The sequence below is a fragment of the Nansenia antarctica genome (assembly GCF_963989245.1).
Source record: "Nansenia antarctica genome assembly, chromosome: 5".
In the NCBI taxonomy this organism is placed as follows: Eukaryota; Metazoa; Chordata; class Actinopteri; order Argentiniformes; family Microstomatidae; genus Nansenia; species Nansenia antarctica.
In genome coordinates this window covers 37,551,057-37,695,235 of record NC_137690.1, presented here as the reverse complement: position 1 = coordinate 37,695,235, position 144,179 = coordinate 37,551,057, and the positions used below count along the sequence as shown (strand labels likewise).

General features: G+C 42.8%; 2 protein-coding genes across 3 annotated transcripts in view; both read right to left on the bottom strand.

The window, feature by feature from the left end:
• Nucleotides 1–42,090, bottom strand: part of mtmr12 (myotubularin related protein 12) — a 78,852-nt gene extending 36,762 nt beyond the window's left edge. Inside the window, exons 1-13 of the mRNA XM_080532371.1 lie at nt 42,009–42,090; nt 22,658–22,715; nt 21,251–21,390; nt 19,430–19,502; nt 16,115–16,248; nt 15,930–16,020; nt 11,609–11,732; nt 10,791–10,866; nt 10,436–10,533; nt 9,194–9,318; nt 8,084–8,162; nt 7,903–7,973; nt 5,497–5,666 (exon numbers count right to left, since the gene is read on the bottom strand). Coding sequence (XP_080388497.1) covers nt 5,497–5,666; nt 7,903–7,973; nt 8,084–8,162; nt 9,194–9,318; nt 10,436–10,533; nt 10,791–10,866; nt 11,609–11,732; nt 15,930–16,020; nt 16,115–16,248; nt 19,430–19,502; nt 21,251–21,390; nt 22,658–22,715; nt 42,009–42,077 — 1,308 coding nt within the window. The 5' untranslated portion in view covers nt 42,078–42,090. The remainder of the gene's footprint in view (nt 1–5,496; nt 5,667–7,902; nt 7,974–8,083; nt 8,163–9,193; nt 9,319–10,435; nt 10,534–10,790; nt 10,867–11,608; nt 11,733–15,929; nt 16,021–16,114; nt 16,249–19,429; nt 19,503–21,250; nt 21,391–22,657; nt 22,716–42,008) is intronic.
• Nucleotides 42,091–52,795: 10,705 nt separating this feature from the next.
• On the bottom strand, nt 52,796–141,009 carry zfr (zinc finger RNA binding protein; the record flags this gene model as incomplete). 2 transcript variants are annotated; one of them, XM_080532252.1, is made up of 20 exons in its annotated part: nt 52,796–54,108; nt 56,785–56,882; nt 64,782–64,893; nt 69,034–69,129; nt 69,945–70,042; nt 73,786–73,927; nt 74,487–74,637; nt 83,589–83,791; nt 86,232–86,394; nt 87,124–87,269; nt 87,563–87,682; nt 87,775–87,965; nt 91,519–91,837; nt 96,457–96,669; nt 98,672–98,919; nt 100,898–101,113; nt 101,452–101,626; nt 111,147–111,423; nt 140,671–140,752; nt 140,940–141,009. In XM_080532252.1, the coding sequence occupies 20 exons, from the start codon at nt 141,007–141,009 to the stop codon at nt 53,926–53,928; spliced, it is 3,303 nt and encodes a 1,100-aa protein (XP_080388378.1). In that variant the 3' UTR covers nt 52,796–53,925. The 2 variants fall into 2 exon arrangements, with proteins under 2 accessions (XP_080388378.1, XP_080388379.1); XM_080532253.1 differs by having other exon boundaries at nt 100,898–101,101.
• Between the last annotated feature and the right edge of the window lie 3,170 nt (nt 141,010–144,179).

The window sequence follows — 144,179 nt, the reverse complement described above, 5'->3', positions numbered from 1 at the left end:
AACAAAAAGTTACAGCCTAAGCATTTATTTATGCTACAAACTTAATCATCATCATCACTGCTCTCTTGACTTCTGTTATCACTGTCCTCATGTCCATCACTGTCCAAGGATGTTGTAGGCTATCACTTTAAATAGCTCATTATTTTGATTGTGCAACAAAGTATTTTTTCTTCTTTTTCTAATAGAATTCCCAACCATATTCCCTGGGTCAGGGGTCGAGGTGCGATAATGAAGCTGTAAAACAAACGTCTGAACATTTGAAAGCTTCAGAGAAAAGAAACGTGTCCCTTGGTGTTGTTTTTCCTTTTAGCGACAAGTCGTTCGGGACTGAATTTTCACGTGGCGGCGTGATAACCGTGCGATACGCGGAATGAAAGTACGAGTTACGATACTTTCCGAATGTTTTCATGAGGGGAGTCGCCGTGGTCGTCGTCGGTCGACTGTTGTGATGGATTACTCGTCGGGCCTTCGGCTGAGGGGACGGCAAATAGTTACTTAGTGGGGCTTGCAGTGATGCAGCAGTCAGCAGTCAGCAGTTGGATTTTGATGAAGTAAATTCCTCTCCCAGCGGTTCCAGCTGTTGGTGCGCAAGAGCGCCTTCATAAGGCTGATCTGCCGCGCAGCATGCATTTTGGCGACGCATGCGCACTGGCGCACCAGTTATGTGCACCCCTGTATATGACCTAACTATAGAAGGGTCCAGCTTCAGCATGTCTCCTAATCAGTGCTCAGCATAGTCAATAGGCTTTCAACACTGCCTACACTGCATTATAACTAGTGTTGTTCCGATACCGATACTAGTATCGGCATGGCCACCGATACGCACAAAAATGCTGGTATCGGTATCGGCGAGTACTAACAAATAATAACACCCGATACCAAACTCTTGTTCAAACGCAGCACGTTGCGCAGCACGAAGCCTGACATAGCCTTCCTAACACAGACATGCCCAGACATGCCCCTCTGCTGGAACGCTATTGGCCCAGAGCAGCTGCTCTCAACCAATGGCGTGGCAGCTTTTCACTATCGCGGAAAAACAAACACGCATGGAGATATTTCAAGGTGGATAGTCCGGTGTGTACAACGGCTAAATGCACAATTTGCGGTCTCAATGTGTCGAGGGGTGGCACTAAAGCTGCCAGTTTCAATACTAGCAACTTAATTAAGCATTAAAGGCAAAACATATTAAAGAGCACGAAGAGTTTCTGTCATCTTCTGCAGCTGCGACAGCAAGCAAGAGAACGGATGGACCAAAACAACAAACGCTGAGTAGCTCATTCCATAAAAAGGACCAGTGGGATGCGACGAGTGAAATGGCAAGAAAGATGACTGAGAAAATGTCTGAAATGATTGTGCTCTGTGACCTGCCCCTCTCCTTTGCTGACAATGTGGGATTCCGCCTTTTTATGGCTCACGCTGTACCTAAATACAAAATACCAGGTCGCAAATACATCACGGAGACGGCCGTCCCTGCCCTCAATAAGAAGGTGACTGAGCATGTTTCAGATAAGCTAGGAAAGGTGCAGGCCATCAGCTTCACTACGGATATTTGGACCAGCGACGTCTCCCCACTGTCCCTGCTTAGTTTAACTGCTCACTGGGAGGACTCCGAATCATACAACCGGGAAAGCGTTGTGCTGCATGCAAACGAGTTCAAGGGGTCCCACACTGGTGAAGCAATTGCAGAAGCAATTGAGAGTATGCTGCTTAACTGGAACATCTTCAGGTTTTGAGCAGTGCCAGACTAAGTGTTAGCAATAATTTTACATCGAGGTGAGTATGCGGCTCAAAAAACATGTTTTTTTGTTTTGTTTTTTCAAACGCCGTGGTATCGGATCGGTACTCGGTATCGACAAGTATTGCACGGTCAGGTATCGGTATCGGGATCAAAAAATGGTATCGGAACAACACTAATTATAACAGCCAATACACTTTCAACACCGCCTACTAGGGCTGGGCAAACGATAAAAATTTCTTTTTCGATAATCACAAGAATTAACGATCAATTATCGATTAATTGATAAGCTTTTTTTTCATTAAAACAACGCCTAGGGCAGAAATAACAAGCATGTTTTCCTTGGGGAAAAAACGTTATTCCCCAAGGATTGCCTGGTTATGGAACGTCGCGATGGAATAGGATATGCTGGCTCGACTATTTGCATGAGCGCACAAAATCCTCTACCCTCTACAAAACTGAGTGGCAGAATATCTGTTTCGATTAATTTGCAGATGGCCATCGTTACTTTCTCTTCTCGTTGTGCATCACACCTCCCGCGTATTAGATGAGACGTGATGGAGGGCTGAGAAGGTAGCGAAGGAGCAATCAGGGTCGTATGTACTGTTTGCAGGTGGTATTTCATCGGGGTCGTCATTAGGGCTGCAACGATTAGTCGTCATAATCGACGACGTCGATTATAAAAACTCGTCGACATGGAATTTTTGTGTCGACTAATCGTATAAAATAAAAAAATAAAACGTTTTTATTTTTTTATTTTTACGGGAGCCATGCAAGAATCAGCTGGGTAAGTTTTAGCTAACGTTGTTAGCCAACTGGCTAACGTTATATTGTTAGGGTCGTAATGTTTATGTTAGCTTTACTGTTACATGTTGGAAAACAACGTCTCATGGACAGGGCTGTACATGCTATGAGCGTTTGTGCTATTAATTTATTTGCCCTGTGGCACGCGTGTGACAGACAGAGGCGCTTGTATGTAACGTTACGTAGCAGGGGTTTTCCATGTTGAAGCCAGGAGAACGCGAGATGAAATGAAGTGAGGGGTGGTCGCTATTAAAATACCAGGTAGTCATGGTGGATGATCATGAATGATGCTTGATAAGTGAATGCTATTTCAATTATGTTGAGTCCACCAGCGAGCTGTCTGTAAGATAAACAGCGCCAAGCGTAGCCTACTAACGTGAGCTGTCTGTAGTCTAGCCTGCAATGCTAGCTAGCCAATCAACTAGCTCTGTGAGCAGCTGTAGCTTGGCGTAACGTTAGGTTAGATAGCTAGTTAAGCCGGATTTATGCTTCTGCGTCGCCATTTACGCGCAGCGAAAAGCCACACGACAAATCGAAAAAATAATCGACAGATTAGTCGACTACCAAAATAATCGTTAGTTGCAGCCCTAGTCGTCATAGTGTTGTATTTATATGTCACTGCGCAGTGTTTGCAATGAGCGGCGTAACTTGTTGCATCATGCCGTACTGCGTTGCGAAATTCAATGCGAAGGCAAATGCAAAGTTCATTTCTCACACATAACGTGGACAAACTAATTTCCACTCAATTTATTAATGATTATCGAGCAAAATATTTTGTGATCGACCAAGATCCTTATCAATCAATTATCGATCGTCGATCATTGATGCCCACCCCTACCGCCTACACTGCATTAGGACAACCAATAAGATTTCAACACAGCCTATACTGCATTAGGACAACCAATAAGATTTCAACACAGCCTATACTGCATTAGGACAACCAATAAGATTTCAACACCGCCTACACTGCATTAGGACAGCCAATAAGATTTCAACACCGCCTATACAGCTCCGGTAGTTGACGTCACGCAACCCGGAAATCTGAGCAATGGTCCTTAACGCCACCATTTTGGCATGGTAGAAACGGCAGTAGAAAGCAGGAGAGCGTCCAGTCTTCCATTATTATTAACTAATTGTGAAGCTAATTTTCGCCGAGTCAGAGTCAAACCCAGGGCAAGGACACAAGTATGCCATGCTCTGAATGCAGACAGCCTAATACTGTGTGGGGTGACAACTGTTAAAGCAATGTTAATGTAAGACAAACTAGAAAGACAACGTGTTATAAATTGTTGATTTATTCAACTATAGACAATGGGGATTGATGGGTGAACTGATACCTGAGAGAGGACAGGGGAAGCAGACAGAAGGCTACACATTTCTGCGGCTTGATCATAATAAATATGTAGGTGATAGGCATACTGTTTGCTTTACTTACTTACTTATACTGTTTGCTAGGTGAAGCGATTCGAAGTAATATAACTCGGTGAGATTAGGCCACATGTAACGGGACATAACGTTACCTAACGTTAACTTAGCCTAGCAGACAGCTAGCAATGTGACAGTATACATTTCCATCTTGCTTATGTCGCGATCAAAGTCGCGTGAAATGACATGACACGGAAAATATTATTGGTTTGAAAATGTTGCAATTGTGCCAACAATCTTTCTCTTGTTCCCTCTCTCTCTCTCTCTCTCTCTCGCTCACACACACACACACACACACACACACACCCCTGTTCTCTTTGCTTCTCTCTGTGTCTCCCTGTCTGTGTGCGCGCGACTGCGTTCCGTTTCACTTTTCTAATCGCTCATACCAGTTCTTCTTATCCACCGTGACACCGGTGACCCGAGATTTGGGTCTATGTTTAATATAACAGATATAAAGAGCTTACCTTTATCAATAATGTTCATCGATGTCGCAAACGATTCATTAGAGTCCATTCTAAACGATTCATTAGATTCCATTCTAAACGATTCATTAGATTCCATTCTAAACGTCAAAACCGGGTGATTATTAGACCGGTAAAAAGTGAGCGAGTGAGACGCTGTTGTTTACAGCCACGTCACATAGCAACACCAAGCATGCTTGGCTTCAACCCCCTACATGAGAAAGTCTGATACACTGATGGTGGCAAAATGTCTCCAAATGGCACAATTTGGTTGTCCGCCTAAATATACCTGTACTAAAACAGGTACAAAGTTGCACTGGTTCACATTACTAGCATCTAATTTGGCACAAGTACTCCGCAGACCCTGGAGTACTGATTCCTAGATGATTTGGGCTTATTCAGTCAGGTTTCCAAGCTGATATTCACTCTAAAAGCTGGGGGGGTTTTAGGCGGAGAGTGAATTTGAGATGTTACACAATGTTCTAGCTCTATTTACTCTGACACAGTAACATATATTTTGATTCTGACTTCTACAGACACCCCACAGGTGTTAGCTTTCATTTGATACCAAGATCATTATGAAGGCCCTTGTGATTGTGGAGATATTCTATATTCACTGTGTGCATGTCATTTCTGGGCAGAAAAACCTGAGAAATACGACCGATAAGAACGGATGGATGACAGCAGAGACTGAACCCAGAACAATTCATAATGAAGTGAAATGAAACATTATATTATTGATGGCCATCATCAAAGGCAAACTCACTGTACAAAGATAGGACTGACTGTAGCAGCTCCGCAGTAGAGCTGTAACAAACACGCTTCCAGTAGGGAAGACGCTATAAAAACACTTCACTGACTCCCCCCAAAAAACATTGTTTTTGTGTAAAATGGAAGAGTTGTGGCTTTCTATTGCGCGTTCATTTTCAACAATGGACCTCTATATATTTTTGCTAGGGCAGCTCTCCGCACATTAGCCTTGGACCTCTTTGGCTCCAAAGACATAGACAGGTTGAAAGAACACATGGGGCACAATGTGCTAATGTGCAGAGAGCTAACTCGTCCTACCTCCTTGTCCTTGAGGTGGAGGTGGTTACAGCGGTCCTGGAAGCTGTGGCTGCCTGCCACCCACTCCTTCTGGACCAGGCTCTGGAAGCCTGTCAGGGTCCGGTAGTAGGGGTCCAACATCAGCTGTACCAGGCTGGAGATCACACAGCACAGGTCCGCCCCCCCCTCCTCTGGAGAGACCAGACAGGAACATCAATATCCATTTGGTGAGGCTGCATTCTCATTTTATGCACCCAGATTGTGGAATGCACCCAGATTGTGGAATGCACGCACTACATTAGGGATGCAACCTCAGCACATTATGTTCAAGTCAAGACTAAAAACCCATCTTTTTAATATTGCCTTTAAATGACTAAATAATTAAATTATGATTATATAATGATTGGAGCACTTTGAGCTGCAGGAAAAGCGCTATACAAATAAAGGTTATTATTATTAATATTATTATTATCTACACGTTTGATTTTCCTCATTTCCTGAACTGACCCCAACCATCTCTTCTACATCACATGTCACAGCTGATTTCTTTACACATTGCACATACCTCTTTGATATAGCCTCTTTCATACATCTGTACATGACATACTGTACATAAGCTACCATAACTGTACATAGCTCATAACTGTACCTCTAAACTACCATACTGTACCCATCACTATCATTGTCATGTGTTTACATCATGTGTTTACATCATGTGTTTACATCATGTGTAGTGTTTACATCATGTGTAGTGTTTATATCATGTGTTTACATCATGTGTTTACATCAGGGCCCTATTCCACGAAGCTCGATAAAGTTCTAAGCCTCGATAAAGTTCTAAGCCTCGAAAATGTTAGCTTGCGTTCGGTGCCATCAATGTGGCTCAAATAATTCGCTGCTTGGTTGAGCTCCTTCTGAGTCAGATATAATTAGCCTGCTCGCGACCAGGCTAAAACACAGGCTATAGTAAGACGCGCGTCAAAAAAGGCTCACAGGCGGAAACTAAACCCCGAACGACAGTTCCTCATGTGTCTTTTAGGAAATATTAGTTCCCACTTCACACGAGATAGATAGATTAGATAGTTTGACTGTGTGATAGATAGATAATTTGATATTTTGAAAGTGTGATCGATCGATAGATAGTTTGATTGTGTGATAGATAGATCGATAGATCAATAAAGAAAAGAGTGTAAAAAAAAAAAGTAATTCTGTCAACTTGCATTGCTGTCATCACAGCGGTCTGGCTGGCGTAGTGGTTAAGGCAGCCGACTGGAGTTCCAAAGGTTGCGTGTTCGAGACTTGACTAAGTCATTCTTTCTTTTTATTTTATTTTTTACATTTAACCGAAAATTTCATGCAAAGGCTTCAAACACCATTGTAATTGTGTCAGTTCTTGTAAATTAGCCTGCACCATCATTTTATAGCCTACATACTTTTTTAGATGAGATTTTAGATTAGAATGAGACAACGAAATGCAGTAAAAAGTGCGTCTGAAGAGGGATTTGAACCACCGATATAAAATGACGAATAAATCCTGTGGCAGCGGTCGATACCACTAGGCCATTGTGGCGATATGACGGTTTGTAGCCTGCTGCTGATATCACCACAGTAGTAATATTCATTTATTAAAATATGAACATATAACAATAACTGGGGCTAGTATGACCTACGCATTTAATCGGTCAGCAATTTCTTGCCAAACCATTTCCCTCGCCTTGTTAATTGCGGCAGTATTGCACTATTTTACATCTTATTTTTCCGTCTTCATAAAAATCAATAATTCGGAATGCTGCGCAAATGTAGTACCCCTGCAGAGTGGAGTATCTTCATTTCGACAGATCGACTCTTCAGGGCTTTTTATGTCTGCGTGCACGCGCCCATATCGAAGATTTGTAAGCCTGTCTTCTGTGAACACTGATGACACAAGGCTGATCCTCCTTCGAGGAATCACCTGAGGCTTGAATTCCAATCTTGAGTTGCCTGAGCGCCGCATTTATTTATGTTATCAAATTATCTATCTATTATAACTAATATTTCCTAGGGAGGAACTGTCGTTCTGGGTTTAGTTTCCACCTGTGAGGCTTTTTTGATGCGCGTCTTACCATAGCCTGTGTTTTAGCCTGCTCGCGACCAGGCTAATTATATCTGACTCAGAAGGAGCTCAACCAAGCAGCGAATTATTTGAGCCACATTGATGGAACCGAACGCAAGCTAACATTATCGCCGATTAGAACTTTATCGAGGCTTAGAAGATAATCCACCTTAGTGGAATGGGCCCCTGGTTAGATGCTAAACTGCATTTCGTTGTCTGGTACTTGTTTATCCAGCTGATTGTTCCTCTATTAATAATTCAACGAGCACAACTGTGGGGAAAAAAACAACTCCGACCATAGCAACGATAGACTTTTAGAGGTTCTTCTAGCCTACCCATTATAAGAACATTCGTGTTCTCCTTCTCCAGGCACTCCACCACCTCAACAGCCTTTTGGAGACATTGCCTGCAACACACACACACGTCCACAATAACAGAATCCGTCATAAAACTCAACATGCACCGACATGATCACCCCACACACAGAACCCATGAAGAGCATTAGTTCAAGCTGACCTGATGATGTCCAACCATCCACAGTTGTCAAGCGAGGAGAACCATTTCATATCGGACATCCAAAACTCTGTTGTGTTGTCTATGAAGAAAAACAAACAAACATGAGAATATATATTACACTATGGATACTGGGTTAGAATATATATGACACTATGGATACTGGGTTACTCTGCAGGCACATATTGAAGAAAGGTCAAACACACACAGAGACAGACCCCAGGTCAGACACACACACACACACACACACACACACACACACACACACGACCCCAGGTCAGACACACACACACACACACAGACCCCAGGTCAAACACACACACAGACAGACCCCAGGTCAGACATACACACACACACACACACACACACACACACACAGACCCCAGGTCAGACACACACACAGACAGACCCCAGGTCACACACACACACACACACACACAGACCCCAGGTCAGACACACACACACACGACCCCAGGTCAGACACACAGACAGACCCCAGGTCAGACAAACACACACACACACACACACACACACACACACACAGACCCCAGGTCAGACACATACATACACACACACACAGACCCCAGGTCAGACACACACACACACACACACACACACAGACACAGACACAGACACAGACACAGACACAGACCCCAGGTCAGACACACAGACAGACCCTGTGAGGTTGTGACCAGGTTTATTGGACAGAGACAGCGTAGATAGAGACAGTGTAGGAAGGTGAGGAGTTGTGTTAGCAGGCCATGGGTCGGATAGAAACGGATAGGAGGATTAGTAATGTTAACATTGTCCTTTTTAAATTGTTTAAATAAAAAGAACATTAACATACAATATAAAAGGTATTTCATTTGCAGCAATGTTTGGAATGTAGCCAAACTGTTCACATCCTAAAGCAGACATGATTGATTGATTGATTGATTCTTCTCATTCATATGTGTCTATGCTTGTGCAGATACCATAACAGGGGTTCATCACAGGTCTAGAGATTTTGTTCAGCCAATTATTTTGTGTGGAAAGGAAAAGTAAATCGGTGACACCATCTTATGTTGATACATCCACTGAAAACAGCAGAAACCTTCCCTCAACTAAACTCACCGATGAGGAAGAACTGTTTGAACTTGTTGTAAGACTGCTGGATGTCCAGGACCGTCGGCAGTGTGTCAGAGAGGTCTTCTGTTTTCACTGAGAAAAGGTAGTTATGAGCCACAGCCGTCAACATCCTGGAACAGAAACACTGTGTTAGGATATGAAGACTAGGACAACATCACTGTGTTAGGATATTGTTACGGCTGTGGTGTTTGCGTTGTTGTTGTTTCTTGTGTTGTTTCTCCCAGGTGATTGTCCTTCCTCCTGCCTGCGGCCATGGTGACGGCCTGATTGAGCACAGGTATGCTAAATCCTCAATCAAGGGTGGAGGGAGGATAAAAGCCTGGGAGAGACACTGTGACGGTGCCAGTGGGCCAGACAACAACTTTATAGTTGTTTTGTGTTGGTTTTGTTATCATGCAGCTGTAGTTTTGTATCCTAGTTTTGTACTTTGTGTTTATTAGTCTTAAGGTTCATAGTCGTTTGTCTTATTTGTATCTTGATTAGTTAGATTAGATTGCCACTAGGCCTGTTAATTTACTTTATTACTATTAATACTGTAGATTAATTCGCTCTTCTTTTTACAGAGTAGATTTTAGTTCAAGAGTTTCACGGAAACCTGTTTTTGTTGTTTCTACAATAAATCTTGTTTATTTTACATTGCCCTTCTCCTCTGATTCTTGTCCCCCCGGTTTATTTAATTGTTACCCCCCCTATTCCCTAGACCATCTAGGGGGTCGTAACAATATGAAGACTAGAGGACAACATCACTGTGTTAGGATATGAAGACTAGAGGACAACGTCACTGTGTTAGGATATGAAGACTAGAGGACAACATCACTATGTTAGGATATGAAGACTAGAGGACAACATCACTGTGTTAGGATATGAAGACTAGAGGACAACATCACTGTGTTAGGATATGAAGACTAGCAGTGGACAACATCACTGATTGATTGATTGATTGAAAACTTTATTAGAAGATTTGCAGAAGTAGGTACATGAAAGTACATATTACATACAAGGTCAACTAACAGGATAAAAACCCAAGAAAGCCACTGGCTTATTTCAATTGGGGTCCTTGATTATTTCAATTGGGGTCCTAACTGTGTTAGGATATGAAGACTAGCAGAGGACAACATCAACTGTATGCCTATATTCTCAAACGGTCAAACACATTCAAATATAGTGGCCAAACTTCAGATGGTGTGATTTTACAAAGACCAACATCTAAGTGATCTGGTGGCTTACTTCTCCATGTAGGCCTGGGGGAGGTTGTCCTCCTGCAACAAGGGCAGGGAGGCTGTTTTGAACAGCGCACACCCGCTGTGGTGAGACCAACACCAGATCTGAAAGGACGAGACAGGCCCACAAACGCACATGATACTTTGATGATCATCAATATAACAATGTACTGTTCAGTACAATGCAATGATGGTACCGACAATAATAATACAACAAATTACCTTTTTTTATGAGGCATGCATGTGATATCATTGTAATACATAGTTCTTTAGTACCCTTGGCCAGGGGTATATTATATATTTGTACACACGCATACAGGAAACAGAGCTGATTGGCTGACACAAGAGTAAAAAGCACCTACTGGTAATCCCTTCCCCTGGAACGTAGTTAAATCCTCATCAGAGATATGTTTTGGGACAATGAAAAACTGGGGCAACCTGCAGGGAACAGGCATGCAGACATGGTGTTATCTAGCACACTGGAAATATTCACTATTTATTTTTGGGGTATTTACGACTGCCGACTGCTTTTAAATATTAGGGTTAGGGAAACAAAAACCTAACAAAAACCTAAAAACATAATGGGCCGGTTTCAGAGACAAGGCTTAAGCCTAGTCCTGGACTAAATCACACTTTCAATGTAAAATCTCCATTGAAGATGTTTTTTAGTCTAGGATTAGGCTTAAGCCTTGTCTGTGAAACCGGCCCAATAAGTTAAAAACAAAAAACAACCTAAAAACATAATAAGTTAAAAACACAAAATAAATCACAATAATGAACACAGGTTCAACAGTCAAAGGCCTTTTTTAATAAAAAGGTTTTTGAATAAAGAGGTCTTAAGAGCTGGCATTTTAGTTTTGTTTCCAGTCTCATCCACACATCCGACCCGTCATAGGATTATATAGGTTCACATTTTTTAACAAAACATAACACAAATAACACATTACACTTATCAGCACACTCTGTCTGAAAAGGAGTCTCTCGCAAAACAAAACAAATACAAATAAAATAGCAATAACATTAGGGCAGTACATGATTAACGCAGTATAGCATGATTCATATATCAAAGCATCAATTATGTTTATTTATCATATGTTACTCTTTTTCCTCTACTCTACATACTTTGTGAATTATATTGCTTTCATATTTCATATCAACTGATGTCCTAAAATAGACCTACTTTTGAGAGAGCTCAAAGTTGGCGTTCTCTGTGACACATCTGCAGGTTCCTTTGGTTCTCTTCATGTCTTGCGCCCAGTCCTCCTTGGAGTCAAACATGACGGTCCTCTGTTTCCTCTGCAGCTCTGCAAAACACACACAGGCTTTTTCTTTACAGGATCCTGTCCCTGCCAACGGGAAGTAGTCATTTATAATAAGGTCTCTTAAAGGTGCAATATGTAGCTTTTCCCCCTTGAAATTGTTACTATATAACCATGCTAAATCATCATTTTCCTTAGTAAACATCCTTTTTCACATGACAGCCTTGTCTGAGTTTTGCTTAGATTTGTTTGAAACTTCAGGTTAAGCGAATACGAGTGTACTCTGCTTGCTGGCTCATTTCCGCAAACATCCCCAAACGAAATAACGACTGCATTTCAAACAGGTTCTTTGCGAGTTCCAAGGTCTTGTAAACTAAGATAGTCGCTAGATAAAAACATGAAAATTATTTCACAGATTCATTGTTTCAGTTAGAAGTTGAGTAAGGGTAGGGAGAGGAGACACTATTCAGAATTGTCATTGCAATTCCTATTGCAGTCAAAAGAGGGCGTCTGTAATCCTATAGTCTAGTGCCTTTAATGCCATCAAAATGCATTCTGTGTATCTTCACAGTTGGCAGTCTAAAATAACAAATGCACACTGACTGTTTAAGTAACCCCCCCAAAAAAGTCTGTATTTTTGTATTCATCTTTTTTATATGTCAATAGATATTAAGATGAATAAATATGCTGGAAGCCAGTTCTTCCCACTTGAAACAAAACCACCTCATACAATCTCTCATTGGCTAGTGCCATCTCTTTACAGTACATTTCTGTCCCTTTCACAATCTCAAGTTACCGTAGCAAACAGGGGGATAACCTTCTGGAAGGTAGCGCCAGACAGCACTGAAAGAGAGGCACAGTTGGGGCCCTTCACGCCACTGAGCTCCCTGTGAAAGCCCTCCAGCCAACTGTTTGGAATAAATTGAGGCTGGCCCACCATGAAGCTAAAACACATTTTGAAGGCGCTTCTTTGGGGCTTCCTTCCAGCCTGTAATTCACCTAGACACTAACTAATGTTATAGTGTTACAACTTTAAGGGTGGTATTCGCTATTTTATTTTATTTTTTTTAAATCCTAGACAACTTTTTCATGGGTTTCCCATAGTTGAACAGAGTCTGCATTAACAAATGACATCTTTGGAAGTGTGCAGCTATCAGATGGCCATAACATAAGACATGACCATACCTAACATAAGATATGACCATACCTAACATAAGACATGACCATACCTAACATAAGATATGACCATACCTAACATAAGACATGACCATACCTAACATAAGACATGACCATACCTAACATAAGACATGACCATACCTAACATAAGACATGACCATACCTAACATAAGACATGACCATACCTAACATAAGATATGACCATACCTAACATAAGACATGACCATACCTAACATAAGATATGACCATACCTAACATAAGACATGACCATACCTAACATAAGATATGACCATACCTAACATAAGATATGACCATACCTAACATAAGATATGACCATACCTAACATAAGATATGACCATACCTAACATAAGACATGACCATACCTAACATAAGACATGACCATACCTAACATAAGATATGACCATACCTAACATAAGATATGACCATACCTAACATAAGACATGACCATACCTAACATAAGACATGACCATACCTAACATAAGACATGACCATACCTAACATAAGATATGACCATACCTAACATAAGACATGACCATACCTAACATAAGACATGACCATACCTAACATAAGATATGACCATACCTAACATAAGATATGACCATACCTAACATAAGACATGACCATACCTAACATAAGACATGAACATACCTAACATAAGACATGAGTCATGACTAGGGATGCACAATATTATCGGCACCGATATTTATCAGCCCGATAATGGGAAATTAATGTTTATCGGTTTTATAACATTTTAGCCGATATAGAGACGATAATATGAAGCCGGAAATATTTCTGCTTCCGGTTTCCGCGCTCATGCTGCTGCGCCTGCGTACAGACGAGAGCGAAACATGAGAGCTTCCCCGGTGTGTCTGACATTCTGCAGAGTTTCTGAGGCAGATAGTGCGTTTGCAATTTGCAACACATGTTCGACAAAAGTTCGGAGAGGAGGGCAAAGGTCGACAAAAGTTCGGAGAGGAGGGCAAAGGTCTACGAGTTACAACACAACGACATCTTGTAGCGGGTAGATAGTAATATCCCTCCCCTGGCCCCTCTGTTTTCCCTTGATAGCTGACAAGCTAACGGGTGAAGTAGCGAGGCCTGCTAGCAGCTAGCCTACAACCCCTAGCCAGCAATGGCTAACGTTGAGGCTAGCGGACCTAGCACAGCCGAGACTAGCCGGAAGACCTGCTCGTGCAGCAAGTCAATGGCTAGCTGGGACACTCACTCTAAGTGCGCAGCGTGTCTGGGATTAACCCGCGCCCAGGCTGCTGTTATCTCTACCGATGAGTGTATCCACTGTGCAGTGTTCCCCAAGAAACTTCTCCGCTGACGGCTAAGTCGCATGGCTAGCCTGTCGGGAGAAGATCCGCTTCTGTGTAAGGCAGCCGAAACGCTCCCATCACAGTCTAACGCGGACATGTCTCCAGGTTTACCGACACCATGCTGGGCGGACTTAGTGCCACATAGCCCTGACATCGGTTTCCCGGTACTGGGTGACAAGGGAATTGACAGCTTTACCGCTGCTCGCTATGAGAGAGACTCGGACAATGATGAGGGAGGGTCGCACAACGCATCTAATTACTCTTAGGTGAGCCTTTTTTGTTTTCATAAAAGGAGGCCAGATCTTGGCTAAAAAAAGCATTGTGCACTGTCTATAACAGATTCTGTTTGTTAGAGGAAATAATAAATGAACATTTGAAGAGTCAGAAGTGTTCTCTTTGTTGTGTTAACAATAGTGATGTAAGTTAGATTTAGTGAGATCACTATGGAATATTAAATCATCAATCTTTGCTCACTACATAGCCTTTCTTACCTTCAGGTGTGCATGAACTACAGGTTATCAACTGTGAAATTATATCTGTTCTCATATCGGTTATCATATCGGTTATCGGCCACGAGAAGCGGGTAAACATCGGTATCGGTAGGAAAAAATGCATATCGTGCATCCCTAGTCATGACCATACCTAACATAAGACATGACCATACCTAACATAAGACATGAGTCATGACCATACCTAACATAAGACATGTCTGAGAGTGGAGTTACAGCCTGTTGCTCTGTGCGGAGTGACATGACAATGCATACTTAGACAGAAAGTTCTACCACAACGCAATCGATTGAATGTTCATGTGACTTCAAAGTAACGGTATTAAAAGTGGGATGAGCTTAGATGGACTGCCAGTATGGTGTGGAGTTTATTTGGGTGCTTTTAGCACAGCTGATCTTGGAGCCCAGTCTACAGGCAGCAGCGTTGTGGCTCATGAGGAACATGGTGAATCAGGTGGAGGTGCTCCATATGAATGACAGCACAGACAGGTTCCACAATAGTACCCATTTAGGTGAATCAATCTATGAAAAAAAAGCACTTAACCCAAAAAAAATTGATACAAAAGGTTTTTCGATGGATTCCGATAGTATTGGGCGTGCTAAATAACATACTAAAAGTCGACCAAAATCGACCCCCCCGAAAGCCGCCATTTCCAAGATGGCGTCCCAGATGGCGGTGGAGATATTAAAATGGCTATATCTCAAATTGAGAATATGGTGCAAAGGATTTCTCAACTGATTCTGGTACCTCTGGGCATGTTCACTAACATACTAAAAATCTAGGAAAATACACCTTCCAGAAAGGCTTTTGGTCAACTTTTAGTATGTTATTTAGCACGCCCAATACTACCAGAATCCATTGAAAAACCTTTTGTATCAATTTTTTTGGGGTTAAACCATTGACTCACTGCTGGTAAGTAGAATACATAAATATGGTTCAAAAAGCCCAAACCAACCCTTGAATGAACACATATTGCTTCATTGCTTGGGGTAACATAACCTGAAGCAAGACTATTGACCACCAGATTCCTTGTTTTGACAGATCGGGTTGGCTTATTGATATTGCCATGTCAACCATCTGGCCTCACATCACAGATTTGTCAGAATCAGTTTCTAGAGTGTCCTACAATAATATATTTCACTTATCATAAAATAACATTCAATTAGGAATGTATCCTTCATCACAGAGTTGACTTCAATCTCACTCAATTGCACACCTGGAGATGCTGTCTCTTCACAGTAGGAAAAGGCAAAGACACACTTCAGAGACTTGGGCTCTAAACAGTGGTGGACAATTCCTTGGACGATCTGTCAGGAGACCATGAAAGTACAAATAAATCAATTACTGAATCATAAAAAAAAGGACAAAAAGAGGAAATGCAAGAAGTGCAGCTACTTTTACCTTTTTAGCATCTTCCTCTTTCGAGAAAGTTAGAGAGAACTGAAAGACCCGTAGATCTTTGCAGTGAATGATGATTTTCGGGTACTTGTTCTTTACAAGGCCACCTGTTATTAGCTTCTTTTTTTCCTCATAACCTACAGAAGACATCACAAATGATCATGAATTAGAACTCAACTTCCAAAGGCACCAACTGTTATAATGCAACATAATGCAAGACTATGCAAGACTATGCAACATAATGCAAGACTTGTGCTATAGAGGCTAAATGAAATGATGAAAGCGGCAAGTAACAAGTGTGCGCATCAAAGTTCTAGGCATTAAGGTCTTTGCACACTGACACGTTTTTTACGTCCGTTAAAAAAAATGTTTTAACTAATGTTGTCTCAATTACGCTTGCACACATAATCCGAAATATTCGTTCGTCCTAATTTTTTCCAGAACAGGTTTGATTTTCTGAACTGCAGGACAGCTGGATTAACGCTTATGGAAGTACATGTCAAGTATTACCTTGGTGGTTAGTCGAGTTAAAGAAAAACAACATACAGGTGATAATTCACACAATATAATACTACGAAAGCGTACAGCACTAAACAATAACATTCATTTGGGCAGCATCGCACTCAAATTCAGGCAGAAGGGCTGGGTCCGGGCAGGTGCACACACTGTCACAGACTGCCAATGCATCATATAGTTATATAATTCAGCATGGTTATAGCTGTTTCTTTTTCTGTTCTCAAGAAGTGACACAGGCACAAAATCATCATGAAATACATTTCATAAAAAATAATCAGAAAACCGTATTTTCCGGACAATAAGTCACACTTTTTTTCATAGTTTCGTTGGTCCTGCGACTTAGTCAGGTGCGACTTATATATAAAAATATATATAATTTCATACTGACTGACATGAACCAAGGAGTAAACATTACCGTCTACAGCCGCGAGAGGGTGCTCTGGGCTTGCGACAACTATATGCTGCTACTGTACCACTGAAGAAATGAACTGAAACATTAACGGGAGCTTGGTGAACTTGCTTACCGGTAACTTGCTTGTTGGACTCGCTGGCTTGTTATGTTAATTTAGTCTATTCAGCCTCCCAGGTATGTTCTTTATGCTATTGTGTAGCTGAATAACTGTTAAAATGTTACGTTAACATACCGGACACCTATTCAGCCTGTTGTTCTGTGTGCTATTGTGTAGTTCAATAACTTGCCTTTCCAGATTAAATGTCTGTTCTTGGTCTTGGATTTTGTGAAATACATTTCTAAATAGCGACTTATAGTCCAGTGCAACTTGTATATGTTTTTTTCCTCTTCATTACGCATTTTTTGACTAATGCGATTTATACTGCAGAGCGACTTATAGTCCGGAAAATACGGTAGTTATTTTTATAATTATAGTCGGCTATGGTTAATTTCCAAAACGTTAAAGCTATTTTCTTCACAACCGGGGACAGTTGAAAGGGGTTCTTCCCCCTGAAGTAGTCTACCATTTGGTTTTAGTAATATTGCTCTCATTTGTTTGTACCTTTTGCTAAATCAAGCATTTAGAATGTAGATTGCATATCGCGAAATTTCACAACGTCAATATAATACAAAAACGCATCAGATTCTATTAAAACGCATCGGAGGTCAGTGTGCAAGATCTCGTGTGGGTAACTTTTTTCCCCGGATGACGGATTTAAAAATGCGCATACGAAAAAAACACATCAGTATGCAAAGACCTTTAGGCAGGTAACATCCATATGCTGTATAAATAATTGAAGTATGTGCGCATTGCGTGCGACCCTACCATTCAGCACAAGTCTTGTGCTATGAATAAATGCACAAATAATGTATTGCATCATATAGAAATTGCATTCCAGCGACCACTTATATTTGTGAAACTAGGAAGTATCCTAATTGTGTTGCGACTGTGCTTCCGGTGTTTCGACATGAATGTATTGTAGTAGTATAGTATAGGGGTCCATTATTTGAAATTGGCGACTCAACGATGTCATTTTGAATCCCGGTTAACCGAGAAACCGCGGTTATTTTCATTAACGGTTTCTCGGTTTAAAAAAGTGGAAACCGTCCATCCCTAGTGGCCAGGGATCGAAATTACGTTTCAAATGTGTTGAGGTATCAAAACTGTGATGTCATCAGTTCAATTCAATAAGATGAGAGAGAGAGAGAGAGAGAGAATTAAGGAACAGCTCCTTAATTCTCTCTCTCTCTCTCGCTCTCTACATAGTGATAATTACATTGGAGTCAGATTATCAATATTAAATAGGACTCCCGGTTCGATTCCAGCCGCAGACATATCCTGCATGTCATCCCTTTTCTCTCTCTCACCCATCCTTCCTGTCATAATCTCTACTATATCTGTCATTAAAAAGAAAAGTAACTTTAAAAAAAAAAGAAGAAATATAGCCGAAGGTCCAAATATAATTGCGGAAATAGATTTTAGTTTAAATCTGTCCACAACAGAATGGTTCCATAGCTAGCTGTATTTCTAGTTAGTCTATTTGTAAAAGACAGTGATCAATTCCGAGACATAAGAAACTCCAAGCTAGGTAGCTAATTTTTCACTAGGAATAGTGATAAACTATCTTCCATATGGCGGCTTTAATAAATGAAAATCAGTGTAGGACTATAGTCAACGTGAAGTATTTAATTTACAAGTGATAACATTTTTACAATTCAGCTTTAGAAATTAGTTTTATGTTCAACTACAACTGGTTGCTAAGCGATTGAATGGCCACCATGGCTGCGTTCGTAAATTCACACTGAAGGCGACGGAGCGCACCCGGGGTTCTACATCCTAAAGTGGCCAAGTCATTTGATTGGACAAAAGGCATTCCATGAGTACTGACCAGATTTCCAGAGCGAATTTACGAACGCAGCCCATGAACTCCCTGTAAGTTCCTAAATTCCAATCTCAGTTAAGTTTCCTTTTTAACTCCAATGGGACTGAGTTAAACAATTGTTTAACTTTTTGGAGATGAAAAAAAAAGCGTATTAGGCATCCTTTAAGCTAGAATGTGCACATTTAAGTGATAATATTTTATAAATTATATTGAGTCTGAAACAAACCTCTCTGCACATTATGAAGTTGAGATGGTATGTTTTGCATAAAAGCTGTAGGAGAAGCAGCAGTGAGAAGAACATTGAATAATAAAATTGAATAAAGAAAGTTAAGTATGAAGATATAACAGTATGTTACTTCGCAAGCAGATGAATAATCTAAAACATACCAATGACAATCTCATCACTAAACTTTTGAAACATGCATTGAAGAGTAAAGAGAAGTCAAAGCTGGTTTCAGTCAGCTGTACCTCCATAGATGTTATCCACACAGGAAAGAGGGATGTCATTTTCACCGTAGAGCTTATTCTTGAATAGCTGGGCCTACGTAGAGTATGGGAGGAAATCACACTGACTCAGCCACAGAGGACACCTTCAAACAAACATGGAACGGGAACAATATAGCCTGAACTGAACAAGCCACACAGCTGTACATTTACACCATTTCAGAGCCTTATTCACAGTATGTAGGATGTAGGACTGAGAAAATAGAGTAAATATCACACACTGGTAGTCTTTTCATATGGGAGCAAAACAAAAAAAGAGTACGTATGGTCTCTCTGTTACAGTACACTGAATTTAGTAACACTGGGAGTTCCTGTATGGCACTTATAAGGTCATTATAGCCAGCCACATTAAAGGCAGAGCTCAAAACAAACCAGCTCTACCCATGAGTCAGACTCTTAGTTCCTCAAACGGCCTCTGTAATGATGATGATGACCCAGAGTGAAAGCTTGTTCCTTATACAAGGTCATGGAGCATGGAGCTGGAGTGGCTGGTTAAGTCCCAGCGCTGATGGGGAGGTAATGGAAAAGATAGGGTGCCCCAGAAAATAACGTACTCAAATAAAGTAGACTCCTGGGATACACTTCACTTCTAGAAAACCATCAGGAGGGCAGGCATTAAGGGGCCTGGCCATACAGTACCAGTCACAGGTAAACTAATTGAATGGGGGAAGTGTGTCCAAACTTTTGACTGGTACTGTATATGTGACTGCGACTGGTGAACTTGCAAACCACACGCTCACTCGAAGGGGTCAAAAAGTGAAAGTAAAAATTATGGTGTCAACAATATCTAGTTTTCGTTTTTTTTATTTTTTATAAAACGAACTTGAAGTACCCACTCGATATAATAAACAACAGTTTAACGATCACTAAATACTTATAATTTGTGGACTGGATTCACTGTTCTCGTTTGCCATACTTTCATTTTAGGACCTGTTCAAAAGCAAGGACTGTATGTTCCCTCAGCATGTTGTGACGTTATTAAAATACAGTTTAGACCTTCGTAGCAATGTGCTTTGTTAGCCGCTAGCTGTTAGCAGCGTTTGTAGCTGTGGTTGCATTTAGAGTCACTTTTTAGAGTAGATTTTTCTCCAATTTCAATGTATGACATAATTTGAAAGCTTACAATCTGTACATGTAAAAAAACAGAAAAATTACTTCCGCTACTGGTTGCACTTTTCACCAACAGCTGTCACATATTTTGGCACAATGATACGCATTCCAGACCAGGGGTTCAACATTTCCTGTCATGGATGTGACGGTTTATGTCAATGTTTGAAAAGTCAAATGCCAAAATAAAGGGTGCATCTCCCTTGCAATACTCTAAATGACTTCCTCTCCTTCTCTCACCAGCCCTGACCCAACAGAACTGGCCGCGTTGTAGCAGTCCCCTGACAGGCCTCACAGGGCCATACCATGAGGTGTAGATTCAGCTGGATGTCTGAACCCCCAAATCAATGGAAAAACACGTGAAATTTAGGAACAGACAGGATCTATACAAGAATTGTCATGACGTAGACTCATGTGGTCACATCACACCTGTCATTCAGTGACGACACATCAAGGAAGGAAGAAAGGAAAGCACGATGAGGCTGTACACTGCAGGTGACTGGGGGTGTCTCTCAAGCTACCGCTAACTAAACGCAGGGCAGGCTGTTGTATGGTGTCTCTCAAGCTACCGCTAACTAAACGCAGGGCAAACTGTTGTATGGTGTCTCTCAAGCTACCGCTAACTACACGCAGGGCAGGCTGTTGTATGGTGACCGTGTCCTTTTCCCTTATCCTCACCGTCTCTTCTGACGGAGCCTCGTCACTGACGAAGGACACGCGGAAGTTGGTGCAGAGGAGCGTGCCAAACACGCCTCGCTGGGACAGGTCGTCACGGGTGACCTTGAGCACGGTGCTGGCGCTGCAGAACACCACCTCCCCTGGAAAACACACACACACACACATATATAAACTCCTCAAAAAAAGTTTGGAAACGTTATTTCAGTCGATTCTTCCTCCCCTTTAATAATACCAATTGGTATTGTATGTTATATCGTTGGAAAGCCTGATTAGTCACCTTTACAACAAGGTACAACTTGTAAGGATCATAGATTCATGGAATGAGTAACACAGCTAAACGTGTGGGTAGCGGCCCAATTTTTTTTGCCAAAATCCCCTGCAATATTCTTCTGTTGGTATTCACTCTCGTTTTGAGCTTCAAGTGCTGGCAGGTGTATGTCAGTCACAGGTGTGTGACTGGCACCTGAATGGCACCTAATTGACAGGAATGATATTCTGGGGCCAGTGGCGATCCCATATCTCCAGAATCTGGGAACTAACTCCATCCTCCAGGATGACAACACTCGCCCCCACAGAGCCAGGATCATCACAGAGCACCTCCAGTATTTGGGAGTGGAGAGGGTGGAATGGCCTGCCGTGAGTCCAGACCTCAACCCAATTGAACACTTGTGGGATCAGCTTGGGTGTGCTGTACGTGCCAGAGTGACCAACGCAACCATGTTGGCTGACTTGCGGCAAATCCTAGTTGAGGAATGGGATGCTGTCCCACAGCAGTGTGTGACCAGGCTGGTGACCAGCATGAGGAGGAGGTGCCAAGCTGTTGTGACTGCGTATGGATCTTCCACACACTACTGAGGTCCCTGACAATGTAAAATTAATTTAAGTGTAAAAATGGCCAATATGTGTTGTTTTTTCCTTATTACTGTGGGAGAGTGCAATCATCCAATCCACCAAGCAACTCAAAACGAGAGTGAATACCAACAGAAGAATATCGAGGATTTTGGCAAATATTTTTGGGCCGCTACCCACACGTTTAGCTGTGTTGCTCATTCCACGAATGCATGATCCTTACAAGTTGTACCTTGTTGTAAAGGTGACGAATCAGGCTTTTCAACAATATAAAAATACAATACCAATTGGTATTATTAAAGGGGAGGAATTATCAACAAAAAAAGCGTTTCAGAACTTTTTTTGAGGGGTTTATATATTAACCTTACTATGACACACAAACTAAAAACACACTTATGGAAGCATTCAACATCCAACACCACCTTGGTGCCTACATTATTATTATTATTATTATTATTATTATGTCTACATTATTTATTTTCCCGAAACAACATACATTTCTTCAAATATAATTCAAATAATAAAACATAGAACTAAGGATTAGTCATGTGCAAATACCTGGTAATAAGTCAGGATGTTTCTCTTCTCTTAAGGATTCCTTTTCTGACTTGATTTCCTGTTTATAAAACAAGGGCAAGATTAGCCTGCACCCGGAGGTTGGTACTCAAAGATGAGAATGAGAAAAAGTTAATTAAACTAGAGTTTTTCACCAAGGAGTGTGTCGATAATGTAAGGGTCAATGACGGATAAGGTTTTCAGAAGTGCAATTAAAAATAAAAATAAAACATAATTAGTTTTAAAAGTACTTTCATGTTCATATTATTGTTACCTATACAATTATGTCGTTTGATGCAATAAAATAATTACTATACTGTATTTTAAAACAAGATTGGCAAATTTAGGCTCCAAAAAAGTCATTCGGTGCAAGCATAAACATTTAAGAAATAATGTACCTTCTGTGCATTATTATTATTAATAAAACTAGGGATGCACCGAAATGAAAATTCTTGGTCGAAGCTGATCTTAAGGAAACACTTGGCCGAATACCGAATGCGTACCAGCAGTTTTTCGTTTATTTTGCCAATTTTTATACTATTTTATAAATTAAAGAAAGCTTTTTATTCATGTTTGTATGCGTATTCGTGTAAAATTATAATTATCAAAATTATGTGTTTGAAATTGTACATACTTTATGTTACGGAATATTTCCTCATTTCATGAAAGATATACAAATTGTGACAGCGGCTGGTGAAAGGAGGAACAAGTCACCAATCAAAATAATCAGACTTTCATCCTTAAATAAATAAAACTGGTTAAATATGTATATTTAGTTTGTCTTTAATGTATACCACTGCACATATATTAAACGTCATCATAGTGCTAAACGTCATCAGTGTCATCATAGTGTCCAAACGTCATCATAGTCTCATCATAGAGTCTAAACATCATCATAGTGTCATTAGAGTGTCTAAACGTCATCATAGTGTCATCATAGTGTCTAAAGATCATCATAGTGTCTAAACGTCATCATAGTGTCATCATAGTGTCCAAACGTCATCATAGTCTCATCATAGAGTCTAAACATCATCATATTGTCATTAGAGTGTCTAAACGTCATCATAGTGTCTAAACATCATCATAGTCACTAGTGTGTAACTAGTCACTAGTGTCTAAACATAATCAGTGTAATCATAGTGTCTAAACGTCATCATAGTGTCATCATAGAGTCTAAACATCATCATAGTGTCATCAGTGTCTAAACGTCATCATAGTGTCATCATAGTCTAAACGTCATCAAAGTGTCTAAACGTCATCATAGTGTCTAAACGTCATCATAGTGTCATCATAGTGTCTAAACATCATCATAGTGTCTAAACATAATCAGTGTCATCATAGTGTCTAAACGTCATCATAGTGTCATCATAGTGTCTAAAGAGCATCATAGTGTCTAAACGTCATCATAGTGTCATCATAGTGTCCAAACGTCATCATAGTCTCATCATAGTGTCTAAACATCATCATAGTGTCATTAGAGTGTCTAAACGTCATCAGTGTCTAAACGTCATCATAGTGTCATCATAGTGTCTACACGTCATCATAGTGTCTAAACATCATCATAGTGTCCAAACGTCATCATAGTCTCATCATAGAGTCTAAACATCATCATAGTGTCTACTCTAAACGCCATCAAAGTGTCTAAACGTCAACATAGTGTCATCATAGTGTCTAAACATCATCATAGTGTCTAAACATAATCAGTGTCATCATAGTGTCTAAACGCCATCATAGTGTCATCATAGTGTCTACACGTCATCATAGTGTCTAAACATCATCATAGTGTCCAAACGTCATCATAGTCTCATCATAGAGTCTAAACATCATCATAGTGTCATTAGAGTGTCTAAACGTCATCATAGTGTCATCATAGTGTCTAAACGTCATCATAGTGTCATCATAGTGTCTAAACGTCATCATAGTGTCATCATAGTGTCTAAACATCATCATAGTGTCTAAAGATCATCATAGTGTCTAAACATCATCATAGTCTCATCATAGAGTCTAAACATCATCATAGTGTCATTAGTGTCTAAACGTCATCATAGTGTCTAAACATCATCATAGTGTCATCATAGTGTCTACCAGGGTTTCCGTTAGAAAAAATTGGTGCCGGTCAAAGTGTCCGGAAAGATTTAAATGTGTCGGACAAACAGGAGAAATTCCGGTCATCATATTCAAATATAATATAGGTGTTTGTCGCGGTGATTAGCTGTTGTGTAGCCTATATATGCCATTTAATGTCTATTTCTCATCCGATACGATTAGATGCAAACTATATAATAATATAGGCTTTCATGATTCGCATGCGCTACTGTCCAGGGCTGCACGCGCGCCACACTGGGCCTAGTCACCTTTGCTACTTTGAATTACGACTGTAGGCTAAGATGTTTATTTCAATTGCATTAATGGGATTTGAGGATGTAATTGGTCATTTTAAGTATGCCTAGTTTAGCTTTTGATGGCATAATAAGTGGAAGAGGTTTAAATATGTCGGACTTCAACAGATTTTATCGGACAAAGACCGGTAATTACCGGTTAACGGAAACCCAGGTGTCTACACGTCATCATAGTGTCATCATATAGTGTCTAAACGTCATCATAGTGTCATCATAGTGTCTAAACATCATCATAGTGTCTAAACGTCATCATAGTGTCCAAACGTCATCATAGTCTCATCATAGAGTCTAAACATCATCATAGTGTCATTAGAGTGTCTAAACGTCATCATAGTGTCATCATAGTGTCTAAACGTCATCTTAGAGTCTAAACGTCATCATAGTGTCTAAACTTCATCATAGTGTCTAAACGTCATCATAGTGTCATCATAGAGTCTAAACATCATCATAGTGTCATCAGTGTCTAAACGTCATCATAGTGTCATCATAGAGTCTAAACGTCATCAAAGTGTCTAAACGTCATCATAGTGTCTAAACGTCATCATAGTGTCTAAACGTCATCATAGCGTCTAAACATAATCAGTGTCATCATAGTGTCTAAACGTCATCATAGTGTCTACACGTTATCATAGTGTCATCATAGTGTCTAAACGTCATCATAGTGTCATCATAGTGTCTAAAGATCATCATAGTGTCTAAACGTCATCATAGTGTCATCATAGTGTCTAAACATCATCATAGTGCAGGGTTCGACATTAACGGTTGCCCGATTGCCCGGGGCAAGTAAAAAACAAATGTGGGCAAGTAAACCCGTCTTTGACTTGCCCGGTCGGGCAAGTACCAATTCAGCGCGACATCTACATCTCATCTCATCTCATCCAAGTCACATGATGCCCGAGCTAACATCTTCCTGTCGGCTAAACATTGCTGCCGTTGAAATAAAACGTCTTAAAAAGGTCTTAAGATGGAAGTAGAAACATAAGAAGTAATAAAATAAAATAACATAGAAGTTATTTCTATGTTGCGATAACTTCTCAACAGGATTTTACAGGGTTCGTTGAAACTATCGTAATTCTTGAACTATGTGCAATCGAAAGCATTCCAACAGTTTCTGAAAGCAGAGAAGTTGCACTCTTTAACCAAAAAAACAAATGCATTGACCTCAACGCGCTGGAGAGTGATTTGAAGAGACGCGATATTTAATACTTTAGTGAGTTTCTGTACATACAGTATATCTCAAAAGTGAGTACACCCTTTAGATTTTTGCAAATATTCTGTCATATCCTTTCAGGGGATAACACTATCTTAATGAAACTTTGATATAACTTAAAGTAGTCAGTGTGCTGCTTGAATAACAGTATAGATTTATTGTCCATTGAAAATGACTCAGTACACAGCTGTTAATGTCTAAACAGCTGGCAACAAAAGTGAGTACACCCCATAGTGAACATGTCTAAATTGTGCCCAAAGTGTCAATATTTTGTGTGACCACCATTGTTATCTAGCACTGCTTTAACCCTCCTGGGCATGGAATTCACCAGAGCTGCACAGGTTGCTTCTGGAATCTTCTTCCACTCCTCAATGACGACATCACGGAGCCCACGGATGTTGGACACCTTGCACTCCTCCAACTTCCTCTTGAGGATGCCCCGCATGTGCTCAATTGGGTTTAGAACTGGAGACATACTTGGCCAGTCCATCACCTTAACCTTCAGCTTCTTCAGCAAGGCCGTTGTCATCTTGGAGGTGTGTTTAGGGTCATTATCATGTTGGAAAACTGCCCTACGGCCCAGTTTCCGAAGAGAGGGGATCATGCTCTGCTGCAGGATGTCACAGTATATATTGTGTCCCTCAATGAAATGCAGCTCCCCAATGCAGTGCTCCCCAGACCATGATGCTGCCACCACCATGCTTGACTGTAGGCAAAACACATTTGTCTTGGTACTCCTCACCAGGGTGCCGCCACACACGCCGGATACCATCTGACCCAAACAGGTTTATTTTGGTCTCATCAGACCACAGGACATGGTTCCAGTAACTCATGTTCTTGGATTCATTGTCTTCAGCAAACTGTTTGCGGGCTTTCTTATGCATCGGTTTCAGAAGAGGCTTCTGTCTGGGGCGATGGCCATACAAACCGATTTGATGCAGTGTGCGGCGTATGGTCTGGGCACTGACAGGCTGACATCCCACTTCTGCAACCTCTGCAACAATGCTGGAAGCACTCGCACGTCTATTTTTGGAAACCAACCTCTGGATATGACGCTGAGCACGTGGGCTCAACTTCTTTGGTCGACCCTGGCGAGGCCTGTTCCGAGTGGAACCTGTCCTGGAAAACCGCTGTATGATCTTAGCCACTGTGCTGCAACTCATTTTCAGGGTGTTGGCAATCTTCTTATAGCCAAGGCCATCTTTGTGAAGCGCTCAGAGAGTTCCTTGCCATGAGGTGCCATGTTGTCCAGCATTCAGAGAGAATTGTGCCCAAAACACAACATTTAACAGCCCTGCTTATCATTTACACCTGAATCCTTGTAACACTAACGAGTCACATGACACCAGGGCGGGAAAACAACATCATTGGGCACAATTAGGACATGTTCACTATGGGGTGTACTCACTTTTGTTGCCAGCTGATTAGACATTAACAGCTGTGTACTGAGTAATTTTCAAAGGACAATAAATCTATACTGTTATTCAAGCAGCACACTGACTACTTTAAGTTATATCAAAGTTTCAGTAGGATAATGTTATCCCCTGAAAGGATATAACAGAATATTTGCAAAAATCTAAAGGGTGTACTCACTTTTGAGATATACTGTATATGTTTGTGACCATCTAAGGGTAACCAATCCACCTAAACGTTTCATCGAGGACGACGATGTAAGTGACGAAGGACTGATTTCTTCTTCTGAACCAGACACGAACACGTCCCGAAACAAAAGTATTTACAAAAGTCTCCCTTACCAGTAGCCTATGGCAAACGAGAACAGTGAATCCAACCCACAAATGATAAGTATTTAGTGATCGTTAAACTGTTGTTTATTATATCGAGTGGGTACTTTACAACTTCAAGTTTCGTGTTATGAAAAAAACGAGTCAGCGAGTGGTTTGCTCTAGGCTGCGTTCGTAAATTCGCTCTGGAAATCTGATCAGCAGTCATGGAATGCCTCTTTTCCAATCAAATTACTTGGTCCCTTTATGATGTTGAGCCCAGTGTGCCCTCCGGCGCTCTCAGAGTGAATTTACGAACGCAGCCCTAGACTGGCTGCTGTACCCCTTTACCTCGCGTCTACCCTGCAGCTACGCTGCTTCTATAACATCAGGATCAGACACAGGGCGAGACTTTAAAAATAAACGTTTTTAATGGCTTCTGTGTGCTTTAGACTTGCGTAGAATAGATTTTATTTTTATTTAAAAAGTCTGACCGGAAAATGTATTATTGTTGCTAGACGCTTGTGGTTGAGAGACAACATATAAAACAAAACTTGCACACTTATTGCTCGTTGTTTAAGCTGCGCCCAAAACCTAGATATTTTGCCACGTGAAACGATAAGACGAGGCCACGATACGATAATCGCCGTAGGAGGCGATCCGACTGTAGGCATGTGTTAGAATTAGAATAGAAGTTAGAATTTCTTCAAACTTGCAGTGGTAGCAACGGTGTGTGTGTTTTAGTAAATATAGCGTGTGTGTGTACCTGTACGTGTGTGTGTGGCCCACTTGTGAGGTGTGTGTGTACCTGTGAGAGGTGTGTGTGTGTGTGTGTGTGTGCCATATCTCAGTATGTAGGCTATGCAGTGTAAGTGAGTGTAAGTAAGTGTGTGAGTTGATTCTGTTATTTATGCTATTATATAGGGATGTCCCGATCCCATTTTTTCACTACCGATACCGATACCTGGGCTTCAGGTATCTGCGATACCGATATCAATCCGATATTTGTATTTATTGTTTTACTCCTGAATAATAACAAATACTTCCCCAGTATATAGTTCACAACAACAGTTGGCTATTAAAGACTGCCAGCCTTTACAAAAACAGTACTCTGCAGTACTCAGTGACCAACTGGTTTAAAGTTAAAACTATTTAAACTGCAGCATTCAGCATTGCAAAAAAAAAAGAGTTACTGTCTGATTTCTAGTTTTAGTGCCTTCATGTTCTTATTCTATTTATCTTCTCTTACAAATGGCAAATCAATTATAGCACCCTTTTTAAAAGTGTAGCCTAGTGACGCTGCTGGTGAGACCAGAAACCAGTCCCAGAATCAAAGGGGTGTATGTAAAACAATATCTGCTTTTCGTTTTTTTCATAACAGGCAACTTGGAAGTTTTAAAGTAGCACTCGATATAATATACAACAGTTTAACGATCACTAAATACTTATAATTTGTGGGTTGGATTCACTGTTGCCAGAGGCTACCGGTAAGTGATACCTGGCTTGTAAACATAGTGTAGCAACCCTGTTCATTAATGTTCATTAATGCTTGAGTTCATGTTCATGTTCGCACTGTTACTGTGTTGTGTGCCAATGCACCCCTGTGATTGGTGGAGGTCACGGGGGGGGGCGGGTGCTGTGTGTGTTGTTGAGACCGTTGGGAGAGAGAGCTCCGGTGAACTAAGAAAGTTGTGTATGAGAGTTTACAATTAAACGCACAGATTACATGAGAGAAGCTATCTGTCATTATTTCAACCACTGTCCAAGTGGGGACATTACAATACTTTTGTTTTAGCACGAAACGTTAGCAGCGTTTTTAGCAGTCACCATTCTTGAGCAAAACATTGATACAAACAAACATTCAAATACTCGTGTCGTCTTGAATTTTTTTTCCGATTTCAATGTATGACACATCATTTGAAAGCTTACCATCTGTAGTTTCAGACTATGTAAACAAACGAAAAATTACGTAAGCAAATGGTTTATGATTTCACCAGCTAGCATCATGACATTGTCAGACTCATTACACACAGGTAGCTACTAGCCAACTCTCATGCCCGTGACCACAGACTACTACTGTTGTCATCACGTGAGTGACACGCCGGATCGCGAGCCCCAGATCGGTGCCTATTTTTTTTCTGGTGCGATCTGCGATCCAGCATTCAGCGGCGATATCCGATATCAATATCGGATCGGGACATCCCTACTATTATATCTAGTATTGTGTTGAGATGCAATGGAAATGAATCAAGAAATTGATAGAGTAGGCTAACTTACATTATCATTGTTCTATATGCAACAGAACAGATCACCCAGCATTGCTAATGAAAAGAATCAAGTTCAACCAATGTGAGTCTAATACCAATAGGTCTTAAAATCTATTAAAAGCGGTCTTATAAAGGTCTTAAATGTAACTTGTTGAAACCTGCAGAAACCCGCATAATTACTTTGAGAACAGGTTGCTTACATTAGTTAGTGAGTTACCCACCCCTAATGTGAACTGTGACCCGGCATTAAACATGTGGCTCACCTGTACAGAGAGTTGTTGAACTCTACTACAGAGAGTTGTTGGAGGGTGTAATTGGCCCTGTCTGAATACTCTGAAATAGCACTTATCATTTCACTGATCTGAAATGACTACTGATTGACAGGTTACATTTCTGCCATATTGCTTTTACCCGTCCATGCTACAAATAAGTTAATAGTTGGATCTACTATTAAATATAATGATATAATACAGCTAATGAACACAGTTTTTTAACAAACGTGTGTTCTGTAGAGATTTACACACAATCAACGTTACTTAGTTAGAAGTATGTTGTGAGAGAAATCTATGCGGTAGGCAGGGCAAGTAAAAATGTAGATGGGGCAAGTATATTTGAGAAGCACTTGCCCTGCAGGGCAAGTAGGAAAAAACCTTAACGTCGAACCCTGTAGTGTCTAAACATAATCAGTGTCATCATAGTGTCTAAACATAATCAGTGTCATCATAGAGTCTAAACGTCATCATCAGTGTCATCATAGAGTCTAAACGTCATCATAGTGTCATCATAGTGTCTAAACGTCATCATAGTGTCATCATAGAGTCTAAACGTCATCATAGTGTCATTATAGTGCCTAAACATCATCATAGTGTCATCAGTGTCTAAACATCATCATAGAGTCATCAGTGTCTAAACATCATCATAGTGTCATCAGAGTCTAAACGTCATCATAGTGTCTAAACGTCATAGGGCCCTATTATGCACTTCATCAATAAGACGAGGCGGTAGATCTAAACTTAAGACGTGGAGGCGTGGTCAAGGCCACTTTGCTATTATGCGTGCTGTAGTGGGCACCTAAAACCCGGCGCTAAGCAAAGAAATTAGTCATGGGTGTGTTTTGGGCGTCTTCTCAATCAACCCAATCAGCGTGCCAGGTGCCATTCCCTTTAAGAACCGGCTGCGTTGAGTCATTAGCGCTATGCTATTATGGAAGTCCTAAGAAGGAGGTCAGCGCGCTTCTCTGCCTCTCCCTTCTGAAATAAAGCATTTATACTGTGACCGTAATTGACGTCTTGCCGTGGAGCCACGTGCGTGTTCATGTGTGCCCACATGTATGCGCAAACCGCGGAGGCGCGCTCGTGTTTCAAAACGTGCATGAAGTCTAAACTTAAGAACTTTTCAAACCACTTCTTAGCGATAGGAGCAAAGTCAGATCGCATAATAGCAGGGGCGCCTAGTGCACTTCATTAACATATGAACACTCCCACAATGAGCAATATATGCACGGGAGTTTTACGTCTTATGTGTGGGCGCCTATCGACACCTGCATAATAGCAGTAGCGCGTATGAAGCGCATAATAAGGGTGGCGGTAGGTCTTAACCTGGCGGTGCGTCTTAATTAACACTTAAGACGGCAAGTTAAGAAGTGCATAATAGGGCCCATAGTCAGTGGCGTAGCGCAAAATCCCGGGGCCCCCCCGCAAGGTGGCGGCGGGGGCCCTTTCGCAACAGAGTAAAAAAAAAAAAAAAAAAAGTGCGTTTTTTAGAGGCCGATGCGTTATTGACGTTGCGAAATTTCGCAATATGCACTCTACATTCTAAATGCTTGACTTAGCAAAAGGTACAAACAAGTGAGAGCAATAGCCTATAACTAAAACCAAATGGTAGACTACACTATATCAGTAGAATGTATTATAAGTAGAATAGTACAAGCTTTATTTATTTTAACAAAGTGTGGTGTGCACAGCAGTGTGATATCTGTAAACATATCTGTAGACTCTCCGCTAAGGGTTGCCAGATGGGATTGAGAATTTCCAACCTAATCAATCTAAAAACTTCTAAATCCACCAAAAACCAGCCAATCTGGCAACCCTGTCTCCGCTGCATCAGAGTCTACTTGTTGCGTAAAATTGGCCAGGGTTAGTCAAATCCTTTGTTGGACATCTCGTTTCTTAAGTCCTGGTATATTGTGGCATTTCTTTACTGTTTGCCATCTGGTCTAGGAATACCCAGGGAGACGCAGACAGCAGAAGTAGAATAGAATAGTAGAATAGAAAAAGAAACAGCTATATATAGCCTAACCATGCTGAATTATGTACCTGTATGATGCACTGACAGCCTGTGACTGTGAACCTGGCCGGACCCTGCCTTTCTGCCTGAGTTTGAGTATGATGCTGCCCAAATAAATGTTATTGTTTAGTGCTGTACGCTTTCGTGGTATTATATTGTGTGAATTATCATCTGTATGTTGTTTTTCTTTCACTCGACTAACCGCCGAGATAATACTTGAGACATGTACTTCCGTAAACATACATTTTTTATTGGATTTTTTTACAATATCGGACCGACAGTCCCACATATAGCGGCTATAATGTCCGAATAGAGAATCTATCACCACCTAAAGAATGCTTATTGTACTTTGTATTGTATTTTCGCTTGCTCATTTTCCTTGTGTCTCGCTGCCTACGTGTGACGTCAAAGTCATGTTGCTATTGGATACGGCTAACCATGTATATATTTTTAAATATAGGCCTATATATTAAAATTAAGGTTGACACAATGAAGGGCCACTTATTTTCTTTGTTTTATATATTTCTAAATTATTAAAAAAAAAAAAAAAAAAATGATCCAATGTTAGGGGGCCCCCTAGTGGCTGGGGCCCCCCCGCGGTGCGTCGCTTGCGGGCCCGTCCGCTACGCCACTGCCAATAGTGTCTAAACATCATCATAGTGTCAGTGTCTAAACATCATCATAGTGTCATCATATGGGGCTTTTCCACTAGAGGGCTGACCCGGGTCAGCCCAGGCTGGCCTGCTTCTTTGGCGCTTTTCCATTTGTCGGCCTGGATCAGCACAGCGCGGTACGGCACGCTTCTTTAGCTACCCTTCGAGGGCAGGAACCTTTTTGAGACCCGGAACCTTTTTGCCAGGCTGCGTGTGACGTGTGACGCTGCACACCGTTGATTGGTCAATGGAAATCGTCATCCCATGTTCATAGATTTCATCACTAACCGCCATTTTTAACTTCACCATCGGTATACGGTCATTTTGAGCCCTTAACCACCACGCTGACACCCCGAGAAGATATGCTTTTAACCGTAAACTCAATGAACCGGGAGTTCACCCGCTGCTCTAAGCAGCAGCACGTCATGGAGGATATCAGCGGGGGGACAGACAAATTCTACCCGGGAATTCGCTCCGCGCTGTGTCGACCGTGATAGGTGTCGTATCGACACCATTCAAATGGTTTTGGATTCCCTGTCCTCTCCCCTATCCGGACATGTTTGAATTGTTATCCTAACCCACGGTAAATCACAGTTATTAACCCGCAAAGGGTGCCTCCGGGCACCGTGTTTGTCCATGAATAACACCGGCTAGGAAAGTGGTAAAAAGACAAGACTATGCTGGCTAACTCCACCATCGGTATACGGTCATTTTGAGCCCTGAACCACCGTGGTGCCACCCCGAGAAGTGAACCGGGAGTAAACTCAATGAACCAGGAGTTCAACATGCGTCAAGTGCTTATATTCACTACGAGCAGTGTCGACATCGATCAGGCAGTAGCCATCTCATATGCTCAACATAAAAATGATACTACAGTTCATAAAGCAGACAAGTGAAGGCAGTGGTTTTAAGGGTTCAAAAAACATGACTTTATTATGTGTACATAGCTTCCTCTCTCTCTCCCTCTCTCTCTTTCTCTTTCTCTCCTAAAAACCACGGTTAATAATATACCACATGCCAAGGAAAAAGTATACGATAGCTTCAAGTTCCTCCATGTTGCTATTGTTGTGGCTGTGTTGTGTCTCGTGAAAATATACGTCACCACCATGGCGCGCTTTTATGACGCGTAACTCCGCCTACTATCGCCTACTCCTCCTACTCGTTCCTGGTCTGTTGTGTATAGTGGAAAACCAGAACTGTTCAAAAGCGTGCCGAAGCGAGCCGACCCGAGCCGGGCCGATAGTGGAAAAGCGCCAATAGTGTCTAAACGTCATCATAGTCTAAACGTCATCATAGAGTCTAAACGTCATCATAGTGTCTAAACATCATCATAGAGTCTAAACATCATCATAGTGTCATCATCGTGTCTGAACGTCATCATAGAGTCATCATAGTGTCTAAACGTCATCATAGTGTCATCAGTGTCTAAAAATCATCATAGTGTCATCAGTGTCTAAACGTCATCATAGTGTCTAAACGTCATCATAGTGTCTGAACGTCATCATAGTGTCATCATAGTGTCTGAACGTCATCATAGAGTCATCATAGTGTCTAAACATCATCATAGTGTCATCAGTGTCTAAACATCATCAGTGTCTAAACATCATCAGTGTCTAAACGTCATCATAGTGTCTAAACGTCATCATAGTGTCTAAACGTCATCATAGTGTCATCAGTGTCTAAACATCATCATAGTGTCATCAGTGTCTAAACGTCATCATAGTGTTTAAACGTCATCATAGTGTCTAAACGTCATCATAGTGTCATCAGTGTCTAAACATCATCATAGTGTCATCAGTGTCTAAACATCAGTGTCATCAGTGTCTAAACGTCATCATAGTGTCATCATAGTGTCTAAACGTCATCATAGTGTCATCATAGTGTCTAAACGTCATCATAGTGTCATCAGTGTCTAAACATCATCATAGTGTGCAACGCCACAAGAGGAATCGGTGTCACCTTGAAACTCTTATTCAAAGTCTATGGCCAGATGCATCATTCACCCAAGTTGCCAAAGTGGTGTCAGAATCAAAGTGTGTGACAAACGAACGGACATTGAAGCCAGGTCCAGTGAATGACCTGAAATGTACAGTTTCCTACAGCGCAGGCACTTGGAAACGGGAGGTTTCTGGAGGAACTCTGACAGGAAAAGGTCCAGCAGACCCAAAGCTACAACAGAAGTTTCTGAGAGTCAACAGCTTGTGTTGTGTCGGTTGGCAAAAAGAAGCCAAGAAAAAGAGGCTTGCCTAGGCCATGAAGCACCGGCAGTGGACTACTGAAGGGTGGAAGACAGTCTTATGGACAGATTCATCAAAAATGTAAATCTTTGATTCATCAGGGTTTTTGTATGTTATTAATTTATTTTTAAATCTCCAATTGTTTATTTGTTCCATGCTTTAATTTCAGACATTAAACTGCATAACTTTCAATAACATTTTGACAAATGGATGCGTTCTAAAACTGGTAGTGCATAACATAGCCTAGCATGATGAATATAGTCAGAAGGTAAACTACAGTATGAATAATCTGCCAAACAATGGGGTTCATCAGTGTTTGGGTCAAGTGTTTAAGGGTCAATGACGAATAAGGCTTCTACAAAGTTTTTTCTTTAAACTTTGATCAAAATACATAAAATTAATATTTTTGAGTATGTGACAATGTGCTTAAACATGCCACATTTGTTAATTTGTTTAAATATTATTATTTTTTACTGTTTTTCTAACTTAATTGCTCAAAAAATGTCAGGTGGCGCAACCAATTATTTGTAAAAGTATTTATATTTTCCTATTATTTATTAAGTGAAATCTTTGTCATGTATCTATTATCTACTGTGTTTCCTCTATATGCATTGATTCGTGGCGGCCCGCCACGAATGAATTTTCTCCGCCACTAATTGATTCAGTTATTGTAGGTGCCAGGTATGGGTATTGTTGTCTGTTGTTGTTGTTGTTGTTGTTTGCTGTTGGATTGTTGGTCACATGCAGGGATTCGAATCACGTGGTGTTGGTGGTACGTCAGTATTACGTCAGTAGTAGTAGTGAAATCAGCTGTTCACCTGTTGGATTTGTGTGAATGGATGGAGAGGGGGTGAGTGGGGAAGTCCTACTTTTGCTGACCGCTTTGACACCGCTGTAATAAGTCACTGTTTAATTCTCATGGGATGCTGTTTTAATGTTTTGTGATACCGTTTCACCGTTTGTATTTATCTGCAATAAATATACAAAACGTACTTTCGGAACAGTGATTCATTGACAGCCAGCGCGTCGGGCAGGTATTTTTCCCCTACTTAGCCTCTCGGCGACAAAGTTTGTTTTTGATAGTCGCCTTACAGTTGTTATGACCGGAGAACAGAAAAAAAGCAGATTGAAGCTAGATTTAGGCCCAATCCCGATTCCCTTTTCTACCCCTATGGCTCGTTTTCGAGTGTGACTCGATTTTGAGCCACGGCCTTCGAACAGAGCCACAAGCCGTCGGGGTTGAAATCTACCTAAAATCTATGAAATAGGACAACCCTTCAAGACTGATACGTCATCAGTAGTATCGGAGAAAAGCATTGACGCTCGCGACTCATTCACAACTTCACTTTTACGCTATCAATCGATCAAACAAGTCATCAAATAAAAAAGAACAATGCTTCATTATCAGACCATGACAGAATAACGGCGCTCTAACCTGTATGAAACCTGTGCTCCTACCCTGCCAGTCTGCACTGATTTAGGACAACTTCGCGGCTGAACTTTAGTTAAATTTACGGCGTCATATACCATCAATGGGAAACATGGAAAAATGCATGACTTACAGATTTAATTTTATGACGTTCCGAAATCCGAAGTGACAGGAACGCTGGAGAAACAGCCGCTGTCCACTGCATTAATTAACTACATGTCCTTGATGAGTCTCCCGCTCACTGCCCTCCATCAAAAATGGCACATCCATCGATAATATTACATAATAACAACTGCTCGGATTAGATTGCGAGTTGTTTTGGTATAATAAGTGCCGCAATACAGATAGCGTCATATACTACCAAGGGGGGGGGGGGATTTGCGCCTATCATGCACATATCAGCCTGTGGATAGATAACTTTAGATAGATAACTTTGCATTAAATATGTCTACCATCATCCGCTGTCAAACACCACAATTTATTTCTAAATAAACATGATTGTACATCTCTGAAATGTTAATCGCGCACCGATGTATTTCTATGGGGAAGGCTGTGCTTGACGATTCCATTGGACTGACGCCAGGGCAGAGGAACAGGGACTGTCACCCCTGTGACAAACGCGCAGATATGAGTGCTCCGGTGTCCTGCTTTGGTAGTCTAATGGAAGTGATCAGGTAGGCTACCAGTCCTCTACTGCTAAACCCGAGCGCGCTGGACTGTGGAACTTTCTATGTTAAGCATAGGCACCTCGGCATAACAGCGATTTTTTGGTTATGCTTGTTGTAAAGAAAAGGTCTATAATGCATTGAAATGACATTAATACATCAGACATTAGATATCAGACATGGAAATATGTAATATGCGCGACTGTCCACAAATCAGCCTGTAACGTTAGACACAGCACCTCGACATAAAAACGATTTTATTGTTATAAAGAAAAGGTCTATAATGCATTGTAATGACATTAAACTAAGATAATAAGATGGTTATCATAATTTTTCAAATCTTTATTAATAAGTATTTACAGAGAAAGTAAAATGACATTTCCGCATTGAATAGAGCGACATAACATTTCTGTAGATGATTCGCAATGCATGTTGGAATCAAGGGCTATGGCTTCAAAGCTAGTCTGGTCCTGAAATCGCTCGAAACGAAGTCATGGCTAGCCCTCGAAATGAAGCCATGGCTAGATAAAATATGAATTGGGACACCCCTACCCTAAACGTGAACGCGCAAAACGAAGCCATAGGGGTGAAAACGAAGCCGTAGGGGTGAATTGGGATTGGCCCTTAGGCCGCTTCCAGACCTACATTTCGTTACGATTTAGGGTGTAGTAAGTTACAATATGTTACAATGTTGCAATTAACCTCGTCGTTTGTGCAGTCGAGACTGAATCGCTCTCAACAGGCGCGCGGCGCGAGGCAACGCGCTTGCAAAACAGTTTTGAGATTGGTCCGAATTTCGCGGGACATTTGGATTTCAGAAAATCACTCTCCTCTCTCTCTCTCTCTTCACCGGGCGCCAGGGCTGGACTGGGACAAAAATTAGGCCCTGCCATGTGGCTCAGACCGGCCCAACACAATCGGTCCGACACCGCCGATCAACATGCTGGCAGTCTGTTGAATATACCATTTGTAAAAAATAACTATAGACCGGAGTAAGTGACATGGACAGCAAGTATACCAATGCAAGTGTGAACCAGTGTACTCGCTCACTGTTGACGTACTCCACGGTGATGAGACATGGCTGCTGTATCTGTAGTAGGCCTAGCCCCCACAGTCGATCCAGAGAACATATCTGTCAGTTTCTGACATTTTGAGGCATCCTCTGCTAGCTTCTTACTTTTTTTCTCCCTAATTTTCTGGGCACCCCCTTTCACTATCTTATCTACGAACATGACACTGCACTTGGGTTGTCGGCCGAGGGATCAGAGTGGGGGAGGGGGCCGATGGACAGCAGGGCCTAAGCATGTGATTCGGCCAGCCCATGTGTTAGTATAAACGGGGGCCGCCGCTTGATTCAGCGCTAGTTGATGCCGCGATATTTTGGGCCGCGCTAGTTTGGGGTCGGCCGCACTAGTTTTTATTATTATTATATTTTTTTGGGGGGGGAGTCGGGGGGGGCGGCCCGACTAGCCCAAAACTAGCGCGGCCCACCTGCCAGCGGGCAGGTAGATTGTATGGCCAGTCCAGCGGTGCCGGGCGCCGGTTCCTTTAATCCTGTATCCTAATCGAAAATGCAACATCAGCAGCGACGACTGTGGCTTATTGCATTTACTGCTGTTCTCTGGTTCATGTTCTTATACCAGTGCTCAGTATAGAGTATTTTAAATGAACATTCGTAATGTATGTCTCTGATGTTCATGGTCATCTAAATCAGCCTATTTTGTGAAATTAATAATGTTCCCGCTAATGGGTTAACCGAGCAGCCTCGCACCTAACGCTAGCTTCCAACTACCGTATTTTCCGGACTATAAGTCGCACCCGAGTATAAGTCGCAGCAGGCCAAAAATGGGTCATGAAGAGGAAAAACCACATATAAGTCGCACTGGACTATAAGTCGCATGGTTCAAGGGAACGGGCTTGGCGGAATCAGCGGGGAAAGAAGACCCTGTTGAGCTTGACTCTAGTCTGGCACTGTGAAGAGACATGAGAGGATTTGTAAGCCCAGGAAGGACATAATTCACGTTAAAACTTCTTCTGAAAGGTTAGAAATACTTAAATTATCGAGTGTAAAGCCAGGGCTAGCTAGCGCGTTGCTAACGAAGGTTAGCAAAATGGCGTCGCGGGAGCAAGCAAACAGGATGGAACAGCCTCTGAAAGGTAATACATGACTTTAATATCGTGTATAACGTTCATAATAGCGTGTATAACGTTCATAATATAGTGCTTAATGTCCACATTGTCGAGTGTAACGACTATTTATCGTGTATAAGGCCATGACAAAGATAGCTTGGTGAAAAACGGAAGTAGTTAGGATGAAGGGCGGCCTACAAACAATGCAACATTGAACAGCCTCTGAAAGGTAATAAATGACTTTAATATCGTGTATAACGTTCATAATATCGTGTATAAGGTCCATAATATCATGTTTAATGTCCACATTGTCGTGTTTAATGTCCACATTGTCGAGTATAATGGCTATTCTATCGCGTATGTGGCGCTAGCGGAAGTAGCAAAATAGCCTCGCGGGGGTAATTTAGCAACATAGAACAGTCTCTGGAAGGAATAAATGACTTTAATATCGTTTATAACGTCCATAACATTGTGTATAAGGTCCATAACATCATGTTTAATGTCCACATTGTCGTGTTTAATGTCCACATTGTCAAGTATAATGGCTATTCTATCGTGTATGAGGCGCTAGCGGAAGTTACTCCTTGGTTCATGTCAGTCAGAGATTACCGTATGTCAGTTCATGTCAGTCAGAGATTATGAATTATTGATATATAAGTCGCACCTGACTATAAGTCGCAGGACCAGCCAAAGTATGAAAAAAACCGCGACTTATAGTCCGGAAAATACGGTATTCATAGCAATATGAGCGGGGCAAAAATAATCTATTTCATTGTGTGTATGTATGTATGTGACTGTCAGTCACAAGTTTATATTCTACGGATGTTGTTCAGTGCTGTATGCGCGTTCATGGTTCCATGTGTACTCTACTCGTGTGTACTTCATATTCGATGAGCTGTTTATCTCTCGTGTACTTCATATTCGATGAGCTGATGATCTTTCTGTGTGTGTGTGTGTGTCATGTGCGTTCCGCATGATCCGCTGCAGCTGTAGGATATGTTGGTATTTGATCACCTTCTATATAAAATCACCTGCTCGGCTTTAATGACTTAACCGCTATTTTAAAAAAAAAATGTTGCCACCCTCTATTTTTTTGTGAATTACGTCTTTCTTTTGAGCGCCAGTGCGCGTTTCATGCTCGTGCACGCGAAAAAATTGCTGGAGGAAACACTGTGAAACTATCGATTTTTAGCAATATTTGAGAGCGCTCTACAAATCTTTTCACTCAGCCACAGATGTCAGACAGGGTCCTCTGGATGATGCAACATGTTGCTGATACAATAGACTCTTGATTTCAAAATGAAAGTCCCATGTTTACGGTTGTGCCACCCTGACATTTGAGGGGGAAAAAATACGGGACAAAAGTTCCTCAATTATCTCAATAGCTTTAAAACTATTGTTATTTGTAAACATGTCTTTATTTGAAAGGTTTCAAACATAAAATCATGCCACAGTATATTGAATATATTATTATTAAAATACCACTTTTAACAGTGTTCTTAATCTGTTCCTTTGTTGAGACGGTTGGGCCACCTGACATTTTGGGGGTTTGAGATGCTAAAACACAAAGTAATCCATATTATTAGAATGTACTGAAAATAAATTAAAACTAAACATGTTGTATAGAATTAAATCATATGACTTGAATTGATAAATCTATCTTTAAATGGACGTCACGTCATTGACCCTTAAGTCAGACAATTTAGGCTTCAAAACCACATGCAGTTAAGGACGGCCAGTTAAGTATTGTCAGCACGTTTATTCTTCATTTGATCATCAACCCTACTAGTAGAGATAAGCGGTGTTTCCTGCTCTTCTCAGAGACTGTTCCCACACTACATTATGTCTCAATCCTCATAGGACACTGGGGATTCCCATACCGGATGGACATAATATATCACATTACATGGGGTACATTTCAAACACAAACTATTTGGTTTGCAAACTTAGTTTTTGTTATACACACATTTTGTTTTACTTGATATATTGCTCTTTCACAAAAACGCAACAATGTTGCAATGAGTTTTGCAGCCAGTCTGAAAGACTCGTTATTACATCAGAAACTAAACAATTGAATGGAATACACTGACAAGTGTCTCATTCAGTTCGGTGTTCGCAAGCCATAACCAAAGAAAGGTTCCAGTCAAAACAGTGACAACAAGTGAATATCCGGAAAAAATAGATCCGTGAAATGAACCGCCGCCCTGTCAAACACGTTACACACTGTTAGCAAACACTTAGCATTCATGCTAGTCAGTATCTATGTGAAGTGCTGGGACATTTTTTTTTAAATCTTAGTCTATAAACAAGGGTCTGATATCTTACAACCCATAACCTATTCATTTCATGGAACGTACCTCTGGCGTGACATAGGAAACAAACGACGGTTTGGCAGATTTCCCACCGCCGCTTCCCAAACTCAACATTTCGCCAGCTTCCACTGTGTCGCTCCAGTCAAGTGGAAGCAAGGAGAGACGAACCTGCACTGACACATGACCCGCCCATGTGGTATTTCCATTGGCTGCCTTTAAAGCAGTTGTCATGTTTTCAATGAATTTCACGCTTCCATTGGCTGCCGGTTATGTTACCCCCTCCCCACCCCCCTATGGGACAGCAGGGGCTGACGCTGACGTTATGAAAGCACAATCAACCACTTATTGAATTACTGCGGACTGTGGAGGACAGGGCGGTGTTTATATGAGATATCTCTATAGAACTAATTTAGTTCGGTCTCCACCCAAAGTCCACAAGTGCACTCACAGAAACACCCCCTCCCCCCGCCGACAAGACAACAGAGCAGTGCGTTCTCAAGAAATGTATAATAATAATAATAGGGCGCTTAGGTGGCGTACCGCAGGGTTCCCGGTTCGTTTCCAGCCGCGGACATATCCTGCATGTGATCCCTTCTCTCTCTCACCCATCCTTCCAGTCATAATCTCTACTGTATCTGTCAATAAAAAAGAAAAATATGAGTGGGACTGCCCCACTCTGAAAAACGTACTTTAAAAATAATTAAAATATAAAAGAAAATAATAAATAATGATGATGATGATGATGCATTTATTTTGTACAGCTTCTCAGTACTGAAATACACTCTATTCCATTGAGAGCATAAGAAATGAAAAGTTAAACAAAAGCACAGTAAATAAAACAATAAAATAAAATAAAAGGATGGGGTTTGAGGGGTCTTTAATGTGGTTTGGTAGAGTGCTGCAGTGGAGGAAGCCCAATTTAGATGTTTGGGAAATTGTTAAATAAAGTAAAATGTTCTGTGTGATAAACTCCGGAGCTTGCGACTAAAGCCCAATTTATACTTCTGCGTCGAATTTACACGCGAACTAAGCACTGGGGCCGGTTGCATAAATATATACCCAGTCTTAGGCTGGGTTGCACCAACCTGGTTTAAAGTTAATCCAGGCTTAGTAAATCCAGGTTTAAACTAGGTTTAAAGTTAATCAGAGACGCGTTGCACATCATCTTTTTAATCCTGGATTAAACCTGGTTTAAACCAGAATTAAACCAGGATTAATTTATTTTCAGTGTCCGCCATCTTGGATTCAGACGAAATGTAAAAAATATATGATGTTGGCGAAATTATAGATCTCGCACTTAAATAGCATTACGGTTGATGCTCACTAGTCAGCTATAGCTTTTATCTTGGCATGACCATTTTATATTAAAACAGCTGCTAGCATGCTAATTTCGCTACGCAAATGTTACGAGGTGACTAGTTAACTAGCCAAACAAAGCCACGTCACATCATCACATCAGCCAAAGTGGTGATAAATTCCATAACTGGATACTCATGTGTTTCCAGTCATAGCTGGCTAGCTAGCTAGCCTACTTACTTACTTATCAAAGGTATCATAAGACCTCTGCAGCTCATCCAGGATGCTACCGGCCGTCTGGTGTTCAACATCCCCAAAGTCCCCCTCTCCTCCGCGCCCATCACCGGCTCCCCATAGCAGCTCGCATTACACTCCATGCATGACATTAAGCCATGGTCACAGAATCAGTCAAGTTTATTGTTACATCCTACATACAAGTAGGCCTATCCTTTTGGAGTTCACAAGTCCACAGTGTGCAGAATAGTCAGCAGAGTATCAAAAGTATAATAACATCTACCGCATCGCGCAAGCCTACCACCCGGCAATAACTCGCAAAAAGCTCCGCTAGCACCATCGGTGGTTGGTGAAAAGCCGACGTGACCGTGCAGCACGACCACTGCAGCCCCGCAGAGGCGGTGGTGCCAGTCGGCCAGCAGAGGTGGAGGAGAGGAGTGAACGGGCAGGCGTGTGGAGGTGGAGGAGCGGAGTGAACAGGCAGGTATATGGAGGCTGATCATTGCTTGCATGTAGCAAGGGACAGTTCCTTTGCTGCCGGGTAGGCGAGCACACAGGGCTGCAGTGGTCGTGCTGCACGGTCACGTCGGCTTTTCATCGACCACCGATGGTGCTAGCAGAGTTTTTTTTGCCAGTGATTGCGATTGCAAGGCTTGCGCGATGCGGTAGATGGCATGGTATATTATTATATACCTTTGAGACTCTGCTGACAATTCTGCACACTGTGGATTAGTCTAGTGAACTCCAAAAAGATACTTGCATAATGGGATGTCGCTTTTTAATCATCACTTTGTCAACTTGGCCCATGTATTCTCAGCTACTCCCCCCATTGCTGCTTCATCACATTCTCCTCCTCCTTCCAGCTGTGACGCTTTCTCCTTTAAACCTGTCTTGACCTCAGAGGTTTTAGAGGAGCTAACCAAGCTAGACTCAAACAAGTCTGCTGGCCTTGATGGGCTCGAACCCATGTTTTTGAAAGCTGCTGCACCTGTCATTTCCGCTCCCATCACACGGCTATTCAACATGTCTTTTGAGCTGTCTGTCTTTCCTCCTGACTGGAAATCCGCACTGGTCTTTCCCCTCTTTAAAGGTGGCTCTAGCTCCGACCCCAACTGCTACAGGCCCATCTCCATCTTGCCGTGCCTGGCCAAGGTCACGGAGAAGCTGGCTCTCAAACAGCTCAACCACTTCATGGCCTCAAACAACATCCTGTCTAACATGCAGTCTGGGTTCCGGCCTGGCCACGGGTGCATCACAGCTACCTTGAAAGTTATGGATGACATTCTCACTTCCTTGGACTCCAAGCAGGTCTGCATCGCTGCCTTTATTGACCTAGCTAAGGCCTTTGATTCTGTCATCCATTCCATCCTCCTACAGAGGCTCTCCAACATTGGTCTCTCGACAAACTCTTGCAACTGGTTTGCCAGCTATCTAACTGACCGAGTTCAGCAAGTGAAGACTGAAAATATCTTGTCAGACCATCTCACCATCTCTAAAGGGGTGCCTCAAGGCTCCATCTTGGGACCAACGTTGTTCTCAATCTACATCAATGATGTAGCAAAAGATGCTGGCAAATCGCAGATCCATCTTTATGCTGACGACACAATATTGTATTGTGCAGGCCCTTCACTCCACTCTGCGGCTTCCACTCTACAACTCAGCCTCACCTCCATTGAGCAGTCTTTTCATCGCCTCCATCTTCTCCTCAACACCAAAAAAACAAAGTGCATTCTTTTCGACCGGAGACCTCGTGTCAGCAGCCCCCCTAAGATCTTCTGTGTTGACGGTTCCGAGCTGGAGTTTGTCTCTTGCTACAAATACCTTGGCCTTTGGCTGGACTCATCCCTTTCCTTCACCACCCACATAAAGCACCTGCAGACAAAAGTCAAAGCTTTTTATACCGGAACAAGGCCTCCTTCACCCGTGCAGCCAAACATACCCTTGTCAAGATGACCATCCTGCCCATATTTGACTATGGCGATACCATCTATAGGATGGCATCTCAGTCTGCCCTCAGGAAACTCGACACACTCCATCACTCCGCCATTCGTTTTGCCACTAGTGCGCCTTTCACAACTCACCACTGTGTTCTGTACACCCTTGTAGACTGGACATCTCTTCACAGCAGACGGCTCTGTCACTGGCTTCATATTATCTACAAATCCATACTTTGCAAAACACCTTTCTACCTCTCATCCCTTCTGCACCTCTCTCACCGCCCCGTCATCGTTTTAAGATCCAGTGATCTTGTCCGACTCACCATCCCCAAAGCCCGTACCGTAGTTGGGCGCAGCGCTTTCCGGTTCGCTGCAGCACACGACTGGAACACCTTACAAAACACCCTCAAACTCACCGCCCTCACCTCACTCACTGCTTTCAAACAAATCCTGCAGCGAACCATAGTCGATCAATGCACCTGTTGATCACCGTCTCTCACCCATCCCATAACCCATCACTGCCTCATTTTAAGTACCCCTGCTCCACTACCCCTGCTATCCCTCACCTCCGCTCTTCCTCACCCCTACCTCCTCCGTCTCTCTCCCCTCTCTCTGACTGTTAGTATTTTTATACATCTGTATTTGCCAGTGTTTTATTGTTTTATTGTATTACTTAACCTTGTTTTATTTCTAGCTTCCCCCCCCCCCAAACAATAAGAATTTGTTCTTACATGTTTGCCTGGTTAAATAAAGGTAAAAAAAAAAATGTAACAATAAACTTGATTGATTCTGTCACCATGGCTCAATGTCATGCATTGAGTCTAAAATAAAACAGGGAGCAGTGTTGTTACCACTCTACCCTGTACCATTAGCGCTATTCCACACAGACAATTTTCCATTTACAAGGGTACACAAAATATAACTGTACCCTTGTCTATGTTTTTCTCTTTCCTCTTCCAAGAGGTGTAATATTAATTTGTAAATCTCAGGTTCAATGCAGTGTTACTTTTGAGGGAAACAAAATACTGAGTATGTGTAAAAAGGACAGGACATTGCATATGAAATAGATATCAGACCCTATAATATGAACAGCTAAATCAAATCACATTATTTGGTTGGTGTATTCATATTCATTATTCATATTGGTTTGAAGATGGTTCTAAATACTGTACAATCCATGTAGGTAGTAGACATGCAGCCTCCCAGAACTGGGAGGGTGTTTGAGAGTTCCTCTCACTTCCATGCTTGATAGCTGGTGCAACCTTCCCATTGAGGTAAACAGTATTTTGTAAAGCTATACCATTGGGAAAACTGAATTATTCACTTTATATCACTATAAAATGATATCACGATAAAATGATGATTAAAATTAAAATGAATTTTATTATTCAATTGGGTTTAATCTGTCTTGAATTTTCCTGCGAGAAACTCTTTCCTTTATTCTCATCCAGCGAAGATATGCAGCCATGTTGTCATAAAACTGAAATAAACCTAACATAAACCTCCTCCAGGGGTGATTTAAATGTAATTGCTAATCCAGGTTTAAACTAGGTTTAAAATTACTGGTGCAACAGACTTGATTTAAACCAGGTTTAAACCTGGATTAGCAGAGGCTTAGATTTAAACCAGGATTAAATTAAACTAGGTTTAAGATAGGATTAAAGTTTGGTGCAACAGGATTAGTAGATAAGCCTTGATTTAAACCGGTTTAAAATTTAAACCAGGTTGGTGCAACCCAGCCTTCGACTCAGATCTTACTTTAAGTCATTCTTGCTATAGACTCCATGCATATTTCCTGTTGCATAAAGCTCACCTATGAATGACTGATTGATTGATTGAAAACTTTATTAGAAGATTTGCAGAAGTAGGTACATGAAAGTACATATTACATACAAGGTCATCTAAAAGGATAAAAACCCAAGAAAGCCACTGGCTTATTTCAATTGGGGTCCTTGATTTTCAATTCATCGTTACATGTAAGACAGACAGAAAAAAAAAACTAGTACTATCTACAAGACAATACAGACAAATAACTATTACTATCTACAAGATAAAAATACATCCATCATGGGAAGAACAATACTAGATATACAATACAACAAAACATCAGGTATGTACAGCGGGTAGGACAGGTGGGGACATACACCACAGGTGGGGGCGGGGGACAAAACACAAAGTATGTACAGTGGGTAGTTCGGGTCTTTTAATCTGATTTTTGATTTAGAGGGTCCAGTTACGGATTGCAGCCTCCTGTAAATGTTTTTTGAGAGTGGTTTTGAAGGTGGGCAGTGTTTTGCACTCCTTTAAGATTATAGGAAGGGCGTTCCACATTTTTACTGCATAGTTTGCAAACGAGTTTAACCCCTTGTTCGTGGTGCAACGCGGTTGAACGTGGTTCGTGGAGCTTCCTCTGGTGTTGTATGTGTGGACGTTGTTCACTTTTTGGAAGTATGTTGACAGGTACTTGGGTGTCTTTGTGGTGTAGCGTATCTTGAAGACCAGGCCCAGTGCAAGCTGCTGCACTCTGTCAACTACTCGTAGCCAATCAAGGCTCAAAAAATGAGCAGCGGTTAGATGTGTCCTAGGGTTGAGGCCTAGCAGAAGCCTAACCAGTTTATTTTGGGCTGTCTGGAGTCTTGTTTTATGGGCCTTTGTGGTTCTATAGTACCATGATGTTACGGCATAGTCGAAGTGACATTGAATGAGAGCTCCTGATAGGGTCCTCAGTGTGTTTTTACTGACAAGTGAGGATATCCTGTACAAGAATCTAGTTCTATGGTTCACTTTTTTGATTACTTTTGCTGCCATTTTATCTCCGGAAAGATTTGCCTCTAAGATGGAGCCCAGGTATGTAATATCCTCTTTTCTTGTGATATTAATGTTACCCACTTTTATTTTAAAATTTTAAAGTAAGACTAACTTAGGTTGTGTACTACTCATACTAGATATGAGGTAGATTTGAGTATGCGAGAGCGTATGGCCAATTAGCATACGGGGTAGGTCCACGGGATATGGGAAAAGTATATATGTAATGTAACTGAAGAAATCAGGACTCTTCTCTGAGAGCCTGGCTCAGATGAGGGTCCGCTGCTGCAGCACTGCTTTGTATTCTACTTGTGATCTTCAATAAACCTCCACGTGTGCAATAGAGAAAATCTCCTCCCTATATTTCTTGGAGCTGCTCAACAAAAGAACCAGGGGCTAGACCAGGCTTTTTCAACTAATCGCTGATATAGTTATCAACGTACGTGGAATACCCTCTTGGTTTACCTATGGACTGCCAAGTTTGCCACCGATGCTTCGGGTAATGAGGGGTATATAACGTTTATTTGTATGGATAGTAAGAATGGAAGTCTGTATATTTTGCTGGGCCGGAGAAGATCTCTGATTAGTTGGGGGCCTTAGGGATATTTTTGTGCAAATTTGTGCAAAAGCACAAAATTTGGCCGAGATGTATAGCTCAGAGTATGCTCTAATGATTTAGCCAGGGCGCCCGAGCCAACGACCACAAATCAATATGGCCGCCCTCAGAAAAGTTATTTTTTTTGTACTTCTGACATTGACATTCTTAGTTGCAGGTTGGCATCTTCTGTATTAGCTGCACATGGTTTGAGGAACTTTGGACCATGGAGGACGATATCATTGAACACTCGTAAGGGTTCAGCAACAGATGTTGTGAGTCAGTTGGACGGGAAGGAGCCGTCAAATGTTTGGGCTCGTTGTAAGCAGTACTTGTGTAAAACCAAGGTGGCCCTCATCAACAGAATTGCCTCATCCTGAGCCAATTGTTCCTCTTAGCCACTTGTTCCTTGTTTGCGATGTAGGTTTCCCTCCCCTTCTGGTGTTCACTCTATTCAGGCAGATAGCTGAGGAGATGTTGCTTGAATGTTGTTGTGTGTGGGGTTCATAATCAGACACAAACACCTGCGTTCTTTCATAAGGTTCCTGTAGAGTTGTCGTAATAGGAGATTGTGAAGGAGGATCTGAATCCTCAACCAGAGCAATAATTTGTGCAATAGTTAGATGGTCAAAGGTTGTCCCCCACTCACTGGTAGATGCTTCCCCTTCTGACACCCTGGCCTGGCAGTGTCATGAGATGCTTGCCGTTTTGCTGCATATCGCAACATGAGATAACATTTGGCATGTAGTACACACCTGCTGAGTGCACATCGGAAGCTTGTGTAACTAATCTACCAAGAAGCTAAAATACAGGATTCTGCCCAGCTTTTCAGATTGGAATCAACATTATCTGTTACTGCCTTGTGAAGGTCATCCATATCTCTCCCTCACATATGACACAATGAATGCCACAGGCTTTGGGTTGACATGATCAAAGCTTTTTAGGACTCACTACTAAGGAGGAGCCAACGTCATACTTTGGAGCCCCTTTGACACGACAACTACTACAGTAGCTTCTACAGCGTTTGTGATACAAAGCATTATGTGTTTTAAGCGTTGCTGCAATACCTGAACCGTCATTCAACTGATCAATTGTAACATTAACAGAAGAAGGAAGAACATTAGCAATAGCTAAGAAATCCTTTTTTTCCCTTTCTAGTGATACAAGTCCTTAATTTTTGGGTCTTTGCAATGGTCCATCAGCATCTCATTGGCAGAGACAGCATAGGTCCCAATTAATGGTGCCGCTACTAGAGGTAGAGGTAGAGGCCATATTGTGATGACATAATACATGACTTACGTGAGATTGAGGAAATTGTAGCCTACATGTTGTCGTTGCAGGAAATAGTAGTTGTAGACAGAAGTAAAACAAGACAATACCTTATTTTCAGCATGTCTCCTATCAATTGAAATGATAAGAATGCATATATGACAACGGGCTGTGTTCGTGTAAACAGAAGAAGGCATCATTATCTTGATAGCTAGCTACTGTAGAATATTACAGGCTGGCTCCACTACCAGCGTTGCGTCACCTCGCCATCAGCGTTGCATTAACTTGACGTTGTACCTGCTCCACCGTCATTTGTCACATATAAAAATATAGATTTGTCCACCTCAAGTATCAGCCGTTCGTCATCCATTTCTGCAACAAGCATCAAGGACCTGTGGTGATTCACAATTCGCAATAGAAATTCTGCGACCAGGCACGCTATAGAGTAGTTGGCTACGAGAATGTTCAATCTGGTATCTTCTCTAGTAGTGGATTAACCGCTGTGGTGATTTAACTGATGATAAAAAGACATCAAGTAGACTACAAACAGAGCAAAACAAAAAAACACCAGAAAACAACTAATATACAATTATAACCAACAACCAATATACAATTGTAAATATACGTTCACGTTCGCCATCAGAAATCAAACTTTGCCGAATTTTTACTTTGGACGCAGCCATCAGCCGCAAAGCAGCGCGGACGCAACGTAGGCAGTGGAGCACCTTTCATTGATTACAAAAGCAACGTTCCCTGGCTGACAGCAATTCCGGAAGCAATGCAACGCAGACGCAACGCTCGATGGCCATAGTGGAGCCTGGGCGTTAGCTAGCCAGCTAACTAGCTAGCTAATGTTGTGAGGTGCAGAGAGCGGGATCCTGGAATTATTGTAAGATTATGAAAATGACTGATGATGAATGATGAATTATAACTTACGTGAGGAAGAAAATAGTAGTTGTACACATTACTGTCCATCTTTATGACTTGCACACAAGCATGAAGTCACTCACACTACTGTAAACAGCTTTTTAAAATTCAAATTCAAATGGTAACTGTCTTTAAGTTCACGAGGTCTGGCCCTCCCACATGCTCCCCAACATTCAAAATGGGTCAATATTGGATTCTTCTTTTTTTTAAGTTACGGTAAAACTCATTTTCGGGGAGCCGCCATCTTGGAAATATGCAAAGTAGGGGTCCAGACACACCCAATTATAAATATAAGCATTCCAATGTGTTTCTAATGGCCAAGAAACATAAATAAGTTTTTATTTGAAGCTAATTTGGTTCAAAAGTTACAGCCAAAACCTTTTTCGGAGGGCAGCCATATTGATTTGGCCGCCATGGCGACCGCAGTGGTCGCTGGCTCGGGCGCCCTGGCTAAATCATTAGAGCATACTCTGAGCTACATCTGGGCCAAATTTGGTGCTTTTGCACAAATACGAACATAGCCTCATATAGCCCTAAGGCCCCCAACTAGATAACAAACATGACTTTGAAAGGTTTGCGTCTACCATTAAACAATGGAAAGTGTGTACTAGATCAGGCCCTTCTTCCTAAGTGAACAGCCAGAGAATAAGGAAACATCACTGGCGTGGCTGCCGTGATGCCAATAGTGACTTTGAAACAACCTCAACAGATTTGGAATGAGAGAAAACTATCCACGGGTGAACCAGTCACTTCTCTAAAGTGGCCTTTTCAAAGCTTTAAGTCAGAGGCAATACTGTGCATCATCACCCAGTCAGTATCATTCCTAGCTTCAAGTATGATGACCGCAGCATCATGGTATTGTGGATGCTTGTTATCGGCAGGGACTGAGTAGTAATAGTAGTAGTAGTAGTAGGATCATCAAAAGGAAAATGCAACAAATAAATTGACCCTTCAGTCTCTGTCTCTCACCTTTGTAGCCTACAATATTTTTTTTTAAAATTACTGTGTTATGAGTGTTGCTATTGTTTTTCTTCCCACCACGACCCCCAGCCTCCACCTGCTTTGGTTCTGTTCTTTTGGTTCCAAGTCTGTCCATCAGAGTTGATAGATGTGGTTGTTTATAACTGACGGGAAGCTTTTAAAAAATAAAAATAATAATAATAATTAAAAAAGGAGGAGAATGTTGTCTGAATGGGGGGTGGAGGAGTAAACAATCCAGATTGAATGCATTAAGGCTGCAACTCTAAAAAAATCTGAAAATAGTTTACGGGTTCACATACTTTTTCTAAACGTTGATCAGCAAATCATTTGATTAATTGGATCAATGCACAGAACCTTGAAGATGTTCAACATGTCCCTGCTCCCTGAAACAGGACATGGGTGAGGTCGATTATTATTATGAGCATTATCCAGGGGAGCACAAGATGGTACCACACAACGGCAAAACCTATTCAGTTGTGTAGGAAATTATTCAAATGATATGCAACCCTAAATTATTGCTCTAATGTGAGGCATTAGTGTTCAAAATGGATATTTGCAATTGCCATACAATATCTTGGACAACAAATATAATCCCCCACCCCTGCCCCATGATATCCTGCACTTAAAAATGATAGAGAAACAAGTCACACACAAACTTGTTTGCCTCCTGTAGAGAACAAAAGTATTGTAGACAATATATACATACTCCATTTCCTAATGGGAGACTGCAGTGGAACAATAGCAGTGTCCACAAAAGAAAAAAGCTCATCACAGCAGTCCTTCATTCAAGAAATTTCTTTATTCTGCCCATTCTAAAGCAGAGGTACTGTGACAGAGGCTGACAGGCATCAAACAATGAATCTACATTAAACCGCAATTACAACATCAAAGTTACACTCCCTCCCCAGTTACCTTTCTTTTTTTTCCTTTTTTATAATTTCATAGATTATTCAAATGAACTATGCAGCATTAAACCAAGATAAAGGGCAAGCCATTAGCCATCATTAAAACCAAAATGTTAAAAGCCATAATACAATAACAAAAACAAATCTGAAACACGGCCATGCCTTTCTTCAATAAATCAAACACTTTTTGATCTATTGCAAGATTATAGGTATATTTTCATATATATTAGAGCTACGTTTAGGAATAACTGCACTACGAACACAAACATGTCAGGAATCAGTGTCTTCTTCAGAAACACAGTACAACAACGCCACAGGAACCTGGGGATCATTGTCACCTTTGGACAAGACCATAGCGTTACACCTATCAATATGGTCTCTGTCGAAGTGCATAACGCACTCAAAAAGAAACCATATTAAAAATGTACAGCAAAGGAAAAATAAAACAATTGACGACCGAATCATGTGCTTCACAACGGGTACAAACTAACAGCCAAACCTCTGAATGCAAATAGAAATGCATGCATGTCGGCATTGACATTTAACCCAGGTTTTTCCTCCTGATCCATTTATACAACTGTAACAAACAAATAGATCTTTCACTTTTTTATTTTTATTTTAATAACAAGAGGAATGTCTTTCCCCAAAATAAAATAAAAAAAACTATAAAACAAATCCTGAAAGTAGTGGCAAAAAGCCTTTGTCATGTATACTTCTAATTGAGAAGCATAGAGGGTAAAAATGGTTTTAGCTAGGATAGGTTTAGGTCTGAACCACAGGTCAGATCAATCTAGAGCTAAAACATTACACCTTGGACTAATTTGGTTTCTGCAGCACCCGGTGCAGCTGCAGTCATACAGGTATACTCATTGCTTTACAACACAAGGCTGAATATGACACTGGACGTGAGCCACTACACCCGAGGCAGAACAATCCAGCTGTTAATAGCAGTGACAGAGGTACATATAGACTACTTTAAATTAAAAAGAGGGAGGGGGGGTTATTTGTGGGTCCTAGTAGCTGTCATAATCCTTCTTGTCTTTCTTTCCCTCTCCCTCGAAGCCGTCTGTCCCGTCACTGTTGTCCCGGCGACGCTTGCGGTTGTTGCGCACGTTGAAGCGGGGGTTCATCTGGGGCAGCGGGTCCATGCCCAGAACCTTGTGAATCTGCCGGAACGCCAGGAGCCTCAGAGCAAACTGGAGAAAGACAAGAGGTTTCAGACTGGAGGAAGACAAGAGGTTTCAGACTGACGCCAACACTCGTACTGAACGGCCTGGTAACGATGTTCCTACTGAGCGGCCTGGATGACATGCACATTGCACAAGGTTTTGTTGTCTGCATCGTCTGCTTCTCTTTTATCTGACTCATCTGCTTCTCACTTCTAAGTGTCACCCGAGCATCATCCCACTGGCATCTGTCTCTTCTGACTGCATCTCACTGTGTATTTATTTAACTTCAGGGGTGCAACACTGGTGATGGCCCAAGAAAATGATCAATAACCTTAGCAGAGAACAATTTTGTCGAAAGGGGGTGGGGGGGGTCCTAGCTGCCTCTAGCTAAAAGTTATTTCAACAGCAGCGGAGTTTAGCAGACAGGAATATGTTAGCTCATCTGACTTGGATGACATCTCGTGGCGGAATAATATGCCTGATGAGACATTTTATTTATTTAGACATTCATTACTTTTGAGACTGAATTCACAAGAGCCACTAGACGCAGAATTAACACTGACGACCCCAGTCTAGTAGACAATGAAAACCAGTTTCTTTACTTTACCTTCTTTACTAGCTTGACATTGGATAGACAACAGACACATTTAAATGATCACAAACACCTGATTGCTCTCTTTTCTCTTGACCTACACATAGACCAGGCCGAGCAATCTAATGGTGCTTTTCCACTACAGGGCTAGCCCGGGTCATTATCCTTTTTCCACTGCCAAAAGTACCCGTGCCATTTCTGGTACCCGTGCCGAACAAGAACTAAAATACTTCTTGTTCGGGATGGGTAGCGAAAGTTGGGGAAAGGTACTTTTTTGCCAGGCTGCGTGTGACGTGTGACGCTGCACACCGTTGATTGGTCAATGGAAATCGTCATCCCATGTTCATAGATTTCTTCGCTAACCGCCATCTTTAAATACCACAACAGATTTCGCTCTAGGAAAATGTCACTTACTGTTTCTGTAATAACTTATTAATAAAGAAGAAAATTATGATAACCATCGTATTATCTTAGTTTAATGTCATTTAAATGCATCATAGAACTTTTATTTACAAGCATAATAAAAAAATCGCTATTATGGCGATGTGCTGTGCCTATGCTGTCCCTCAGTACAGCGCGCTTCATCACCCCCCTTCTAAAACTGCCATCTCCCCTTTTCATCCCTTATGTCATTTTATCAATGCACATGGTATTACTGTTATTTCAACATTTAAACCTCTTTCATCGTAGAGTTCATCTCGCATTTCCCCCGTTGATGTAACTGAAAGCGACAAGTAATAGGCACTTAACGTTACATGTTTTAAGGCTGATCTGTGCATGATAGTGCTGCATTTTGACATAATTCTTATCGCATTTCCCCTGTTGAGCTGTATAGCGGCACTTATTACAGTGAAGTGCTCTTATGACACGTAACTCCACCTACAGTCCCGGGTCGCTCAGTATAATAGAGAAGCGTTTCTGAAAGTACGGCACGGCATGGCACGGATGCAAATGCGGCCCGGTTCGGGTTGGTAGTGGAAAAGCGCCATAAAACGTTGTGTTCCTCAGGCCAAACAATCTAAAGCCAGACCAGACCAGACCAGTTCCTGGCCTTTGTGTCTTCCTTTTTCACCTTGGTGTCTCTAAGAGAAAGTGGGGGTTAATCCTCCGATAACCTCTTCATAATTTGCATCACAGCTAGCGTCATGTGACCCCCTCCTCATTACAGATGTAGACAGGAAATCCCTGATCGTGATTGGCTTGTATTTTACCTGAGGGCGTGACTGTTACCTGTACATAAAAAGCTAGGCTCTGTGAACTGATAGACTGTCTGTCATGCTTGTAAACTGTTCTCCTTTTGCAAAAGATAATTAAATACCTTTTCTATACAATCTGAAGGAAGCAGGCTGCCTTGTTCTATTTAGATACTTAAATAATTCTACTACAATCTACCAGGTTCACGTGGATGACCCATTTTGACTAATGACGAATTTCGCTGAAAGTGACACGTTTGCACCTCTAACCTTTATTTAAGCAGGGAGTCACATTGAGACCAAGGTCCTCAACAAATGACCTTCAACTAAAAGCGTATTTATCCAATTCAGTGGAAACCTGAGGAACCTTGAGTAAACCAACCCTGAGAATTAATTTGGTAACTGATGTTCTTAAGTATAGGTAATCAGGAGCAGTGTTTCCCATTAATTCACAAACCGAAAATATTTTTTACTGTAGGTCCATACAATTTTGTGCTATCGATAATCACCATACGATTTAGCTCTAACGATAGTGCAACCCCCCCCCCCCCCACAGTTGATGAAACAGTTTAGAGGGTCCGTGGTCCGCCCACCACAGTCTCACAACATCCTGTGGGTAACACTGTCAGGAGGTTATGCAGTAGGGGTTTGTACACAAACATGATGCGATCTACAGAACTTTAACAAGGTCCAGCCGACCTTTTGATAAAGAATGCAATGATGTGTTAAAACTCTCTCCTGTGATAAAGTGAAGGCTGCTATTGTAGATGGTATCCAAAGTTTACGAGTAGTGGCTGCTGCATTCTAGTAGATCACATCGCCATAATCAAGTACGGTCATGTATGTATGCCAGTCTGCATCTCATCTGAATGTCTCCTGCCAGCTCACCACCCTCAACCGCCCTGGTGTTGTCAGTACCTGGGCACTTGAGGTTATGTCCTCTCTCTGCTGTTCTTCCATGGCTGTCAGGGTGTCTGTTGGATTCTTCTCACATGGATCCACCAAGCCTGGGCCTCCTGAAGAAGCACAAACAAAATACCAATGAGCATGTAATACACACAAGGCTGAAAGACAACTGTGACACGGTCTGGAGAAAAGGATGAATGAATTAATGAATGGTCTTTATTGTCATTAATACAGTACAGGTACCATACAACGAAATTTAGGAGGGGGGCTCCCCTGGTGCTTGGAAAAAAAAGAATGACTAAAAACAAGAGGGGAAAAGAGCTGGTTTACATAAATAAAGGCTATATACACTATCCACTATACTATACTACTATACAAATAAAACACTGTGCTGTACTCTATGCTATGCTATAAATATCCTAACATTTCCTATCTCTGAACCTTATGTACACAAGGGTTGTCATATTGCACATGGTATTATTGCACATTCATTTAAAGTGTCGCAGTTTGCAGGTTTGAAATGTTCACAGTTGTATTTCAATATTGCACTTATGATTACAATCTAGTAGCTGCCATCAAATTGTCGAGATTGTCCAGGGCCTAGAACCTAGGTCTTTGCTGTGTTCGGGGCCTGAATGGCCCTAGGGTAGAAGCTGAGCTTCAGTCCATTTGTCCTTGCGGACATGGTCCTGAACCGTCTGCCTGAGGGCAGCCGAACAAAGTGTTCGTTCCCAGGGTGGGATAGGTCCCTGGAGATCTTGGAGGCCTTCCTGAGGCAGCGTGTGTTGTACAGCTCTTCCAGAGAGGGGAGGGGGGCGCCGATGATCTTCTGGGCCGATCTCACGACTCTCTGTAGCGCTTTCCTCTCTGCGGCTGTGCAGCTGGAGAACCACACGCAGATGCAGTAGGTGAGGATGCTCTCCACTGTGCAGCGGTAGAAGGTCACAAGCAGCTCCTGTCTGAGGTGGTATTTCCTGAGGACTCTCAGGAAGTAGAGCCGCTGTTGTGCCTTCTTGATGATGGCTGCTGTGTTGGTCCTCCAGGACAGGTCATCCTGTATGTGCACCCCCAGGAATCGGAGAGTTGACTCTCTCCACGCTCCCTCCATCGACGAGCAGGGGCTGGACCTCAGATTTTTTCCTCCTGAAGTCCACGATGATTTCCTGGGTCTTTGACTGGTTCAGCAGCAGGTTGTTAACCTTGCACAGCTTGCCCAGCTGCTCCACCTCATCCCTGTACGCCGCCTTGTGCCCCCCCGAGATGCAGCCCACCACGGTGGTGTCGTCTGCAAACTTTATGATGGAGTTGCTGGGGTGGACGGGGGTGAAGTCGTAGGTGTAGAGGTTGTAGAGGATGGGGCTTAGCACGCAGCCCTGGGGGGACCCAGTGCTGAGTCTGAGGGCTGTGGAGGTGTGGGAGCCCACCCGCACCCTCTGGGGGCGGTCAGACAGGAAGTCCTTGATCCATGCACAGATAGAGTGTGATAGTCCCAGGTCTAGTAGTTTGGTCACTAGCCTGTCTGGAAGGATAGTGTTGAAAGCAGAGCTGAAGTCCACAAAGAGCAGTCTCGCGTAGCTGTTCCCCCTCTCCAGGTGGGATAGAGTGGAGTGGAGTGGAGTGGAGAGTCGTCGCGATGGCGTCCTCTGTGGACCTGTGGGCTCTGTAGGCGAACTGGTATGGATCCAGGTTGGGCAGGAGGCGTGTGACTATGTGGGCCCGGACCAGTTTCTCGAAGCACTTCATGATGATTGGTGTGAGTGCCACCGGGCGGTAGTCGTTTAGGCAGCTCACCATGCTTTTCTTCGGGACTGGGATGATTGTTGAGGTTTTCAGGCAGGGTGGGATGGTGGCCTGGGACAGGGACTGGTTGAAGATGTTGGTGAAAACCCCGGCCAGCTGGTCGGCGCAGTCCCTCTGCACCCGTCCCAGGACGCCATCCGGCCCTGAGGCTTTTCTGGGGTCAACCACCTTCAGCACGCGTCTCACTTCATGCTCTGCTGGAGAGAGTGGTGTTTGTGTTGTGGTTACCTCCGTTCACCCTTCGTCGAACCGGGCGTAGAAGGAGTTCAGCTTTTCCGCCAGCAGGGGGTCACCCTCAGCGGCTGTGAGCCTGTTGGCTCTGAAGTTTGTCATGTGCTGAACCCCCTGCCACACCCGCCTGGAGTCGTTGCTCAGGAAGCATTCCTCAATCTTCTCTCTGTGGTCTGCCTTGGCCTCCCGGATGCCACGGTTTAGGTTAGCCCTGGTGGTGTTATACAGCAGTTTGTCCTTCACTGAGAAGGCGTTGTTCCTCTCCTTGAGCAGTTGTCGGACCTTCTCAGTCATCCATGGCTTCGTGTTGGGGTAGACCCGGACACGTTTGTCCACGGTGGATGAGTTGGTGCAGTTCACTATGTGGTTCAGAACCGACGACGTGAACTGTTCCAGGTCCTCATGCTCATATTCCTGCCATGAGGTGTCATTCAGGCAGATCTGCAGTGGAGCGGACCCTGCTGGCCAGGTTCTGACAGTCTTAGTGGTGATGGGAGCACTTTTCCTCATGGGAGTGTAGGCTGGGATCAGGAGGATGGACACGTGGTCAGACATGCCTAGATGAGCTAGCGGTCTGGCTTGGTAGGCAAGCTTGATATTGGTGTATACCTTGTCCAGTGTGTTATCTCCTCTTGTTGCACATTTAACATGCTGATAAAACTTGGGTAGTACTACCTTCAGGTCAGCATGATTGAAGTCCCCCGCGATTATATGCACTGCTTGAGGATCTGTACTCTGTCCCCCACTGATGACGTCATGTAGCCGGGCTAATGCTAAGCTAGCATCCGCGCTTGGTGCGATGTAAACAGCTGTTATGTACACTGCGTTGAATTCCCTCGGGAGGTATGTGGGTCGGCATTTAACAGTCAAATATTCCAGGTCTGGGGAGCAGTGGCTACTCACAGTTTTTGTGTTTAAGCACCAGCTGTCCTTCGTAGATATAACGAGGCCGCCTCCGCGCTTCTTCTCACTGAGTTCTGTCCTGTCTGCTCAGTGTAAAGAGCGGTCTTGCAACGCCACGGCAGAGTCAATAATGGAAGCGCTGAGCCAGGTTTCTGTGAGAATAATCACACAGCTATCCCCCACGGTGTTGTTGGTAGCTACCTGCAGTCTCAGTTCGTCCATCTTGTTAGCTAGGGATCTTACGTTAGAGGAATATACTCGGCAAAGCTGGCTTATCCGGGCACCGTCTCAGCCTAGCTAGCAGGCCTCCCCTGCATCCCTGTCGTTGCTTGCGGTCCCTACGCCGACGTTTGCGCCTCAGGGTCGGGATTGTGTACCATTGTTCTCCCGGTGATCGGGCGATATCGTGAGGAATCCTTTGTTGTTTCAGGAACTCCGCTGTTACTGTCCTCTCGTTTTGCGCACCAACTTCTAGTAAGTCTTGCCTGCTGTAGGTACTATTTACACAACAGTTCCCTATAAGTACTGAAATAAAAATGTACGTACTTAAAAACCCTAAAAAACACCAACGTAAGGAGCTCTCCCAGCCTCCCGTGTGAACGCGCCACCATCTTGGATAAGGACTGCAGTGTCTGGAGAAAAGGTCCCCTCACTAATTCAATGCAGGCTTCTGCCCACCATTGTCCTGTCGTCACGTCCATCATCGCATGTACCGGACCAGTCGCCTGTTCATCCGCCTATTTAAGAGCCCTCCTGGCCAATTTGTTTGTGTTGTGTTTGATCTTACACTGAAAGTCCTGTGGCAGAGCAATGACTTTAATATTGTTATGCTTTGACATATGCTGACATTTAAGGAGGGAAGGAGGTTCTCACCCAATATTTCACGGTACAAGGCCCCATTCATCCTCCCCTTGATGCGGTGAAGTCGTCCTGTCCCCTTAGCAGAGAAACAGCCCCAAAGCATAATGTTTCCACCGCCATGCTTGACAGTGGGGATGGTGTTCTTGGGGTCATAGTCAGCATTTCTCTCCCTCCAAACACGGCGAGTCAAGTTGATGCTAAAGAGCGGGATTTTGGTCACACCTGACTACAGCACTATCTCCCAAGCCTTTTCTGAATCATTCAGGTGTTCATTGGTAAACTTCAGACGGGCCTGCCTTCTTGAGCAGGGGGACCTTGCAGGATCTCAAATCCATTACGGCGTAGTGTGTTACCAATGGTTTTCTTGATGACTGATCCCAGCTGCCTCCATCAAGCTCTCCCGTGTAGTTCTAGGCTGATCCCTCACCTTTCTCATGACCATCGATACCCCACCAGGCGAGATCTTGCGTTGGGCCCCAGACCGAGGGCGATTGATGGTTATTTTGTCTCTTCCATTTTCGAATAATCTCACCAACAGTTGTCTCCTTCTCACCAAGCTGCTTGCTGATGGTCTTGTAGCCCATTCCAGCCTTGTGCAGGTCTACATACAATCATGTCCCTGACATCCTTAGACAGCTCTTTGATCTTGCCCATGATGGAGAGGTTGGAATCTGTGGACAGGTGTCTTTCATACATGTAACGAGTTGAGATTAGGAGTACTTTCTTAAAGTGAGAGAACTAATCTGTATGCCTCATGGGCACATACTGGAATTCTTGCTGGTTGGTAGGGGATCAAATACTTTTTTATTAATACTTTCTTTGGAACTTCAGTAAAATGTAAATTCATGCTTTGTCACAATGCATGCTTGGGTCGGACCTAATGTTTCTGAAAAGACACTTGAACTGTCTTTCAAGATTTTGTTTCCGTCTGTTAGACATTTTTGACACGCATCTAACTTAATCCTGACAGTTAACCTGGCAGCTCTCAGAAGGCCTGGCAAGGATCGACCAAAGCCAACTCCCGGGGAAGTACACGGTGTGGTGCTACCAGCTCATTCTCTACAGGAGGGTGATGTGGCTGTTAAACATCTTGCAGCTGCCTCTGCAATCCATCAGTGTGGGCTACAAAAGACCAGGCTGCTGAACTGTCCAGAAGTGGAATGCCCAAACTGAGGTCGAGCAGTTAGCAGGCTGCAGCACCAAGAACTCGTCGGCAGGGTCCAGGCAGGAAGGGCAGGACTAGGGTGGGGAGAAGTAGAGATGCTCCGATCAGGGTTTTTGGTGCCGATCACCGATCACTGGAATCAGTGATCTGCCGATCCGATATCACCGATCACCGATCACAGCGTCGAAAATGGCAATTGAAGCATTCTATTTATTGTGTAGCATTATTTATGTTTTTAATTATTCTTAACACCATTGACATTGTATATTAAGTATTCAAATGAAATTAGGAGATGAGAAAGTATCATGAATTGACAACCATCTGTTTTATTGAATTCACAACCACCTGTAGCTTACTTCAGGAAAAACAAATAAAATGTGAAAATAAAAATCATAATAAATCAAATGTACACTGTCACATCAAATGTGCAACATTCCACTCGAATGAGAGGAACTAGGGGCTCTTAGAGAACTTGGAGCTTATACTGTAGCTTTCCTGAGGAACAATAAACATACCCAAACTAAACTGCAACATAAACAGGCTATAGCCAAATATAAAATACTGTTTCAAGTCAGTCAGTTTCAAGTCATATTTAGGAGGAGATAAGACAGCAAGTCAGCAATAATCAATAAAACAAAAAAACAAAACATTGCACCTAAGGAGATTTCAGACTCAAACCTTACTTCTGATTAAGCAGCATCACTGTCAGATTAGCCTTGAGAAATACAAGCATCTCAGCGTTTTTGGCACTCAGCCTGTTCCTCTTATCATCTCAAATATGTCCTGCTATGCTGAAAAGTCGCTCGCTATCTACACTTGTGCAAGGTGCACAGAGAAAGACCTAAAACTCTCGCGCTAATAGTTGTTGTTGCTATGGACCTTAGTCTAGTTTAGTGACTTCCTGCTCGCGGGGTCACATGACGTCGCTGAACACTACCTACACTACGCTCGTGAAGTCGCGCTGGAACTCTGACCAGCACTCGTGGAACACCTCTCGTCCAATCAAAGCACTCGGTCCCTTTATGACGTCGAGCCCAGTGTGCGCTTCGGCGCTCTCGGAGCGAATCGACGAACGCAGCAAATGCCGTATGATATTCGTGGTATTGAAAGTCCTTGCGTGCGTTCCTCCGCGAGGAATTTCTTTTGCGCAGACATTACAAACTGCATATTTGTTGTCTCTTTCCGACACTGTGTAATATTTCCAGACTGGCGACGCCATTTTGTTAACGTTGAACGACGCCGTTTTGAGAACTCCGATCAAAACCGATCAAGGCCATATCGGCCGATACCGATCGGCGCCGATCAGATCGGAGCATCGCGCCACGCTTTTGGTCTAAGGCCAACCGGAAAGAGAGAAAGGAGATGGCGGTATCAGGTGACGAGGATGGAGGAGGAGCACTACAAGATCAAGGCTGTGTGGCAGGGCTGTCAAGGAATCTGATCCAACCTGAGATGAGGTTGTTGACCGGAAGATCAGTTAGTCAGACTTGTGGAAGATCCCACAGGCAAGGGTCAGCTTCCTCATCAGGTCAACCTATGACACACTTCCCTGTCCTCAAAACCTCCACCAGTGGTTCGGGAAGGAGGAATGCTGCTCGTGCTGCAATGATCCCAACGCAAGCCTTCAACACCATCTTGTCAGGCTGCAAGACAGCACTTTCACAGAGGTGCTACAGATGGCGCCATGACTAGGTCCTGAGAAAGCTGGTGGAGGTGCTGGAGGGGTGTAGACAGGAAAGCACCACCAGTGGAACACCACCAGCAGAACACCACATCCACTTTGTCAGAGAGGGCAGAGGAAGAAGCAGCACCTCTTTTTGTAATCATTGTTTTCTATTGTAAAGCTTTGAGATGCATTCATGTACGCAAGGCACTATAGAAATAAAGTTTCACTTCACTTCACCAGGCCAAGAGAAACACCAAGGCTCTTTTCCTCCAGCCAAGAGTGGAATATGAGAGTTGATCACGGCAGGCAGCTCCAGTTTCCTGGCGAGATCACCTCATTGTGGCGTTCTTTTTGTTAATTAATAAATTATTTCACTTTAGTTCCGGCTTTGCAGCGTTTTTTTTTGGTAATGCTCCTACACCCCGCAGCATCGCAAAGGGTTGTAACAATGTGTTTTTAGCATGCATTCTAATCAGCATGTTTTGATGTGCTAAACATGCAGTTAAATGTTAGTGGGCAGCGGTAGGCTAGAGGTAGAGAGGCCGGTTAGCAATTGGAAGGTCACTGGATTGATTCGCGCCTCAGGAGGGAGCTGCATGTGCCCTTGAGCAAGGCACTTAACCCCTAATTGTTCCAGTGGCGCCGACTATGGCTGACCTTGTACCTAGAGCAAAAAATACCAAATTCTAACAATTGACTGACCAGATGACTGCATGGCAATAAAACAATTATTACCGTATTGACCCGAATATAAGACGACCTTGATTATAAGACGACCAAATTTCAATGTATGACACATTATTTGAAAGCTTACAATTCGCACTTCATAATCTGTAAATAACTGAAAAATGATTGTGCCCTACTTGGGGACTTTTTCACCAGGCCCTGTCACATATATAATTAAACATACACGTAAAAAACAGTCCACCTCAAGAGAAGTCTCAGGATAAAATCTAATTTCAAAATGTATTCAGAATGTATTGCACTCCAGTTTGAACTCATTAACCACCCCCTCCCCCCACCAAACATACTACTATGTTTATTATTTATTTGCCTCTTCTCAGCCAATAACATTTCAGCCAGCTTGTGAACAAGTCAGCCAAGTCTCTGTAGCTCTAACTGGTTGAACAAATAACACATGTTCACTCCCACATATCCATGTTAAAAAGAAAAATTACAAACTACTCTTTATAGGGGGGGTGGGATACATGGATCTTCTGAGCGGAGAGCTACAACAACATTTAAAAAGGGAATAATGAATAAGACAAATCATCACAAATGTTTTTTTGTAAATGTTTGCTCATCTTAAGCAACCGATAACTGTTATAACCAATAACAATGCTTTCAATTAATTTCCCCCAAGATGCATTAACAGTGTCTTACCAGGAAGAAGAATCCCAGAGGAAATACATTCAAACACTCGTCTCAGTGCGTCGCCTGGGCTGAGGGGTCCAGAGGCGCTGCTGATGGCCTTCTCAACCAGCAGCTCCATGGCCTGGAGGGGGCAGGAGAACAGTCACATGGCTGACACCACTGGCCTTGGTCCCCAGTGAAGGGGAAGGGATTCCAGTCACTTTACAGCCATTAGAGATCCAAGTGTGGAGAGTTTGTGTCTATATGATACTGGCATCAAATTACGTGCACAGCCACCAACGTCTGGGAAAACGAACTCATTTACACGTTAACCACAACGGTGCTTTGACGCTCAACATGGCTGCACTATGCACAGTTTGCAGTGTGTAGATAGTATCTGAAAGTATTCAGACCCCTTCACTTTTCCACATGTTGTTGTGTTAGTCAAATTAAAATTGATTAAATAAAGAATATTTTACACCACTCCACACACAATACTCCAGAATAACAAAGTGAAACCACTGTTCTTTTTTTTTGTACATTTATTAACATTTAAATACAGAAATACCTCATGCATATAAGTATTCAGACCCTTTGCAATGACACGCCAGCAAACCAAAATTTGCTAAAATGCAAAAAATGTCACCAACAAATCACTCAATAAGTTAAATTGAGTCCATCTTAATGCAAGGATAATAGTTCATGTCATTTTTTAATCAATATGTTTGTTTTTCTAGGGTCTCTGATTTGCATAGGAATCAATTACACTCTGTATGGATCAGGTTGTAATTACAAATTGAGCAAATGGAGAGGAACAAAACTGCTTAGGAATGCGACCCTGAGACATACAAAAACCTGCAAAGTTGAATGGTGGAGAGGAAAAAGCAGTCGATGGGACATCATTTCAGACTACAAAATTGGTCTATAACCATGTGGCCATGAAGAATACCTTAATAGATGCTATTTTTAGATGCTAAAAATAATCTCTCATATCCATAATTGTGTTTGCAACAATGAATTCAAGTGATACAGCAAAGAAAGTGGCTACAAATGTGTTTATTTGGTTTTACTACAAAGCATTGTTTAGTGCAAATCTAGCACATGCAATGCAGTTTCTGCACCATCTCTCGTGTGAAGATTAGTGGTAGCTGCATCAAGTTGTGTATATTTGTCACTGGCAGGGACTGAGGTTTTTTTCAGGATCAAGAGTAAATTATGCAATTTGCTGAGTTGGTAGTGACATCTTAATCTCCACATTGTGTAATTGATTCCTATGCAAATCAGAGACCCTATAAAAACAAAAATATTAATTCCAAAATTACATGAACTCTGAATACTTACGTACATGGGCTATTTCTTGTAATTACATTTTACTGACATTTAAAAAAAACATGTTTTCGCTTTCTCATTTTGGGGTATTGTGTGTGGATTGATGGCAAATTCTCTTAATTTAATCCATTTTAAATGGAGTATATAACACAACAAAATGTGGAAAAGGTGAAGGGTTCTGAATACTTTCCGAAGGCACTGTATATGGCATGGTTAAGACTAAGAGTTTTATAGCACATTGGCTTGGTATTAAGAAATACCGCACTGGACATTTTACTCAGATGCTTATTGAAGAGAGTGAAGAGGCAGTGACAACGCAAACAGCTCAATATTCACTAACAACATCCTTTTAGAAACTCTATAACTCCTAAAATGTATATATATATATGTCTCTGGATGTTTCAAATATAAATTGAGGTCTTCTGTAGTGTGGGGCAATTCCTGTGGAAATTGTGAAGTGTGCTTGCCACTCACAGCCAGTAGGGGGCAGGTCAGTGGCCAAAACCTATTGTTGACTGTCTGATCAATAGAACTTTTCAGCGATTGAAAACCCTGATAGACTTCAAAACTGATCATTTTGCAAATAATACTTTAAGTAGCACTGACTAACGCTAGTATAGGCTCAACTTGTCATTCTGGAGAATGAAACATTTTCACACAAACATAGTTTGGACCTAGAAGACTATTCTTACAGTAGTTGACAAAGCGACAAGTGCGCAAGGCATGTTGAGCAAAAAATACCAACATGTTGCTGGCTGGTCGGCTGGTTCCCTGTTTTGTCTACGTGCACAGGTATTTCGCTAGCAAACACGAAAGCTAAACTTAGCACCCCCGCCACCACGTCGTTGCAATGCCGCAATTGCAGTTAGAAATGACAAATCCACCGAGTGCAACGCTTGTAGAAAATACGACCGTCAGAGTTTTGTCGAGAGCTGGAGGCGGCAAGAAATATGACGGAGACGGCCGCCTCATAATTCTCTGCAGGAAAACCCGTGCTACTATTCACCTGTAAAACCCTGCTACTATTCGGCGGTGAACATTCGGTCTTCACACACATTCGGACGAATACCGAATGTGCGTTTTTTGCTATTATTCGGGAACCTTCGGTGCCTCCCTAGATATTATAGTATCATAATTGTGAACATTATTGACATTATTTGAGTTTAACTGGGACCAAGACTCTCTTCTCACTTTACTTGAAGCCACAACGAATTTCAATGGAAGTAGGGAAAACACAATGCGTTTACCATTTAAAAAGGGTCAAGCATGTACATTTTAAAATAGTGCTAAATAACCACGATAAATCAGTTGAGCTCACATGCCGAAGAATATTCAGTGAAGTGCTGTATAAGTCCAAAGGTAGTGTTTTCTAAAATCTAGTGTCATGTAGGACATGCCTTTACCTGCCTTTTTCACATTTGGTTTGTTTACAACAGCCTTTCTCAAAGTGTGGGCCGCCAGTGCCCCCTAGTGGTCCACGACGGCCGCGAGTAAATTGTGATCATTTTACAGTAGCCTAATCTATTAACGAGCCTACAGGCAAGGTCATGGAGCGGTGGTTTATAGGCTACACGGCAGCGGATTTGACTGAAGCGGCGGAGCTGAGACGGTGATGAGACGATGGGAGGGTGTTTCCGTATCGTTTTCGGAGTCGTGTGCGGAGTCGGCGATTGGGTGCGTTTTTTTCGATAACGATGACATGGACACCCACACATGTATTGTGGTTTACTTAATACTGTTCAGCACTTGAGGTTACAGTTCAATGGATGACTTTTGTCTGAGGCTAAATCAATTCGTGAAAGCGGCAAGTAACAAGTGTGTGCATCAAATGTGTAGGCATTCGGCACGTAACATTCATAAATAAAGTTTGATTGATTGATGTATGTGCGCATTGCGTGCCACCCTAGCAGTCAGCGCAAGTCTTGCGCTATAAATAGCCTACATTTGATAAACCAGTGCTGTGATATCATTTATTGTCTTAGAAACATCTTAGCAAGAGGCACTTCAACAATTATCATAAAGGTTTTATATTTTTATGATATACTGTTGAGATAGGAGGCCTGTTGTTCCAGGGCTATTTCCAGGCTATTTCCAGAGTCAAATTTAAGACCTTTTTAGATATTTTTAAGACCTCTTTGGCGATAATTTGAGACCTATTCGCAACACCATGTGATAGCTTTTTGTCATCCTCGAGGTGATGAAATTAGGGATTTCACTGCCATACAGACAAAAAAGGAAGCGAATTGGCATTTTTTGGTTCCAGCTTGATTAATTACCACGTAAATAGATCAGACTGATTTCGGACTGATTTCCTTGCAGGATCTCATTTTTAAGACCTAGCACCTCATTTTTTGACCGAATAGCTGAAATTTGGGGCCTTCTTAGGCCTTATAAATTGGAATGCTGGATTTTAGACTTTAAGGCTTTTTAAGACCAGCACGGGAACCCTGTATTTAGTTAGGTGGTCCGCAAGTAATTTTTTATTGGGTAAGTGGTCCTTGGTCTGAAAAGGTTTAAGAAACACTGGTTTACAACGATGTGCACATGTTTGGCACTATAGCATTGGCACATTTTTTTTTAAATGTCAATGTGGGCAGCAGGGGCAGCAACATGCAAAACCGCATACTGGACCTAAAAAATTCTCCAGTAATGTGTGTAGGCACAGTGTCAGATGACATAACTGCTTCGGTATGTCTTTTTTGGGGTCTCTAGAGCAGTTGTCCACGTTGTCACTTCTGCTCCACTCTCCGCAATTCTAAGCTTCTGTGGGCCGTCTCCGGTGCAGTGAGCATTGGCTTCTTGTCCCAAGCTAATGCACTAAACAAACCTGTTTGGAAGCATCAGCATGCCTGAGAAGTCAAAACATTCCAAAAGTTATTTTTAACTGTCCTATGAAACATTGCATTGCAGGTGCATGTCTCTCTGCCTCCACAATTAGCTGATAGGTACTCACCCAGCTGGGGAAAGCAGACCAGGTGGGAACTCGCTGACAGAGGTCGCGTAGGATACGAATAATAATCACGCAGGATTGAAGTCCATTGGCTCTAGCCTTTGATGCAATAAAGTCAAGTTTAGTGAGTGACGACAACAAAAACAAGCAACAGCATACAACACAATGGGTCTGTCAAAGAGGTCCAAACACTACTGTACATAATGGAAGCTTGTGATAGGTTTGAAAAGTGTCATGGCCATGGTCAATGTTTGGAATCAGCTGCCATTCCCAGCAGTATTTTACCTCATCGTTAGTAAGGGAGTTCAAAGTTTGCAAGATGCACAAGAAAAGAGCATTTCCTTGTCATCTTATAAACCCTGACCTCAGGTTGTTCAAGTATTTCACAAACAGGTACTTTAAGTACAAGAGTTCCATTTGAAAGGATAGCTTAGGGACTGAAAGTCCAGGAAATCTGCTTTACTTTGCCTGTGCTTTTGCTTGACCAGCAGTGTCACAGTAAACTAATCAGATGTTCCTTTTCTCTCAATCCCTATTCTACAAAAAGTAAAACACAAAATACAAAACGATCAACATGAAAGCTCTTATTGATGACACTCTTATGCAAAGATACTCTGCAGCCTTATGGAATCATGTTTTTAAAATACATTCTTGTATTGTAAAAAGGGGAATACAAGGATGCCAATTTAAGACCAGAAAATATATGTTGTTGAAACTGTTATCAAGTAAATATAGATTTAAAGTGTTTTTCTGGTCAAACATATCATTACAGGTGGCATCCTTGAATATTTTTCTCTTTCAAATAATAATTGTAATTATATAGGTAATTCTTTAGAATTCAAATGAAATTCAAAACAAAGAAAAAGACTGCATCTCATAAGGCTACAATAAGAAAGTAAAATGATGTTCCGAACCTGGAACCACTTAGCGTGGCGCAGAGCAGCCAGAGCGTCAAGGCATTTTTGCCTGTCCAAGACGTCCGCTGGGTCTTTCACCATACCCGAGGTTACATCTAAAAATGGATTCGAATTGTCAAAATGGTAGTGAGGAACGGGTGTTTGACCAGGTCAGCAAGACTGGCGAGAACAAACACATTGCCACACATACCAAGTGTTTCCCCAGGTTAACCGTTGTCTTGGTCCTCTGCCAAATGAATCAAAGCCTAACATCTGACTAAAGCCTCTAGTGGTCTGGATGTAGTGTTGACTAAAGCCTCTAGTGGTCTGGGTGTAGTGTTGACTAAAGTCTCTAGTGGTCTGGGTGTAGTGTTGACTAAAGCCTCTAGTGGTCTGTATGTAGTATTGTGCTGTTTAACATGTGAGGTTATTTTCATTTGGGTAAAAAAGGCAGAATGTGAATGGGACCGGTGGTGTAGTGCTGACCAAACCTTAGAGGAGAGAAGCAGATGAATGATAAAACCAGTGTCACCTAGGTGTCTTAACTCCTCCAGTATCATTGAATTGAAAAAAAGTAAATATGAATGAGTACTAGAAATCTCACAAAATTAAATAAAGGTAAATCTCATGAAATCTCTCATGAACTCTCTTGGTTTGTTTGGTTATATCAATAATATGCCAATTTAGTAGTCATTTTCAGTATCTGTTTGGGAGCTAGTCTCGTTTACTAAGAGAGTCTTGGTGGGACAGAATAAGGTTCCAATGGGTCATGGTTATTAGTATGAACATGGCACTGGGAACAGAAGAACAAAAGGAAAGAGAAGTCATGAGATATCCAGGGGTGTAACTAATGACTGATTTGGTGTGACCTGCTCACAGTGGCATGGCAATGGTAGGTGTGGCAAAGTGTTTGGGGTGGTGGGAAACCTTGGTCAAAAATCCTTCCGGAGCTGGGTGGGCAGTAGAGAAACTCTGACGGAGACAGGTTACTGGAAGATGGAGTTTTTTCTTTCCTTTTTTTTTTTTTTTTTTTTAAAGACAGGGCTTTGGGTTGGACTTGTAAGAATAGCTACGGATACATGGAGGCAGCAATGCGTGCTGGAAAGGAAAAAACATGGAAGCTCCCAGCAAAAGAAGGGGGTTAGGACATCACTGCATGCATACCTGGCGTCAGTAGGTTTGAATAAAAACCCAATTGCATACCGATGGCTGTAACCAGGTCCAACCAAAGATTCCTCTGCCAGCCTTCCTCCCTGAAGCTTACTAATACTCCCCTAAGGATACCGCGTAAGATTGAGGTCACACACACACACACGCACACGCACCTCGATAATTATTGGAAAGAGGCATTAAGTCTTCTTTGGGCTCCACACTTCCAACAGTTTGGATTTGAAAGTACAATACAATACAATACACAATACACAATTTTCTTTCTTTTTTTTCAACATACCTAATTCAGAGATCCAAACGTATTGGAAAAAAACACCCATTTCAAGTCTTCATGTTTAGTTGTTGACAAACCTTTGCATGCAATAACTGCCTTAGTCTATGACCCCTTGACCCCCCAGATGCTGGTTATCTTCTCTGCTGATGCTCTGCCAGGCCCGTACTACAGCCTTCTTCACTTGTTGCTTGTTTTTTGCCTAACTTGTCCAGTCAATAACTTTCCACCTTTTGGCCCTGAGTTTGGGGTGAATGAAGCTCCATCTAATGAATTTGAAGGTATTGTCTTGTACTGGAGCAGACACAGTGTTTCTGTACACTTCAGAATACATTCTGCTGCGGTCAGCAGTAACATCGTCAATTAAGACAAGTAAGCCAGTTCTAGTGGCAGCTGTACATGCCCAAACCATAACACCATGTTTCACAGATACGGTAGTATGGTGTGAATCTTGGGCAGATCCTTTTTTCTCTAAACTTTACTCTCCCAATCGTTCTGATACATGATAATAATAAGATAATATTAATCTTACCATTTTGGCTAGGTTTCTGATCGATTTTTCAGTCTAATAATGGCTTCCTTCACTCTTCTGTCATGTCTTCTGTCATGTTGACAGATATCAATAGCAGACTCCAAAGGCAAATGTAAAGCTTAGAATCAATACTAAACACAGACAGCTCTCTTACACTGCACAAATGATGTGACGGAACACACCTGACTAACAAGAAACACCTGGCAAGCCAACTGTCCCAATACCGTTGGTGCTCTGAAATAGGGGACGATGTATAAAAAAGGTTGTTATTTCTAAATGGTGAAACCAACATATTATATATATATAAAAAAGACAGAAAACATTGAATTAAATCTGAGAATCTCCACCTCATAGTAACTGCTTGATTTCAAACCTAAAATGTTGGAGTGTTGAGCCAAAAGAAGAAAGAATTCTTCCTCATTCCAATACTTGGAGGGCACTGTATATACATTGCCCATTTCATGATGGCCATTAAACTCCATCCACTTCATGCCAGATTATTTTTAGCCTTCACTTTCACCTATCGATTGTAGATGTATACAAAAGACAGTGGTTAATGTGTTATCAAAAGTGCCTTCATATTACTGTTTCTGTTTCTATTTCACAGAATAATGGTTAAAAAGGATTGAGGCCAATCTTTGTCCTAGGCTTTAGGTGTGGAGGAGGACACTGACTCACTCAGGGGAGCACTTCTGCACAGGGACCTCAGCACGGTGACCGTCTCACCAGACAAAAGTAAGATTTGTTTCCTGTGGGGACGTGTGACCCAACTTCCTGTTCCTGTCTGTGGCCGGGAACTCTTTTTCTACTGTTCATCCCCGAGCCCAACCTCAACTTGAGAAACAGACGTGCAATTTGAACCTTCACGCAAATCTCCTACTGACTAATACGCATGATAATCTGATTAATGCCAAATTTCTAGTTCTGCGCACATTTCTCAAATTATGATTCAGCTCCCCAACGTGCCTCAAATTGACATTTTCTTTGTGGGCGCCTACAGAAAATGAAGTTGTCACTAATGCTATTCACAGCCAAGAGAGAAACGAGTGACCCAGTGGGATGGGTTTATCGTTGTGGTGTGGAAAGAGAATTCCCTGGAACACAGGAAACAAAAATGAATCTTACCTGGGACTAGACTACACTTGACACAATGCAAACACAGATCATGCTTTGTTGTGTGGGCCAGCCTGGAGAGCTCTAGAGGAGAGTTACAGAGCAGAAAGCCTAAGAGCTACGCTGCTGGCACCTGAGGACACCTTCACCAGGAGTGCTGAGCTCACCATGCTTACAAGGACTGAATCAAATAAGAATACCTTTAAGGAATAATAACCAAAACTAAATTTAAAATCCTCTTACTGGGCACCCGTCTTAAATAAATGTAAGGATGGTTGCTCTGCCTTTTAAAAAGTCCACAGAAATACTGCAAGAAGTTTTTCTTTCTCTCATGAATCAACATATTGAAGAAAGAAACACACACAAAGTGCTCTAACTAACAGTAAAACAAAGAAAAAAACTAAACAACAACACTAAAGTGGAATTCACATCCAAAGGCTTTTGACAGCAAAATAAGAAGAGCGCTGTTTCATGATGGGCAGCTTCGCATGGTAGAGCTCCAGCACTTCCCTGGTTGATGGAAAATTGCAATAGGTGTCTAAAATGGAGACACTCTACGCATGGGAGAGAGCCAGACGCACATCAAAGTGATGACCGTCCCAACTCTTTTTAAAAATGACTGTCTTCCTCTTAAGGTGCCAGCAGGGTGGAGCTCTTAAGGACAACAAACCAACATAGGAAGATTGATCTCATAGGTGGAAGGCATAGAGAGAGACAGAGAGAGAGAGAGAGAGGGTGGAAAGGGAAGGAAGGGGCTGCGGTGTCTTTCCAACCTCCATCCCGTGTGTTCTCCTCTCTGATGATGGGGGACGTCAGGGTGATGGTCACTTGCATCTGGGGCTCGGCGCCAGAGGTCAGGATGATGGCCGCCTCCTGGACAGAACCTTTAACTTCATATTTCTCTGGTGTGACCAACTGAAAAACAACATGACGTGATGTGACCTCTTATCTGACAGACTTGAGGAGAGGTGACCTCTTATCTGACAGACTTGAGGAGAGGTGACCTCTTATCTTTTTTTTAGTTTTAAGTAATTTTTTCTGAGTGGGGCAGTCCCACTCATATTTTACTTTTTAATGACAGATATAGTAGAGATTATGACAGGAAAGATGGGTTAGAGAGAGAGAAGGGATGACATGCAGGATATGTCCGCGGCTGGAATCGAACCGGGAGCCCTGCGGTACATGGTCAGCGCTTAATCCACTACGCCACCTAAGCGCCCCGGTGACCTCTTATCTGACAGACTTGAGGAGAGGTGACCTCTTATCTTACAGACTTTCTTAAGAAATCAAAAAGGTAGATCCTTTTTAAAGAAATGTCCTCAAATTCCATCCCAGTCATTATAGGAGTGTATAAATGTCCTTGCCAGTCATTGCCAGGAGTGTATAAAATATGTAAAGACTGAAGAGTGTGTGTGTGTGTGTGTGTGTGTGTGTGTGTGTGTGTGTGTGTGTGTGTGTGTGCGGAGGCTGGTACCGTTAACTGCTTGGGGAGGTGCTCCACGATGCAGGTCAGCAGGTTCTGGGTGGGCTTGTCAGAGCACAGGAGGACCAGGTTGACATTCTTGTCTCCACGGAGGAGCAGCCCTTTGGCCAGGACGCCCACCCTCATGACACCTTTGAGCGCTCTGCAGAGAAAACAGAGCGAGGGGAAACCCCCTATCAGGCTTATAGCCGCAATGTTGTTTTAGCTGATCTAATTGTTGTTTTAGCTGATCTAAATGTTATTTTAGCTAATCTAAATGTTGTTTTAGCTGATCTAAATGTTGTTTTAGCTCATCTAAATGTTGTTTTAGCTCATCTAAATGTTGTTTTAGCTCATCTAAATGTTGTTTTAGCTACCGTATTTTCCGGACTATAAGTCACACTTTTTTTCATAGTTTGGCTAGTCCTGCAACTTATGGTCAGGTGCGACTTATATCAAAATATATATCATTTCATACTGACTGACATGAACCAAGGAGTAAACATTACCGTCTACAGCCGCGAGAGGGGGCGCTCTGGGCTTGTGACAACTATATGCTGCTCCTGTACCACTGAAGAAATTAACTGAAACATTAACTGGAGGTTGGTGAACTTGTTTACCGGTAACTTGCTTGTTGGACTCGCTGGCTTGTTATGTTAATTTAGCCTATTCAGCCTCCCAGGTATGTTCTTTATGCTATTGTGTAGCTGAATAACTGTTAATGTGTTACGTTAACATACCGGACACCTATTCAGCCTGTTGTTCTGTGTTCTATTGTGTAGTTGAATAACTTGCCTTTCCAGATTAAATGTCTGTTCTTGGTCTTGGATTTTGTGAAATACATTTCTAAATAAATTCGACTTATAGTCCTGTGCGACTTATACTGTATATGTTTTTTTCCACTTCATGACGCATTTTTTGACTGATGTGATTTATACTCCGGAGCAACTTATAGTCCGGAAAATACGGTAATTTAATGTTGTTTTAGCTAATCTAAATGTCCAATTACATGGAAGGTCCTTTGCCCATAGACCATGTACCAGTATACCAGCAGTTCCCCAAAGCATCTTCAGAGGAGAAAGATGTTTGAACTCTGCTACAACAGAGAAAACAACAGAATCTTCACTACACTGGTTCCCCGCTGGTGGAATGAACTGTCGGAGACTGAAGACCCATCTTTTCAGGCTACACCTTAACTGCTCCTCCTGAGACATTACTACCCCCAGCACTGTGTCTCCTAAAGGCGGCTACACACTAGACGATTTTAACCCCGATTTACCAGTTTTTGCGGTCGGCGACAAAATCCACCCGTCGTTGCAAACCCGGGGACGCGCCGTCTCCGACGCTCGTACAGGCTCAGAGACGCAATCGGAGGACCGCCGATCCCGTCGGAGGGGCCGTCGCAGGGCTCCAGATCTTTTCAAACATGTTTCATTTTATCGGCCGACGGAATCTACATTCTGCTAGTCTGAGATGGGCAACGACCCGTGTGGACAGCACAGCCAATGAGAGGTCAAGGAAATGCATCGCGGAAGTGGACTGTGTCCGCGAATGCTATGCTATTGTTGTGCTAGGTGCATTGACTGTGTCCGCGAATGCTATGCTATTGTTGTGCTATGTTGAATGGTGTACTAGTTTTCACTGAATAAATCGCGATTTCTTTCAAAGAAGGTAGCAGGTGTGTTTATGTCCATGTCAAGGAATCGTCCTGACCAAGTGAAGAATCTTGTAGTCTGTGAGCCCCCGTCGTTAACACATCCTGTAGTCTGCGCTGTGCTGCGACGTCTGCGCGCCGCTGCGACACGGACACCAGCACGACGGTCGTTTAGTGTGAGAGGCTCAGCGATGTTACAACTTGAAAAGTCGTCTAGTGTAATTGAGCCTTTAGACACCTGCTTTTCCCCTATACCAGGGGTCGGCAACCTGTGGCTCCGGAGCCGCATGCGGCTCTTTTGCCCATCTTCAGTGGCTCCCTGTGGCTTTGACCACAAATTATATGGAAATTAACAACGGTTATTTATTTTTTTACGTTCCCGCGGTCTTGAACTTACAACTCACTGCTTACGCTCTAATGTTGTACGAGGGCCAATAGGATTCGGACATGTTGGCACATGACTAGTATTATACATTTTAACTGGACCCAACATGAGACTGGATGTGACGTTTTTTTCGAAAGTAGACATATATCCACAGGGATTGACAAAGTACTGCGGCAGGCAAAGCAGGAAACTATCCACATTGTCTACAACGTTGAACTTGTGGCTAGATTTATATACGGACATCGGCGACGCACATCGATGAACGGGAGCTTCCCTGTGAGCGCTATTTGCCTACTTTTAAATGCAAAAAACTGCTTGTCTTTAGCTCAAACCGTTTCCGAATTATGAACTTCTAAAGAAGGTATGATATTTGGGCGCCGGCGCTCCTGTGCTGCCGAGAGGGTTAAGTTTAACTTAATAGTGAAAAGAGGACGAGGAAGGCTAGTTTTCATTTGTGGCAACCTAGCGTATTTGGAGTTACCAGGCGCAAAACAGAAATACGTCAAATCAGTCAAACTATTTCTGACCTAAAAGTCTGATTTTCTGTTTTTTTGCTAACATTCAACTTGAAGCTTTGAAGTACCCACTCGTTATTTTTCCGAACAGTTTTACGTTCATTAAATAAGTATAATCTATCAACAAAATGAGCTTGTTTGTCATGCTTTTTCCGATGCGCTTGAGGGGGTGGGCTGAAATAACATGTATGCTTTCACTTGGGTGTGATTGGCTGTTAAGCTCGCTCAAGGGGGAGGGACACAAAGGGCGCGTGTTTCAATGTTTTCATTGCGAATGTATTTCGAGTTTGTACATCGATGAACACTGCTAAGCTCAATGAATTGTTCAGTAATGACTGAAGGCACAAAGAAAGTCCCCAAGAAACTAAACTTTACTAGGACAACATACAGATTTCACGGGATCAACATACCACAACACTTTCTGCTTTTGGGTAAGTAGCCTACACTCCTTTGTTTGTTTGTGTTGGGTTAGCCTTGTTAGCTAGCTAACATTAGCTAGTATGTTCTATGTCGTCGTATTGCCTAAGACATTCTAAAACAATCGCATAGCACATGCTGTTCTTATAAGTTGTGTTGTTGCTACTGTGTACAGTTAGTTAACTGTTTTTATTTTGTTACTTGGGTTGGGCTAGCTGTGTTAGCTAGCTAGCATTAGCTAGTAAGTTGTGTGTGGTATTGCGTAAGACTTTCTAAAACAATCGCATAGCACATTATGCTGTTCTTATAAGTTGTGTTGTTGATACCGTGTACAGCTAGCTAACTGTGTTTGATTATTTTGTTTTACTGTTCAGAACAACTTCATGCTGTGGTACTGTGCCTGGCCTTGCCCTCCACCTCCTGATTGCCTGAGTTACCAGCACTTTAGGTAATTCATTATCATGTATTACCTCTTTCATTTTATGAACAGGGTATGGCGGTAATATTATTTTATTTACTGTGGGCAATAATTCGATGTATTGTCTTCCATCTGTTCCAGCTTTGATGGTAAGGAACCTGGCATGGTTATGGCTGAAAATCACTGATGTCAAGCCCCCCGGAGGTGATCTTCATGCGCAAGGCCCACTTGGACTTGACATGGCCAGACAGAAGTATCTTTTTGATCAGAGAATTCTGTTCAGATGAGGCAAAAGACACCACATGCCCACCAGACTCCACAGCACCTCAGAAAACTGTATTACTTACTTTACTTATTATTGTGATTATGTACCTTGCTGCAATGCTAATGTTGAAAAACCAAAGCCAAAGATTTTTATTCTTGTGTACTGTAAAATAAATTCTGATTCTGATTCAAGACTTTTTTGTATCATTAAAAGAATAACAGTTACAACAACCATAAAGCCTCCATAATGATAAGCTGGCTAATTAGCTTAGGTAATATCTTGCTAGGTAATCATGTTAGCTATAGCTATCTGACCCAGTGACTAACACTGACAGATATTGATAGTTGACAGCTGTCAATCTAGAGGGGGGTGGGGTTAACCAGCCATTGTTACCGCCCATTACGCCCAAGCTCCACCTACTGCGTTGCGTCACCTCGCCATCGGCGTTGCGTCAACTTCCCGTTGTCCATGCTCCACCTGAACGTTGCGTCACCGTCAACGTTCTACCTGCTCCACCGTCATTTGTTGCATATAAAAATATATATTCAGGGCTTAAAGTGGGAAAAAATCCTGTGCCTGAAACTTTTTCTTGGGGAGGTGGGTCACAGTTTGAGATATTGGGAGAGCGGGTACAGAAGACAGCTTCTTGTCTCAATGTTTAAATGCATTAATACTATTTTATAGTCAATACAAAATATATGTCTCAATGTTAAAATGCATTAATACTTTAAATGAATGTGCAACAATACTATGTGCAATATGACAACCCTTGTGTACATAAGGTTCAGATATAGGAAAAGTTAGGATATTTATAGCATAGCATAGAGTACAGCACAGTGTTTTATTGTATAGTATAGTAGTATAGTATAGTAGTATAGTATAGTAGTATAGTAGATAGTGTACATAGCCTTTATTTATGTAAACCAGCTCTTTTCCCTTTTTTATTTTACCCTTGGCCCTCGTGTTTTTAGTCTTTTTCCAAGCACCAGGAGCCCTCCCTCCTAAATTTCGTTGTATGGTACCTGTACTGTATTACAGTTTTTCTCAATTGCTAAAACACATTTCACAAAACTTTCCTCCATTTTCCCAAAACTCTAAACACCACACTTTTCTAAAGCTACATAAGCAAAACCACACCTTCTCTCTTCAAAACTCAAACTCAAACCCTACCCCTAATCCTAACCCTAACCTTACTGTAACCCTAGCACCTAACCCTAACCCTAGTTTTCCCACATGTATGATAGTCATGCATAAAAATAAATCTGCGCTCCCTGTCTAACGTTATATCTAACATTACATATTTTACATTACAGTAAGGCTGATTTTGCATGATAGTCATGTATTTTTAGATATCTATTTCCCCCCTTTAAATGGCATATGATGTCCGAAATTTTACTAAAGTTCAGCCGCGAAGTTGTTGCACTGTTGTCCTATCGAGTTTTACGTAAATAAAGGTTTGAAAAATGTTACCGTATTCCCACATGTACCGTAACATGTACACTACTGTACTGTATCACAACTCAATGCAAACACTACAGAGGATCCATTACACACAACAATACTCACTGAAAACAATGTTCAGGGTGTGATGTTTATTTATTTATTTATGGAACTATACCACACACACACACACACACACACACACACACACACACACACCACAATCATTTGCAACAAGTGTCTTAAATGTTGAGTCGTTATGTTTAATGAATGAAGCCAGGTGTGTTCATTGTGTTAACATTTTGCTGACTGTGGCAAGCATTTTGCATCACATGAGCTTTAATTTGAGAATTTGACATTTTGAGCAGAGTTTTTTGCAACTTGTGTTTTAGCAAGACAAAATGTGTTTAGATTTATGAGAAAAGGAGGATTGTGTTTTGTGAATTGTGTCTTCATGTGAAATGTGTTTATGGTTTTGGCAAATGGGAGCTAGTTTTATTAAATGTGTTTAGAGAACTGGTCATTTGGTTTAGAGAATTGGCTTTTGTGTTTTAGCAATTGGGAAAAACTGTAATGACAATAAAGACCATTCATTCATTCATTCATAATAATACTGTTTTATACTTAATAATAAATAAATAAAAATTAGATGTCTTTAAAAGGCCAAACTGATTGCATCACTTATTAAGCCACTATCACTATAACAATACAGAATAAAATATATACATGTCTTTAAAAGAACAAGCTGATTACTTATTAAGCCACTATCACTTATATTCTCCTTCTTGGCACCACGTCCCATAAGGCTTCCCGTCACTACTCAGGGTTTTTCCTGGCTCAAAATAAGGCGGAGGTGGTACCAGTGGTGTTTGACATCGGGGGACCCATGAAGCAGGGCTGTCTGGGGGTCCTTAAACGAGCATCAAACACTTAATTTCTTGCATTCTGGTGAATTGATATGCACCAATTTGTGCCCTTTCGCCATCAATTTATGGTGGAAATTTCATTATATATGTAAAGGAAAAAACAATATTCAGGCACCAGATGGCCATTCAAAATATAATGTAATATAATGCAATATAAGGCTCTCAGGCATTCTGTACTTTCAAATATGTATTCTCCTTGAGCAGTCAACATCAACTATCAGCTGTTTTGCTAGCAAACACGAAAGCTAAGTTATTTGTGAAACAGCGCCCCCGCCACCACGTCGGCGCAATGCCGCAATTGCAGTTTTTTATTTTATTTTTTATTCTCCCGCGCCGGAAATCCGGCACTGTGCCGGAGTACTTTAAGCCCTGTATATTTTTCCACCTCAAGTATCAGCCGTTCGTCATCCATTTTTGCAACAAGCGTCAAGGACCTGTGGTGATTCACAGCTGACTCGCGTGAATAGCAATTCACAATAGCTGCGACCACGAGCTAGAGTAGTTTGCTACAAGCATTTTCAATCTGGTATTATCTAGTGGATTAACCGCTGTGGTGATTTAACAGCTGATAAACTGACTAAACTAAAAACTAACTCTAAAATACATCAAGTAGACTACAAACAGAGCAAAACAAGAAAACAACCATAGGCTATACAATTATAAACAACAACCAATATGTGACAGCTCCTGGTGAAATGTGCAACCAGAAGGCAGTCATTTTTCAGTTTTGCATGTGCTTAAACTACATATTGTAAGCTTTCAAATGATGCGTCATACATTGAAATCGGAGAAAGATTGAACACGACAGGCGCATTTGAATGTCGGTGCACCTCAAACACTGAATGGGAGAAAAGTGACTCTAAACGCAGCCACAGCTATGAACGCTGCTAACATCTAGCGGCTAACAGTGGTACATCGCTACGAACTTCTAAACTGTATTTTAATAACGTCACAACATGCTGAGAGATCATTGACATGCTAAAAACACATAACTACACATAACAAGATGAACACACTGTTCTTGCTTTTGAACACGTCCTAAAACGAAAGTATGTTTACAAGTCAAGTCTCCCTTACTGGTAGCCTCCGGCAAACGAGAACAGTAAATCCAATGCACACATTATAAGTATTTAGTGATCGTTAAACTGTTGTTTATTATATCGAGTAGGTACTTTAAAACTTCAAGTTGGTGTTATGAAAAAAAATTAAAACTAGATATTGTTGACACAATAAATTTCACTTCTCCCCTTCGAGTGAGACTGTTGTGAGAGTGCAAGTTCACCACAATTGGTCTCATTGTGACGCATGCGTTCGCCGTCAAAAATCTAACTTCGCAGAATCTTTACTTTTGACGCAGCCATCGGACGCAACGCAACGCTGACGCAACGCAGCAAGTGGAGCACCTTTCATTGATTACAATGCATTTGATCCCAATTCCGGACGCAACGCACATCTGACGCAACGCTCGATGGCCATGGTGGAGCTTGGCTGTTACCTGGCTGTGTGAAGGTGAGAAAGAACAACATCTTTGAAGGGCATTTTCTCTGCTTTCAGGTGTAGCAACTTTAAAATACTCATGTCGTCTTCAATTTGTTTCCGATTTCAATGTATGATGCATCATTTGAAATCTTACAATCTGTAGTTTAAGCACATGTAAAAAACAGAAAAATTATTTTGCCTACAGGTAGCTCTTTTCACTGTCAGTTGTCACATTTTGGTACTGTAGTCTACAGTCTGTAGAGTAGATTTGTCTATTTTTTGGATGACGATCTCTTGGTTTGCTCACTCCCTCCAGATGAAATTACAAAATTATCCATATTTTTTCTCATGCTAGTATAGCCAGATAAAAGTATCAACCCACCTGTTAAAAGGCACCAGAATACACAAAATTGCATCTACTGTGTAAAGAAAATTGGGGAGGAGAACCCGCAGACCCCCTTTACACTATCCTAGTGTTTCACTTTTGTAAAGCACAATACGTTTGCATTCGGTTGTAATACAATTATGTATTTAGGCCTACTTAGTCATTTTGATAGTAGGCTAATATAGCTAATATAGACACTTACAGCATGTGTTGCCTTTATTATAAGGCTTACATAAGGCTTTACATTTTTTGCGGCTCCAGACAGATTGTTTTTTTGGTCCAATATGGCTCTTTCAACATTTTGGGTTGCCGACCCCTGCCCTATCCTATGCCTCCTAAGACTTCTACTGCCCCCCTTGCTCCAGTGTCTAGTCATAAAAAAATAAAAACATTCCTTCTTTTTCTATCACGACGATTGCCAATGGCCCCTGGCCTGAGCTAGATCACTCTTCCTGGTGAATTGATGATTCACTTGCTTAGTCAAATGTATCGATTGTAAGTCGCTTTGGAATAAGGCGTCTGCTAAATGCCAAAAATGTAAATGTATAAAATTTAAATGTACAATACATCATGAGTGTTTCTCAAATTCTAATTGGCACCCTGTGAAATACGCTGGGTGAACCTGTGCCATGGCTTAGACCCCGGCCACGGCTGCTTGCAGTTCCATTTTCAAAGTACTCTTTGCAGCTTTAAGTGATATGACGTTTCCCGAATAAGTTGAATGACTTCACTGAAGCAAGACTCACTAGTAATTCTATTAGCACACGAGCATGACAGTGCAGCGTGATCAGTAAGGCTGGTCTTCAGGTCAGCTAGTTCTCTCTCCCAGAGATCGTCCAGCTACGTCATGGCTGTGTCATGTTGCGAAGTCTACCTTGAAATTCTTGAAGAAGCGGGTATCTTTCTGGTAGGGGTGTAATGGTACACATTCATACCAAAGATTTTCGGTACAGGTCGGTTCGGTAATGCGTTCTTTTACCCCACTGCACTTTTTTGTATGTTGAAGTAATCTCAGCCAGTACACCCCTACTTTCTGGTACTTCCTTTCTACATACCAAAGTAACACAATGGTGCTTGTTTCAATTAAAATCAAAGAAACCAAAAAAAAGGGTAACCGTCAGGTCTTAACTTGAAAAAGAAAAGAAAATGAAACTGTCTGACCAATGACCATGGTGAGATAAGATACCAGAGAAATGATCCCTCCATGGCTCCACAGCTCATACCACTAACCGGTCTTTAGGGATCTCCTTCTTATCCTTCTCCTCCTCCGGCACCTTCTCTTGGTCAGTGATGATGTCAGACACCAGTTTGAGGGCGCGCTCCGTGATGGACACAATCTTCTGGATGGCCTGGAGCTCGTCCTCCGAGGGGTAGATGGCCGCGTGCTTGGTCATGACGTAGCGGTCGTCTGAAGAATCGGGTCGGCGTGGAGGCTACAACACACAGGGGTCCGACACAGTTAAGACATGATCATCATCTTTCCCTGTTTAAAGTATTTAGGTCGTTTAATTAACATACGGAAAAAAACTCAAAATCTTAACAATTTGTATTCTTCTAATGGGAAAGATACCACAAAAACTGTGGCTTGGTGAGACCATGGATAAATGTTGTTTTGACACACACTCCTCCTCAAGCGTTGCGTAGAAGAAAAACTGTTGTCATGTTTGTGAGGATGAAAATGTATCAAATACATTTCTGTTGCAATAAGGTTTTTGTCTTTCTTTTTTGTTGTTGTTGCAATTACAGAATAAGTTCAGATCAGGGTGCTTCTGTTTTAACCAGTCAATAGTGCCAACATGACTACAGTTGCATTGAAACGCAAGTACAGCCAAGGATGCTGTTGCTACCTACAGCAGTGTTTCCTCTATATGCATTTATTGGTGGCGGGCCGCCACGAATGAATTTCCTCCGCCACTAATTGATTCAGTCCACTAAAAAAAAATAACAAAGAACATTTGGACAATAAGAGACACACGGGAGAAGTACGGGAAAACAGGGCTAATGTGGGTGTCATCAAAGGTAAGAGTTTGTTTTCTTTAACTCAGCTGATACTCAGCTGTTTACCGAATGCTCCATCTGACTGTGATATTACTTGTGTAATGTGGTGGGTTGACATAATTCACGCACGGAACTATGGGTTGGGAGTATTGTTCCGTCCGCAGTTGAGTGCGTAGTACCCAAGTTGTTTAGTCTGTTCTATTTACTGCTTGAGTGTGTTGTTGACAATCGTTCATGTCCTTCATTAAACGTTTAGCTTTGTCATTTGATACGCCGCCTACGACTCCCGTCTCTCGGCACTACAGTAAACAGTTAATCAGTAACATTAGCCGCTTTTGTGCTCATGTAGGCCTACTTCGTATTATATTTAGTGTTGTTCCGATACCATTTTTTGATCCCGATACCGATACCGATACCTGACCGTGCAGTACTTGCCGATACCGAGTACCGATCCGATACCACGGCGTTTGAAAAAAAAAAAAAAAAAAAAAAGTTTTTGGAGCCGCATACTCACCTCGATGTAAAATTATTGCTAACACTTAGTCTGGCACTGCTCAAAACCTTTTTAAAACAGGAAAAAATACCAACAGAGAGTGAATGCTATAGAACTTTTTTTTTATTGTCTACCTGGTATGGTGACAAGAAAATCAACCCCTTATAAAACCTGAAATGTGGCTCTCACAGATGCCAATCAGTGCAATATCCATTTAAGATATAAAACAGTCGTAGTAGTAGTGCAACAGCAAGTGAACATTTACAAACAAAATAACTTTAAGATATAAAACAGTCGTAGTAGTAGTGCAACAGCAAGTAAACATTTACCGCGTGAGTACCGCATTTACACATTTACCGCGTGAGCCATAAAAAGGCGGAATCCCACATTGTCAACAAAGGAGAGGGGCAGGTCACAGAGCACAATCATTTCAGACATTTTCTCAGTCATCTTTCTTGCCATTTCACTCGTCGCGTCCCACTGGTCCTTTTTATGGAATGCGCTACTCAGCATTTGTTGTTTTGCTCCATCCGTTCTCTTGCTCGCTGTCGCTGCAGTAGATGACAGAAACTCGTCGTGCTCTTTAATATGTTTTAGCTTTAAATGCTTAATGAAGTTGCTAGTATTGAAACTGGCAGCTTTAGTGCCACCCCTCGACACATTGAGACCGCAAATTGTGCATTTAGCCGTTGTACACACCGGACTATCCACCTTGAAATATCTCCAAACCGCCGACATGTTTTCCTCACTACACCTCTACAGCATGCGTGTTTGTTTTTCCGCGATAGTGAAAAGTGAAAACGAAAGCTGCCACGCCATTGGTTGAGAGCAGCTGCTCTGGGAGGAGCATGCCTGGGCATGTCTGCGCATGTCTGTGTTAGGAAGGCGGTGTCAGGTTACAGACAAGCTGAGAAAAACGCAACGTGGTATCGGGAGTTATTATTTGTTAGTACTCGCCGATACCGATACCAGCATTTTTGTAAGTATCGGTGGCCATGCCGATACTAGTATCGGTATCGGAACAACACTAATTATATTATAGCTGATGATCTTTGTGTGTGTGTATGTGACTGTCAGTCACAAGTTAATATTCTGTATATATATATTTTTTTTTTTGCCATCCTCCCTCTAGTTTTGGTTGAAATTAGGTCGTTGTTTTGAGCGCGTGTGCACGCGAAAAAAAATCGCGCGGACAGGGCTATCCGCCACTAATGTAAAAATTCCTGGAGGAAACACTATGCACACAACAAACATCTAGACCGATACAACGAGTGCATTCTATCATTTACGTAGCAACAGTAAGCACACTTGGTGACAGAAGACAGAAGGCCGGTAGGAAAGAAGAACAGCTGGGTGAGAGAATGGACATGGTGAGCGCTTACCACAGGTCCCTGCGGCTGAGGGATGGGCATGCCGGGCCGGACCCCCAGCAGTCCGGGGGGTCCCGGGGGGCCCAGGGGGTACCCTCCGTCTGGCATCCTACGCCTGTCGTCCCAGTGGTGGTCCTCCTCCATGCGTCTCCAGTACATGTCCTCTTCGTAACGCCTGGAAACAAAAACACAGGCTGATGGGGTCTGGACGCATGTGATAGAATTCAGGGTTCCAACACCTTCTGAAACATCAAATTCAAGCACCTTTCAAGCACCTTTCAAGGACTTTCAAGAACCTTTCAAGGACTTTCAAGACTCAATTCCCTCAAATGGACCCAACACGGCATAGTTTGAGACAGAACTAGTTGACGAGCTAAGTAAAACATTTTAAAATATATATATATTATTTTTTGAGAGAGAGAGGGCAATTCAAGCACTTCCCATGTATATTTTCAAAAACTTTGAAGACTGATTTCTATTTCTGAAATTCACAAACTTTCAAGGATTTCAAGGACACGTGGGAACCCTGAGAATTAAACACTAGAGGGCGCTCTCCCCTAAATCAACTGTGATTATAAAGGGGAGAGCAGCATGGAGTCTACTTTATTCATCTTCTGATCTGAATGGGTGTAAATCAAATGTTGGTGATTCCCTGCCACCTGCCTTGCTGCATCAACTCTGCTCCAGTGTCTCAGGTCAGCTATGACCATGTGTTCATCTACTGGGTTGATGGGAGGACCCACCCTAGTTGACTACATGTTGCCTCTCGTGCCGTCAGTATGATGCCTGTCCCCCTAGGTTAGGAGAGGTATTACCATGCTTCCACATCCCTGATCCTTTCAGAGAGAGATACCATAAAGACTGGTATGGGGTAAAGGGGGGGGGGGGTTTGGAAGTCAGATACCTCATCTCCATTCTCCAGCGCTCCTCTTCCTCCCTCCTCCTCCAGTACTCCTCCTTCTGCATCTGCTTCCTCATCTTCTCCTCCTGAATCTTGCGAGCTCGGATACTGGGCTTCACCTCTACCTGGAGTTCTGGGTTCACCTTTTTCTGGAACAGAAATATTATTATTATACCAAAAAGACAAAGATGACACAACTCAAATCGACAGAGGCTGTTAAAAGCCAACGTGGATTAAAATCATCATCAATAGTTGTCGAGAGCACAACATGTTCAAATAGACTACAAATGCCAACAGGTGTCAGCGCTGACCGAAAAGGTTCTAAATAAAAACACAAACATAAAAATAAAACACGAACACGAAATCTACTGCGCCTAAATACACGCCCATCATTTAACATCCTCGAATAACTCTGCAGATCTGCCTGTTAGAGAAAACCAACCTTATACTGCAGGCGATGTCTCCTTCCCTTCAGATGCATCTCCTTGGCATTGGGATCGTTAAAGCTACATTCACATAGCTTGCAATGGAACCGGATGACCTTGCCTTCATCATTGCGTACCTAAACAAATTGTAAAAATAATAATTTCACACAAATATGGCCTCTGAAACTAGTCTGAATTCTCCTTCGACGTGGAAATGTTCAGAAAGTACCTCCTCCACATAGTCATGTCCAACAGGCTGGACGTCACTCTGCAGGGCGGCCAGGGTGGAGGCAGACAGGGAGTCGGAGGTCTCAGTCTTGGTCTCCAGCGTCTGGGCGGCCAGTGAAGGTGCTGGAGGCTTGGCCGCCGCCTCCGCCTTGGCTTCCTCAGGCTTCCCCGTGGTCTGCAGCTTGTTTCCCCCTGCGGTGGGGGAATCCAACAACCATGAGGTCAGCTCAGCTCCCTCCGGACTGCAGTGTGGTGAACACGTCTCTAACAGTGTATGGTGCACACATGTCTCTAACAGTGCAGTGTTTCCTCTATATGCATTTATTGGTGGCGGGCCGCCACGAATGAATTTCCTCCGCCACGAATTGATTCAGTCCACAAAAACAAAAAAAAACAAAAAAATCCACCTCTGAACATTTTAGCTGATTAAAATATATCTGATCCTAGATCAGCGCTATAATGGATGTTGACTAAAAGTGCACCTAAATCCACGCCCATCTCTCTCTAACCGCTGATCCAAAATCAGATTAATGACATTAAACATTCAGTTGACGACGTGACACAAGGGCTACTCCTGATTGGTCTAAATGTGAACCGGCATGAGAACCGTGCAGACTCAACCATCCCCGCTCAGCAGTCTTGCCTTCCGAAATGCTCGGGCGCCTGTGTTTTCTCCTCGCAAATAACGGGCTAAAAGTCACCGGTAGTACCATCTAAAAGATACAAAAAGCTGATCTAGCTAGCTAGGTGCACAAATAAGATATCACGTTAAATAACTTCGAAAAATTAAACGAAAACAGCGACAGATGGATGGATTTTTCAAGAAAAAAGATGTCCCAGACACTTCAAACATTGCTGAAGCTAGCAGTGGCTATGAGCGATACGAAACTGCATGGCTGGGTGTCGTATTGCAGGATTTAAGTTTCTCTCTATATTTCGGGACGAGGAGCAGCATGGCATGGTCGGACCTTCCCAGCGGTGCCCTCGGGAACGAACGGTAAGCCTCGTTGATAGTAACGTAGCAGTGGTCTAGTATGTTAGCTCCTCTGCTGGGGCATGACACCTGTTGTTTGTAATTGGGAAGTTCTGTTGGTGTGATTAAAATCGCCGAGCACAATAACTGCTGCGTTAGAGTTTTAGAGTTTTAGTTTTAGAGTTTTCCACAGAGGAGATGTAGGTGGGACATTGCAATTGAAATTGCGTTCAAAGTAAAAAACACACACACACACGCAAATATTGACAGTAGAGCTTGGCTTGATAGTGTATATCCCCACTGTGCTGGGTCGCCTCCACACGGGCCGTTAATAAGACTGCTGTCTGTGGATTAGTTCGAAAAAAATGTGTCCAATACAACGTTGTAGTTGTTTAGTACAAATGGGTCTATAGCAGCTAGGTAACATTAGTCCTGTATCAGAGTTGTGTTGTTGGGTCTTGTAGCAGGGTTAGCTATAGCAGCTAGGTAACATTAGTCCTGTATCAGAGTTGTGTTGTTGGGTCTTGTAGCAGGGTTGGGTTAGCTATAGCAGCTAGGTAACATTAGCCCTGTATCAGAGTTGTGTTGTTGGGTCTTGTAGCAGGGTTAGCTATAGCAGCTAGGTAACATTAGCCCTGTATCAGAGTTGTGTTGTTGGGTCTTGTAGCAGGGTTAGCTATAGCAGCTAGGTAACATTAGGGCTGCAACTAACGATTATTTTGGTAGTCAACTAATCTGTCGATTATTTTTCCGATTAGTCGTGTGGCTTTTCGCTGTGCGTAAATGGCGACGCAGAAGCATAAATCCGGCTTAACTAGCTATCTAACCTAACGTTACGCCAAGCTACAGCTGCTCACAGAGCTAGTTGATTGGCTAGCTAGCATTGCTGGCTAGACTACAGACAGCTCACGTTAGTAGGCTACGCTTGGCGCTGTTTATCTTACAGACAGCTCGCTGGTGGACTCAACATAATTGAAATAGCATTCACTTATCAAGCATCATTCATGATCATCCACCATGACTACCTGGTATTTTAATAGCGACCACCCCTCACTTCATTTCATCTCGCGTTCTCCTGGCTTCAACATGGAAAACCCCTGCTACGTAACGTTACATACAAGCGCCTCTGTCTGTCACACGCGTGCCACAGGGCAAATAAATTAATAGCACAAACGCTCATAGCATGTACAGCCCTGTCCATGAGACGTTGTTTTCCAACATGTAACAGTAAAGCTAACATAAACATTACGACCCTAACAATATAACGTTAGCCAGTTGGCTAACAGCGTTAGCTAAAAGTTACCCAGCTGATTCTTGCATGGCTCCCGTAAAAAAATTTTTTTTTTTTTTTTTTAAAATACGATTAGTCGACACTAAAATTCCACGTCGACGAGTTTTTATGATCGACGTCGTCGATTATGTCGACTAATCGTTGCAGCCCTAGGTAACATTAGTCCTGTATCAGAGTTGTGTTGTTGGGTCTTGTAGCAGGGTTGGGTTAGCTATAGCAGCTAGGTAACATTAGTCCTGTATCAGAGTTGTGTTGTTGGGTCTTGTAGCAGGGTTAGCTATAGCAGCTAGGTAACATTAGTCCTGTATCAGAGGTGTGTTGTTGGGTCTTGTAGCAGGGTTGGGTTAGCTATAGCAGCTAGGTAAACATTAGTCCTGTATCAGAGTTGTGTTGTTGGGTCTTGTACAGTTGCTCAAAATGCAGATAAGAGAAAGTATAGGCTAATATCAAACAACAATCCTAGAGATGACTAACTCAAACGTACGCATAACTGCAATCGAACGTGTCCTACAGCGACAGCTGGTCGTGCAAATCAGGTTCTGGGAAGATTTTTGTAGCTTTTTTTTTTTTTTGCCATCCTCCCTCTAGTTTGAAATTAGTTCGTTGTTTTGAGCGCGCGTGCACGCGAAAAAAAATCGCGCGCTGCGTGCGCGGACAGACCTATCCGCCACCAATGGAAAAATTCCTGGAGGAAACACTGCAGTGTATGGTGCACACATGTCTCTAACAGTGTATGGTGCACACATGTCTCTAACAGTGTATGGTGCACACATGTCTCTAACAGTGTATGGTGCACACATGTCTCTAACAGTGTATGGTGCAGTGTGGTGAAAACATGTCTCTAACAGTGTATGGTGCAGTGTGGTCAACACGTCTCAGATGGCTAAGAAGCGTTAATTTCGAGTGGATAGATTGTAGACTACTAAGTTTTATGAAAATCAATGTATATATCGCATTCCATCAGATACCACATTATATTCACATTTGGTATTTAGCAGACGCCTTTATCCAATGCGACTTACAACAAAATAAATTTGACTACCTGAAATCTGTCACGATCAGCAGCACCACGGCAGCTCTAGGCAAGAGCCCTAGGCAGTCGCGTCTCTTCACTATACTGGCTCCCCGCCGTTGGAACGAGTCGAGAGTCACTCCCCATCTTCCGTCGGAGACTGAAGACTCATCTCTTCAGGTTACACCTTAACTGCTCCTCCTGAGACATCTACTACCCCCCTGCATTGTGTCTCCAGAGACACCTGCTTCCCCCCCTATATTGTTTCTCCTGAGATTTCTACTACCCCCTTGTACTGTTTCTCCAGTGTCTACTTTAATCATAAAAAAATAAAATAATAAAGATTACCTTTCCTGCTACGACTGGTGGATTGATGATTCACTTAGTCAAATGTATCGATTGTAAGTCGCTTTGGAATAAGGTGTCTGCTAAATGCCAAAAATGTAAATGTGAATAACAGCTCCCTTACCAACAAAGTTGATCTTGGGGGTGTTGACTTTCTTGAGGGCCGGGGTGGAGCTGGCGGAGGAGATGGCGCTGGCGCCAGGGCTCTTGCCTAGAGCTGCCGTGGTGCTGCTGATCGTGACAGACTTCAGGTAGGCAGAGTTTGGGGCGGCTGAGGAGGAAGAAGAGAAGGGCACAGAGGAGGAGGCAGTGGTGTTGGAGCTGCTCAGGGTGGAGCCAGGGGTCTTGCTGGGGGCAGCCGTGGTGGAGGTGGGGGTCTGGGTGACCACGCTGGGCTCAGTAGAGGGTATGGGCTTGCCCAGTTTGGTGTGGAGCTTCACTACCTAGAGACAGAATCAGAACATTTGGACAGTGCTAGTGGAGTCAGAGCATTTAGACAGTGCTAGTGGAGTCAGAGCATTTAGACAGTGCTAGAGGAGTCAGAGCATTTAGACAGCGCTAGAGGAGTCAGAGCATTTAGACAGCGCTAGTGGAGTCAGAGCATTTAGACAGTGCTAGTGGAGTCAGAGAATTTAGACAGTGCTAGTGGAGTCAGAGCATTTAGACAGCGCTAGTGGAGTCAGAGCATTTAGACAGCGCTAGTGGAGTCAGAGCATTTAGACAGCGCTAGTGGAGTCAGAGCATTTAGACAGCGCTAGTGGAGTCAGAGCATTTAGACAGCGCTAGTGGAGTCAGAGCATTTAGACAGCGCTAGTGGAGTCAGAGCATTTAGACAGTGCTAGTGGAGTCAGAGCATTTAGACAGCGCTAGTGGAGTCAGAGCATTTAGACAGTGCTAGAGGAGTCAGAGCATTTAGACCAGGGGTGGCCACCGCATGTGGCTCTTTAATCCATTCATTAAAAGTGCGTGGCTCACTCTCCGTGTCTCGATAGACGTTGTTTTGGTATGGCAATCTATGGCACTCGCCATTCCTGGCTTAAAAAAAAATCCCCAGAAAATGTAATCTGAAACACATTGTGTCATTTTGGTGATTTTATCCACTCCACACAACGGTAACTCAAGATCCTCCCGACTCCATCTCACCCCACCAGCCAGACGCTGTAGTGGAGCGCAGGGTTGCCAGACGGGATTGACAATTTCTAGCCCAACCAGTCTAAAAGCTGCCGAATCCACCCGTCCAGTGTGACCAAAAGTAGCCCAATCTGGCAACACTGGTGGAGCGGGACATCGGTTCCTCAATAAACAAGTAATGTTAATGTTAAAATCTTGTCCATGATTCTCGTTCATTCAGGTGGGTTAAACAAACTGTATAAATGCCATAATACTGTTGGTTCAAATGTAACATATTAATGAACAAGTTCATGTCATGTTCTGTCAAACATGTTCTAATGTTATTTTAGTGAAAAAACAGACCTACGATTGTGAAGCTAAATCAAACAAGCTAATTAGCGAACATTAAAGATTACAACAGCTAGTTTACATGTCAACAATGTCTCTATTCTCAATAATTTCAGTAATAATTGTAACAAATTGGGGCCAGTAAAACTAACTTGTGTGTAAGTTATATGTGTGTGCAAGCATGTTTTGATATTGTCAATCGTCTCACTTTTAGTAGGTGAGCTGTAACAAAAATATGCCAGGGAAAAAAAGGAAAATGGACATAATGACCTTTTTTGGTCAAAGGGCAGCAGAGACAAGTACAGGGACACAGGTGAGGTCTCACAATACTAGCGTTTTAACAGTGCAGTTAATTTAGAGTTGAGAATAGCTAAATCTGTAATGTTTTGTTTCTAAGGAGATTGAACCAGTCTGCCTGCTAGGAAAGATGTAGATTACCACCTACATACTGTAGTTGTCTCCTTTATTCATTACCTTAATGTCATATAAGTAAATTGTATAGAAACAACTCACCAAAATTGACTATTGCGCAACTTATTTGGAGAAAAAAAATCCACCGAGGGGGGAAACCCCCCCTCAACCCCCCCACTCAGACCTGGCCATACCATGTCTTTTGCTGAAATGACAACACTGGTCTCATAGCCTATTGGAAATGTATTGCGTGTGTGTGTGTGTGTGTGAGTGAGAGTGACAGCTTTTGTGAGCCCGCATGTATGATGTGGCTCTTTCTGGTACCCCAACTACTTTTGGGGGCTCTTAGTCTCCGACTGGTTGGCCACCCCTGATTTAGACAGTGCTAGTGGAGTCAGAGGATTTAGACAGTGCTAGTGGAGTCAGAGCATTTAGACAGCGCTAGTGGAGTCAGAGGATTTAGACAGTGCTAGTGGAGTCAGAGCATTTAGACAGCACTAGCAGCCATGTAACTGTGTTCATTACACGGTGAACATGAAGGAACTGTTCAGTGTGTGAAATTACTCTGGAAAAAAGGCTCAGGCCAAACCTTCTACCAACACCTATACTACCCTAACCCTATACTATATACTACCACTAAAGACATCAACAGATGTGACATTTAGGGTTGCACGGTTTTATGGTTAGACCATAAACCCGGGGTCCCTGAAAATAGCAAAACAAATTGTCAATCATAATTTGACATTATTATGTGTAACATATCACAACGTCAGAAATTGATATATAATAAGCACCTTAAGAGTGTGCGGTTGAAGATGCTATGCAAGTGATCTTCATAAACAATGTCATTTGTCAAATTACCTGTCTAAAAAGACATGTCACGTGACAGCTTCTCCTCAGAAAGGAGAATTAGGGGATTCGTGCGAGTGCAAGCGAGTTGGTCTATAAAAAAAAAAAGCAATATGGACGCATTTCGGTTTCCGACCGAATAACAAAGGCGAACCAGCAAATGTTGACGAGGCATGAACAAGGTGATAGCCAAAGACGGAAATACTTCAAAATTACGTCGCTATCTTGGCTGCTGTAACCCACTGGGAGGCCCGAAAGTACTTGTGCACGTGTGCCATAAGCTCACCTTCAGAGCACATGTTCAGCACAGCAGGCAAAGCTGCCCTGCTGAAGACTGAAAAGGTGAACAAGCTTGTGTTGTGACTGTGCTTCCGGTGTTGGACATGAATGTATTCAGGTTGGCAGAAAGGACATGAATGTATTCAGGTCGGACAGGGTTCCATCATTCCAAATTTGCGGCTCCGTCAGCCCTACAACAATGTCATTCGGAATCCCGCGGTTTAACCGAAAACCGGGGTTTTATTTGGGGAATGGTTTAACAGCATAAAAAAATGGAAACCAACCTAGTAACCAATGTTTTCTCAATTGCTTACACAAACACAGGAACTTTCCAATTCTGCACAAATACAAACACATTTCCTACTTTTGACTAATTTTACAGTTCCAAACCACACGTTTTGCAATACACTACACACAATTCTCTACATCTGGCACAATCTTCATTGATTAAAATCTCTTGTGTTCACATGTAAAACACTACTAGTGTAGTGTACGTAGGGGTGGGACGATTAGAAAATGTCATGTCACGATTATCGTGGGCAAAATAATCGCGATCCACGATATTATCGCGAGAATTAAAAAAAAAAGTAAGTAATCACTTTAACTTAGATTTTGTTGTATTTTTATTGAATCATGTTAATAACATTAACATCATTTTAAAAACATCTTGACAAAAATAAAAGGAAACGCAATTTAGACTACTACAACGTTTGCAGATTACTCCCCAACTTAGACATAAAATTGATCATAACAAATCGGAAATGTGTACAAAGTGTATTACCGAGGTTGGGAGCTTTGTTCATTGTGTTTGGACTTGTAGATATATAGATGATTACTGGAAAGGTATAGTGGATAAAATTCATCTAATTCTAGATGTTACATTGGATAAGGACCCCATGTGTCTATTGTTTGGGTTGCCAGACAAACAACTTAAAAGTATGCATTCCAAAAGACTTCTGTGTATCCTCACTTTTTGTGCAAGGAAAAATATATTGCTGAAATGGATAGACTGCAAACCGCCTACAATAGCTGGATGGCACAAGGTAATTTTTGATATGATTCCTATGGAATATCTGACATAGGCCTAAGTGTAAGATAAAGACATTCTATAAGATTTGGTCTCCGTTCTTAGATTATATTGGTACCAGACTGGCTGCCATTGTAATGAAAGGTTTGGTGGATTACACTCAAGAAAGTACACAAGACTAATGTGTAACAGATCTACAATGTATGGGTCACAATATTATTTACTGTGCTGGTGTTGTGCTGCCGCTGTTTAGGACTGTAAGACATGGATGCTGTCTCCGATGGGGGTGATCCCCCCATATATTATGGCATTTGTTGTCATTTTCTTTTCTGTTTATTTCTGATATGTGACATGGCCTCCTCCCCCCCCTGTTTTTTTGTTTTGTTTGTCTTTGTTTTTTGTTTGTTAGTTTGTAAAAAAAAAAAAAAAAAGAGAAAGAACATTTTCTGTTATTGTTTATGGACAATGTACTGCATAACAAAGTGCAAAACTAGTTTTCTACTATTAATGGGACAATAACCTCCCCCACGGATACTAGTTGTTGTTGTTATGTCCTGTTGTGTACATGTCTCTGTGAAACTCAATAAAAATAAAAAAAAAATAAAAAATACACATAGGTCACATACATTAATACATACAATAAAAACAGACAGATCAAATCATGATACAGGTGATGGTACTCCTGCTGGGCATTGCTGCCTGACTCACCTCCAACAGTGCCTTTAGAACAGGTGTGCTGTGACACCTCACTGAACACCTATGTGGGCCTAACTGGGTCATCAGCTGGGGACCACCAGTCAGACAAAGCAGTGTTTATAAAATGTAGTGCCTATTTAAAAAGTCCAGTCATTTAAAAATAATAATAAAAAAATAAAAAAATAAAAAAAACGATTATGACGATTATTCAACTAATTAAAATTCTCCACGATAAAGTTATCGCGGGTGTTTTTATTGCGATTAACGATAAACACGATAATCGTCCCATCCCTAAGTGTACGTTCACTAGTGTTTAACCACCGACACAGTCGTCCCTCCTACCTTCTGGTGCTTGGCCCCTCGTATGTGTGCAGCGTAGGCGTCGGCGCCGGTACAGGACACGTCGCAGAGCTCACAGCGGAGCTGGTTCTGGGTGCCGCGGGCCGAGCCGGCACCGCTGCCCCCGCCGCTGCTGCTGGTGCTGCTGCTCTGGGACACCTTCAGAGCTGCCTCCTTCTTCTTGTGCTTCTGCCCCTCCAGGTGCTCCTTATACGTCTAGGAGAGGAGGGAGAGGAGGCAGAGGAGCGGAGAACAGGCCTTAGATCCTGACTAGGTCATTATGCTGCTGCTGGGAGGCTCTCACCAAAACATCTCAGAAAACTAACCTCGTCTCCTGGCTATTGCTGGCATGCAATACCCAGGGAAAACAATTACAACAAGTCTGGCCTATAGGGAGGGAACCCTGAACCGAGCCAATCACACGTTTCCTAAAGCCATACCTCATTAACGTCATGCTATTCTCTGACCTCCCGTTTCAGAATGTAATATCCACTAACAAAGCAACTGTAGTGGACACAGGTGTAATTGAATGTAAATCCTGAAATGGAGCAGACTCAACAACATCTTCAGATCCTCCATGTGGCATCACAGGAGCTCACCTCGTCAGATGAAACGGCACAGATGCGGGTAATTCATGGGAGGTCCCGAGCGGAATATAAACTACATTTACATAAAGTATGTTCCGGTGGAAGATTCTCCCACTCTTACTCTATGAGAGGAGAAGGGTCTGGTGAGCAATAATATCAATAAATCACTGGAATTGATGACTTTGTAAAAGAAATGCACTACCACCACCACGACAGCACTTTACTCAGTACTTCATACACAACATTCCATGGAGAGAGCAATAACTGAGACATGAAAAGTAGAACAGGAACCCGACAATGGAAAGGAAAAGGGGAAAGAGATTCAAAGTTTGTCATTCCACAGAGTACAACCAAACGCATGCATGCTCTAGAGGGGGCGTCTAGGCCAGGGGTCCCAGCCATTGAAAACGACCCCCCGGAGCAATTAGGGGTTCAGCGCCTTGCTCAGGGACACTTCGTGGACACCGGGGATTCGAACCACTGCGAGTAGGGATGCACCGATGTGAAAATTGTGGCCGATATTGATATCCGATATTAATATTGCTGTTCTGGCCGATGACCGATATCGATATTCGGTATAAAAACAATTCTATGATAATATTAATTTGTACATACTGAAAAATACATGCAAACACTGCACATTTTAAGTAATTTCTTTATTACAACATATTTGGAAAAGCCCTATAATACAGTGTTTACTGCAATTTATTATCAGTGTCATCAAGAGCGATCATCTCCATTATCTTGCTTGAAATTGACTTAGCCTTTGCGCTGTCCTTGGTGTAATGTCTATGGTTCACAGTCGACATTATGTTCATTCTATTCAGTGAGTTGGTAATGTTTAGTTCCGACCTACAGAGGGCGCTATATGTTTTACTCCTCTAGAGCAAGACACACTTGTTATGATAGATAGAGAAGCAGCGCGAGTGGTTTAGTTGTTGTGCTAATTTAGCCATGATAGCAGGAATTGACATGTAAGCCTGGAAACGTTCACTAAAGATCAAACTGAGATCAATGTGTTGGATGATTTATTTCAAAACGTTACACTTGGCAAATGGCTTCGTTTTATCAAGTGCTTGTTGTATTGGGCTCCCAACTGCAGCTGCCGCGGTTGGTGTTTTCCACTTCTTCTGCTTTTCTCTCATATTCTTTGTAAACCTCTGGATGTTTGTTCCTTAAATGAGTGATCAAATTGGTGGTGTTATAAGATTTGACACGGCATCCTCCTCGCATTACTTCACCGGTGCACGTACTACATAGTGCAACTGTGTCATCTTTCGACACAGTAAAAAACGACCAGACCGCTGACATTGCGCCTTCTTCAGCAGGTAGGGTCGACGAGTGAAATCCCCCCCCCCCCTCAGACACACACACTCGCGCGCACCCGTATATTAGACAGAAATAAACATCGGTCGTTCACACCGGCCCTGTTTTGACATCGGACCGATACCAATGTATTAAAAAATTACTAACATCGGCCGATAACGATCAGTTCATCGATATATCGTGCATCCCTAACTGCGAGCTGCCGACTTTGCCATCGTTTAGAACACCGGCTCTACTGGTTGACCCACCCAGCCAGCCGCCCCAATAACACCCCCCCACCACGCCCCGAGCTTCCGCACGCTCACCTGAGGGCCGGCACAGCTGATCTTGCAGACGTCGCAGTAGTGGATCTGGGGGGGCTTGGGGGGCTGCTTGGGCTTCAGCTGCTTGCTCTGGAAGGGGGGCTTCTTGGTGAAGGTGCTGCCGGTCCAGGCTGCCGTGGCGGCCACCGCGGCCACCGCCTGCTTCTGCTGCTGTTGCTGCTGCTGCTGCTGCTGGTAGTAGGTGGAGGCTGCCGAGTACACGGCCGCCTCGTAGCCAGAGTAGGAGGTGCCTGTCGGAGACGGAGAGAGGTCTGTCAGTATAGGGGTGGGGGTGGTAGTCTGTCAGTATCGGGGGGGGAAACTTTGAATCGACAATAATGAAAGCAAATCAAAACCCACACGCCCTCATACGTGTATATCCTACTTATCCAATGAGGTTTCAGACATAGAGAGAGACTGGATATGCTAGTAGAGTGGATATGCTAGTAGAGTGGATATGCTAGTAGGTCAAAACTGGATCAACAACTGGAACTTGTTTAATATGAACGTCGCCGTTATCTTAACATTGGATTTGGGAAACATCTAAACAAGGAAACTTCACAGCTCCATGCAAAAGAGGCCTTTACAGATGAGGGGTAGATGAGCCGTGGTGCTTACCAGAGTAGGTGACAGACAGCATTGGGCCTTACCAGAGTAGGTGACAAGACAGCATTGGGCCTTACCAGAGTAGGTGACAGCATTGGGCCTTACCAGAGGAGGTGACAGCATTGGGCCTTACCAGAGGAGGTGACAGCATTGGGCCTTACCAGAGGAGGTGACAGACAGCATTGGGCCTTATCAAAGTAGGTGACAGACAGCATTGGGCCTTACCAGAGGAGGTGACAGCATTGGGCCTTACCAGAGGAGGTGACAGCATTGGGCCTTACCAGACAGGGTTTCCGTTAACCGGTAATTACCGGTCTTTGTCCGGTAAAATGTGTTGAAGTCCGACAAATTGAAATCTCTTCGGTCATAATGTCCGGTGAAAATAATTCCCTCTAAGCACAATTTGAATACAATTCGCTAAAGTTCACATTCTGATTCCTTCTATATTTAAAAAAGACTAATATATAGGGTATATATTTCTTTTATTATGATATGATTTGACGCCGGCATGATGATGACTGCTAATGTGTAGGCTAGGCTAGCCTATGCGAAACAGCGGCGGCAGGGTTGCCAGATGGGATTGACAATACAGCCTAACTAACCAGTCTATTACCGCTAAACCCAGTAGCCCATTCGGCGATAACCCGGCCTATCTGGCAACCCTGCGCAGCGGGCCACCATAATAATAACTTGTATTTGTATAGGCTAGCGCTTTTAACCTGCAAACGTTGCAGCTCAAAGTGCACCATAGCGAGCAAGAGGTACACATGGCAAGACAAAGTAAGCTTAACAATTACTTCATGAAACCAAGCTACAATGAGTCTGAGGAGAAGTCTGACTGTAAAGAGATGGAGGCGGCTCGACGGTTCCGAGTTAAATGGAAAGAAAATTTCCAAAAAATCGGGGAGGAATAACGGATTCACGAGAGGAGCAACGAATATGAGAATGTCGGCTCTCACTGATCACAGGCGGTGCAGTGACCACATATCGGCGGTCAGGCCACTGTGAGCAGGCTAATGAAACGGCTAACAATAAGCTGCACTCTCAGCTACAAGTTGCATTTCACAGGGCAAAAAATGGCATCGCATGTCATCAGTATGTGGGACTGACTGAGCTACTGAAAGCAGTTAAGGCTCCAGATTGTGTCTTGAGTGAGGGCACCGCCACAGCGACTCCGTTGACATTGTGGCGCGCGTTCAGCGCTGGACATGGCATAGCGCGCATGCGAATCATGAAAGCCTATATTATATAGCTCGCATCTAATCGTATCGGATGAGAAATAGACATTAAACGGCATATATAGGCTACACAACAGCTAATCACCGCGACAAACAGCGATATTATATTTGAATATGATGACCGGAATATCTCACGTTTGTCCGGTAAATTGAAATCTTCCCGGACACGTTGACCGGCACAAATTTTTTCTAACGGAAACCCTGTTACCAGAGTAGGTGACAGCATTGGGCCTTAACCAGAGTAGGTGACAGCATTGGGCCTTACCAGAGTAGGTGACAGCATTGGGCCTTACCAGAGTAGGTGACAGCATTGGGCCTTACCAGAGGAGGTGACAGACAGCATTGGGCCTTACCAGAGTAGGTGACGGACAGCGTTGGGCCTTACCAGAGTAGGTGACAGCGTTGGTGCTGTAGGTGGGACTCTGGGAGTAGGAGGGGACCACAGAGGCGGCAGCGACAGGCTGGACAGTGGAGGACACGGGGTAGATGGAGAAGGTGGAGGTGGCAGGGCTGGGCGTAGCCGGCTTTATGGCCGTGACCTGCCGGGTCTGCTGGGTCTGGGCGTACGGCGTCACACCCTGGGTGTAACCTGTTTTGGGGGCTGCAGGAGTGGGCAGCTCAGATTAGTTAAGCCTCTGGTAGATTATACAGTATTGTCTACATTCATATTCATTTCACTCAGCTCATATTTGAAAACGCAAAAGACGAACAGCGAAGTTACACAATGCACATTTAACAGCCAGTAATCAAAAAATGGGTAAACAAAACAAGATGTATCTACTGGAAACATTAGCCACTTGGTAGTCCCTCAGGCACGCAATTAAAATATGGAGAACAAAATCTGGAACGATGACATTAAAAATGTACTACCAGAGGTCAATGCTATGAGCATTTAATTGCATCTAAATAAAGGAGTAAAAAAAAGAATAAAGTATTGACCTTGAAGGCTCTTCTTCCAGGTGGAGTCCCAGGGTGTGCTGAGCGTCCCTGTCTGGTAGTAGGAGTCAGCCACGGTGGGTTGGGGCTGGGCCCCCGCGGCTGTGGGCTGCTGGTAGTACTGTTTACTGTCGTACGCTACGGCCGGAGCTGTGGAGCGCACGTACGAGTAGGTGTCCTGGAGAGGCACAGGGAGACAGGTGGTCAAACTCAAACCAGGAGGGTGTTTCAACATGACTGGTATGGACACACTTCATCCTGATGAGGTTTCTATTGGTTTGACCAAGGAGTTCAAACTGAGAAGGTGTGTGTGTGTGTGTGTGTGTGTGCTGATGATGCTACTGTTCCTTCATCCCATTGGACATCTCAGAGATTTGCCAGGACAGCTTTGTTAAAGTCTGTTGTAGAAAAACACAAACCCACGTGACCTTCACTTTCCCCACTTGTCGGTCATCAACAACGTCACTTTGCAATAGAATTTTACAAAAATTAATATTGTTCAAATGCACTTAACACTAGAACAGCCGTGCCTTTTCCACCCACTATAAGAGCGGCCAAATGACCACAGTCTTTACAATGGGAAGCTGCTACTTCCACACAAAGACCACCAGTTGGCCGGCTTGTAAATTAGCCTGCCTCCTACACAGAAAAAACTGCAAAATAGCTTCATACTAGCTTATCCTGATGTGGTTTAGAAAATGTAAGGATACTGGGTGGTAGAACGCACATATCTAGGACAAGTCATGAAAGGAGGGTCCTGAAATGTGATCAAGTGTAAAGATATAAAAAAAAAAATACTCACATGGTCAAATGACCCCACCCGTGACTGTTCTAGTGTTAATGACCCCACCCAGGGCTGTTCTAGTGTTAATGACCCCACCCATGGCTGTTCTAGTGTTAATGACCCCACCCGTGACTGTTCTAGTGTCAAATGACCCCACCCATGGCTGTTCTAGTGTTAATGACCCCACCCGTGACTGTTCTAGTGTCAAATGACCCCACCCAGGGCTGTTCTAGTGTTAATGACCCCACCCGTGACTGTTCTAGTGTCAAATGACCCCACCCATGGCTGTTCTAGTGTTAAGCATCGCTGGTGGAATGTACAGGGCTAGCTGCAACAAATAATTGGTAAGTTAATGAATTGTCTTTGATCTTGTTTGTGGAGGAAATGATGTATTTCGCTACATTTGGTTTGAAAGCCTCTACCCCTTTTTTTCAAAAATATAGCTACGATAGATTTCCAGTGGGAAAAGCTTTACAAATGTGATGGCTTTGTGTTAAAAATGTTAGAAATAATATATATATATATTTACATGGAACAAATGTCTCTACATGTCTAGAAAGAATGTCAGATCTATTTTCAGTATTTCTATTTGCTGATATGTATTTAGCAAGATTGTTTGTTTGCATGACGGTACATTCAGTAGCTACAGTTACTGTGAGAATGTATCTCCATGTTCATTACAAACCCCTAACTATTAGCTAGACAGCTGGTGGTTGACCAAGTAGAAACGCATCTCTACTGTTTAACAGTTGACAAGTCAATAAGATGAAATATGAACTGCAATTCTATAAGACCATTTGTCAATCATCACTGGTTGGTACTTTCATTCCATACCGCCGAAATAGTCCTGTCGCTAAATATGATCGAAAGATTCGATTGAGCTGGGGTTTTACTTGAATGGATGAGAGCGGGCTGCACAAATCTAATGTTTGCATTGATTAACTCGCACTGAGACGGTAGCAATAACTCATCACAGGTAAACCACAGCATCAAATGTCCTACGTGACAGCACACACTCAGTTCTAACGGCTTGGTTTGACAGGCCTTTTAAGTCTGAACACATCTGGACACCAGAGGGAAACGAAAAATACCAGCAAAGGTCCAACACCATTTTTCAATCCGCCTTAAAAACAACCTTAAATCAACTATGACGTTAAAGCAGAAAAATGAGGGGAGATTCATCCAAAACAAGTCATGAGCACACATGGCCTCGTGGCAGCGTTTTCACTAGTAGTCCTCCACCTGTTCACTAGTAGTCCTGCACCTTTTCAAGCAGGCCTAAGCCCAATGTGTCTTCAACTCTCAAGTCTCAATACAGTATGAATGCAAATAATGTTTGTTGAAAATCTAAACATTTTGGATATGCTTATTGTTTGCTAACCATTACCAAACACGACTTTGCATTATGGTCTTATGTCCTCATGTTGCCTCGAATGGGTGACCTACCACCTCCTTTCACTTCTGGCTGAGCGAGTGCATGGATTGGATGTTTCGACAAGTTACGACATGCAACCATGGAGAAGGCCCTGCCAAGAGATGTGCTGACGTGCCCTCGACCCTCAACCTTGTGGCGTTTAGCCATGGGGTCCTCAAAGCCACTTCCGCCATTGGAGAGAATCAGGCTCAGCAATATTGAGGTCATGAAATGGGTTGTATATCTCTTGCAGCAGGTGATTTGTAGATCAGTTCTTCTCTAACCGTAACAGGGCAGTAGACTTGCTGGCCGCACCGCTGGTGCCCAGTGTGGTGAGCATGCCTTCTGTTCCTTCCATGTGGGCCCAGGCCCAGTTCTAGTTCTCATCACAGGCCCAGTTCTAGTTCTAATCACAGGCCCAGTTCTAGTTCTCATCACAGGCCCAGTTCTAGTTCTCATCACAGGCCCAGTTCTAGTTCTAATCACAGGCCCAGTTCTAGTTATAGTCCTCATCACAGGCCCAGGCCCAGTTCTAGTTCTAGTCCTCATCACAGGCCCAGTTCTAGTTCTCATCACAGGTCCAGTTCTAGTTCTAGTCCTCATCACAGGCCCAGTTCTAGTCCTCATCACAGGCCCAGTTCTAGTTCTAGTTGTCATCACAGGCCCAGGCCCAGTTCTAGTTCTAGTCCTCATCACAGACCCAGTTCTAGTTCTCATCACAGGTCCAGTTCTAGTTCTAGTCCTCATCACAGGCCCAGTTCTAGTCCTCATCACAGGCCCAGTTCTAGTTCTAGTTGTCATCACAGGCCCAGGCCCAGTTCTAGTTCTAGTCCTCATCACAGGCCCAGGCCCAGTTCTAGTCCTCATCACAGGCCCAGTTCTAGTCCTCATCACAGGCCCAGTTCTAGTTCTAGTTGTCATCACAGGCCCAGGCCCAGGCCCAGTTCTAGTTCTCATCACAGGCCCAGGCCCAGTTCTAGTCCTCATCACAGGCCCAGTTCTAGTCCTCATCACAGGCCCAGTTCTAGTTCTAGTTGTCATCACAGGCCCAGGCCCAGTTCTAGTTCTAGTTCTCATCACAGGCCCAGGCCCAGTTCTAGTCCTCATCACAGGCCCAGGCCCAGTTCTAGTCCTCATCACAGGCCCAGTTCTAGTCCTCATCACAGGCCCAGTTCTAGTTCTAGTTGTCATCACAGGCCCAGGCCCAGGCCCAGTTCTAGTTCTCATCACAGGCCCAGGCCCAGTTCTAGTCCTCATCACAGGCCCAGGCCCAGTTCTAGTTCTCATCACAGGCCCAGTTCTAGTCCTAGTTCTAATCACAGGCTGCAGAGACTTGACCGTCAAGTTCCTATTAGTCCAGTAACTCTGACAAACATGGAGGACATCTTCTTCTTCTTCTTCTTCTTCTTCTTATTTCCTTTGAATTTGTGTTGCGGCTCTAAGCTGAGAAGATCCATGCGTCCCCATTGTGTAGTAGCTAGTCATGTTGAATACCATGGATATAGAGGAGTAGCTAGTCATGTTGAATACCATGGATATAGAGGAGTAGCTTGTCATGTTGAATACCATGGATATAGAGGAGTAGCTTGACATGTTGAATACCATGGATATAGAGGAGTAGCTTGTCATGTTGAATACCATGGATATAGAGGAGTAGATACAAGTGAGGTATTTTTTTAACTCCAGTTAGAGCTGGCGACATCACACCTGAAGCATTATTGGCTAAATTAGAACATTTAATTAGGGCTCATTTGGACAGAAACATTTTTAGGATTCACGTGGATGGGAGGCTGACATTTAATGGTAAAAACAGCGAACGGCAACAGGTTTGCACCCCTGTTAATTTTACCACCCCAGAGAACACTTTTGGGGCCTTTGTAATCTGGGGAACCCTGCCTCCTGGACGTGTTTAAACCACGGTGGGGTGTTGTGTTTACCTGGTAGTTCTGGGAGGTGGTGTTGTGTTTACCTGGGAACTATTCCACGTACCGTGATTAAGTCTGATCCAGGTTTAAATCAGATCCGGGCTCTAATTTCAGCTTGCGTTCGGTTCCATCAATGTGGCTCAAATAATTTGCTGCTTGGTTGCTATGCAACCAATCCTTCAGAACAAACCTGGTAGTGAGCAGGTTTACAGGCTGGTTTAGGTAATACGTGCGTCAAAAATGTCTCACAGGCGGAAACTACATCCCGAACAACAGTTCCGTCAAGTGCCTTTTAGGAAATATTCCCACTTTTTACGAGATAGATAGTTTGACTGTGTGATAGATAGATAATTTGATATTTTGAAAGTGTGATCGATAGATACATAGTTTGAAAGTGTGAGATAAAAAAAAAAAGTATATATATAAAAAAAAAAGGATATATAAAAAAAAAAAATACTCAAACCTTACTTCTGATTAAGCAGCATCACTGGCAGATTAGCCTTGAGAAATACAAGCATCTCAGCGTTTTTGGCACTCAGCCTGTTCCTCTTATCATCTAAAATATGTCCTGCTATGCTGAAAAGTCGCTCGCTATCTACACTTGTGCAAGGTGCACAGAGGAAGACCTAAAACTCGCGCGCTAATAGTTGTTGTTGCTATGGGCCTTAGCCTAGCTTAGTGACTTCCTGCTCGCGGGGTCACATGACGTCGCTGAACACTACGCTCGTGAAGTCGCGCTGGAACTCTGACCAGCACTCGTGGAACGCCTCTCGTCCAATCAAAGCACTCGGTCCCTTTATGACGTCGAGCCCAGTGTGCGCTTCGGCGCTCTCGGAGCGAATCGACGAACGCAGCAAATGCCGTATGATATTCGTGGTATTGAAAGACCTTGCGTGCGTTCCTCCGCGAGGAATTTCTTTTGAGCAGACATTACAAACTGCATATTTGTTGTCTCTTTCCGACACTGTGTAATATTGCCAGACTGGCGACGCCATTTCTCTATGTAAACTGATCGGCCGTGTTTGATCGGCCGTTTTGAGAACTCCGATCAAAACCGATCAAGGCCATATCGGCCGATATCGATCGGCGCCGATCAGATCGGAGCATCTCTAGCTGATACTCAGCTGTTTACCGAATGCTCCATCTGACTGTGATTTTACTTGTGTAATGTGGTGTGTTGACATAATTCACGCACGGAACTATGGGTTGGGAGTATTGTTCCGCACGGACAGTTGAGTGCGTGGTAACCGAGTTGTTGTTTATTCAGTTCTATTTACTGCTTGAGTGTGTTGTTGACAATCGTTCATGTCCTTCATTAAACGTTTAGTTTTGTCATTTGATACGCCGCCTACGACTCCCGTCTCTCGGCACTACAGTAAACAGTATGAGTAACGTTAGCCGCTTTTGTGCTCTCATGTAGGCCTACTTCGTATTATATTATAGCTGATGATCTTTGTGTGTGTGTATGTGACTGTCAGTCACAAGTTTATATTCTGTATATTCTTTATTTTTTTTTGCCATCCTCCCTCTAGTTTTGGTTGAAATTAGGTCGTTGTTTTCATGCGCGTTTCATGCGTGTGCACGCGGAAACAATTTGTGCGCGCACTATGCGCGTGGACAGGGCTCTCCGCCACTAATGTAAAAATTCCTGGAGGACACACTGTACCTTATTGAATCTCCAGATAATGTATTTCTGACATCTATCACTTGCTGTAGTTAAGATACTTTATTTGGTAGTCTGTCCAATGTGACACTTGCCCTCCTCCACCGGCCCTAGTTTTGGATCTAGCTTGCTGTTCATTATTTTGATAATAAATTGTAGCTAGCTAGCTATAACATCTTCATATAAATATATACTGTATATATATATATATATATATACACCATACATATACTATATATATATACCATACAGGCTAAATACTGATCACATGGCAAATGCATAATCTATTAAAGTAGCAAAGATCACACATTTGCATTGACCGCCAGTCAAACTTCTACCCCTTCCTGAGTAAATCCAACGTTCCTACGCTGAGATATGACCGTTTTAACTTGCGCCCCCCACTCGCGGATATCAGGAAGTATTAGCGCTATTGCGCTATTGGCTGTTACCGTTAGCAACACATTCCAAGCGCTAGCTAGCTAGCAAGCACATCAATGTTTCTTTGCAACAATGAACCATGTGCTTGCCAACCAACATTGATAAAGCAACATTTAGAACAGCCACAGACAGTTCCAAGCCAACTACTTTGAGAATAAACTTAAATTATTACATGTTTTAGAAAGCCTATAACATTTTCCAGGACAACACAAGATTTCCATGTTAGGTATGGAACAGGGCTCAATAATTTCCATGTTTTCCCTGTTTTCCAGGTAGCGTGGCAACTCTGGGTATGTCAACTTGCATTGCCGTCATCACAGTGGTGTGTTTGGCGCAGGGGTTAAGGCAGCCAACTACAGGTCCGAAGGTTACCGGTTCGATACTTGATTTATTTACATTTTTAGTAAAAAAAATGTTAACCTTTAACCGAAGCCTTCATGCAAATCGATTTACAATATATCTGTCGAAGTGAATCATCTATCCATCAGCAATGATAAGAAAAAATAATCTATGCCAAATCCAGGGTCCAGTTAGAAGAACATAATTTACTACTCAGAAAGGCTTCAAACACCATTGTAATCGTGTCAGTTCTTGTAAATTAGCCTACACCATCATTTTATAGCTGACGTACTTTTTTTGATGAGATTTTAGATTAGATTCAGACAATAAAATCCAGTAAAAAGTGTGTCAGAAGAGGGATTTGAACCACCGTCTTAAAATGACTCAACTTCTTCGTTGAGCTAGGAGGAAAGAAAAGCAGGTGGCGAAAACTCAAGAATGGCCTTCCACAAGGAAGTGTGCTTGCACCACTTCTCTTTAATATCTACACCAACGACCAACCAAAAAGCGCAGACACCCGCCGCTTCATCTATGCAGACGATCTTGGCATAGGTGCACAAGCCACTGATTTCACAGTTGTGGAAGACAGACTCTCCAACGCTCTGGCAGAGCTAACACCGTACTATGAAGAGAACCACCTACATGCAAACCAGGGTTTCCGTTAGAAAAATTTGGTGCCGGTCAACATGTCCGAGAAGATTTCAATGTGACGGACAAACGGGAGAAATTCCGGTCATCATATTAGAATATAATATAGGTGTTTGTCGCGGTGATTAGCTGTTGTGTAGCCTATATAGGCCTATGCCATTTAATGTCTATTTAAATTCTCATCCGATACGATTAGATCGCGAACTATATTATAGGCTTTCATGATTCGCATGCGCTACTATGGCATAATATGTCCAGGGCTGCATGCGCGCCACACTGGGCAGCCTAGTCACCTTTGCTACTTTGAATTACGACTGTAGGCTACTTTAAGATGTTTATTTCAATTGCATTAATGGGATTTGAGTATGTAATTGGTCATTTTAAGTATGCCTAGTTTAGCTTTTGATGGCTATTTGAACGGACTGCATCCATCGATCAATGAACGGACTCCACATTACGTTAACTGAAGTGTGTTAAATAGTTTCACGACAGTAATGTACGTTTTTTATATTCTCTTTCCAGTTTTACCCTTTTTATCAATAAAACAACGTCAATTCTATAACCATGTCTCGCTGATTGGGAAGGCATTAAGTCTAGCTGCCTGTCAAATCATACTTACTCGGACTCGGGAGTATGAGAATGAGGAGGATGTATCGGGGGGATACACACCCGTGGACTATTTCAACTTAGTGGCACAAATTCAACTCTAACACTATAGATAGACTAAATTGAACTAAAATGATGGACACCGACTGAATAACTGAGTGGGGGGAAGACGGGTCTCAAATGTGGAACAATTATAACATTTAATACATAAAGATAAAACATACACAAATATATAACATTGATATCCCTAAACTCAAATGTAGTGTGGTATTGTCAACCTAATCTAATCAATCCTAATTAATGGTACCAGTAGCCCAGGTTGTCGATAGTAGCGCACTACTCCCGTAGTACTTCTCCCGACTCAGGGCTGGAACGGGCACGGCAGGCTCAATCAATGAACGGGGTTGAGATGGCTAGCGTCCTTTACTAGCCGCATCTCACGGCCCTCGGTGGTCATTCACTGTGCTCTAGCACATCCAAAACACGCAGAACAATAACCTTGACTCCGGTCACTGCAGTGGTTTTATTTAGACTAGATCAAACTAAATTAACTGACTAAACCACTCGCGCCGTTGAGAGACAGGGTTGCCAGATGGGGCGGGTTACCGCCGAATGGGCTACTGGGTTTAGCGGTTATTTTCACCGGACATTGTGACCGAAGAGGTTTAAATATGTCGGTCTTCAACCGATTTTATCGGACAAAGACCGGTAATTACCGGTTAACGGAAACCCTGGTGCAAATCCATCTAAGACACAGGTGTGTGCCTTCCACCTGAGAAACCGTGAAGCCAAGCGCCAACTGAAGGTCAGCTGGTCAGGAACCTCCCTTGAACACTGTGAGCACCCAGTCTACCTAGGGGTAACCCTGGACAGATGCCTCTCTTTTAAGACCCACACTGAGAAGACCAAGTGTAAAGTGAGTGCGAGGAACAACATCATCCGCAAGCTCACTGGCACAACCTGGGGTACTAACCCACAGACTCTGAAGTCAACCGCACTAGCTCTCTGCTACTCAGTTGCCGAGTATGCCTGCCCAGTATGGGAGCGAGCTGCCCATGCCAAGAAGCTGGATCCCACCCTCAATGCTAGCTGCCGCCTTATCACAGGCTGTCTGAAATCAACACCAACAGACCGTCTGTACATCCTGGCAGGCATAGCCCCACCAGAGATACTACGAAATGCAGCAAGCAAAAAAGAGCGCCAACAACAGTCTACTGACCAAAGACATCCTCTCTTTGGCCATGTGCCAGCCAAAAGCAGCCTTAAATCAAGGAAAAGTTTTCTGAAGAGCGTCCCGCCCCTCGGAACACCGAGCACAAGCAGTGAAAGAGTCACTCAGTGGGAAGAAAGGCTGGACAAACTCCCACCAGCAACAACAATGGAGCTAAAGGCGAGCGAGGCACTGCCCCCTGGAGCAGACACCAACTACGCAGTGTGGAAATGCCTAAACAGGATAAGATCTGGTGTTGGACGTACAAAAGCCACTCTCGCCAAATGGGGATACCTAAATGACGGGGACGTTGTGTGCGACTGTGGCACTGAACCACAGACCATGCAGCACCTCCTGATATGCCCCCTGCTGGAACAGCCCTGCACATCAACGGACTTGGCAGAGTTCAATGAGAAGGGACAGCAATGTGTTCAGCTGTGGTTGAATCACATCTAGCCAAGCCTTGTAACTGACTCTCTTGTGGACAAGAAAAGAAGAAGACCCCCCTGGTAGTTCTGGTGATTACCCCCCTGGTAGTTCTGGGTGGTGGGGGGGTGTTGAGTTTACCTGGTAGTTCTGGGTGGTGGGGGGGTGTTGTGTTTACCTGGTAGTTCTGGGTGGTGGGGGGGTGTTGTGTTTACCTAGTAGTTCTGGGAGGGTGTTGTGTTTACCTGGTAGTTCTGGGAGGTGACGGGCGGGGGTGGCGGGGGCACCTCAGGCTGGCGCTGGGCGTAGCCGTAGTCCGCGGCGGCGTGTGCCGGCTGGTACCCTCCGTAGGCGGTGGCGGCGGCTGCCACGGCGACAGGCAGCGGCCTGGCTGCAGCCACGGTAGCGGCGGTGGGGGCGTACGCTGCTGCCACGCTGTGGGCCGCCACGGGGGCCTGGTGCACGGTGTAGCTGGCCACGGTGGTGGGGTGGGTGTAGGCCACACCTGCCCCCGGCTGCTGACTGGCAGAGGGGAGGGAGAGAGGGGCAGAGGTCAGGGGTAGGTCACACAAGGAAAGAGTCATGTTTGAAACGGCTCGGAATAAATATGAAATGATACAGTATACGGCCTGATATGGGAGAGCCAGTATTATTGGCCGTCTACAGAAATATCTTCTAAAAAAACATTTTCTAATTCAACATATTTCCATTGCAGCTATTCACATGAAATTTAGACCAGACATTGTAGGGTGTCCACCCACTGGTCATAGAACGTGCGAAAACGGGGTTTTGCCAGGGTTGCGCTACTTAATCACCATAAAAAAATAATGTTTTGGAAGATTTTGTCTTACATGTGTCATCATAAATGTCCATATGTATTATAGTTTTAACTCTATGTACTTGTTTTCAATGTACTTATTGTTTTAAGACTGTACTTTCAACGTTATCGTTGCTACTCAGTACCGCTTTCAGCTGCGCCGTTCTAATCCCTATCTCCGGTGATTTTCAACTATTTACAAGCTCTCTTTCTTGCAATTTCCGCGGCTTGCACCAACTTCCTATTGGCCTATATATGCCATTTAATGTCTATTTCTCATCCGATACGATTAGATGCGAGCTATAATAATATAACATGATTCGCATGCGCGCTATGCCATTATGTCCAGCGCTGAACGGGCGCCTCACTGGGAACTGAACAGACAGCATCGATCAATGAACGGACTCCACATTACGTTAACTGAAGTTTCTTAAATTGTTTGGGATTAATGTGAGTTTTCTATTTTCTCTTTCCAGTTTTACCCTTTTTTTATCAATAAAACAACGTCATTTCTATAACCAGGTCTCGCTGGTTGGGAAGGCATTTAGTTTAACTGCCTGTCAAATCATACTTACTCAGACTCGGGAGTACAACTCCTCCTCCGCCTTCACTGTGAGTAAACTGACACTGAGAATGTCATCACGTCACATTTTACCGTAATACCCTATATGTTGGTTGAAGTGCAACATCTCAGCTTTCAGGGACAGATGGAATTTTTTCGATAGCACAAACCGTTTAGAAATTACGGTAATTACAATGTTGTGTGGGGATTTGTGCCGGCGGAGGTACATTTCGGCGCAGAAGGGTTTTAAGAGGGAATTATTTTCACCGGACAATATGACCAAAGAGTTTTACATTTGTCGGACTTCAACAAATTTTACCGGACAAAGACCGGTAATTACCGGTTAACGGAAACCCTGGAATGGTCTAACAGCTGGCTCACTATGAATTGTGTGATCAATGTTCCCATTTGCTATTAATATTAGTCTTAACATTCTGAAAATAATGATATATAGGGTTGTGTAATACAAATTAATAGTTAAAAAGATAAAGTAGAATTTCATAATTTGTGTTCCATTTCTGCATAGCAGTGACCACTTGTTAGGTCTAGATTCTATTGAGATACATTCCTGTAATTGGCATGTGTATGTAAAGAGGTAAACCTTGATAACTTTTATCATCCATACATGATAGAACCATGGGGTTTGGACCATTGTTTTTCTCATACAATTCTCTTTGTGATGGATACATTTCTTGTAATCTAAAGTGAAAGCAAAATTATCTGTGTGAACACTAGACATTGGTATTAACTCAATAAAACTACACAGCTAAATTGTAACACTCCAATCCATTAAAAAAAGGTTGTGTGTGACAGGAAAGAAGTATTAAACACACTAACTGAAATGTATTTAATACTTGGTGGAGAAGTCTTTGTTTCCAACACAAGTTATTCAGCATAAGGAGTCACACAGGAACATTTTTATTTCACCACAAACATGGCCAGATTGTAATATATTGTAAAATATTGACTTGATTTGAAAAATCAAACTGCATTTATATCAGCGATGGGACAGAATAATCGTTCCCAAGGGTCAAAGTCGATCTTTAACATTAGGATAACAATTTATTCCATTCAAATAAACGTAAATTAACGGACAGAACTAATGTTGGTTCTGTAGTAGTATTTGTTGTTGTTTTTGCATTAATCACGCACAGAAAAACAATATACACAATACACAAGCATAATATTAATGTAGTTCAGTAATTGTTATTACTACTGTAGTATTGAGTGTGGAATGGGGAAGAGAGTCTTACGTCATTCAACTGCGCGCGTCATTCAACTTGTGTTTACAGTTGGGCTACTTGTTTTTAGCCTAGCCTAGCCTTGTGAGGGCTACGTTGCTAGTGTTTTTAGCTTAGACTTGTGAGGGCTACGTTCCTAGTGTAGGATTATGCGTGTTTTGTTGGTCTCTTTGTAAAAATGGCAGTGTTTACATCTCCTGGCTCTATAGTAGATCGCATGCTGAAAGTGCGTTCAGCTCGTCTTCAGCTGGAGGCGCAGGAAGGAGAAAGAGAGTGAGAGTTTCAGTTGAAGCTGAAGAGATAGGAGGCAGACACGACTATTAACAGGCATCAAACGTTAAGTTGCAGAAAGGTGAAATAGTGATGGGATCTAACGCTGGCAGGCAGTGTTCCTCAGGTTTTGATGCGAGTAAAAACATTTAATTGGTCCCTGTTTTCTGAGAGTCTGAGGCTGGACAGCTATATAGTAAGGGAAACATATGAAAATCTGCGAAGTAAATCGTTACCAAAAATGTTCTTCACCAATGTGTTTCTAAAGGTGTGTAATAACATGTACTAAAAGGTTGAAATTCAACTCCTGTGGGAAACCTCATAAAAAACTGCTCAAAGTTGGGGTACCGATAACCGATTTTCGAAAATTCGAAAATGCTTAAATTGGACTTGAGTAACTTTTGAGGGGTCAAACTAGGCATTTTTCATGATTCTGAGTTGATTGCAAGCATTTATTTGTCACCAAGACCACTTCCTGGTAGAGAAACTGCCACGCCCTTTTTTTTAGAGAGACACTCTGCTGGGCAGTAACTTACCTGTTATGGAGGCCTTCACTCTCACCTCCCATTGTGGAAGAGATGTACCAACCAGACTACCAGCTAGGTGTTCAGCTACTCACACAGCCCAGCAGAGAGTCACTATCATGGGTATGGTTAAAGACCCATAGGCCCTGTGCTGGAGGTCACATGAGTTGACCTTTAGGCCTTTGAGCTACTCACACACAGCCCAGCAGAGAGACACTCTGCTGGGCACTGATGCAGAGTCATAGGCCTCACTGCATGTGGAACGATAGAACCAGGCTTGTTCACATACACACACAGCCCAGCAGAGAGTCACTCTGCTGGGCAGTGACCTACCTGTAATGGAGGCCTAAAAAAAAAAGGGAGGTGAGAGTGAAGCTGAATAGCTTCACTCTCATGTACCAACATGAGATGTACCAAGGACTACCAGAGGTGTTCAGCTAGACACACAGCCCAGAGACAACACACCTTCCATGGGTGCTGTGACTAGGCCTGTGGCCCTATGCTGGAGGTCACATGAGCTCCAGGGCCTCAGGTCCTGCACTACCAGGCTGAGTAGGAGAGCCCTCACTGGGCCTAGCTGTCTACCAGTCACCCCTCTTCTGGTGCTCTGACCTCCAGGGCCTATGTCATACACTATCAGTCCGATTAGGAGTAACCTCACTGGGCCTAGCTGTCTACCAGTCACCCCTCTTCTGGAGCTCTGACCTCCAGGACCTATGTGATACACTGCCAGTCCGATTAGGAGAGCCCTCACTGGGCCTAGCTGTGTACCAGTCACCCCTCTTCTGGAGCTCTGACCTCCAGGTACTATGTGATACACTGCCAGTCCGATTAGGAGAGCCCTCACTGGGCCTAGCTGTCTACCAGTCACCCCTCTTCTGGAGGTCTGACCTCCAGGTACTATGTGATACACTGCCAGTCCGATTAGGAGTGACCTCACTGGGCCTAGCTGTCTACCAGTCACCCCTCTTCTGGAGCTCTGACATCCAGGCTCTATGTGATACACTGCCAGTCCGATTAGGAGAGCCCTCACTGGGCCTAGCTGTCTACCAGTCACCCCTCTTCTGGAGCTCTGACCTCCAGGCTATATGTGATACACTGCCAGTCCGATTAGGAGTGACCTCACTGGGCCTAGCTGTCTACCAGTCACCCCTCTTCTGGAGCTCCGACCTCCAGGCTATATGTGAGACACTGCCAGTCCGATTAGGAGTGACCTCACTGGGCCTAGATGTCTACCAGTCACCCCTCTTCTGGAGCTCTGACATCCAGGCTCTATGTGATACACTGCCAGTCCGATTAGGAGAGCCCTCACTGGGCCTAGCTGTCTACCAGTCACCCCTCTTCTGGAGCTCTGACCTCCAGGCTATATGTGATACACTGCCAGTCCGATTAGGAGTGACCTCACTGGGCCTAGATGTCTACCAGTCACCCCTCTTCTGGAGCTCTGACATCCAGGCTCTATGTGATACACTGCCAGTCCGATTAGGAGAGCCCTCACTGGGCCTAGCTGTCTACCAGTCACCCCTCTTCTGGAGCTCTGACCTCCAGGGGCTAACTGCTACTATGCCAGTCCGATTAGGAGTAACCTCACTGGGCCTAGATGTCTACCAGTCACCCCTCTTCTGGAGCTCTGACCTCCAGGGGCTAACTGCTACTCTGCCAGTCCGATTAGGAGTAACCTCACTGGGCCTAGATGTCTACCAGTCACCCCTCTTCTGGAGCTCTGACCTCCAGGGACTAACTGCTACTCTGCCAGTCCGATTAGGAGTAACCTCACTGGGCCTAGATGTCTACCAGTCACCCCTCTTCTGGAGCTCTGACCTCCAGGGCCTATGTGATACACTGCCAGTCCGATTAGGAGTGACCTCACTGGGCCTAGCTGTCTACCATTCAACCCTCCTCTGGAGCTCTGACCTCCAGAGCCTATGTGATACACTGCCAGTCCGATTAGGAGTGACCTCACTGGGCCTAGCTGTCTACCATTCAACCCTCCTCTGGAGCTCTGACCTCCAGAGCCTATGTGATACACTGCCAGTCCGATTAGGAGTGACCTCACTGGGCCTAGCTGTCTACCATTCAACCCTCCTCTGGAGCTCTGACCTCCAGGGCCTATGACCTACCCTATAGTGCCCGGTCTAAGTGCCTCATCATCGGACTCCTTTCCTCCATAACACCCCCTGGTTCCTCCACACCCTACCACGTGCACCAGGCGGTCCCGGGCCCCCACACTTAAGCACCCCCCCACTGATAAGGACAGCCATCCGCGACTTCCAGAAGAATGCATCCCTGGTATCCTAAAAAACGTTTTTAGTTACTAGTACAGGGGTGGCCAACCCGCGGCTCGCGAGCCGCATGTGGCTCTTTGCCTGTCTGTGTGCGGCTCTTTAATCCATTCATTAAAAGTGCGTGGCTCACTCTCTGTGTCTCGATAGACATCGTTTTGGTATGGCAATCTATGGCACTCGCCATACCTGGATTAAAAAAAAAATCCCCAGAAAATGTAATCTGAATCACGTTGTGTCATTTTGGTGATTTTATCCACTCCACACAACGGTAACTCAAAATCCTCCCGGCTCCATCTCACCCCACCAGCCAGGCGATGTAGTGGAGCGCAGGGTTGCCAGACGGGATTTGACCATTTCCAGCCCAACCAGTCTAAAAGCTGCCAAATTCACCCGTCCAGTGTGACCAAAAGTAGCCCAATCTGGCAACACTGGTGGAGCGACATCGGTTCCTCAATAAACAAGCCACAAGTAACGTTAATGTTAAAATCTTGTCCATGATTCTCGTTCATTCAGGTGGGTTAAACAAACTGTATAAACGCAATAATACTGTTGGTTCAAATGTAACATATTAATGAACATGTTCATGTCATGTTCTGTCAAACATGTTCTAATGTTATTTTAGTGAAAAAACGGACCTAACGTCACCCGCGATTGTTAAACTAACTCTAACAAGCTAGTTAGTGAACATTAAAGATTACAACAGCTAGTTTACGTATGTCAACAATGTCTCTATTCTCAATAATTTCAGTAATAATTGTACCAAATTGGGGCCAGTAAAACTAACTTGTGTGTAAGTTATATGTGTGTGCAAGCATGTTTTGATATTGTCAATCATCTCACTTTTAGTAGGTGAGCTGTAACAAAAATTATGCCAGGGAAAAAAAAGGAAAATGGACATAAAGACCTTTTTTGGTCAAAGGGCAGCAGAGACAAGTACAGGGACACAGGTGAGGTCTCACAATACTAGTGTTTTAACAGTGCAGTTAATTTAGAGTTGAGAATAGCTAAATCTGTAATGTTTTGTTTCTAGGGAGATTGAACCAGTCTGCCTGCTAGGAAATATGTAGATTACCACATACTGTAGTTGTCTCCTTTATTCATTACCTTAATGTCATATAAGTCAATTGTATAGAAACAACTCACCAAAATTGACTATTGCACAACTGATTTGGCAAAAAAAATCCACCAACAACCCCCCCACTCTGTACCTTGCCATACCTTGGCCCTTGCTGAAATGACAACACTGGTCTCATAGCCTATTGGAAATGTATTGCGTGTGTGCGTGTGTGTGAGAGTGAGAGCTTTTGTGAGCCCGCATGTATGATGTGGCTCTTTCTGGTACCCCAACCATTTTTTGGGGCTCTTAGTCTCCGACTGGTTGGCCACCCCTGTACTAGTAGTACTGGCAGGACCAGTACTACAACACATGTCCTACAACACTAGGCCCAGTCTCAGAGCCTCTTACTCAGCCACTCTACCTACCAGCCTCCCTGCCCTGGAGCTTAGACTCTAGTGTCCACAGACTAAGTCCCATTAAGTACCAGGCCTAGTAATACTTCCAGTACTTAAATTTCATGAAAAATGCCTAGTTTGACCCCTCAAAAGTTACTCAAGTCCAATTTAAGCATTTTCGAATTTTCGAAAATCGGTTATCGGTACCCCAACTTTGAGCAGTTTTTTATGAGGTTTCCCACAGGAGTTGAATTTCAACCTTTTAGGACATGTTATTACACACCTTTAGAAACACATTGGTGAAGAAATTTCTTGGTAACGATTTACTTCGCAGATTGGTCAAATATCTGGTAAAATGCCCTTACTAATAGTACAAAATGCACGCACTGCTCTGATGCAAGCGCAGGGTATTAGCAGCATGCCTTTTTTCTGTTCTGCATCCCGCCCATGCCACCCCGCCGCCACCCCCCCCCTCCCTTCTCTACAGTATTCTGTGGACATATATAGCGCCGCACATGGCAGCTATGGTTTTACAGTTTGTTGTGTTCTGTCTGCACTGCTGTCCTGTTGTTTTGTTTGCATTGCATTTGTTTAGAAAAGTAGAAATGCTCATACTGTAACGCCGAATCAAATTCCTATATGTGTATGCTTAATGTGTATGCCTAATGGCAATAAACGTTATCTCATCTCATCATTATTGTTATGTTAGCCTAATTTAAGTATTGAGAAGGAGAAATTCTTGAGGATTAATACTGGAATAAATGCGTTTTTTTTTTTTGCATTTAAGATAAAGTGATTTCTTGCCGATGATCCATGGCCGCCTTTGTGAATGTCGGCACACATCTAAAAATCTATTATTAATTCATAGCACTCACCGATTATTCGGATATGAAAAAATGTAGTTATGCACATCCCTAATTTATATAGCACATCAAATGCAACACCAAGTGCTCATGAACATGAATAAATTAAATACAAACACAATAGAACAAGAAATAGGGAGATAAAAAATACAAGTAAAAGTGCAAGTTGAAATAAACACAATAGATTAAAACCAGGCTAAAAAAGGTGCGTCTTAATAATAATAATAATAATTAATAATAATTCATTGGATTTATATAGCGCTTTTCCGAGGCTCAAAGACGCTGACAATATGGGAAAAACGGAAAACACAGAAACAACAAGCAACAGATAACATGAGCACATAGAACACAGAGTTAACGAACGGGGAAGGGGAGGTTGTATGCATGTCCATGGGGGGAGGGGGGTGGGAGGGTTAGGGGAGAAGGTTAGGGATAGGGGAGGTTGTATGCAAGTCCAGGGGGGGGGCGGGGGTGGCAGGGATGGGGGAGATGGCTAGGGGTAGGGGAGGCTGTAGGCGTGGGAGAACAGGTAGGTTTTGAGGTGGGATTTAAAAGTGAGGAGTGAGGGTGAGTCTCTGAGTGGTTGAGGGAGAGAGTTCCAGAGGCGGGGTGCGGCTCGTGAAAAGGCACGGTGACCGAAGCCTTTGAGTTTTGAGGGTGGGACAGTGAGGGGAACAATGGATGAGGATCGGAGGGTACGGGTAGGGCGGTGGGGGAGAAGGAGGTCAGTCAGGTAGGGGGGGGCCAGGCTATGGAGGGCTTTGTATGTGAGGATGAGGACTTTGAATTGTATGCGTTCTTTGATGGGGAGCCAGTGGAGAGAGTGGAGGACAGGAGTGATGTGGTCACGGGAGCGGGTGTTTGAGAGGAGGCGTGCAGCAGAGTTTTGGACCATCTGGAGTCTATGGAGGGAGCGGGAGGTGATGCCGGTGAGTAGGGAGTTGCAGTAGTCGAGGCGGGAGGAGATGAAGGCGTGGATGAGGGATTCAGCAGCGGGGGGGGAGAGGCAGTGTCTGATTTTTGCAATGTTTCGGAGGTGGAAGTAGGATGTCTTGACAATGGAACTGACGTGGGGATCGAATGAGAGGGTGGGGTCCAGAATGAAGCCGAGGTTGCGAGCCAGGGGGGAGGGGGTGATGGTAGTGTCGTCAATGGTGAGTGTGATGGGTCCGGTTTTATTGAGGGTGGATTTGGTGCCGATGAGGATGACTTCGGTCTTTTCACTGTTCAGTTTGAGGAAGTTGTGTGTGAGCCAGGTTTTTATTGCGGAGATGCAGGTTTCGATGTGAGTGAGGGGTGGGTTCTGGGTGGAGTTTGTGGTGATGTAAATCTGTGTGTCATCAGCGTAGCAGTGGAAGTCCAGGTTGAATTGGCGGATGATGTGACCGAGGGGGAGTGTGTAGCAGAGGAAGAGCAGGGGGCCGAGGACTTAAGCCTTAAACTTTCTTTAAAGATATCCACACTCTCTACCCCCAAGTCCTCCGACAAGCCGTTCCATAGTCTGGGAGCATAGCGGCCTCGCTGTGGGTCTTAAGCCCAATTTATACTTCTGCGTCGAATTTACGCGCGGCCACTGCGTTGGTCACTGCGTCGCGTTGGTCAGTGTACTCATAGCGGCATAATAGCGATCAAAAAATGTATTTTTGTTATGCTTGTTGTAAAGAAAATGTCTATAATTAGGGATGCTCCGATTTATCGGCCACCGATTTAAATCGGCCGATTTCACTCCAAATGACTCGATCGGTGATCGGCAAAAATGGCCGATCGCAAAAACCGATTTTTATTTTTTATTTTTTTTTCCTTCTTCTTTTTTTTCCCCCTGGGGAAGACAGATAACTGAACAGAAAACATAGGAGGACGTAACAGTATGTAAACCATGAAGGCCACGTTTATGATGTCTTTTATACAGCCATATCGACTGACTTGGGCTTCAGGCCCTAACTGGGTGATAGGCCAGACTTTTACTATGCCATAAAAATGGGTCTGCGTTTGCTTGGTGCCTAATGGATCAAAACTTTTGTCTAAAAAGCAAAAAATATGTAGGCTATCCAGTCAGTAGGCCTACAGTTATGTATTTTTAAAAAAATCGGTATCGGTATCGGTATCGGTTGATCTTGAGGAAAAAAATCGGTGATCGGTATCGGCCCCAAAAATCCAGATCGGAGCATCCCTATCTATAATGCATTGAAATGACATTAAACTAAGATAATACGATGGTTATCATAATTTTTCAAATCTTTATTAATAAGTAATTACAGAAAAAGTAAATGACATTTCTGTCATGGCTTCCGCATTTTGGCCTACGAGAGAGTCGGAGTCATGTCGGAATCATGTGCTACCAAGCGGACCAATCACAGTTAGGGCTGTTACGATTAGTCGACGTCATTGACGTCATCGACTACGTCAATACGTCGGTTTGCGTAATATGCGTCGGTTAGTCGTAAATAAACAAAATGGCGACTTTTTTATTATTATTATTATTATTATTTTTTTACCTTTATTTTACCAGGCGAGACAATTAAGTGTATGAGTGAAAAATGGATAGCTACTAGCTAATGTAACACAAGCAATATAGCTCACCACAGTTCGTATGTCTTGTCTTCTGGTGTTAGTAACGTTAGCTATGTAGCTGGCTAGCTACGGTAGCCTATTGTCATTGTGGTGCGAGCACCTACTGTACGTTATCTAGCTCGTAGCTCGCATGCTACGTTAGCATCAATTTAGCTAATCATAACATAGCAGCGAGAGTAACGTTAGCTAGCTATGTAGCTACTAGCTAGCTATGTGTTGTGGTGATGGACAGACTTCTAAATGGCCATGTTGGCATTCAAGTTGGCTAAACATAGCAGTGAGGCGGAGACAAAAAAGATTTTCTTTTTCCGAACAGTACAAAAATTATCGTTAGACTGATCGATAAATTAGTCGCTAGCAGGGATTAAAGCAAAAAAAAATCTCCTGACTGAAAATTTGTTCAAGCCAAGTCATATTCTCATTTTAACCTCCACTATATGTTTGTATTTTATAACGTTAGCGTTTTAAGGGAAGAAGATTCTTTTGAACAGCTTTTCTATTGCCAGTTTGCTTTTATGTGATACGCTCGGCGGAGAGGGTGATTGGCTGCCCTTTGCCCCCCCTTGAGGCCCTGTTTAAAAGTAGGGCTTTGGGGAGGGCCAGGAAGATCATGGCTGACCCCGCACACCCAGGACACGGTCTCTTCGCCCCGCTCCCCTCAGGCAGGAGGGTGCGGTCCCTAAAAACTGTGAAGGCCCGACATACAAACAGCTTTTTCCCCACAGCCATCCGGCTCCTAAATGCCGCTGCCCCCCCCCCTGACCTGACCCCCTATCTATCTATCTACCCTCCCTCCACCCCCACTGGACTGTCTGGATATGAACACTTGAACACTTGATCTCTGCACTTTATATTTATATTAATTATGACTCTTGCACTTCGATGTTGGTTTGCACTGTCTTGTCCTGTCTTGCACCTGTCCTGCTGTAAACCGTGCTCCATTGTTCCAAACCAAATTCCTAACATGTTTACATGTCATGGCAATAAAAGTCTTCTGATTCTGATTCTGATTCTGATTTATGTGATATCAATGCTGTTTTCAATTCATGAAATAAAATTGATACTTATTGCAAGGGTTGACTCTGACATACAAATAATCAGATAATGGGTGTGGCTTAGACAATTAGGGGGAGTGGCTTGTATGAAAGTGGGTGTGGCCTGTCGGTGGGGCCGAGCCGATTCGTAAAATATCTGAACCGTGTCTGTGGCACTTGTGGTTGCTGAGCTAAAGTCCTTTAACCTTCCTTTAACCACTAGGCCGGAAAAGCCTTCATTAAAGTGGGTGGCTGCTGCTGGCGTACGTTTGGGCCCAGGGAACGGGCATGGAAAGAGTCACAGTCACCAAACTCTACACACTCCTTGATTGTATCCCTACATTGTACCAAATCAACTTTCAGAGTCCTAGGCCATTCCTGGGAGGCCTTGCACGCGAGCTAGCGGGAACCTGTAGGGAGCTCTAATGCTTGATGTGAAGTGCCTAGTGTAAAAAGACATGTTCTCACACGTACAGGGAGTACAACATGTTGCATTTTCATGCCATTAGGGTTAGGGCTTCCTAGGGTTTCCTAGGGTTAGAGATGCATTTGGACTTCTGGAGTACCTCCACTACTTTCAATGGGTTCTGAAGGTCTGAGAGCAAAGGGCTTTCTACCAGGGGTAACTAACCCTGGGTAGAACCTTGGGTTCAAATCTGGAGTGTGTGGGACCAAATGTGTAGATGTGGTGAGCTAATGAAGCTCTTTGAGATTGAGATGAGAAAAGGGCGCTTGTCTCTTTAAGGCCAGGAGGGAGTTAGCGACTAGCGATGTTAGCTTAGCGCCAGTTTAACAGAAGTAACTTCACTTTTAACATGACTTCCCGTGGTCGTAGCGGGCTGGTTGACGGCTTAAAATGACCGTGGAGACCTGTAGACCTTATCCAGCCATAGTCTTGTGTTTCTACCCCGGGGCATAGCCGGTGTTATTCACGGACAAACACTCCGTAGTAGAGTGGTTCTAGTACACTGGACATATGTAGCCAATTGACGGAAATCCGTCGCGACTTGGAAAAAATTGACGGAAATCCGTCGTAGCGACGGAGAACTTTAATCCCTGCGCTAGACTAATCGATAAAATAATCGCTAGATTAATCGTTAGAAAAATAGTCGTTTGGGACAGCACTAATCACAGTGCTTACGGTTGCGTAGGCACTGCCGCGTAGAGGTGCGCGTCAACCTACAGCGTAGGCTGCGGGACTACGCAAGCTACGGCATAGGCTATGCCGTCGATTTTACGCAGAAGTATAAATTGGGCTTTAGACCGGACCCCTGGAACAACCAAGAGACCAGTACCCGAGGACATGAGGGTAGTTGTCTGTTGCTTTATTTAACAATGGAGAACATTTCAGGGTGAATTATTGAGATGAATTCTCGTCAGCATTAACGGTATCTTTGTGCCACTGTTTCCTTATCAAAACTGTGCTAAAAAGGAAGTCTGTAAAAATAAATAATCGACCGATATATATTGTTTATCTGTGAACTTTCTCCTCCATAAAATTGGCATCGGATCCAAAAATCCAGTGTTGGTCGGACTCTAACATACAGTACACGTACACACCCTGAAATAGGGGGACTATGTATAAAATGTGTTGGAATTTTTAAATAATGGTGAAACCATTATGTACATAAATACTACCAAATAAAAGCTGAGAATCTCTACTTTGACCTCACAGTTTATTTTCAAACCCAAACATTTAGAGTGTAGAGCCAAAAGTAGAACAAATTCTTCACTGTCTTGAGTACTTAAGGAGGGCACTGTATGTATGCATGCATGCATGTAAGAATAACCCAACACTTTTTGCTTATCAATGGTTATTGTGGAGGAGGGAGAAGCCGTAACACAATTGGGAGACCCCAGCCGAGCCATGTCAAAATGTACCATCAGCGCTCGGTGTTCCAACATTACAAATATCCCTGCTTCATGCCACAAAGGCATCTGTCTGTTCAATCTTTGTATTTGACATTCCATGTCTAAGTAGGGGGTGGAGTAGGACAGAAAATTTAAAATCCATCACACTGGCAGATTAATGTGCTAACCATGATAGAGGGAGGAGAAGACTTGGATTATATTGAAAAACATACCCTGTAGATTACAACAATATTTCTGAAATGCTGTACACAACAACCACCTGCCACATTCATTTGACACAGACAGAAACCATTAAGAGAAATTCCTTCAATATTTTTTGACCGCACTGATTTAGGAATGTGTTATTGCAGCAAGATATAAGACTCTTCAAAAGTAATCCCAGTGTCTTGAGACAGGGGGAAGATTGTCTCTGCATCAATCACCAAAGTCAAGAACATCTAGGGCATTAGAGTAAAAGAGGTGTCCCTGTCGCTGTGTGTGCAGAGACCAGGACAAAGAGCCCATAAAGACACTCAGGCCTCTCCCACTAAGCACCACAAGACAAACATCTGGGTGGCTTCTTAGAAATGGCCTGAGGGGGGTTTACTCAAAACAAAAACACTTACTGGAATAACAGAGCAAAAAGCTAAATGAAGAAAATAAAATCCCAATAATGCAAATCACTGCAGAACTAGCCTAATCCATGAAACAATATACATGTTTGAGGCAACACATCAAACCAGGTGAAGATGTACTGGTAATAGTAAAAATATGTCTAGAAGAACACTGCTTTAGTTGTTATAGTTGGGCTTCAGTATATTGAATATACTGGCTGCTATATATTGCCAAGGCTGGAACATCAAAGAGCTCTGCATGCTGAGGGAGAGAGAGAGATGTGTTGGAGGGAGGAGATGGAGACAAGTTCAATGGACAGATGGTAGCAAAACAATCTTGTACAATGAATTGCTTACTTGCCAGTTTCCTCTCAACAGTGCAAAATTTAGCACATAAGAATAAGAACACCTTCAGTCTAGAGTCTAGACACTGACACACGGTGGTGACCTCAACCCGTTCAGTTACTTCATGCGCCTAAGGACAGACATTATTTGTCACCGTGACTGAACAAGGGCCATCAGTATTCCTCACACCCTAAGGTCTGCCTGCTGGCTTTACATTAGTTTCAAATAGGCTCAAACCCCGTTTAAAAACAACAATGCATAGCCATTGGCTTTACTTGGCATCAATTATCTCCCACTGCCTTCGCGCCCCAAATGTTTCTGATTCGTAGCTACGGCTCAGTCGTGTGATTGTGTTTTTTCGAGGTTTCCTCAGTTGTGTCCGCTCCCAGACATCTGTCTGGACATCCAGTGTTTCCCCTACAATTGCCTTCGGGGGGCGCAACGGACCCCCCCGCCTCCCCAAGAAAGAGGAATTATTACAGACGTAGACACCAAACATCTGACAAGCAGGCTAAAATATCTGCGTTTTTTAAACGCATCCAACCCGAATCTGGCGAGTGGCAAGCCCATGGGGTCGTTGGCAACGTTAGTCTGCCAGTAGTGTCATACAACCAGACCTATCTCCGCACTTCGCTTCGCGCTGTGCCAGTGCTGGAGAATAATAAAAGATTTTGCGCGAGACGCGAGACAGTTTTTGCCGGGTGAGATGTCTGCAGATAGAAAGTAAGCAAGTTGGAGTGTTCTGACAGAGAAAGTTGGTTAAAATGGGTCGTTATTATTGTGACTAGAAAGTGTCTTGACTATAATTCCATGGTGTCAAAGAACTAGCAAGCTAGCTAGCTCAGAGGTGATGAGATGAGCTAGTCTGCTGCACACTTGCCAGCTAAAGAGCTAACTGGGTGCACTTTATTATTTTAGTTAAAGTAGATATACAATCTTTCTTATTCTGCTAGAATTGGGCTTTATGGTAATACCATAATGGCATATTTACAGTACATGGACAGTGGATTGAAGCATTGGAAATGTCTGTTTTTTATAGTTGGACATACCATTTTTTTTCAGGTGAGAGAGTAAAGTCAAAATGACATTATCTGACTGCATTGCCCACAGCAATCCAATATTCAATTATAATTATGTTATAAATTGATATGGATCAATGTATACCTCTTATTAGATTATAAATACTGGTTGTTATGTTTGCCTTTTGGTTGACAGCAAAAGAGGGAGAGGGGAGGATAGAGAGGGAGAGAAGGAGAGAGCAGGATGGTGTCAGCACACCAGAGAGAGAGAGAGCAAGAACCAGGTGAGAAAGTGGACAGGTAGTCAAGACCACATAAGTCAGTAGCCTTGAGAACCGATGGTTCTGGAGCCTAACGGCCCTTAGGGGGCAGGAGCCCATCTCCTGTTTCCGCAGCGTGAGGCGGCTTAATGTACAAGTCTGGGTTTCCCAGTGTTTCCTCTATACGCATTTATTCGTGGCGGGCCGCCACCAAAGAATTTCCTCCGCCACCAAATGATTCAGACAGTCCACTTTGATTCAGGCTGCGCAGAAAGGCAGCGAGTTATTATGACCGGAGAACAGGAAAAAAGCAGATTGAAGCTAGATTTAGGCCGCTTCCAGACCAACATTTCGTTACGATTTAGCGGTAGTTATTTACAATATGTTACAATGTTGCAATTAACCTCGTCGTTTGTGTTCGCACTGCAATCGAGACTCTCAACAGGCGCGCGGCGCGAGGCGACGCGCTTTCAAAACAGTTTTGTGATTGGTCCGAATTTCGTGGGACATTTGGATTTCAGGAAATCCCTCTCCTCTCTCTCTCTTAGCCCGTCGCCGGTGCCTTTAATCCCATAAACGTATCCTAATCGAAAACGGAACATCATCAGCGACGACTGTGGGTTATTGCATTTACTGCTGTTCTCTGGTTCATGTTCTTATACCAGTGCTCAGTATAGAGTATTTTAAATGAACATTCGTAATATATGTCTCTGATGTTCATGGTCAATTAAATGCGGTGGTAGCTGACGTCGGCACGTTGCGCTGTTCTGAGCGGCAGCAGGTCTCGCTGCTCTGTTTTTAATGTTTGTCGGTTTTTTGTTGTATAATGTCTAATGTTACAACCTCAGCCAGAGTTGTTTATACCAGAAGTGCCCTCTTTGCACTAAGAGAGACTGCAAAACATGAGGGTTTCAAACACTCATTAACGAAGGAACTACGGAAGAAATACCGGGGGTGCAAAGCTGGAGCGAAGCTAAAAGCTAAATCGAGGAGGCGGTGGAGATACAAGCCGTTTCTACCATCAATCGTAATGGGAAATGTTAACTCCTTACCCAACAAATGTGACGAGTTGGAGGCACTCGTGATGCATCATTCAGTGTATCGGGAGTGCAGCCTGATGTGCTTCTCTGAGAGCTGGCTAAATGACAACATCGCCGACTCATGTGTGGAGATCGAACTATTCATAGCAATATGCGCGGGGCAAAAATAATCTATTGCTTCTAAAATCACCACGAACAGAACGGCGGAGGTACGGGTAAGCAGGGCTCATGTTGGTGTCCTCAAAGGTAAGAGTTGGTTTTCTTTAACTCAACTGATAGCATTACCTTGTTGTTTACCGAATGCTCCATCTGACTGTCACACTGTGATTTTACTTGTGTAAACAGTTAATGAGTAACGTTAGCCGGTTCTGTGCGTGTACTCTCACGTAGGCCTACTTCGTATTGATCTTTCTGTGTGTGTGTGTGTGTGTGTGTGTGTAATGCGCGTTCCGCATGTTCCGCTGCAGCTGTAGGATATATTGGTATTTGATCACCTTCTATATAAAATCACCTGCTCGGCTTTAATGACTTAACCGCTATTTAAGAAATTATAATTGTTGCCACCCTCTATACTAGTTTTTGGTGAAACCACGTCTTTGTTTTGAGCGCCAGTGCGCGTTTTATGCGCGTGCACGCGGGAAAAAAATCACGCACGCTATGCGCGCGGAAGATAACCGCTCCGCCACTAATGTGAAAAATCCTGGAGGAAACACTGTTTCCGTTAACCGGTAATTACCGGTCTTTGTCCAGTAAAATCTGTTGAAGTCCGACATATTTAAACCTCTTCGGTCATAATGTCCGGTGAAAAGAATTCCCTCTTAGCACAATTTGAATACAATTTGCAAAAAATAATTTGTCACATATTCTGATTCCTTCTACATTAAAAAAGACGAATATATAGGCTATATTTTTTTTATTGGATTATTAATGTGTAGACTAGCCTACGCGATGAACAAACAGCGGCAGGGTTGCCAGATGGGATTGACAATTTACAGCCTAACTAGTCCGCTAACCGCTAAACCCAGTAGCCCATTCGGCGGTAACCCGACTCAACTGGCAACCCTGTCTCACAAGTAGTAGTTTGTGGTTTGCGGAGAGTGAAGGTACCTTTCGGGAGTAGTTGTGAGGGAGAAATTCGTCAGTTAATTTAGTTTGATGTAGTCTAAATAAAACCACTGCAGTGACAGGAGTCAAGGTTATTGTTCTGCGTGTTTTGGATGTGCTAGAGCACAGTGAATGACCACCGAGGGCCGTGAGATGCGGCTAGTAAAGGACGCTAGCCATCTCCACCCCGTTCATTGATTGAGCCTGCCGTGCCCGTTCCAGCCCTGAGTCGGGAGATTCAGAGTACAACATCCCCCTGGCTACCTCTTCTACTCCGGGAGTTTCCATTGAACTTTCCTCCTCTACATTCGTCCATCTCCACGTTAGGGATGGACGGTTTCCAATTATTGAAACCGAAAAACCGTCAAAGACTAAAACCGCGGTTTTCCGGTTAACCGAAAAACGAAAAAAAAAAAAAGAAAAAGAGAGACAATTTCAAATAATTGAGCCCTACTGCTACAATACACTCATGTCGAACACCATTAAAACACCGTAAGCACAGTCGCAACACATTTAGGCTACTTAGTTTCACAAATATAAGTGGAAAGGCAGACTTTTGTAAGCTACACCATACATGAAAACACATGAACACTTAACACACCAGCTCCGCTGATCCAGGGTGCACGTCTGCACGGAAGATCATCTCTTGGAACAGCGTCTTCATTGAATGAACTGCTTTCCCAATATCTTGGTTCTTAGACAAAGTTTCAGCTGCTGCTCAATGTATTTAAATATTTGAATACTGCTCAATAATCACTGAAATATTAGACTTAGAATTATGCAGTGAACATACTTAAAGCTTTTCATAAAAACCACATGCCGCGAGACTGACTCGTCCTGAACTGTCGTAAGTCAATCAACAAAGAATGCCCCATCAAAATAAAAGTGCCCATGGTAGAGCTGTCAAAATAGAGCTTTCAAAATAAATGTACTAATACAGATAGAGATAAATACAGAACTACCTTTGCGTCACTAAGTGACCGCGTATCTTCTGAGACATGCGTCCTGTCATCACTTTCAGTAGCGCCTTCACACACAGTGGTGCTGTGCACAAACACTCTTGATCCGTATAGCTCTTGTTTTATTATATTGTGGTTTAGTAAATACTGCACTTGGAGTTACATTCAATGCATGATTTGTGCTATAGAACATAAATAAAGTTTGATTGATTGATTGATATCAAATCAAATCACATTTTATTTCTATAGCGCATTTCTCACAAAAGTGACCTAATGCGCTTTACAGAGAGCAGCGAAAATGATCTTATTAAATGTAAGCGAGTAATTGTAAAAAACCTTTCCTATCTACCAATAACTGAAGGCAACTATCTTTCCCATAGAGTGATTCGTTACCCTTAAATATAATCCCAATTAGATATTAATCCTCAGTTATTCTTCACAACTGACCAAACCTCTCACTCATTGCGCGGCAGATTCAGACTGTATCATTGTTATTTTCACACACGACAAACATGTGACATGTTCCAGTTTTATTCTTTGAACAACATATGAAAAAAAAAAAAAATCCGGTTTCAGACGGTTTTGATAAAAAACCGTTTCTATTTTTATAAACCCCGGTTTTCGGTTTAACCGAAAAACCGTCCATCCCTACTCCACGTGCACTACTATCGACAACCTGGGCTACTGGTACCATTAGATTAGGATTGATTAGATTAGGTTGACAATACCACACTACATTTGAGTTTAGGGATATCAATGTTATATATTTGTGTATGTTTTATCTTTATGTATTCAATGTTATAATTGTTCCACATTTGAGACCTGTCTTCCCCCCACTCAGTTATTCAGTCGGTGTCCATCATTTTAGTTCAATTTAGTCTATCTATAGTGTTAGAGTTTAATTTGTGCCACCAAGTTGAAATAGTCCACGGGTGTGTATCCCCCCGATACATCCTCCTCATTCTCATACTCCCGAGTCCGAGTAAGCATGATTTGACAGGCAGCTAGACTTAATGCCTTCCCAATCAGCGAGACGTGGTTATAGAAATGACGTTGTTTTATTGATAAAAAGGGTAAAACTGGAAAGAGAATATAGAAAACTTACATTACTGCCGTGAAACTATTTAACACACTTCAGTTAACGTAATGTGGAGTCCGTTCATTGATCGATCGATGCAGTCCGTTCAAATAGCCATCAAAAGCTAAACTAGGCATACTTAAAATTACCAATTACATACTCAAATACCATTAATGCAATTGAAATAAACATCTTAAAGTGGCCTACAGTCGTAATTCAAAGTAGCAAAGGTGACTAGGCTGCCCAGTGTGGCGCGCGTGCAGCCCTGGACATATGCCATAGTAGCGCATGCGAATCATGAAAGCCTATATTATTATATCGTTTGCATCTAATCGTATCGGATGAGAAATAGACATTAAATGGCATAGGCCTATATAGGCTACACAACAGCTAATCACCGCGACAAACACCTATATTATATTTTAATATGATGACCGGAATTTCTCCCGTTTGTCCGACACATTGAAATCTTCCCGGACACGTTGATCGGCACCAATTTTTTCTAACGGAAACCCTGGTACAAGTACATCCTGTGGACATGACGCTGGTATGTCGCAGGGTCTGGGCCGGGGGGGTCCATGCCACGGTCCATGCCACCCCCCCAAGGCAGCAAACCTAGGGGAAACACTGACATCCCTCCTCCAACTGTTCCTGGGGCAGCCTATTTTCCTCTTCCCCTGAGAGTTGGACTTTAGGGCATGTGGGGTGATGTTGGCGGCTGGTTTCCGGAGGGTGTGTAGGTCAAAGGGATCCTGTCCAGTTCTCTCCCACAGGTCCACATTCCTGACTTTGTCCCTCCACCAGATATTCAGGATCCTCCTGAGGCAGTTGTTGATGAATGTTTGTAGTCTGGTTGTTGATCTCCATGTTTCCGATCCATACAGCATCACCTGCTTCAGGTTGGAGTTGAAGACGCGTAGTTTAGTATTTATTGAGATGGTTTTGGAGCTCCAGATCTTCCTGAGGATGTTAAACACCACACTAGCTTCGTTGATTCTGCTGTTTATGTCCGCATCTGCTCCTCCAGTGGTGTCCATCACACTACCTAGGTATGTGAAGGCCTCCACCTCCTCCAGGGCAGTCCATCACACTACCTAGGTATGTGAACACCTCCACCTCCTCCCGGGGAGTGTCGTGCAGGAGGAGGGCTGCTGCTCTTGGGATGGATCTTCATCTCCTGTGTCTTTGTTGTGTTTGGTGTGAGCCCAAGTTCTGTGGCTGCTTGTGTGATTCTGTCTTCTCCTGCATTTGAGTGTGTGTTGCCCCAATGCAATGTTTATATTTCACTGATTCCAATACATGTGTACAGTAAACATATTGTTCCCCACAAATGATGTAGTGCCTAGGTTACACAACTCAAGTTCCCATATTGATATAGGCCATGTTTTGGCAATAAGTTATGCTGCAACTGACTTCTCACAAAATATTACTCCCAAAGTAATTAGGCTATAGGCCAACTGCATTAGGCTACACTTGTATAGCTGCATTTGTAGTCAGACTGAAGTTACCGTAATGCTTATTTGATTCATTATTTATATAATATACAACTTGCTTCTTACAGTTTTACATTGACTCTAAATATTATCCTGAAATTCATAAAGGCCAATGCACACGGCGTGCGATTTTGTCGCACGACAACATTCGATTCTCAATTCACACCACCGAAGTGTGTGGGTGTGAATAGAGAATCGAATGTTGTCGTGCGACAATATCGCATCGCACGCCGTGTGCATTGCGATGCGATATTGTCGCACGACAACATTCGATTCTCCATTCAGTGCCTACAGCGTTATGCTACACTCCTAGCTCTCCACGTTGCACCCTATTATAACTTCGAAATGGCAAGATGCATTTTTCCTGTACCGTATTTTCCGCACTATAAGGCGCACCGGATTATAAGGCGCACCTTCAATGAATGGCCTATTTTAGAACTGTTTTCATATACAGGGCGCACCGGATTATAAGGCGCACCGGATTATAAGGCGCATAGAATAGATACTGCAGTCAAACGTTTGACTGGGGTTGCGTTACGCCCAAGCTCCACCTACTGCGTTGCGTCACCTCTCCATCGGTGTTGTGTCAACTTCCCGTTGTCCAAGCTCCACCTGAGCGTTGTCACCGTCAACGTTCTACCTGCTCCACTGTCAAAAATATATATTTTTCCACCTCAAGTATCAGCCGTTCGTCATCCATTTTTGCAACAAGCGTCAAGGACCTGCGGTGATTCACAGCTGACTCGCGTGAATAGCAATTCGCAATAGCTGCAACCACGAGATATAGAGTAGTTAGCTACAAGCATTTTCAATCTGCTATTATCTCTATTAGTGGATTAACCGCTGTGGTGATTTAACAGCTGATAAAAATACATCAAGTAGACTACAAACAGAGCAAAACAACACCAGAAAACAACCAATAGGCTATACAATTATAACCAACAACCAATATGTGACAGCTCCTGGTGAAATGTGCAACGTACTTTTTCAGTTTTTACACATGCTTAAACTACAGATTGTAAGCTTTCAAATGATGTGTCATACATTCAAATCAGAGAAAGATTGAACACGACAGGCGTATTTGAATGTTGGTTCACCTCAAACATTGAATGGGAGAAAAGTGACTCTGACCAAACCACAACAAACGCTGCTAGCGGCTAACAGCTAACAAAACACATCGCTACGAAGGTCTAAACTGTATTTTAATAACATGACAACATACTGGGAGAACATCGACATGCTAAAAACACATAACTACACAACTAGATGAACACACAGTTCTTGCTTTTGAACACGAGCTAAAACGAAACTATGTTTACAAGTCAACCCTCCCTTACCGGTAGCCTCTGGTAAACGAGAATAATGAATCCAATACACAAATGATAAGTGTTTAGTGATCGTTAAACTGTTGTTTATTATATCGAGTGGGTACTTTAAAACTTCAAGTTGAAAGCACCAAGAATCTCACTTTGTTCCCTCGGAAACTCTGTTTAGTCTTCTTTACTTGGGGTCTTGTGGTGTGGGACTGTGAGTAAGCACAGTATACCGGTGTTTACTGATTACCGTAATGCTGCAAGCGGTGCGGCTTTGTAGTTTACCAGTCGTACTGAAACATTTTGACAGAGCGCCTTGAGCGCCGTGTACAACCAGTATGGATCAACAAATTAACCAATTGATCCATATATAAGGCGCTCCGGGTTATAAGGCGCACTGTCGTTTTTTTTGAAAATTAAAGGCTTTTAAGTGCGCCTTATAGTGCGGAAAATACGGTAGTTGTCAAAATTGGACCAATTGGTGTAACTTACAAAATGGCACATCTGTATAGCAAGACGCATCATTCACCTAAGTTTCTACACAATTGTCCCAGTGGTGTCGGAGGAAAAGCGTGTGACATACATAGGGATGGGAATCGAGAACCGGTTCCAGTTGAGAATGGGTTCCAAATTGTTCGACTCATTGGAAATACGCCTCGAAGATTAGACTCCTTTTTTCAATGCCGGCACATTTTCCTGACAGTAGCGCATTGCAAAAATGCATGCGTCTGACGTCAAACTGCCTGGTATCCGTTTGCAAACTTAGTTTGAGAAAGCTGCTAAGTAGCATGGTATCTATTTAAAAGTCAAGCGAAACGCAACATCGTGGATACTAAATGGTAGATGCCCTGCACATCGCTGTCACTGAATAATAACTCACCCATTGAAACGTTGTGCACCGTGCCAGATAGTGCTACCAATGAGTTTCTTTATTTCAAGTAAAGTCAAGGAATTGTGCATGTACAGCTCTGGAAAAAGATTAAGAGACTACTCCAAATATTTCTTAAATGAGCATCTCTACATGTATGGTCATTCCATTCCCGTGTCTGTTGAATTCCAACGCAGGCACACCTCATTCTACTTAGTGAGTTACTGATTAGGGGACCACCTGAACCAAATCTTATTTAGCATGGAAAAGTATAAAATCCACTGCTGTGGACCTAACTATCCTCTTGCAATAGGACCAGCTGGATGGCAAAAATGGTGCTAGTAGTAGCCTACCTCAAAAGTAACTGGGATGAGAAAATAACTGTTGACCATGCCAAAAGAGTTGAAAAGCAAAGTTTTGAGTGAGGAAAAGAAGGGTGCATTTCTGGATTTACTGGCAGAGGGATGGTGAGCGTCAGGTTGCTTCCATCCTTAAAATGTCAAAGACGCCGATTCATAAGAAAGCAGCAGACATTAGGGACAAATTCAAACAAGACAGGCGTGTGAGACTGCCATATATCATACCTCCGTGGTATATGTATTTCAGTGTTTCCTCTATATGCATTTATTAGTGGCGGGCCGCCACGAATGAATTTCCTCCGCCACTAATTGATTCAGACAGTCCACTTTGATTCTGGCTGCGCAGAAAGGCAGCGAGTTATTATGACCGGAGAACAGAAAAAAAGCAGATTGAAGCTAGATTTAGGCCGCTTCCAGACCAACATTTCGTTACGATTTAGGGCGTAGTTATTTACAATATGTTACAATGTTGCAATTAACCTCATCGTTTGTGTTCGCACTGCAATCGAGACTGAATCACTCAACAGTTAACAGTTAGCATAACAATGTATGTTATGCTGTTAGCATAACAGTTTTGTGATTGGTCCGAATTTAGCGGGACATTTGGATTTCAGGAAATCCCTCTCCTCACTCTCTCTCTTAGCCCGTCGCCGGTGCCTTTAATCCCGTAAACGTATCCTAATCGAAAATGCAACATCATCAGCGACGACTGTGGGTTATTGCATTTACTGCTGTTCTCTGGTTCATGTTCTTATACCAGTGATCAGTATAGAGTATTTTAAATGAACATTCGTAATGTATGTCTTTGATGTTCATGGTCAATTAAATCAGCCTATTTTGTGAAACTAATAATGTTCCCGCTAATGGGTTAACCGAGCAGCCTCGCACCTAACGCTAGCTTCGAACTATTCATAGCAATATGCGCGGGGCAAAAATAATCTATTGCCTCTAAAATCACCACGAACAGAACGGCGGAGGTACGGGTAAGCAGGGCTCATGTTGGTGTCCTCAAAGGTAAAAGTTGGTTTTCTTTAACTCAACTGATAGCATTACCTTGCTGTTGTTGTTTACCGAATGCTCCATCTGACTGTCACACTGTGATTTTACTTGTGTAAACAGTTAATGAGTAACGTTAGCCGGTTTTGTGCGTGTACTCTCATAGGCCTACTTCAGTGGTGTAGTCCAGTTTTTTCTAGTGGGTATACTGTGATTTTTCCCTCCCAGCCTCATATCGTTCATAAAAATACATCTGCGCTCCCTGTCTAACGTTATATATATATAACATTAGAGATGCTCCGATCAGGGTTTTTGGTGCCGATCACCGATATCAGTGATCTGCCGATCCGATATCACCGATCACAGCGTCGAAAATGGCAATTGAAGCATTCTATTTATTGTGTAGCATTATTTATGTTTTTAATTATTCTTAACACCATTGACATTGTATATTAAGTATTTAAATGAAATTAGGAGATGAGAAAGTATCATGAATTGAAGACCATCTGTTTTATTGAATTCACAACCACCTGTAGCTTACTTCAGGAAAAACTAATAAAATGTGAAAATAAAAATCATAATAAATAAAATGTACACTGTCACATCAAATGTGCAACATTCCACTCGAATGAGAGGAACTAGGGGCTCTTAGAGAACTTGGAGCTTATACAGTATACTGTAGCTTTCCTGAGGAACAATAAACATACCCAAACTAAACTGCAACATAAACAGGCTATAGCCAAATATAAAATACTGTTTCAAGTCAGGTCAGTTTCAAGTCATATTTAGGAGGAGATAAGACAGCAAGTCAGCAATAATCAATAAAACAAAACATTGCACCTAAGGAGATTTCAGACTCAAACCTTACTTCTGATTAAGCAGCATCACTGGCAGATCATTAGCCTTGAGAAATACAAGCATCTCAGCGTTTTTGGCACTCAGCCTGTTCCTCTTATCATCTAAAATATGTCCTGCTGCTGAAAAGTCGCTCGCTATCTACACTTGTGCAAGGTGCACAGAGGAAGACCTAAAACTCACGCGCTAATAGTTGTTGCTATGGGCCAAGTGACTTCCTGCTCGCGGGGTCACATGACGTCGCTGCACACTACCTACACTACGCTCGTGAAGTCGCGCTGGAACTCTGACCAGCACTCGTGGAACGCCTCTCGTCCAATCAAAGCACTCGGTCCCTTTATGACGTCGAGCCCAGTGTGCGCTTCGGCGCTCTCTGAGCGAATCGACGAACGCAGCAAATGCCGTGTGATATTCGTGGTATTGAAAGACCTTGCGTGCGTTCCTCCCCGAGGTATTTCTTTTGAGCAGACATTACAAACGGCATATTTGTTGTCTCTTTCCGACACTGTGTAATATTTCCAGACTGGCGACGCCATTTTGTAAACTGATCGGTCGTGTTTGATCGGCCGTTTTGAGAACTCCGATCAAAACCGATCAAGGCCATATCGGCCGATACCGATCGGCGCCGATCAGATCGGAGCATCACTATTCATCATCATATTTTTCAATATATGTTGTATTGTCTGAACGAACATTTATTTTGCCATATTACGTGACTGATGCACCTTAGGTTTTTGTGAACGGGACGATCAGAAAGAGATTAGCTTACCACGAAACAAGGAATGCAATATAAAAAAAAACAACGCGTTACATTGGCCGTCCTATTGAGATGATAACTGTTTACAGATTGAACTCATTATCACTATTAGGCTACCGAGTCTCAATCTCAAATGGCATTCAATTGTCAGGATTCATCTTTGATAAACAATGGCCTACTAATTACATCCCATTGAGTATGTTTGCATATGAACACACTTATTCCTATGTAGCCTATTGCATTATCTTCATACATAATACATTCAATGCGCAGCTTTCCGAGAGCCCACGGCGCATGAGAGTAAAGTTAAAGTCCTATAAATAAAGTTCTCACATACAGTGCCTTTGGAATAGTAGAGCTTATTATGTTTATAATCAAGTGCTTTAGTTGGCGAGCAGACATGCCAGTGTTATTCTTGCACAATTGCACCCACAACATGCTATTGCCGTCCGGAGTTGATCAGCTCCAGATTGAGCCAAGGTTCTGAAACATTTTCACACAATGACAAACATGTGATGCGTTTTATATTATATTCTTTGAACAAGCAGAATGGGACTGCTCAGAATAAAAATTATAATACATTATATACTGTAGGCCTATTATAAATATCCGTTCGTTATATAGTATTCGTTGATGATTACATAATCAAATGTAGCCCGCAGCGCAGAGCGCATAATGTCTTATTGAGTCAACACGAGTTGACTCGCTGGAACGAGACAGACTGATACACACCACACCTCTGCCATATCATACATCGGTCCCACATGTATTTATTTACCATCATATTTTTCAATATAAAACGGTATGATATGGCAGATATATATGGTACATTGCAGTCGCATACAACCGTCTTGCCTGTTGTGTATTATCATTGCCGACACAGGTCTAATCATAACTGAACATCTGATAATAAGGTGAAGGGCAGTATTATTCATCTTTACTTTATTGGGTGAATAAACTCAATATGAATGATTGTACAGTTGTCTATAGGCAAGAATGGGCTGAAACAATGACAGTTACAGTCTCGCTCAAACTGTAGCGAGATTAGGAAACTACTAATTGTAAATAGTAATCCACAATTATGGTTATTACTGGTGGCCTGAGGTGGTCCAGTGGTCTAGCACCGTGGTCTACAGTGATATACAAAAAAGACATTATATACAATATTATAAATATCCGTTTGTTATATAATATTCGTTGATGAGTACAGGCATAATCAAACGTAGGCTACTGCAATCACTTTGCTGCGGTAGCTATGCATGCACCACACAACTTGATAGGTACATATCATTCATAACTGTACATAGGCTACACATATCATAATATCTTATCACTATTGCATGGAACTTGGGTAAACCCGCTGTGAAAAAAAACCCTCAGCTCCAACAAATCTGAAGGGATTGGGAGACAACTGTACAGTTTATCATTTTCATAACTGTCTGTACATATACATATCTTATGCATCCCTATTGCTATATATAGCCTATATATAAACACATTATGTTACATACTTATCAGTCTTATACTGTATCTAATTCAGCACTGAAGCCTGAAGGTTGAGCACAGTGTGTGTCCCCTTGCTACCTCTGCTGATATAAAAGAGAATTGCAGCCTTGGAGAAAAAGATGGCAGCCGAATTCCAATACAAATACACAGACACACACAGAAATACTGCAAAATCGCTTTATACTAACTCGATTTTGAAAATGTAAAGATGCTGGGTGGTAGAACGCACATATCTAGGAAAAGTCATGAAAGGAGGGTCCTGAAATTTGATCGAGTGCAAAGGTAGATTTTTTTTTGTATTCACTGGTACTCTACGACACCTCACGGCTTTCCTAGTGTTAAGTCTCCTCTCCATCTTCTCCAAAGCTAGGTCTCCTCTCCATCTTCCCCAAAGCAGAAGAATTTTTTAAATTCCTCAATTCTGTCACACTGTGGACCCCACTGTTAACTGATGGAGGCTTCAGAGGGGGCGTGAAAGTGGCGTTGTTGTCCATGGGCAAGGCAGCTGACAGAGCAGAAAGTGGCATGCCCTGACTGTTAATGCCATGAAGAATAGCCTTGGCTTCCCATGAATGAGCTTTAAGCTGCAGGAAATGTGCTTGCCATGCATTTCAAAAACACTTCCAAGTACTTGCATCAAAAGTAAAGTATCCCCATCACATGGACACAACAGTTGCTTTAGCAATAACTGAACATAATGTCCTTGACAACAGACTGCCACCTACAACACACCACTACCTGCACTACCCTGGGGTTGGTTAACCGAGTTCTAACTAGGAAAGACACAATAATGGTTGTTTTGAGTAAATAGTACATTGTGTTTACAGTTAAATACAACAAAAGACATCACCAATGACAACTGAAATATTATATTGATCAATTCATATTTGTACAACAATGCAGTAATATGATAATGATGCATTGGCATCACAAATATCCATATTAATCCAGGTATGTGTGAAGTACTGGGTGATATGCATCATGCTGCATTACAAAGGAGAATGTTTTTATGATGCAGAAGCACACGCACAATCACTTTCTACACAACACCTGTGTATTTTAAATCAATACGTCCCCATAGTAACACCGTTTTACAAATGACTTCTTTCTTGTGGAACACCAAGGAGTCCTTGATCCATTATGCCCTGAAATAGGCTACTAGATTATGTAACAGGTAGAACGTATTCCACAGAAATACTGTCCAATTTGCTGTCGGAATTCGAGGGCAATTTAAAACGGTGTTGAAAGCTAGGCATTTCCTTGCAACATAAGCACAACATGACTGAGACTCTGTTCCATTATTACTTCGTTATTAGCCAAAGTAAGAGCAATTACATTTTTTGAAGGCGAATGTTCAATTGCGGCCAGGAGACGCTGAACGCCAATTTTGCTTGCAAAGATGGCAAAATAAATAAATAGCTATAGCTGCCTATATATCGATCGATCTATATATATATATATATATATATATATATATATATAGCCATCCAGCTATCTTTCCTGATTTGACAGCCAGCTACATATCACTTCATGTATCCACCGTTGGCCACATTGGCAAAACTGCTGCATACTTACCAGCCTGCCGCCCCCTCCCCCAACCTGGAACACAAAAGCAACCTACGAGTATCTCCCTGTCGTCAGGACTATCACTAACAGGGCCGTGAGGTGATGGACCACACACTGCTGTCAGCTCAAAACCTCCCTCATCCTTTTTGCCTGGGATCTCGTCTTACCTGTACTGCGCAGCAGCACCGTGGGTAAATCCAAAGTAGTTGCCGGTAGCCATTTTGGCATCTTCACCAAGCCGGCTGGGCACTGCAGAGGAACAGACAAGAGACATCGAGGGTAAACGCTAGGCTAAGCTAGCTACAGGCAAGACCCCGCATTGCTGAAACAAGCTGAGAGGTGACCTCAAGGACTTCAGTGTATCGATAGAAATCATAATCTGAAAGTCTTGGTCGCAATTGGAATTAAATGTTATTGTTTTTGAACATTTACTTACCATAGGTGAAGGAGACTACTGGGCATATGGGAATCATTTGGTTCCTATTCTCTGACGAACTCTGACTCATAACCCTTCCTATTTATATGGGAAGGTCGGAGCAGGAAGTGGCATTGTAGCGCATGCGTGGTAAAGCAGTAATGCTTCATGGGTATTGTCGTTCTTATGATGATTTCTTTCAAGGTCAATATAATTTGGATCGATATCAAATATATCAATATCTCTAATAAATGGCCAGCAATATTATTGGACAAATTACACACATGTTGGGTTAGTGTTCTTGTATCCAAAAATACAATGGACGAAATTGTACACTTATAGATATTTCATATATTATTATTATATTACATTATAACCAAATACATTACATTAACATTTTTGTGAACATTATCCGGTGCGACATTTGGAACTACAGTGATAATGAGATACTCATTTGTGAAATGTGTGTTTTGTGTTTGTAACTTTGTTTCTAAATAAAGGCCCTGAACAGCCAACAGACGGCAGCTGTTGACAGGATCAGGATGGTGACTGAAATGTGTACTTCTCAAAGTCTGACATTACGTGAGAACAGTATTTAAAAAAGCATGAGTTTAAGCTGTGTAACTTGTTTGTAAAGACTCATATGACAACAAAAACATAAATAACATGTCTAAATGTGTAAAATGTTTACACCAGCGGTATCCCATCTACGTCGGTAAAGGAAAATCCAGGCTTTTTTATTTTTATTTTTATAGATCTCGAGACTGATGAGTCCTTATCAAAATATGCCTGGATTTTCCTTTAGTGACGTTGATGGAACACCCCCCTGAGGGCTTGAGGCGCCTGCGCGAAAAGGGGAAACTTTACTTCCCACAATACTTAGCGACCAACCAGAGTGCTTTGGCTCATCATCTTCTTCAACAGAAGCATTTCCACGCTGCCAGCCGCCGCACACGTCAACCGACCCTGCTGCAGCATTAGACCCAATGTAAGACTGTTGTCTATCCTTGGAAATAAGTGCTATTCGTTAGGCAGATGGAATCTAGTGTGTAGCTAAAGCAGCAGAATTAGTAACGGTGCTAGCCTAGAGAGCCTATCCTTTCTTCTATCTGTTCTGGAGACTTTGCTAAAGCTATCAAGCCAGGTGGCAGACAAGTGCAAGGAAAACATGTTTGTGTTAGTTACCTACTAGCTAGGTAGTACATGTCTGCTGCATGTTAAACCAAAACAGAAATTCTGCGGCTTGATTTTTGTGGGGATGCATATTATCACATTACAACTGCAGGGCTGCCAAGTTACACCAAAAGTTTGGAGTGAGATTTTTGGGCGGTGGAGCGACCCAAAACTGTGCACGTTTTGGCAGCAGCGGCCCCTCTCTCCCGCCCAATTATTTGTGCTAGTTTCCTGCAATTTTACATGTTGTTCATAATAAACCAGCACAAGAAATGAAAATAACAATATATCATATTTATGAAATCTTAATGAACAAATACAGTAGCCTACAGACTCTAAAAGAAAATTGCGCCCCATCAACAGGACTCAGCCCCTTGGTCAGCAGCAGAAAGACCCTTGGTCATCATCTTATTATACAGTGCATTGCTCATAGATGGCTATCATGTTATGCAGTACATACCAGGGTTTTTCCTGGGTCAGAATGAGGCCTTGGTGGTTGATCTTGTGCGCGCGTAGCGCGGCCACATTTTTTTTGAGGGACCCCCAATTGTTGTATTTGTATTGTAAATTGCAATTACTATTTATTATTACTATTGTAGGAGCCAGATATGGTCCTGTGATACGTGTTGTAATTCACTGTGTGGGCATGGGGTGGCGCTGTCACAATACCTGAGGCAGGTGTATATCAGGTAGCACATTTGTTGTTGTTGTCGTCAGGTGTTGACCCCGGAAGGGCAAATAGGTTTGACCGCAAGGGCGCTAAGTTTGTTATTGTTATTGTTTGTACCAGTGATTAAGCCATTGATGGCACATAGTAACACAATAAATGTTTATTATGCAGCAAACCAACGACTACGGATCTTATATAACCAACAGCAACACATCAATTTAGGACGCACGGCGCGTCAACCGGACAATCCGTTGACAGTCTGGACAGTCCGGACAGTCTGTTTTTGAGCCTTGATTGGCTACGAGTAGTTGACAGAGTGCAGCAGCTTGCACTGGGCCTGGTCATCAAGATACGCTACACCACAAAGACACCCAAGTACCTGTCAACATACTTCCAAAAAGTGAACAACGTCCACACATACAACACCAGAGGAAGCTCCACGAACCACGTTCAACCGCGTTGCACCACAAACAAGGGGTTAAACTCGTTTGCAAACTATGCAGTAAAAATGTGGAACGCCCTTCCTATAATCTTAAAGGAGTGCAAAACACTGCCCACCTTCAAAACCACTCTCAAAAAACATTTACAGGAGGCTGCAATCCGTAACTGGACCCTCTAAATCAAAAATCAGATTAAAAGACCCGAACTACCCACTGTACATACTTTGTGTTTTGTCCCCCGCCCCCACCTGTGGTGTATGTCCCCACCTGTCCTACCCGCTGTACATACCTTATGTTTTGTTGTATTGTTCTTCCCATGATGGATGTGTGTTTATCTTGTAGATAGTAATAGTTATTTGTCTGTATTATCTTGTAGATAGTACTAGCTTTTTTGTCTGTCTTACATGTAACGATGAATTGAGAATCAAGGACCCCAATTGAAATAAGCCAGTGGCTTTCTTGGGTTTTTATCCTGTTAGTTGACCTTGTATGTAATATGTACTTTCATGTACCTACTTCTGCAAATCTTCTAATAAAGTTTTCAATCAATCAATCCGTCGGGTTAGCATCTCAGTAGCAAGTAGTAGACTATGCTCCTTTAACAATTATTATTAATGTACCTGGTTATGTTACAGTAGAGAAACAAAAAACAGTTACCAAAACTGAGTATTTACTAGCTAAGATTGGCAAAAGATTGGCGTGGTGCAACCGAAATTAGTAAACAACTAGTTTGAAACTAGCTAGTAACAACTAGGGGTTTAGTAACTACTAAATGCCTGCATTTATAATGACTTACACAATATTGGTGCAACCCAGTCCAGTAGGCTACCAGATACAATGTTGTAATGTATGCACATATTTTGCTACCACGGTTGCCAGATGGAATTGACCATGTCCAGCCCAACCAGTCTAAAAGCTGCCGAATCCACCCGTCCAGGGTGACAAAAAGTAGCCCAATCTGGCAACCCTGCTTGCTAC